The sequence below is a fragment of the Anabrus simplex genome, chromosome 5 (genome assembly GCF_040414725.1).
Source record: "Anabrus simplex isolate iqAnaSimp1 chromosome 5, ASM4041472v1, whole genome shotgun sequence".
Lineage (NCBI taxonomy): Eukaryota > Metazoa > Arthropoda > Insecta > Orthoptera > Tettigoniidae > Anabrus > Anabrus simplex.
Genome location: NC_090269.1, coordinates 316,394,505 through 316,518,757, shown reverse-complemented (window position 1 = coordinate 316,518,757; position 124,253 = coordinate 316,394,505). Strand labels below are relative to the sequence as shown.

At 40.4% G+C, this 124,253-nt stretch overlaps 1 protein-coding gene and 2 non-coding genes across 3 annotated transcripts; all 3 read left to right on the top strand.

The window, feature by feature from the left end:
* Positions 1-20,820: 20,820 nt before the first annotated feature.
* LOC136874869 (dehydrogenase/reductase SDR family member 11) lies at positions 20,821-109,983 on the top strand. The gene is made up of 6 exons (XM_067148560.2): positions 20,821-21,006; positions 58,430-58,598; positions 72,671-72,800; positions 85,909-86,038; positions 90,272-90,418; positions 109,824-109,983. Exons 1-6 carry the CDS (start codon positions 20,875-20,877, stop codon positions 109,863-109,865), a joined length of 750 nt encoding a protein of 249 aa, XP_067004661.1. The 5' UTR covers positions 20,821-20,874; the 3' UTR covers positions 109,866-109,983.
* Positions 109,984-111,144: 1,161 nt separating this feature from the next.
* Positions 111,145-111,217, top strand: TRNAA-AGC (transfer RNA alanine (anticodon AGC)). The gene has a single exon. It is a non-coding gene; the product is annotated as a tRNA-Ala (tRNA).
* Positions 111,218-112,886: 1,669 nt separating this feature from the next.
* On the top strand, positions 112,887-112,958 carry TRNAD-GUC (transfer RNA aspartic acid (anticodon GUC)). Its single transcript has one exon. It is a non-coding gene; the product is annotated as a tRNA-Asp (tRNA).
* The last annotated feature ends 11,295 nt before the right edge of the window (positions 112,959-124,253 follow it).

Here is a 124,253-nt window from a genome sequence, read left to right as displayed (position 1 = left end):
GTCGTTAAACATTTCAAGAGGAAGTGTCGAAACTGTGCTGAGGAAAGGTATTCCGTAGTGTCAAAGTAAGTATATTTCACGGCATTCTTGCGTTTCAAATTTTTAAAATAACATTCTCAACGGTGCCAGAACCCGATAGGTGACTAGCAGCTGGTCGGAATCTATGTCTATTCTTAGGTTCGTAGTCTTCCTTATCTTACTTTCGTGGTTTCATTCCAGGTTTAAGTCATGGGCATTAACTGCGATGTTTTAACCCTGTGTATAAATTCTATCTGATAATCTGGAGTGCATGTACTAATTTGTAAATGTTTGAGTAACTGATGTAAAAAATGATATACGATCTGTTGTTATCTTCAGAAACGTATTATTACAATACTTTCTACGAATATAAACAGGGAACAAGTGAATATCATTCTATAGATAGTTGGTAGTAAGATGTGAACCCATCAGCTGTCTCCTGAGATCTTGTGTACATTGCACACTGACTTTAATGAGCTGTGTTACACAACAGTCATCATCCCCAATGGACTCCAATAGAACACAGAATAGACAAAAGGCTTTGTTTGTCCACGCCCCATGGAACATCCCACCAGCAGCTTCACATGAACTTTCGACTGGCTGTGCCTGTTCCCTGTAGCTGACACGAACGATTGTCGGTTCTGGTGCGGGGACAAAATATGCATAGCGGCGCAGCCAAGCGCGTAAGGTCAGTCAAGAACGAGGTCCTGCAATTTATTCAACTGGAAAATAAGTCGCATTCAAAGTGCCATTCGGAAATCTCCACTGCATTCAGTTAATTAAGTCAATGCTAAATTGAACTGGATTTGCACTATCCCTCTCTCTACAGCCCCTCATTCAAACCAGCTCGAAGTAACTCGTGTGAAAAATACAGCACCCAGGATAGATTGTTCTCCGAGACTCGTAAACAAAGCGAAGGTCCTATTACAAAGTACTGTTCCTGTTGTTGCTGATGATTTTAATTTTATGGAAATTTAAATTACTGGGCTAAGCGTTCAGAGAGTAGAGCACTGGCTTTCTGAGCTGAAAGTTGTGAGTTTGATCCCGGCTCAGTCCAGGGGTACTTGAAGATGCACAAGTACTTCAGCGTCATGTCGGTATATACACTGGCACGTAAAGGACCTTGTAATATTATGTAAATAATAATAATAACCATTGAAATCTGATTAAAATAATCAAATATGAATGAAATAAAAAAATCGCCTCACTCATTGGCGTGAATTGTAATCTAAATCAAAATATATGAATAAATAACTGAATAAATTACTAACATAATTCAAATAACATAAATTAATAAAAATAATTAATCGAAATGTCCGTAGTACGGGCGCCAGAGTTCACCAGAATGGATCCCTCTAATTTTGACAGAGCATGATAATTGTTTCTCTCCCAGGGCGTGTACATAAATCTGCGTACTGATTCATCTGCTTCAGGCCTTACCTAACCATCTGAAAACAACTAAATAGGTAGAAACTGCACCTAGGTTCATCAATAACTCCACTGATCCTAAATAACAAAATATATTCTGAATAAAATCCGTGCATGAGCAACTCATCAACACACCAAAATATACATAACATACACTCACAAAATACAGCTGGAGAACTTCATATTTACAACGACAACAACAACAACAACAAAACAGTGGGAAACCAAAACCCTTTGCAGTTCGTCCGTTGAAAGTTCATTAAAAAGCATATATATGTGGATGAATACCCTTCACTGTCTCTGTGTATCAACACAACTTGCATATTCTCATAATTGGCACTTATTATATCACACAGATACTGTACCTTTGTAATACTGCGTTCACTGACTCTAACACTTGGTTTAAAGATACATTCACTTCAGCAACACACGTTTGTCGTTCAAAAATATAAATTCTGGAAAGTATAAGATACAATACCCCGTAGCTTTCACAAACATAGAATACCAAGCCGCCACAAGTGATACTGCACCAAGTGCCTTAAGCACTCCACAGTTGTAGGTTATTACCATACTTCACAAACATAATAAGACAAAATCCCACAAAAGTTACATCTCTTCTCCTCCGCTGTTTGAATTCAAGTCCAGTATCCTTTTCGCCGTTTGATCACATACCTATATAGACCTCAGCTTCCCCCTTCTCTCACATGATATATCCAGATTGATCCTGGCCATACAATCACGAATTGAATTTCATGGTCGTATCAAGACCACGCCCTGAAGTCCTTCCGGATCTCATGACAACAACATCAAAAAGGTCACCAGTCATTTTTGTAAATATACTGGAACAGAATAAGAATATTCATGAAATACAGTCGTCGCACTGTGTTGTCTCACTTTCCTGATTATTTACACATACAATTGTTGTTGGTGGAAGCTACAAATAAATGTAACAGTAATAGAATGAGAATCTTGAATACCCTTACTTTGACAGCATAACATATAGGTTCCGTGCGCTGCTGGGAAAAATGCACCGCTGCGCTGCGCGTGGCGAATTGTAAGTTAACCCGCCATCGGTATCGTTGATAGGTAGCCCCTAACAAAAACATTCCTTATTAAGAAAAGTTTTTTGGTTTAAGACTCAAACTTTTTCAAACTCCAGGTATTCTCAAATGAGTTTATGAGTCACATGTTTTCCTTCGTTACGCGATGATTCAAACCAAAAAAATTTTCTTAATAAGGAATGTTTTTGTTAGGGGCTACCTAACAACGATACCGATGGCGGGTTAATGGGATCACCGCGCACACATCTCTGTCGTTTCACAGCGTGTTGCTATGGCCGACTAAATAATAACAGTGGGATTTCAGAGTGTTTTATGCAACAACAATCGGCCAAATTATTCCAAACTTCAAGAAAGTGGTCATGTATTAAATTTACAAGAAAAACTGTTCGCAGGAAATAGCAACAGAGCGAATAACTGCAAATATGTTAAGAGAAAAACGTTGGTTCACTAGAGAGACTACCATTTCACGATAGAGGCAACACAATAATTTATGTATTATTTGTGGTGATAACGAGATTAATTTTCATGTACACATTCAACAATGCTGTCTTCAGAAAAATATATTTGGCCTATCTCTAATACGATATCATGTTAGCGTAGGTTAATGTTGCGAGGGAGGCCTTGGTAAAATAATAAAAATATTTCCATGAAATGTAAGCATATTTCTGTTGTTAGTTATACAGTTTACTCAGAACATGTCACCTCGTGTACCGATCAACCCTGTGAATTGTCTGGACCTCTCATCTAAAAAGCGCGGAAAGAGAAATACAACAAGAAGAAGAGCTTACAGAGGAACTTTTTCCGATAAAAAGGCACAGGTTTGATGTTGGACCAGTTGAAAATATCAGAATATCTTAACGTTGCCAATAAATTATTGTGTCTGTATTTATATTATGATCGCGACCACCTCTATAATATAACGGTTAGCAGTACTAGTTTCCTTCGTCGGGGGCCCAGGCTTGATTCCCGATACAGACAGAAATTTAAGATTGACATGAGGGTGCATGTAGCTCATGTTCATTAGGGGTTGCTTGATTGCTTGAAAAGAGTTGCACCACCTGGCGAGAACAGAACTTTACGTATGTAAAATGCGGCATTTCTGTGAGCTATTGATATTGTGTAATGGGGGCCAATTTCTATAATTACAGTATATTTGTCCACTGCCTTTTTAAATCCATGTCGTGAGGTTGTAACAGAATACTCTAAAATTTCATATTGTGGTCTCTAGTACGGTATGCTATTATTGTTATTATTATTATTATTATTATTATTATTATTATTATTATTATTATTATTATTATTATTATTATGCACCCTTTCGTGGTAATGATATTCAAGCAATTGTACAGATTTTAGGAAATCAAAGCAGAATAAACCTTAATGTAAACTACAGTTTTACGTAGAATTTGAACCCATACATTTCCATACAATTCCAGTCGTGGCAATGACCACCGTCTTCTGCATGGTCTTGTAGATGTTGGTGTTGTCATCCAACTTCTTCAATAATTTGTTTGTAATTGTTAACCTTTGCATTATGTTAAGAGTAACTGTGTATTAAATACTGTATTGTATATGTACAAATCCGGAATCACTTCCTGCGATTTACTGCTAAGATCCACTGTCTTTTCAAATCCATTTCGTGAGGTCGTGAATGACAGCTCCGTACTACAGTATCAGCCAAGAACAAGCGCATCATTCTGTCGGAACGTTGTGACATTAAAAAATTATCATCTGAAGACAGCACTGTAAAATAATTGAATAAATGCATGTAAACGTCACACACATTCCAGCTTCTTATGGCGAGCTGTTGATGAAGATGACTCTAAGTAGTTCTCGTAGTATCCACCCGCAGCAGCACAGTGCTATACGCACGGAGCCTATAGGTTCTGGGAAAATGATATTGATGTTGTTTTTTTTCAACTAAAATTTGAGGTTACCTGTTCTATCATGAAATAAAGCAATGAACTGTGCTTGACACTAAACAAAATGTTCGTTAAATTTTGAATTGGAATGTGAGAATTGCTGCAATAAATAAGTTACAATATAAAACTCTGAAATTGAAACGGAATGAAGCTCTAGACATTACATTTAAAATCCTCTGTCCCTCACTGGTTCAAGTTTGCAGTACCTTGGACACTTTGAGTGTTTTTTTGGCGTATTCGTTGCACTTGGTATCAGCTGTAGGTACCTCAAACCTAATTTGTTGACGTATCCTTTTACTTTCACAAACGATAGATAGCATGGCTTGAAAATGTAACCACACTGCACAATCAATTTTACACGTAATCCACCGAACTGCTAATCTGCATTATGAAGACTCAATCTTCGGCTGTCTCCGAACCGACACAAAAACTCTACAGAACGCATACACGAAAACACACTTCGAACATCTAATCCATCTGTTCACTGAAGACTTCTCGATCTAACTGAATGACCGACTGAGGCCTAACAATCCATATGACTCCTCACTGCTATCTGAGTACGACTCTCCATGCCAAGGCTCTGCTATAGGACACAAGCTCCTTTTATAGATACCAACTGTCACGTGGCTTACGCCCACGCTATGGGTAAAACAGACCATGACATCACTCAAACCAAGCTTCAAAGTATTACACATAGTGTTGCAATCGCCTCGGGCAGGCTCCTGTTTCACAATGAAAGCAATGACTCACGGGGTGTTTAGCATGATTCGACAGTAAATGTAACAGTATTGCGCCACCTACTGCAACTTCTTAAACGTTGGTTCACAATATAAATAAATGCCTTATATAAAGCAGCAAATCTCGAAATATATATTATCTTCATACTAACACACATATACATATCGATGGCTTTCTTTAAAAACCTCGTAAGTCCGAATACTCTTCCTAACCATTATATTCCTTAAGACTGGTCCTGCCTCCCAGTCTCATATTTATATGCAGTCCAAAAGAATAATTTTCCTTATGGTCATTTTCCTCTGCCAATTTGTAAAGTAAAATGAACCTTAAACACATTATACTGTAGGAGTGTGTAAATTTGCCATGCAATCAACATCTCTACAATACGGTATGCTAAGGTCCATTTTCCTTTAGACATTAGCAAAGGAAAATGAACACAGCGAAAATTATTCTGATGGATTGCATACAAATATATGACCGCAGGCGTGACCACTCTTAAGGAATACAATGGGTAGGAAGAACATTTGGACATACGAGGTTTTAAAAGAAAGCCATCGATATGATACATAGGCCTAATAAATGAAATGAAATCAAGCATGCGATAATTAATTAATGCATAGCGAAATCAGATTATAGAATGGAATAAAAACATAATAATAGTTAAAATAATGACAATAAATAAATATTAAACATTTCATGTGGCTATTTCTAGCCTGGTGCAGCCCTTGTAAGGCAGACCCTCCGATGAGTGTGAGCGGCATCTGCCATTTGTAGGTAACTGCGTGTTATTGTGGTGAAGGATAGTGTTATGTGCGGTGTGTGAGTTTAGGGATGTTGGGGACGGCACAAACCCCCAGCCCCCGAGCCACTGGAATTAACCAGTGAAGGTTAAAATCCCCGCCCGCCCGGGATTCGAACCCGGGACCCTCTGAACCGAAGGCCAGTACACTGACCATTCAGCCAACGAGGCGGGCAATAATAACAATTATAATAATACAAATAATGATACAGATAATAATAATAATAATAATAATAATAATAATAATAATAATAATAATAATAATAATAAATGCAGAGGAATGTTTGTAACGGAATGTGAACACACCTCATCGGACTCTGGGATGTTCGCAAGACCCATACGAACTTTCCGACTTGGAAATAGCACTGCTTTCCCCTTCCGTTTGTACAAAACAAATTACTCATATCACATATGGAGACCTTCCAGCTAAAGATGTAAGGAACAAATATACAACTGAATTAATAATAATAATACGAATAATAACAATAATATCTCTTACTTCCGAATACAGTGCGAGGGTGTGATATGTGTACTATCACATAACGCCCCCTTGGTGAATCGATTATGAATCACCACAAAACAGAACTTTATAAATAATCCTAGAACGTCATAACTGAACACATAAATTACTGTGATAAAGATAAGTTATATATACATTGCCTCTATTTCATCGTGTTCGCACACGTGAAATGCAATTTGTCCAAACAATAATAATATGTCTGTATGCAAACAACTCTGAATGTATCGTACATCCTCGAACATAATCCCCTCTTACTACTGAACACTAGCTCAAAATTTACATCCAAGGTACATATCCTATCTCTTATATCTGCGAAGACTATAGATGTTATATGTCCCAGTGACCTTGTCGTCAGAAGTTAGAAACCGATAAGCACACTTGCCTATTCTACTGTCCACAGTATAGGGACCCTGATATAAATAAAAAAAATACTATATATGAACTTAATATCAGCATCGAAAGACGAGGAACACATACCGTAATAAAATCTGAATACATCGCGAATCAAATCTATCTCACACACGACCATTCATCCCATCCAGTTACCCAAGAATCATACAAGCTTTCATTCGGAACGTTCGTAGGGGGATGTTTTCATTCCCCTTCCCGAAGGGAACGGGCGGTTCACCTAGAATGTAACGCCTTCTCTCTGGCCAGGAGATTTGGTGGGGTTTGGAGGTTTGCTGTATATGAACATTCGTAACAAAGTTCTCATTCAAAGAGTCTCTATTTCTGAAATGCGCAGGAATCTCACTACTTTCTTTTCCAAAACCCATAACTAATGAAGGCAAACAGATCACATTCCATTTCTCATATCTCACATTGATGTCATTCAACACGTCGTTCAAATCATTCACACACTGTCAGCATTAAGTAGAACGTTATACATTCGAGTGAATAGACTTTCTTTCATCTCACGCACATTTCCATGCTCACTTTCCTCAAACATTCCCAACACACCCACATAATCGCTGACACAACAATATCTCAAAAAAATCTTCAAATCCTGAATCACTATACTATTTACCATTCTTCCGATGAATCCCCTTAAGCTTCAAGCAACCCTTCACGAATATCGATCATAGTTATCTCGCACTTATCAAACGTACCTACTTCAATTACCTCAAGCTCATTCACACCATACTTAGCACACGTTCCCTCACTCACGCTTACACTATTACTGAAATCATTACCATAATTCATTTCGAAATCGCCATCATTACTACTTAACGTCCCAACAATTAATCCATCTTCACCACCTTCCACATCGACTTCTACTCGCACCACTTTCATGCCAACAACACTGCCACTCTGGACTCTTTTTACCAGAAGTTTTATTAATCTCAAAGTCACCATTTTCACACATCCTAATATTAATCTTCTCACGTACGCTTAAATAAGCAAAAACATCCTCATTCTGATGTATACTCCGTAAAACATCTTCACTCACTAAACAACCTTCATCACCTTCACGAAAAACTTCACTTTCAATTTCAGAAACCTCCGTAAGAAAAACAATCGTAATAATGCTATCACCCAGGGGGTCTCTTCCCGCATCGCGCTCACTTGTTTCACTCCTGGCCGCCTTCTGCGTGACGTCATGTGATATGATACAGCGCTGGCCAGTCCTGCTGACACGTATTACCACTACAGTCTAAAATGGTCATAACTTCTGAACCATTCATGCAAATGATGTCCTGACAAGGTTATTGTAATCCTTATAAAATACTGGAGGAGGTCAAACAATTTATTTTGATGAGGAACTCGAGGATAATATCGAAATATTTATTTAATTTTAAGGAGTTATATTTTTTTACCGCGGACTGTAACATAAAAGCGTTTCTAGAGGGCAGCCGGTTGGAAATAGGTATGTGCCATCCCGGATTTTTTTGTAGAGGATTCTATGCTCTACATTTCGTACGCTTACACTTGGGGTCTATCGTTGATGGTTCACGCAGCGTAAGCCAAGAAAGCAAGTGACCGACCGACCGACATTTTTGTCTCTTTCTACATATTTACTGTATATCGGATCACGGATACATAATAATTTTATAGTGGTTCACTACGTGAACAGTGTTCGTGTTGTCAGTATCTGAAGTAGAACCACTGTACTGATTAAAATGCAGTCAACATATTATGGAAACGTGTGTGGCGCTATAAATTGTCGGCACGTAAAAGAACTCCCGTGGGACAAAATTACGGCACCTCGAGTCTCAGAAAACCGTAAATGTTGTTAGTGAGACGTAACACAAATCACATTATTATTTTTTTGCATATTATAAAGACAATAACGACAACAACCATCATAGCCAGTTAGTTTGCTACTGTGATGGTATAACAATACTTCCTCGTCAGCAATGCTTGGTTATTGAAACACTTTGTAATAAACTCTTGAATATCTCCATTATTACAGCTCGTGCGGTAAAAAGGTGTCAGATATAAATGACTGAATGAAAATCATATTTTCTATAATTATTGTTATGTGCCAATAGCCGGGCTGAGTAGCAACTCAAATGGTAGATCGCTGGCCTTCTTAGCCCAACTTGGCAGGTTCGATCCTGTCTCAGTTCGGTGGTGAAGGTGCTCAAATACATAGTTAGTGGGACGTAAAATCCAATAACATTAACATTATTATGTGCTAATAACTTATATTTCTGAATATATTTCGAAGCTCGTGAAATAATACAGTATCCGTGATCCGATATACAGTAAATACGAAGAAAGAGACAAAAATGTCGTGCGAGAAGAGACCTGTTACTGGATCTCGGTTATTTCAAAAGGGGGCCTCACACATCCCAGTCATGAGTGGTTATAAAATATAGCCAAGTTCAAAATTTCATTTGGTGTGTTTCACGGTAAGACTGTATCCAGATGCAAAAACGTGAAAACTCTTACAGTATTTCTATTATTAAGTCAAAATTTCCAGTATTCCATGACAAAATAATTTGTCTCTACGTAAGGACCAGGACATTTATTAGGATATACTATGGCATTTTAATGCAAAGAGTAAGGAGCTAGCACTGAGAAAATATGCCAATAAGAAGGCTATGCTTTGGGCTGCTTCATCAAGTAATTAAGTCTCCTGACACGTACGTTTTAATAATTTAATATAATTCCATAAAGATGTCGATATGATGCATATTTCCTATGCCATTTGATCCAAATATTTACTTCATCAGGAAATAAATTAATTATTTTGAGTTGCATGGCAATATTTGTTTTCTTATCGTATTACCGGTATATGCCATGTATTTGATAGTTGATGTTCTACCTGCTCAGCATGTGACGAAATTTAAAGCATTTTCACGTTTTTAAATCTATTGGAAGTGCCGTTACTTATCGAATCGGACTAAACCAGACTATTATTTGATGAAAGATTGAGATGTTTCACAGGCACGAGAACTCACAGGCTTGCTGTACTGCGACTGTGTACCTTACTCGCTATCGTTCATACCGCATGACGTCAGAGCGCTCCAGCCAATGGAAGCTTCAACCGCCGGAGTAGCCTACCTTATATTCTAGTTACCTTGGCTATTACCATCACCACTAGCACAGAGTAAGGGGGCTGTCACACAGGCTCGATCGAACGACTGCCATCAACCGACTAAGAAAACAAACCTACAGAGGGCAGTGGCACCAGTCACACAGCATCGATCGTCAGCGATCAACTACGAGTGATGAAGATCGACTGGTTTGTAAAAACAAACGTGTCCGTTTTTCAGTCGCAGTCGTTCGATAATGGCGGACGCAACATAGTCATCTGTTGATGAAATCGAAACATTAATTTGCTTAGTGTATGAAAACAAAGTGGTGTATAATCCTAGACTCCCTGGATATAGTAATAGGGAGACCGTGAATTTTGTATGGCATTCTATAGCGTGGAGAATTGGCACAAAAACTGGTAAGTAATTATTAGATTTATTACGATTATCGTATGAATAGTGTTATCTTCGATTATTTATTGATAAAATATATTATACGGAATAGATTGGTAAAAAGAGTTACACTAGGAGAAGTAGTAATTATCATTCTTGTAACTTAATTGAAGAAATGTTTGGAAAACATAATCAGTACTTTCCTAACCTCCATCTCGTACCTAATGAAATGAATAGGCCTACCATTGTTTGCTTTAATGACAAATAAGTGTAGGCCTATGCCATAAGTAGGCCTACTACATGTATATTTTCTTTGTCACAATATTCTGATTCATTGTTTCAGGAAAAAGTTGTGCCAAAACATGGCAAATTGTGAGGGCTGGATATCGAACTTGGAGAGATAACATCCTCCCTCTCCTCCCAGGTTCTGCTGTACAGAAAACATAAAATGGGTCTACTTCAATGCCCTCAACTTTCTGGAACTCTTCATTGCTGGAAGAAGGTACAATTCTGTAATATTTATTTTTAAAAGTAGGCCTACACTACAGACCAGTGTTCTAGTTGTGAAAGAGTGAGGGGAAGATTCAGTCTGTAGGCCATAAGTTCCACCCATCTGTTCATTAATTTATCAGATATAACTGAAAGTAATATATATAATCTAACCTAACAATCATCTTATTAAAATAATTATTGAAAGTAACAATTTCTTAAACAGAAGGCTTGTGTCCAGACTAAAATGTAGCTCCAATTTAGAAGAATTGCATTAATATGTTGTTCATTTTTTCAGTTCTATAACAAACACATCTATGGATGTGGCACCTGGTGTATGAGAGCCTTTTCACCAAGCTGAAATAGAGGAGGAGGAAGCAGAAACAATTTGTGTTGGAGGGGTCTAACTCCTACAGTTCAGAAATTACTGAAGGGACTTCAACTTCCAGTCCAGTGGCTTCTGCTTCTACAAACAGCTCTGCCAGCAGTTAAAAATAAAAGAAACAGAAATGTGAAAGTGACAGTGATGTGTTAAGTGAATATTTAGAAAAGATACTGAAAACTGAAAAGAAAATGTAATCAATGTTATTTTTAGTGTCTTCATGATGACATGGAAAGAATGAGTGTACTAGGTCGAAGGGTTTTCAAAGTTAAAATTCAGGAACTGTTGTATACAGTGTTAGACCAAGAAAGAATCTAATAAAATTTATGTTCTTGAGAAATGTTCTACTTTTTAAATTAAATAATTTTTTGTTATACTTATCTATCAATATTTATTGGAATCCTCAGTGAGTTATGTGTATTAGCACCTGATGGGAAAGAACCCTAACTCCAATTTTTATTAATTATTAGCATTATTACAACATCTTAGTTTGTATATTTTATGTGGTAGAACATGTATGGTTTACAAGGAAAGGAGTATTTTGAAATACATGTAGTAGGTCCTTTCTGTGTGTATATAGTAAGCAGTTGTACAGCACAGGTGGTCTGAAACCAGACCAGCATATTGATAGTTCTGTCCAAGAGCTGACTTCCTTCTTACGGTATACTGTTGATCGCAACTGCAAACTCATTGCACTAGGTTTGTACAACACAGGTGGTCTGAAACCAGACCAGTGTAAAGACATGAGTAGTTTTGTCCAGGAGCTGACTGCCTTCTTATGGTATACTGTTGATCACAACTGCAAGCTCATTGCATTGGGTTTACTGCATCTATATTCAATGTTGCTTACTATACTGCCATCCTGGGAGAATACACATCCTAAATACCTATTTAAAATTAATTATCTACCTGTTCCAGTTTTGTATTCTCAACCTGACATTCAGTTCTATTTTAGGTGTGTCTTCCCTACTGCCATCACTTTAGTCTTGAAACGACTAATTTTCATGTCATATTCATTGCATCCTTTTTGAAGATGCAAGATATTAGATTGCACAGTTTCAATAGACCAAGTTGTTTGCATAGGACAAAATTCTTACTAGAGTTATACCTGACAGCTTCCCTCCCTGCCACCTTATACCTTTGTAACTTAGGTAACCTTTATCTCCTGATTCCAAGTACTGTCATATGAATATATTTTTTATAAATACCTGTCTGCACCAGCAATCACTACTTTCATGTCTGTTACCGTACTTATAATTTATTAATAACATATAGGCCTACAGAGGGCATCAAGGTAGACTGATTATTTTATTTCTTGTGCTGTAGATCCATATAAACAATGAAAAACAAAGATGAAAAATTCATTTGTAACTATTTTGACAGGTGTTTCTACCAAAGTTTTGTAGATTTTAATCTACAACATAAAAAACTGTATTTTGTGTGATGTGATATTAAGAGGATATGATGGCAGAACATGTACATTATTTATAAAAAATATATTCATATGACAGTTACATGCTTGTAATAAAAGGTTGAGTAGATTAATTACCCTGTAAGTCAATCCAAGATCTTACAAGATCCATACACCCTACTCTGTCAAACATTAATTTATATAATCGGTATTTACAAACAGTTTTAATAATAATAATGATGCTATTTGCTTTACGTCCCACTAACTACTCTTTTACGGTTTTCGGAGACGCCGAGGTGCCGGAATTTAGTCCCGCGGGAGTTCTTTTACGTGCCAGTAAATCTACCGACACGAGCCTGACGTATTTGAGCACCTTCAAATACCACCGGACTGAGCCAGGATCGAACCTGCCAAGTTGGAGTCAGAGGGCCAGCGCCTCAACCGTCTGAGCTACTCAGCCCGGCCCACAAACAGTTTTGACAGGCAATGTAAGATATAGCAAAATTAAATCATTTACCACCTGAGCAACAGGCCTAAATAACATTTTACTGTAGATGGCAATAGTATTTAGTTGTTAGAAAGGCATACTCTTCACTTCTAAAAATAGAAGGCAAGGTGCTTGTTATCAGCACCTATTATTGTTTGCAGTGTTTGGTTCTCATTTTTTGTGAAATTGAAGGCAAAGTTTTCATTTTCCTTAAACTGATTCATAAGGAAAGTACTGTATTTCAGGATGGATAGACAGGCTTGGTCGTGTTCATATCAGTAAAGAAGTTACATATGAACAATACACAGAAAGGCAAAATCAACATTGAGGTAAGAAAGAGAGTCCTACCAGACCTTTGCAGAAAAAGTTGTTACTCTGTACCAAGGAGTTTACCAGTAACTTGGATGGAAGTGCAGGATTTATATTAATTGGTTTATTATTGCCAAGTGAGCAATTAGATCAGCTTGCCAGTGCAAAGTTTGGGGAGACAGTACTTTATGCTTAGTGATGAGGGTAATAAACAAGACCTTGTGTGTAATTTACATGTAGTTGTGACAAGTATCAGTCTATTACACTGCCAATGTACTTATTAGAACAATATTCCAGAAACTTTTCCTATAGTTATTAAGCTAGTGGACAGAGCACTAGCCTCACCTGAACTCCTCAAGAAATGTACACATATGTGAATACACAGAACCCTAAAGAGACAACCTTTCTTCACAGCCATTTGGTAAAATTAGCTGCTTTTGAAGCTGCTGTAGTCTTCAATGATATAAATTAGGACAGGATTGTCATTCTTGCAAAGTTTGGATATGGACCCTGGATTCTTTGCACAAAACACAGTAGGCCTACAGAAATTCAGCAACATGCTTGTCATGAAAACAATATGATACTATTCTGAACATGGCACAATAACAAAGAAGAGGAGAGGCGACAAGAGAGTTGCAGAGGATCATGAGGGAGAGAAACAGTGTAAGGAACTCCATTGCTTTTATCATTTTCACAATATTCAGAGCATATGTGCATTTTTCTTTCTTTCAAAATTATTTACAGGATTGTAATGAAACTTGACACACTATTTCTACATTAGGTAATGTAAATTTTGACTGGAAGCATTTCTTGATATGTCTATTATTTTGGTAGGTGGGATCTCACCAAGTGGTATGAAAAAAAAATGCTGTTAACCTCCATCTAATAAACACCTCAAAATATCATTTGAAAAGACAGTAATTATGCCCCAAGATCCAGCATCATTAAAACAAATAAGCATAAATGGTATTAGTCTTATATTTGAAGTACAATGAGCCACTGTTGTGAGGCTTTTGTTGGAATTTTCACCCTGTCAAGAATTCTGGCTGTAGTGTTCTATGAATGGCATCACATATAATAGGAACAAATCCACTGATGTATTGTGAGCAATCCTAAATCTGTATGAGTCACCAATGTCCAGAAACCTATAGGCCTAAATAAATATATTCCCACTGTTGATTGTAGCACCTTCAAATTATGAATTCAAATTGATGTACATAACAGTTTTCAGTCCTTTTTATCAATACTTTATTAGAATCCTGTAGAATGCAAAGAAATGTACCTGCCACTAATCTTTTATTTGATATATTTTGCCACGGACATAGGGCCTACAGTAGTTGTTTCGGAGGTGAACATCACTTCTAACTTTAAACCTAAAAAAATAGTTGTGAATATTGAATTTAACGATAGTGTCAGCCTTTCCTCAGAACCTATACTCTTCCTGTAATTTGTTTGCATGATGTTTATTATTGACTTCATTTTTTCCTCTAATTCCTTATACCGTAATTATTGATGGGCATTCGGTACTAGTTCCTGCATTTTTCTTCGTCATTCCACAACGAAGGCACACTTTGGTGGAATCTCCATGGCTCTTTACCTTGTCCACTGCGATCGTCTGGTTCTTTCCTTTCTCCTGATATATTCATAGGTTAGAATCATATTTCCACCCGAATTATCGCTTTCATAACACATTCTTTTTCTCTCGTGAATATGAATACATCTGTAGCCTGTACGGTACTGGGCGGGAGTATCAGCTGTTTCCGTGCAGTCGATCCCTCTCGATCGATGAGCAGTGTGACAAGGTAAATAAATTTAGTCGTTAGTACTCGATGTCAGTTGGTCGCTCTTGATCGTTCGATGCCCTGTGTGACAGCGGGCTAAGTCACCCGACACATCTTCCTTACTTTCATTCCGCATTTCTTTGAGCCGTTGTGCTGTCTCTCTCTTCTATCAGTGACCTCCAAGCTATCGAGCTCCCGTGTAAAATTAGCTGATAGTCATCAAGCTCCCACCCTGAGTCTTCTCCGTAATAGTAGGCCTAATGAGCCTTGGGATTTGTTGTTGTTGCTGGAGCCTTCTACTCCCTTACTATTACTGTGTTGTTTTGTATCCCGTGGTGAAATGAAAGAAAATTCAATATTGTCAAATTTTAGCAGATTTTCTTGAACTCCAATTTGTGCTTGTCCAGCTCTTCACCCTTCACGCTTCTTATCGCTTTGCGGTCCACAAAAATATAACCATCATCAGATCAAACTGTATTAACCTGTTATTTTCTTAAGCAAATTATAACTGTGATTTGTGAAACAAGCACCGAAATGTGTGTTTTACACACTTTCGGAAGCATTATATAAAATATTTTTTTTAAATAACCGAAACGTAGTACAGTAGTTATTTTGGTAAAGATAAATAACCGTCACTTTCTGTTCAGGAGGTGGTGATTATTGTTGTATGAGGAAGTACAACCGGGAAACCATCTCCCCATGGTGGCGTGCCAGATGCGACCGTGCCGCATGCGACCGTGCCACTAGCGACCGCATAATCTGTAACCGTGCCGGATGCGACCGGCGTTGACAAGCAAATTGTCATTTGATAAGTTGTGTCATCACCCAAGATAAGGTAAGCTAAACGAAGTGCAATGCCATTTCAATAAGTCGTACAAGCAGCTACTGCCCCTACTTTACGTAACACTTCCGGGGGAAACTCGTTTTACAACACGAAACATGGTGATGCGTTTACGTCTTTTCCACCGAGCGAGTTGGCCATGCCGTTAGAGGCGCGTGGTCCTGAGCTTGCATCCGGGAGATAGTGGGTTCGAATCCCACTGTCGGGAGCCCTGAAGATGGTTTTCCGTGGTTTCCCATTTTCACACCAGGCAAATGCTGGGGCTGTACTTTAATTTAGACCAGGGCCGCTTCTTTCACATTCCTAGCCCTTTCCTATCCCATCGTCGCCTTAAGACCTGTCTGTGTCGGTGCGACGTAATGCCACTAGCAATAAAAAAGATCCTAATTCTTTGAAATTATTTACGACTTAGGCCTACTTGCTTATCGTGTCCTATTAGTACCAGGAGTGTCCGAGGACGTGTTCAGCTTGCCTGGTGCAGGTCTTTCTATCTGACACCCCTGGGCGCCCTGCGCGTCTGGATGTGGGATTATGATAATGATGTAGGGAGAGATGGAACCCGGTTTCGGCACGTAGCCTACTTCTCTCGAATAATACCAAGGGGTCTGCTCAATGCTTTACGTCGCCATCCGACGGCCGAATCACCATCAACAGCATCATATCCCCTCACTCCATTTGAACACTGCGAAAAGGTTTGGATTTGAATCCAGGCTTTTGGCATGCAATCTAGTGATTAGAAACTGTCTATCAACCAACTTTCCTACATTGCCGGCCAACATTCTGATGGTGATTTTTTTTTATCATCAAGGCTAAGTGGCTCAGACGGCTCAGACGGTTGAGATGCTAGTCTTCCGACTCCAACTTGGCAGGTTCGATCCTGGCTCAGTCCGGTGGTATTTGAACGTGCTCAGATACGTCAGCTTTGTGTCGGTGGATTTACTGGCACGTAAAATAAGCCCTGCGGGACCAAATTCCTGCACCTCGGCGTCTCCTTAAACCATAAAAGTAGTTACTTGGACGTAAAGCCAGCAACATTATTATATTTTTCTTTCGACCAACGGTACTCGAACCTGCTAACCACGGTGTCAGACCTTTATTTTAGAAAAGACCATGTTAGCTACTGATAAGCAATTTGCCACTTGGTGACAGCCCTTAATCTAGATCAATTATTGTAAGTGATTGATGGATCGCATGCGGCACGATGCTTATCCGCTCGGTCGCTATTGGCACGATAATGGCCGGGTCGCATCCGGCACGGTCGCATCTGGCACGTAACCCTTCCCATAACAGTAATCAGAAGGAAAAGTGAACAGAATTCCAACCCCACGAAGAATGAAGGATTGGCAAAAGAAAGTTACTCCCATCGCCTCGTAAACCAAACACCGTCGGGATTGGACGAAAATAAGACCAAGGGAGGCTGGATAGTAAAGATGAAAGGGGGAAGCAATGGCATGGTCAGTTAAGGACTGTGTGGTTGCCACCCTTTGAAGACAAGTCCGTTGAAACAAAAATACTATCATCAACCTGTTATCTTCCATAAGCAAATGATAAAAGCGATTTATGTAACAAGCAACGGAATGTGTTTTACACACTTTTACACCCTGCAGGTTCGGCTTTTAGTCGCCTCTTGCGACAGGCAGGGAATACCGTGGATGTATTCTACCACCCCCTCCCACAGAGGTACATTTTACCCAGAATTTATTACAACAGCGGCCTTTCTAATGAAAACTGTTTTTAAGTACTTGTTTTGAGTATATTGTTGTGTTGAATGCCATTGCACAATAATTAATCTTATTAGTTTTACATCCCACTAACTATATTTTATGATTGTCGGAGACACTGAGATACCGGAATTTTGTCCCGGAGGAATTCTTTTGCGTGCCAGTAATCTACCAACACGAGGCTGATGTATTTGAACACCTTAATATACCACAGTATGGGGCCAGGATCAAACCTGCCATGTTTGCTCAGAAGGCCTGTACTTTACCGCCTGAGATACTCAGCCTATTTCCGCTCCACAACTGCCACCCTCTCTAATCCGAGATCGATTCCCGGTACTGCCAGCGATTTAGGAATTGCAGGAGTTATTTGCAGCTCATCTGTGATGGTTGAGGGGTGTGCCCGAAATGAGCTGTACCACTTCCGAGGAGGACGCGAATTTACTTACTATTAACCACATTATTCAAACTTGAACCTTCAGTAAGATAACAGTACCAAGGTTCTGCTCAATGATGAGGTTGGCGTTCGATATTGCAAATATGATTCAAGGGAAGAAAGAAAATGCAGCTAAGAAATTGAAACCGTCTACAAGCGTCTGTACAGTTAAAGAATTGTCTTCAAGTGCAGCTGATGTTCAAGTCCATCAAGAGTAAGATAGATGGTATGCTACATCCCCCAAATGTTCTGCTTTAAACCTTGATTAAATGGCTAGAGGGAGCAGCAAAATACATCCGTTTTATTCCTTGCCTGAGGTAGAAGGCTACTTGAAGGTGGTACAGGAGCTCTCAATTTGTGGTACACGATTTCCCTAGCTGAGTCTGGTGTAGCATCCACTTGCTTGTGTTTGGCTCCATACTTTCATTCATCTGTCCGACCTCCCTTGGTCAACTCTTGTTCTCCTCCAATACCGACGATACTTTCATACTTCGAAGTGTCGGACCTCTTCCATTTTAATAAGGAGAAGATGGTTGCCCAGTTGTACATTCTCCTTCCAAAAACAATGTCAATCAAGCAAATGGCTCCGCGGTTTGAATCATGTAGCTATCAGCTTATATTCTGGAGATAGTGGGCTCCAACCCCACGGTCGGCAGCCCTGAAGATGGCATTCCATGGTTTCCTATTTTAACACCATGATGGGGCTTCACTGCGATTGAAATCCGTTGGTAGTGAAAGAGCAAGGGAGATTTAACTCGACCCTGGGAGGAAGAACTGGGCGAGATATAACATGGCATTTCCTTGTTTGCTAATTGCTTCTGAGCTAAATACATCTACTGGAGTGACATCCTATTGAAAGGCGGAAACACACTATCGTAATGTTCCGTGACCTCACGCGTACAGTGTCGCAATCTAACTTGTCCAGAAAGATGTGTTAAAAGACGTCCGCAGAGGAGCACCTTCTTGGAATCAAGTCTTCTAAACCTGCTACCTGCCTGTTCCGGGAAAAGAAAGAAAAATATATCTACTACAGTATTCGGAAATCCTGTGTTTGAAACTCGACGTAGATAACACGTACCTTGTTAACGACGCTTCAATTTAAACAAAAATGCTGAAATTATAACCAAACATGACATTAAATCACTAAAGTGAGCAAAATAGGACCAATACAATAAAAATGGCTGAAATGTGCATTTATAGGCAACATCAAATTGCTTTAAACGTGGTCAGGGACCCGTCATTCAAACTTATTTTTCAGATTTCGGGTAAAATGAACTCAGGAAAAAAATATTTTTCCTTTAACATCCGAATAATGGAGTTAGCGAATGTACTGAAAATCTATTTCCTAGAAAAATGTGTCTAATTTCTCTTCGTGATTCTAACAATATTACAGAAAAATATGTTGTTCTGTGTTTTACCATCACACTATCTCCTAAACGGGCCATGTAGTGAAAGACAATTTCAAGCAAGCCAGAGGAAAATTTAGGCTATGCTGGGGATCTTTAAAAATTAATAAGCTGCCTGAACGGTTAGTCCTGTTTTAAACGCTGGAGTAAAGAAGGTGTACTAAAATTCGATTTACCAGAAATATAGTTTATATGAATTTTCCCCATAACTCTAATAAAAATTATCTATCTATCTATCTATCTATCTATCTATACTCATATATCTGCACTACCAATAATATAAAGGGAGAGACTGTGAGTTTTTTAAATATAACGTGTAATCTCAGAAACTACCGGGCCGGTTTTTAAATTTCTTTCACCATTTGAAAGATAATATCATTCCGGGTATCATCTCGGAATATCAAAATTTTCCTAGGAGAACCATGATTAAAGGAAAAATGGCAATAATACTAAATCTCAAAATTTATATGTTTACCAGTCTGTGTCTTTTCACATAAAAATTACTTGACTGAGGAAGCTCAAATTTGACAAACTGATAGCTGACACCTGTGATTAACACACAGGATACGTACTATCACGCTATCTTGTAAGTGGGCTGCTGTATGTGGCGTGAGGTTTCTTTTATTCTTTTACAAGTAGCAACGACACAGATAGGTCTCATGGCGACGATGGGAGAGAAAAGGCCTAGGAGAGAAAAGGAAGCCCGCATGGCCTTAATTAAGGTATATCCCCAGCATTTGCCCGGTGAGAAAATGGGAAACCACGGGAAACCATCTTCAGGGCTGCAGACAGTGGTAAAACAAATTGTAAAATAGTAATAATAATAATAATAATAATAATAATAATAATAAGACTGTACGGACGTGACGCCCTAACAATCATGGTCACCAGGTGGGTTGTAACAACAACAACAATAATAACAATTCCTGTCACCTATCTCCGAGTTAGCTGCGACGTAAGAAATTCAAGGACATCAATAATGGCTGGTGAGAGGAAATCAATAGGCTTCCGTGTCTCTGCGGCTGAAGGAACGTTAATTCTTGGCTTTGCTCTACTTACCATTACATAAACAAGAAGTCACTCCGCCCAATGCTAAGTTCCCTTCTACCTGCTATAGAGAATGTGGGAACACCTCCCACTTCTCTGCTCGCTCCTCCAGTCGGCGCTTTCTCTGTTACGTAGATCAATGTTACATACCACGGCCTTGATTAACCTCTAAACTGACTTCACTCATCAGAACTTATCTACACGTCATGGAGCGCTGGTCAGGCCGAGTGGCTTTGGTAACTGGTGCAAGTGCTGGGATAGGAGCGGCGATCGCCAAGGAGCTTGTTAACCATGGCATGCAGGTCGTCGGGCTGGCCAGACGGGATGACAAAGTGAAGGTAAGTAACGAATTCGTTAGGCATAGTTGTTCGTCGTCGGACTTATCCAGGTTATATCACAGGAGTTGTTTTCCTCTGTTAAAACTGTCCAACGGATCATCAAGAAGGCCTGTTAACACTCTCACTACCAGACCATATTTATATATAAGTCCCTGGAAACAAGGCATTTTCTGCGATATTTAAATTTATTTTGTATTGTAGTTATGCTACAAGCTATAATGAAACTTATATCATTTTGAAGGTCTATCCTTCTGCAGGAACACATAAATAAAGAAACACAATTATTTGCAACATATTTCAAATTTTACTGGGGGCGTGGGTGTGTGTGTGCGTGTGTGTGTGGGAATTTCATCCATGTAACTGTAACACACAAAACTCCAACAAACGATCACTGTTTACAAAATTGTATCATCTCACTTATCACCAAACCCATGGTGCAACAGCCCTGAAGGGCCATGGCCTACCAAGCGGCCACTGCTTAACCCAAAGGCCTGCGCGAGGTGTCGTGTGGTCAGCATGAGAATCCTCTCCCTTTCACACCAGGAAAATGCTGGGGCTGTACCTTAATTAAGGCCACGGCCGGTTCCTTCCCACTCCTAGCCCTTTCCTGTCCCATCGTCGCCGTAAGACCTATCTGTGTCGGTGCGACGTAAAGCAACTAGAAAAAAAAAATCCTTTCCGCCGTTATTCTAGACCGGGGCCGCCATGTTACCGTCGGATGGCTCATCAATTGTAATCACATAGACTGAGTGGACCTCGAACCAGCCCTCAGAACCAGGTAAAAATCCATGTCCTGTCCGGCAATCGAACCCAGGTCCTCTGGATAAGGGATAGGTGCGGTACCCCCATCCCGCGGAGCCGGGACCCTTATTAACACTATGGACTAAATTTATAGCATGTTCTACGCCATTATTATTAGTCCTATGTATAATACTACACGGAATTATATTGTTTCTTCGTGTGACACATTTTGAAGCATGGCACACCACCGCACAGCTCACGCTGGTAGTGTGTCTCCTTACGGGAAGCTTTCCTGCTTGATTTCTTACTTCTCGCGCTGCAAACGTGGCATATCCTAGAAGCATACTTGTTGTTTGTAGATGAAAGTACTCAAACCATTAACTATGTATAAGGCTGGAGTTGATTTGAATGATCAGCGTATTCAGTATAACCCTCTTGGAAACTGTGAAATGGTGGAGGAAATTGTACTGTTTTGTTAACGCTCATTATTTTGTTATACCATGCCTGTTGTTTAGTATTTTTCAAGTACATACCTTATAACATACCAGCATCTAATTCCTAATATTCCACATCATCCACATCGTCATCTATATCAGCGAAACCATCCTCAATATCATGCCGCAATAAACCTTGGCGAGCTTCCATTTCCACTCGCGCGCGCGGAGAAGTGGCGCGATAACACTGGCGATAACTCTTGCTCAATATCGTTACTAACAGTATGAGGTGAAATCCCCCGATTTCCATACCCGTAGAAACACTGCTTAGTAAAATAACATCCATTTAAATGAGCGACCACATAGGCTTGGCGATTTTCGAGAGAAAGGCGGACCGTAAATTCTACGGGCTTGGTAGCGAGAGTGTTAATAGTCGACTTCACGGGTTGATCAAACTTAATCGAGATTTACATCAGTTCTGTAGTTGAGAAAGGATCATCAACAAGATCGTCAGGTATTTATCTTCAGAATCACTGGATAAACTATTTTGTTCTTCCCCAGAGATCCACACTTTGCTGTTTCTTGAGGGATGTAGTATTTTTTGCATATATTCCTTGACCCATGCCAAAGCAAAATGTAGCTTCCACTGAGGTTTCAGTCTCATTTATGGTTGCGACAGTGTGGATGTTGCTCAGGGATGAGTGTTGCCGAGTAATGGCATTGAGAAGACGGCCGGTGCGCATGGGTGTTATGATAGGTAGGCCATATTAAAATATCGGTATCATTCGACATCGATAAACAATGAAGGTATCGATACCCAGACATTACCAAATCAAAATATTGATATTGTTGGATATCAAATTATTTTTTTCAAAATACAAGGATTTGAAATTCTATTGAATTACGGTACGTTACATTTGGGATCACGGTAATTCCAAGAAAAGCTAAATAATTAAGAGACTCAAAATTAATATAACGATCAAAGTTTGTTGTATTTGCAGTGACTCTGACATGTTTAGAACATTACTGTGACATTTCACTGTCTATTTTTGTCTAATACTAGTCGGTGGAGCTATTTCTGCAATTGCAAGTAACCCACATGAGAAACCACCTACACATAAACGATGAACAATTTAGATTTATCCGTAAAGTATAAATGCCTACAACATGCAACAGGCGAAAATCAACTGCGTAAGAACATAGAAAATTGAATGGACAGCCACCAACAATATCGGAGCAAATGTTCTTGTCATCGGCCATGCCTTTTCTATATTAAAATACTTTGTGTTCTTCTTTCAGTGGTATTAGACTATTTATGAAGTTTATTCTTCATTATAATTTCGTACCCATTGTTCTATTAATACCACTATTCCTTGACAATGACCGTTACCTACGAGATATTAAAGGCCGGGAAATACAACGCTCTAAACTCGGCCTCGGGATATTCCGACAACCGCTACTAGAGTTCACTTTACTGAGCTGTCTCGCCCGCTCATTGCAACACGTCCGAGTACGAAGAACTATAAAAATTCATTACATACATACATTATTATTATTATAGACTGTTATGCCTTTCATCGTTCAGTCTGCAAGCCTCTGTGAATTTACTAAACGTCGCCACAATCCTCGATTTGCAACTAGTGTTGTGGCCTCATCTAAAACTAGTAATTTCAGACGACGCTAAACAGATATGAGATAAAAAAATAGACCAAGAGCAGTTTTATGACTTACTTTCCACTTCTTACACTTTGCTTACACGAAATTCACGAAAGAAGCAGAGAAGTGTATTAGCGAGTTTGTCACTTCTCCCCGTTTCCTCAATAAATAAATAAATAAATAAATAAATAAATAAATAAATAAATAAATAAATAAATAAATAAATAAATAAATAAATAAATAAATAAATAAATACTGATCTGCATTTAGAGCAGTCACCCAGGTAGCAGATTCCCTACCTGTTGTTTTCCTAGCCTTTTCTTCTAACTCTGCCTCAGAGTATCCGATAAACCGATTGAGATTACGGTCATAAATAATCTTGGGTTTAGTTGAAATGTTACCTTTTCCTTTGCGTAAATGATGTTGCGACATGCGTATTGAAGCTACTCTTTGGTGAGCGATGTTATATCCGTTTCGCCATTAGAAAATCCTATGTAAATTTTCAGCGGTTTCTAATGCGCTACAGTTAGGCAGTGCAAGGATCTGAAATCTATAGCCGGTAGGTGCTTTCCTATGCCAGAGGACGCAACATTTTAGCGTCGTTTCTTCGCATTTCACATTTCCCTCATGTAAGATTCAATTTGTTTTATCAGGAATAAAGCTCCTAAATGACCATTTCTACCATTATTTTCAATTTGGTTTACTTTTGGTCAAGTTCAGTTAACTTAAAACATTTTTCTGATTTCATTACCGTATCCTACTTCTCAATATAAAGACTGTTTTCCGTAAACTGGTATTTGAATTCTCATCAATATGTATTTAGATTTAACAGAGGTACTCGTAGGCTTTTCTTGACATAAAAACAAGACATAGGTTATTCCTTTTTTCATTTGTGGCTGACCTAGAACAGTTATTTGCTGAAGATACGTTCATCGTTGTCTGAATCAGAAATTTTACTAAATTTTGATGGCAGCACGTCATTTCTGGGAGCTGAACAGCGTCTGACACTTTTCTGTTTGTGAACAGGATATACACTAAAAACAGAAAGAACTTCGTTGGGAAGAATTCGTTTGATTGATATGCTTACACTGAAACATGATGTATTAAAATGCAAGATACATACTCGTGCCTCGAAATAGCTTGCCTGCATTTCTCCTTTAAACCGCACTCCGAAGGGAAACTATGGAACGTCACATTTTTTAACTTTATAGCGCTCTCCGAAGTACATAGACGTACACAACAGTGCACCATGCTTTTAAACCTCACAAACACTCACCGACAGAAACAATAGAATTAAATTAATAAAATTAGCACATCACAATTAGTCCGTACATCACAATGTTAAATTCCGCCAAGTACAGAACAGAAACCTGACATCTAGCGGCCAAACCGTGAACAGGGTCGGGCTGTCTTTTCAGCGGCAAATTAGTAGCTATGTTCCGGCCTTCTATATCTCGTAGGCAACGCATTGATTAACGATTTTTTCGATATGGATAACATCGTAACTTACTGTCGATACCACAAAAGTATCCATAATAGAATAGGCTATCAGTACAAAAGTATCGACATTTACTCCTATCAATAACATCGTATCATCCCTACTCATACAGAGAGTAGTGCTGCAATAGCACTTTATGGACCAGTGAGGAAAGCAATGGAAAACAACCTCATACTTTTCATGCCTTGTGACCTTATTATGGTTCCGTCATCGGACTTCGCAGTTGCCCCATAACAGGAAAAGCTTTGGTGATGCTACTTGAGGATCCAACCAGCTTCCAGGTAGAAGACAGAAACCCAGAGAACCTACTCTCCATAAACTTATCTCTGGGAAACGAGTTCGTCGCGCGGTATGGGTCGTGTAGCTGTAAACTTACATTCGCGAGATGTTGGTTTCGACTACCACAGTCGGCAGAATATAGTTTACCGTTGTTTCCCATGTTCTATGAATCGATAGTTTACGAAATGGCATACGTCAAGTTTTGATGAAAATGAGTTTATGGTGGTAAATGATTCTTATCGTGTAGACGCGTGTTTTAGTCGTGAAAAGATGTACGTCTGACCGTTAGAAGTATATGAACTATCCCGATTTTAAAAAAATATAATGACTTAAGTCAGTACACTTGTGGTCTTTCATAAATCAACACGTTATTGTGGTAAATTGTCGGAAAGATTAGCTTTGCATTCTGAAGCTGTTATTTTTTCTGTTTCGCTGTTGGAGGTACTGATAGACATTGTTAACTCACTGTGCAACAGTATGGATTCTAATGGTGCTAATAATGAGGTTTATTTATGAAAAGGCAAAAGTCGTCTTTAAAAAAGGTTTATATATTTTTGTTATTAAACAGCACTTTTTTAGGTGGAAAACTCATTTGCAAAAACCTCTGGCAGAAAATGTCATGAACAATATTTTCATAAATGATGTTACGAATATTAAATATTTTCTTTCCCATTTCCCCGCAGTTTACAATTTTTTTTACTCGTGTCCTTTCGTAAATAACGGATTCAAATGTTACCGCTTTATATGTTATCACAAATTTAAACAAGTACAAAAAGTGAGTCGTTCAACAAATACATGCTAGGCGGAACAAGTTGAGTATTTTAGCCCATGCAATTCGTACGTAGAACATTAATAATTCGTTTGTCAAAGAAGTGAAATACAGCTTCTTCTTCAACGTAGACATGATATTGATATGTCATGTGGAACTAGATGAACTGCTGGATAATTGAGAGCTCGTAAAACCTTGTTCTGTTTTCTCACGAGTAACTAGTAGTATAATTGGATGGTTCGGCCGCCTCCTCCCGCGGGAAATTTGAATTCTGGCGGGAAATTTGAATTTTGGCGGGAAATTTGAATTTTGGCGGGAGATTTGAATTTGTAAACTAAGCCACGTGCTTTTTGACAGCTGTCATCGACAACAACGCATCGCTAACCTCACTGCTGCCATCTTGACGGGCCTAAACCTCAGCAGTGCCAACTTAAACTAACTAGCGTGAGGTAAACAAAGCCACGTGTTTTTTTTGACAGCCACGTGCTTTTTGACAGACAACAACGCATCGCTAACCTCAGTACTGCCATCTTGACGGGCCTAAACCTCAGTAGTGCCAACTTAACCTCACTAGTGCGAGGTAAACAAAGCCACGTGTTTTTTTGAAGCCACGCGCTTTTTGACAGACAACAACGCATCGATAACCTCAGTACTGCCATCTTGACGGGCCTAAACCTCAGTAGTACCAACGTAACCTAACTAGCGCGTGGTAAACAAAGCCACGTGCTTTTTGACAACCACGTGCTTTTTTTGACAGCTGTCATCCGCCATCTTTAAACTACAGAGCACTGTGCTGCCCTCTTTATCGTAGTAGATGTAAAATTCGTCACCTGTCATCGGCAGTGCTGCCATCTTGGCGGGCCTAAACCTTAGTGCTACCAATTGAACCTCACTAGCGTGAGATAAACAAAGCCACGTGCAGCTGACATCCGCCATCTTTAATCCAGAGAGCACAGTGCTGCCCTCTTTAGCTACTTACCTTTGAAATGTGGTACGTCACAGCTGTCATCCGCAATCTTGCATCCGAAACCTCAGTGCTGCACTCTTTAGCTGAAATGTAGTGGCGGTAAATTCTTTATGCTCTTGTTTGGAAACAAAGCCACGTGCAGCTGTCATCCGCCATCTTTAATCTAGAGAGCACAGTGCTGCCCTCTTTTGCTACTTACCTTTGAAATGTGGTACGTCACAGCTGTCATCCGCCATCTTGCATCGCAAACCTCAGTGCTGCACTCTTTAGCTAGATACCTTTGAAAAGTAGTGGCGGCAATTTGAAAAATTATTTATGCTCATGTTTGGAAACAAACCTATGCGCTTTTTTTTTGTCAGCTATCATCCGCCATCTTTAATCCAGAGAGCGCCGTGCTGCCCTCTATGTGGTGGTGGTAAATTCTACACGCTTTACAAACCCATGTGCTTTTCTGACAGCTGTCAACCGCCAGAGAGCACCGTGCTGCCCTCTTTGTGCCGGTGACAAATTCCACGTGCTTTTTGACAGCTGTCATCCGCCATCTTGCATCACAAACCTCAGTGCTGTACTCTTTTGCTAGATACCTTTGAAATGTGGTGGCGGTAAATTCCACGTGCTCTTGTTTAGTAAACAAAGCCACGTGCTTTTTTGACAGCTGTCTTCCGCCATCTTTAATCAATAGAGCACTGTGCTGTGGGTAATTTCGTCAGCTGTCATCCGCCATCTTTAATCCACAGAGCACCGTGCTGCTCTCTGTAGTAGCTGTAGTTCTGTTAGCTGTCATCCGCCATATTTAATCAAGAGAGCACCGTGCTGCCATTTTTAGTTGAACTGTGGTGGTGGCAAATTCCACGTGCTCTTGTTTAGTAAACAAACTCACGCGCTTTTTGTCAGCTGTCATCCGCCATCTTACATCGCAAACCTCAGTGCTACACTCTTTAGTTGAAAAATGGTGGCGGATAATTTAAAAAGAAAAATTCTACAGCAGCCATCTCTCGACGCTAATTGCACAAGATGGTGGCTATACATGACTCCTTAAAGGTGCTTATGCGAGATGATCGCTATACATAGTTTCTTATGAGACGCCCTTGGGATGCTTGCACAAGATGGCGGTTATACAAGGCTCCTTATGAGACACCCTAGGGATGCTTGCGCAAGATGGTGGTTGCTCTTATGAGGCGGCTTAAGGATCCTTGCACAAGATGGCTAGAGATGCCCTAAGGATGCTTGCGCAAGATGGCGGACGCAAGATGGCGGCTATACATAACTCCTTATGAGACAGCCAGTACTCGATACAACATGTGATCAGAACATTGATTGATGTGTTCAGAACACAAAATAAGTGATCAAGACTAGAATCGAACACTGTACTCGATGTCGTTAACTTCAACATGTGATTAAAACATTGTTTGGTGTGTTCAGAACACTACATAAGTAGAATCGAACGCTGTACAACATGTTAGGGGATACCTTTGTTCTAAGAAGATCAGATTGAAACATAACAAGACTAGAATCGAACACTGCACTCGATGTCGTTAACCTTTACATGTGAACAGAACATTGATTGATGCGTTCAGATCACTAAACAAGTAGAACCGAACACTGTACAACATGTTAGGGGATACCTTTGTTCTAAGAAAATTAGATTGAAACATAACAAGACTAGAATCGAACACTGCACTCGATGTCGTTAACCTTAACATGTGATCAGAACATTGATTGATGTGTTCAGATCACTAAACAAGTAGAACCGAACACTGTACAACATGTTAGGGGATACCTTTGTTCTAAGAAGATCAGATTGAAACATAACAAGACTAGAATCGAACACAGCACTCGATGTCGTTAACCTTAACATGTGATCAGAACATTGATTGATGTGTTCAGATCACTAAACAAGTAGAACCGAACACTGTACAACATGTTAGGGGATACCTTTGTTCTAAGAAGATCAGATTGAAACATAACAAGACTAGAATTGAACACTGCACTCGATACAACATGTGATCAGAACATTGATTGATGTGTTCAGATCACTGAACAGGTAGAACCGAACACTGTACAACATGTTAGGGGATACCTTTGTTCTAAGAAAATTAGATTGAAACATAACAAGACTAGAATCGAACACTGCACTCGATGTCGTTAACCTTAACATGTGATCCGATACAACATGTTAGGGGATACCTTTGTTCCAAGAAAATTAGATTGAAGCATAGCAAGACTATAATCGAACACTGTAAGAACATTGTTTGATGTGTTCAGAGCAAAAGTACAACTTCAATGATTTACCTAGTGTAAAACACACACTGTGCACATATCGCATAGCTATCTCGCCTATCACTTGCCTAGTATGAAAATCAAAAACACACTGTGCACATATCGCATAGCTAACTCCGCAACACTTCAAATGATTTGCTTAGTAGGAAAATAAATAAAAAATTTATACCGCGTAGCTAACTATTTCATCGCACTGCTAAGACGCTTAGTAATTGCAAATACACTGATATATGTCATACGAAAATCAAGAAAGCACACTGCGTAGCCAACTCGCTCGGGTCACTCGCTTAGTAATTACAACACGACTAGAACACTGATACACACACGGATAAGAATGTTGCGAGATACTACATACTTACATGTTTTTTTTTAAATATTGGGGGTGAAAGATCATAAATTATATGTACACATGTTGTCTCCTCCAAGTTGTAAGACGAAATAGACGCAGTACTGCGAGTTTCCGCTCTAGCTGGCGAACGGAAGTAGCATGATATCTCAGCAAAAAAAAATAAGCGTGAGCTTGCATACACGCAAGTCAGACACAATGATGGATACCGCGATTCAAATCCTGGCAACTTATGCCGTCAGGAAAGGCATCCGGCGAGCATCTAGCTGTAAATCCCCGACTCTCATGTTAGAAAGGGCAACTTGTTGTAAAACATTCTTAATCCCAGTTCTTTGACGTGAGGAATGGCAACCGGTCGAAAACAATAGTGTATGATGTAAGAGGCTAGATACTGCCAATTTTGCGTCAGGAACTGCAACTAGTCTTTAAACAAATTCTTGCGATTTAAAATCTTAGTTTTGCGTCAGGAAGGGCATCCGGCTGTAAAACAATACTTCGTGATACAGCGATTTAAAATCTAAGAAGAGCATCTAGCTGTAAATCCCCGATTCTCGTGTTAGAAGTTGTAAAACAGATTCTCAATCCGAGTTCTTTGACGTCAGGAAGGGAAACCGGTCGAAAACAATACTGTATGATGTAAGAGGCTAGATACTGCTAGTTTTGCGTCAGGAAGGGCAACTAGTCTTAAAACAAATTCTTGCGATTTAAAATCTTAGTTTTGCGTCAGGAACCGCATCCGGCTGTAAAACAATAGCTTATGATACAGCGATTTAAAATCTAAGAAGAGCATCTAGCTGTAAATCCCCGATTCTCGTGTTAGAAGTTGTAAAACAGATTCTCAATCCGAGTTCTTTGACGTCAGGAAGGGCAACCGGTCGAAAACAATAGTGTATGATGTAAGAGGCTAGATACTGCCAGTTTTGCGTTAGGAAGGGCAACTAGTCTTAAAACAAATTCTTGCGATTTAAAATCTTAGTTTTGCGTTGGAAGGGCATCCGGCTGTAAAATAGTTCGTGATACAGCGATTTAAAATCTAAGAAGAGCATCTAGCTGTAAATCCCCGATTCTCGTGTTTGAAGTTATAAAACAGATTCTTAATCCGAGTTATTTGATGTCAGGAAGGGCAACCGGTCGAAAACAATAGTGTATGATGTAAGAGGCTAGATACTGCCAGTTTTGCGTCAGGAAGGGTAACTAGTCTTAAAACAAATTCTTGCGATTTAAAATCTTAGTTTTGCGTCAGGAAGGGCATCCGGCTGTAAAACAATAGTTCGTGATACAGCGATTTAAAATCTAAGAAGAGCATCTAGCTGTAAATCCCCGATTCTCGTGTTAGAAGTTGTAAAACAGATTCTTAATCCTAGATCTTTGACGTCAGGAAGGGCAACCGGTCGAAAACAATAGTGTATGATGTAAGAGGCTAGATACTGCCAGTTTTGCGTTAGGAAGGGCAACTAGTCTTAAAACAAATTCTTGCGATTTAAAATCTTAGTTTTGCGTTGGAAGGGCATCCGGCTGTAAAACAATAGTTTGTGATACAGCGATTTAAAATCTAAGAAGAGCATCTAGCTGTAAATCCCCGATTCTCGTGTTAGAAGTTGTAAAACAGATTCTTAATCCTAGTTCTTTGACGTCAGGAAGGGCAACCGGTCGAAAACAATAGTATATGATGCAAGAGGCTAGATACTGCTAGTTTTGTATCAGGAAGGGCAACTAGTCTTAAAACAAATTCTTGCGATTTAAAATCTAAGTTTTGCGTCAGCAAGGTCATCCGGCTGTAAAACAATAGTTCGTGATACAGCGATTTAAAATCTAAGAAGAGCGCCTAGCTATAAATCCCCGATTCTCGTGTTAGAAGTTGTAAAACAGTTTCTCAATCCGAGTTCTTTGACGTCAGGAAGGGCAACCGGTCGAAAACAATAGTGTATGATGTAAGAGGCTAGATACTGCTAGTTTTGCGTCAGGAAGGGCAACTAGTCTTAAAACAAATTCTTGCGATTTAAAATCTTAGTTTTGCGTCAGGAAGGGCAACCGGGCGAAAACAATTGTGTATGATGTAAGAGGCTAGATACTGCCAGTATTGCGTCAGGAAGGGTAACTAGTCTTAAAACAAATTCTTGCGATTTAAAATCTTAGTTTTGCGTCAGGAAGGGCATCCGGCTGTAAAAAATAGTTCGTGATACAGCGATTTAAAATCTAAGAAGAGCATCTAGCTGTAAATCCCCGATTCTCGTGTTAGAAGTTGTAAAACAGCTTCTTAATCGTAGTTCTTTGACGTCAGGAAGGGCAACCGGTCAAAAACAATAGTATATGATGTAAGAGGCTAGATACTGCTAGTTTTGTGTCAGGAAGGGCAACTAGTCTTAAAACAAATTCTTGCGATTTAAAATCCTAGTTTTGCGTCAGGAAGGGCATCCGGCTGTAAAACAATAGTTCGTGATACAGTGATTTAAAATCTAAGAAGAGCATCTAGCTGTAAATCCCCGATTCTCGTGTTAGAAGTTGTAAAACAGATTCTTAATCCGAGTTCTTTGACGTCGGGAAGGGCAACCGTTCGAAAACAATAGTGTATGATGTAAGAGGCTAGATACTGCTGGTTTTACGTCAGGAAGGGCAACTAGTCTTAAAACAAATTCTTGCGATTTAAAATCTTAGTTTCGCGTCAGGAAGGGCATCCGGCTGTAAAACAATAGTTCGTTATACAGCGATTTAAAATCTAAGAAGAACATCTAGCTGTAAATCTCCGATTCTCGTGTTAGAAGTTGTAAAACAGTTTCTTAATCCGAGTTCTTTGACGTCAGGAAGTTCAACCTGTCGAAAACAATAGTGTATGATGTAAGAGGCTAGATACTGCCAGTTTTGCGTCAGGAAGGGCAACTAGTCTTAAAACAAATTCTTGCGATTTAAAATCCTAGTTTTGCGCCAGGAAGGGCATCCGGCTGTAAAACAATAGTTCGTGATACAGCGATTTAAAATCTAAGAAGAGCATCTAGCTGTAAATCCCCGATTCTCGTGTTAGAAGTTGTAAAACAGATTCTTAATCCGAGTTCTTTGTCGTCAGGAAGGGCAACCGGTCGAAAACAATAGTGTATGATGTATGAGGCTTGATACTGCCAGTTTTGTGTCAGGAAGGGCAACTAGTCTTAAAACAAATTCTTGCGATTTAAAATCTTAGTTTTGCGTCAGGAAGGGCATCCGGCTGTAAAACAATAGTTCATGATACAGCGATTTAAAATCTAAGAAGAGCATCTAGCTGCAAATCCCCGATTCTCGTGTTAGAAGTTGTAAAACAGATTCTTAATCCGAATTCTTTGACGTCAGGAAGGGCAACCGGTCGAAAACAATAGTGTATGATGTAAGAGGCTAGATACTGCCAGTTTTGCGTCAGGAAGGGCAACTAGTCTTCAAACAATTTCTTGCGATTTAAAATCTTAGTTTCGCGTCAGGAAGGGCATCCGGCTGTAAAACAATAGTTCGTGATACAGCGATTTAAAATCTAAGAAGAGCATCTAGCTGTAAATCTCCGATTCTCGTGTTAGAAGTTGTAAAACAGTTTCTTAATCCGAGTTCTTTGACGTCAGGAAGGGCAACCGGTCGAAAACAATAGTGTATGATGTAAGAGGCTAGATACTGCCAGTTTGCGTCAGGAAGGGCAACTAGTCTTAAAACTAATTCTTGCGATTTAAAATCTGTAAAACATATTTTTAATCCCAAGAGAATCGAACCCGAGTCTACCAGGTGAGAGGCATGCACACTAAACCAAACTGTAGGCTATAGGTTACATTTTTTTTGTTTCACAGTCTTTGAAGTTGTATCGGCACAGTCATTCAGAGCGATGTGCGCAATGCATGTGTTGGCTGAAATTGTACACGTATCTTCCGGCTGTAGAAACCTTGAACGAAGACACTGCGTGGTGATAAGCTACTTGTAACTCACCGTGTAAGCTCCTAACATAAAATATGATTGTACGGAGAGGTTAAAACACAGTGCCAGCATATAGCCCACTCCTATCGAAAGAGCCTGCACGGCACCGGCATGTAGGCTACTCCTGTTGAAGGAGCCTGTACAAGGTTTAACACCCCTCCATCAACAGCCCTTACTTAATGCTGGCTTTTTTGCACGCTCTCGAAACTACTTAAGAATGTAATATACTACCCTACGGAGAGGGTAAAACCCGGTGCCGGCATATAGCCTACTCCTACCGAAGAAGCCTGCACACAGCTTAACGCCTCCATCCGACAAATGAATCACCCTCAACACTCTTGTACTCACAATCATTTTCGAAGGAGTCTGCATAAGGTTTAACGTCCTCATCAACAGCCCCTACTTAATGCTAGCTTTTTTGCACACCCCGCCTCTTAGATCATACACCATAGTTCTACGACTGGTTACCCTTCCTGACTAGGATTTTAAATCGCAGTATACGCGATAAATTTGTTATAGCGGGTTTTATACCTAGATATCCCGGTACCGGCACATAGCCTACTCCTACCGAAGAAGCCTGCACAAGGCTTATTCCCTCCATCCGACAGATTATCACCATCAACGTCTTGTACTCAAAATCATTTTCGAAGGAGTCTGCACAAGGTTTAACGCCCCCTATCAACAGCCCTTACTTAATACTGGCTTTTTTGCACACCCCGCCTCTTAGATCATACACCATAGTTTTACGACCGGCTACACTTCCTGACTAGGATTTTAAATCGCAGTATACGCGATAAATTTGTTATAGCGGGTTTTATAACTAGATGTCCCAGTGCCGGCACATAGCCTACCTCTACCGAAGAAGCCTGCACACAGCTTAACGCCTCCATCCGACAAATGAATCACCCTCAACACTCTTCAATCATTCCCGCTACTTCGGGAGATAGCAGGTTAGAACTCCTACTGTCGGAAGCCGTAAAAAAATAGCAAATGCTAGGCGAGAGGCCTGCGCGATCGTCATAACATGATCTAGCCGGATGCCCTTCCTGACGGCATAAGTTGCCAGGATTTGAATCGCGGTATCCATCATTGTGTCTGACTTGCGTGTATGCAAGCTCGCGCATATTTTTTTTCTGAGATATCATGCTACTTCCGTTCGCCAGCTAGAGCGGAAACTCGCAGTACTGCGTCTATTTCGTCTTACAACTTGGAGAAGACAACATGTGTACATATAATTTATGATCTTTCACCCCCAATATTTAAAAAAAAACATGTAAGTATGTAGTATCTCGCAACATTCTTATCCGTGTGTGTATCAGTGTTCTAGTCGTGTTGTAATTACTAAGCGAGTGACCCGAGCGAGTTGGCTACGCAGTGTGCTTTCTTGATTTTCGTATGACATATATCAGTGTATTTGCAATTACTAAGCGTCTTAGCAGTGCGATGAAATAGTTAGCCACGCGGTATAAATTTTTTTTATTTTCGTACTAAGCAAATCATTTGAAGTGTTGCGGAGTTAGCTATGCGATATGTGCACAGTGTGTTTTTGATTTTCATACTAGGCAAGTGATAGGCGAGATAGCTATGCGATATGTGCACAGTGTGTGTTTTACACTAGGTAAATCATTGAAGTTGTACTTTTGCTCTGAACACATCAAACAATGTTCTTACAGTGTTCGATTATAGTCTTGCTATGCTTCAATCTAATTTTCTTAGAACAAAGGTATCCCCTAACATGTTGTATCTGATCACATGTTAAGGTTAACGACATCGAGTGCAGTGTTCGATTCTAGTCTTGTTATGTTTCAATCTAATTTTCTTAGAACAAAGGTATCCCCTAACATGTTGTAAAGTGTTCGGTTCTACTTGTTTAGTGATCTGAACACATCAATCAATGTTCTGATCACATGTTGTATCGAGTGCAGTGTTCAATTCTAGTCTTGTTATGTTTCAATCTGATCTTCTTAGAACAAAGGTATCCCCTAACATGTTGTACAGTGTTCGGTTCTACTTGTTTAGTGATCTGAACACATCAATCAATGTTCTGATCACATGTTAAGGTTAACGACATCGAGTGCTGTGTTCAATTCTAGTCTTGTTATGTTTCAATCTGATCTTCTTAGAACAAAGGTATCCCCTAACATGTTGTACAGTGTTCGGTTCTACTTGTTTAGTGATCTGATCACATGTTAAGGTTAACGACATCGAGTGCAGTGTTCGATTCTAGTCTTGTTATATTTCAATCTAATTTTCTTAGAACAAAGGTATCCCCTAACATGTTGTACAGTGTTCGGTTCTACTTGTTTAGTGATCTGAACGCATCAATCAATGTTCTGATCACATGTTAAGGTTAACGACATCGAGTGCAGTGTTCGATTCTAGTCTTGTTATGTTTCAATCTGATCTTCTTAGAACAAAGGTATCCCCTAACATGTTGTACAGCGTTCGATTCTACTTATGTAGTGTTCTGAACACACCAAACAATGTTTTAATCACATGTTGAAGTTAACGACATCGAGTACAGTGTTCGATTCTAGTCTTGATCACTTATTTTGTGTTCTGAACACATCAATCAATGTTCTGATCACATGTTGTATCGAGTACTGGCTGTCTCATAAGGAGCTATGTATAGCCGCCATCTTGCGTCCGCCATCTTGCGCAAGCATCCTTAGGGCGTCTCTAGCCATCTTGTGCAAGGATCCTTAAGCCACCTCATAAGAGCAACCACCATCTTGCGCAAGCATCCATAGGGTGTCTCATAAGGAGCCTTGTATAACCGCCATCTTGCGCAAGCATCCCAAGGGCGTCTCATAAGGAACTATGTATAGCGATCATCTCGCATAAGCACCTTTAAGGAGTCATGTATAGCCACCATCTTGTGCAATTAGCGTCGAGAGATGGCTGCTGTAGAATTTTTCTTTTTAAATTATCCGCCACCATTTTTCAACTAAAGAGTGTAGCACTGAGGTTTGCGATGTAAGATGGCGGATGACAGCTGACAAAAAGCGCGTGAGTTTGTTTACTAAACAAGAGCACGTGGAATTTGCCACCACCACAGTTCAACTAAAATGGCAGCACGGTGCTCTCTTGATTAAAGATGGCGGATGACTGCTAACAGAACTACAGCTACTACAGAGAGCAGCACGGTGCTCTGTGGATTAAAGATGGCGGATGACAGCTGACGAAATTACCCGCAGCACAGTGCTCTATTGATTAAAGATGGCGGACGACAGCTGTCAAAAAAAGCACGTGGCTTTGTTTACTAAACAAGAGCACGTGGAATTTACCGCCACCACATTTCAAAGGTATCTAGCAAAAGAGTACAGCACTGAGGTTTGTGATGCAAGATGGCGGATGACAGCTGTCAAAAAGCACGTGGAATTTGTCACCGGCACAAAGAGGGCAGCACGGTGGTCTCTGGCGGTTGACAGCTGTCAGAAAAGCACATGGGTTTGTAAAGCGTGTAGAATTTACCACCACCACATAGAGGGCAGCACGGCGCTCTCTGGATTAAAGATGGCGGATGATAGCTGACAAAAAAAAGCGCATAGGTTTGTTTCCAAACATGAGCATAAATAATTTTTCAAATTGCCGCCACTACATTTCAAAGGTATCTAGCTAAAGTGTGCAGCACTGAGGTTTGCGATGCAAGATGCCGGATGACAGCTGTAACGTACCACATTTCAAAGGTAAGTAGCTAAAGAGGGCAGCACGGTGCTCTCTGGATTAAAGATGGCGGATGACAGCTGCACGTGGCTTTGTTTCCAAACAAGAGCACGTGGAATTTGCCGCCACCACATTTCAAACTAAAGAGTGCAGCACTGAGGTTTGCGATGCAAGATGGCGGATGACAGCTGTGACGTACCACATTTCAAAGGTAAGTAGCTAAAGAGGGCAGCACTGTGCTCTCTAGATTAATGATGGCGGATGACAGCTGCACGTGGCTTTGTTTCCAAACAAGAGCATAAAGAATTTACCGCCACTACATGTCAGCTAAAGAGTGCAGCACTGAGGTTTCGGATGCAAGATGGCGGATGACAGCTGTGACGTACCACATTTCAAAGGTAAGTAGCTAAAGAGGGCAGCACTGTGCTCTCTGGATTAAAGATGGCGGATGTCAGCTGCACGTGGCTTTGTTTATCTCACGCTAGTGAGGTTAAGTTGGTAGCACTAAGGTTTAGGCCCGCCAAGATGGCAGCACTGCTGATGACAGGTGACGAATTTTACATCTACTACGATAAAGAGGGCAGCACAGTGCTCTGTAGTTTAAAGATGGCGGATGACAGCTGTCAAAAAAAGCACGTGGTTGTCAAAAAGCACGTGGCTTTGTTTACCACGCGCTGGTTAGGTTAAATTGGTACTACTGAGGTTTAGGCCCGTCAAGATGGCAGTACTGAGGTTATCGATGCGTTGTTGTCTGTCAAAAAGCACGTGGCTGTCAAAAAAACACGTGGCTTTGTTTACCTCGCACTAGTGAGGTTAAGTTGGCACTACTGAGGTTTAGGCCCGTCAAGATGGCAGTACTGAGGTTAGCGATGCGTTGTTGTCTGTCAAAAAGCACGTGGCTGTCATAAAAACACGTGGCTTTGTTTACCTCACGCTAGTTAGGTTATGTTGGCACTACTGAGGTTTAGGCCCGTCAAGATGGCAGCAGTGAGGTTAGGGATGCGTTGTTGTCGATGACAGCTGTCAAAAAGCACGTGGCTTTGTTTACAAATTCAAATCTCCCGCCAAAATTCAAATTTCCCGCCGAAATTCAAATTTCCCGCCAGAATTCAAATTTCCCGCGGGAGGAGGCGGCCGAACCATCCAATTATACTACTGTAACTGAATATCTTTCTAGTCAAAGATAATAATAATAATAATAATAATAATAATAATATATTATTTCACAAAAACATTTTAAATTTAGAACGTATTCCCAAAACAATATTTCTTTTTCTTTTCTTTCTATTTTCAACGGAACGACGACAACATTTATAATTAGCCTAATAAGTTATTACAAAGGTAGATTTTAATAGTTTACAGGGGAGAAGGAGCTCCCATTCTACAAGACTTGTCTGTCTTAGATACGTCTTAGGTAGATCATCTTTAGTATACAAATAACAGACTAGCTATTCTTTGACATAAGTTAGGTAGAGAGAATCTTTGATGCAGATAAACCTACCCTTTTAAGAATGCAAGTAGAAATAGAACTCCTAAATTTTATTAAAAATGGGCGGACGGGTCATCATTTCACATTCATATAAAGTTCACTCTGAAGGGAACACTCAAATTATTTAGCATGACTCACGTGACAACAGTTAAAAACAACCAATAGAACAACGGCGGCGTAGTTTTAAATGCATCTAATATTCGCAGTACTACGACAGAATAGTACCTGCAACGACTGCTATGTAGACGCAGTAGGCTCTTAAGATTCACTACTTCCTGTTTAGAAATACAATAAAAATTAACCCCTACATATTTCAATAATACTGTACTGAATGTAAAATACGCTTTTAAATAACTATTTGCAGAAACGCCCAGGTAAATGCTTAACAGGAACTAGAAATGTTAACAATAAAGGAAACTATAAGAAAAATAAACACGTAAGAATTACGTACTTAAATAACTGTTTACAAAAAGGCAAGGCAACTTTCATACCTTGAGATGTGGGACGTATATTGTGCAATAACAAGTTCTGCTGGATTTTGTTAAAATTGTGCCAGAATGGGAAGATATTGAAGTGTGCATTCCCGTGGTTGAAATATTTTGTAAAGAAGCCAATAAACTCGGGAGTTCCTTTTGATGAATTCTCTATTGTAAAGGAAACTGTAGAAGATCTTGAGAAAAGGATGGAAAGAGGAAATGAGAACAGTAAAATGGAATGTTGTACTAAAATCATGTCGATAAGTTGTGGCTGGAAAGAGTTCCCCTTGTTTGCTGAATTCTTATTTTCATCAGGGTCTACTGTTTATATTAACGGGCTATTTTCAAACGTAACTCACCGAGCTCGATAGCTGCAGTCCCTTAAGTGCGGCCAGTATCTAGTATTCGGGAGATAGTAGGTTCGAGCCCTGGAAATGGTTTTCTGTGGTTTCCCATTTTCACACCAGGCAAATGCTGGGGCTGTACCTTAATTAAGGCCAAGGCCGCTTCCTTTCCAATCCTAGCCTTTTCCCGTCCCATCGTCGCCATCAAAGACTTTAATATTACTTATCTAGACTCACAGAGCGCGCTGATGCTATGCGGAATATTGAACACTTTCGCGCATCGCCATGTTGCGGGCGCTTCAGCTTCGAATGCATGGCTAGCACAGCGTGGTAATGTTTACAGACCCTTGCATGTTTTCGATTTGAATCATGCCGGTTAGTGAATCTGTTTTAGTATTATATGAGATGGAGTGATAATATATTGTCAAATATTTTCAAGGAATGTGTGATCTGATATATTACAGTAGTTTCGACAATATTAGGCCTAAAGTTAGGCCTTACCTGTGGAATGGAAAGATATTCACGAGGGTGAATTCGTGTTCAGCCTTCATTTCTACAGGTTGCTATCGGAAGGGATCTGCTATTTCTTTTCACATGTGAGTAGAAATTGAACTGTTATAAAATAACTTTAATTTACCATAGGGTCTAATCGAGAACCAAACAGGCTATAGGGTGGTTGATTCAGAGAACGCATGGACATGAAGTTTAGAATATTTAGGCTTCTTCTTTTTGCCTTTATTTTCAATTAATCGGAGATAGTTGTTTAGAACTAAACAGCTGTTCTGAAAAAGGCTACATATTTTTCACACAAACCGTGTTGCGGTATTACAAATTTGATAAACCTGTGCCTAGAATCCGTAAGATATGATTGATACAACTTGATGAAACCTTTTAATATTAGGGTAAGGTATTGTTTCAAATTATCAATTATCTGAAAAATGATTTAATAGTATCGTATGTCTTCATTTTTTCTAATTTTTCTCATTTGCTTTATAATAAAAGAATACAATTGTTAATACGCTATTCCAACAAATCTGGCAATATAAAGTGTAAATAAAGCTCATTACAACCCTGTCAATCCTAGTCTGCAGTAGAAAACGCTAATCAAAATAACTGTTCACTATGATATTGATCTTTTTGTTTGCAAGTGCTTTATTTTCAGTTTCATCTATTTTCTTTCTGGTGTAAATCATGGTGTTCATATCAGAGAAAAATTAGAACGCACTTTCAATTTTTATATGCTCAGATAATGTTAATTCAGAATGAGTTTGTAAAAGCAGTTATATTTAAGAAGATAATATTATAAGGAGGGTTTTACATCTTAAATGATACCATTCTTACTTAAGCCTAACCGGGCGAGTTGGCTGTGCGGTTACGACCGCCCAGCTGTGAGCTTGCATCCGGGATATAGTGGGTTAGAACCCCACTGTCGGCATCCCTGAAGATGGTTTTCCATGGTTTCCCATTTTCACACCAGGCTGACCTTAATTAAGGCCACGGGCTCTTCCTTCTCATTCCTAGGCCTTTCCTATCCCATCGTCGCGATAAGACCTGTCTGTGTCGGTGCGACGTAAAACAAATTAGTAAAATAACTTAAGCCTAAACCACGCAGAGGAACTCAAACTAACCCTAGACATTCACTTCATTTTAAGAAATACACAATAGAAGACTAGCACTTGGGTAACAAATGTCAGGCAGCGTTTACCTAAATCCAAACCACACAATTATGATAACTTCTGCTCATCCAGTTACGTTATTTCATATCCAAACCAAACCCCATGGCACAATAGGCCCGAAAGGCCAGGCCTACCAAGGGACCGCTGCTCAGCCTGTAGGTCTGGAGATTACGAGGTGTCATGTGGTCAGCACGGCGAATCCTCTCGGCCGTTATTTCACCGTCAGATAGCTCCGCAATTGTAATCACGTAGGCTGAGCGGACCTCGAACCAGCACTCAGATCCAGGTACAAATCTCTGACCTGGCCGAGGATTGAACCCGGGGTATCCGGGTAAGAAGTAGACACGCTACCCCTACACCGCAGAGCCGGCATTTCATATTCAGAAAATGATAAAACATGTATCTGATTGTTTTAGAAAGATTTCTGCAGTCATGTACTTTTTAAACAATGTGTTCAGAGAATTGAGTAAAATTTGCTGTAGGCCTAATGACTTATCAGAAAGGAATCATAAGCTATGTACCTTTCACTGAAAGAATTTATTTCACAGGTTTCCTTTTTTTGTTGATATTGAAGCTTATTGTTATCGGTTTGTAAATATTTGTGTGTTCTGCAGTCTGCTGAGAGACAGGCAATTTTTATCTCACGATATGAAATCATACTTAAGTTGTAGACTGCTTTTTAACATGTCTTCTTATTTTCAATAAAGCTAAATTGTAGAGTCTAGGTTTTTCAAGAGACAGATTGTCACGTGATCCTCGTCCTTCGAGTCTGGCATTCTTGCCATACGTACAATGTTCGAACACATCTGTTACAAACATGACCCTTATATTAAAGTGAGCGACATGATAATTTTCGAAGTACCGCTAGTGTATTTTTGTAGTAGTGTATTTTTCAGTCTTCTTATTCAGTCTACTAAAGTTTCTTTTTAGGTGCGACGCCTATGGGCTATCCAAAGGATTTGTGTAGATTATTGTTTTTATACAGAAATATAGGCCTATTTGAATATACCACAGTCTTCATATTATGTATATTAATTGCGTGTGTACACGGTAGTCGGTGTAGGCTGTCATTAATTTTGTAGGGCGGATATTTTCATGTGTGCAAAATTTAAATTAAAGCACGAATTCCATACGATCTTCGCGTCAAGCTGAGGAGCGCCCGCAACATGGCGGTACGCGCATGGACATGTCTTCCCCAGTCACACGCTTCTGCGCAGCCAGCGGTGTGGGGCCTTGGTCGCCATAAGACCTATCCGTGTCGGTGCGACGTAAAGCAACTAGCAAAAAAAAGTGACTCATTATTGGTCTTCACAGTAGCTGTGTCAACTGTTGCTAGTGCAGTGAGTGTCAAGTTCAATGTGAATTATTTCCGCACGAAAAATAATGATCAATACCTTCAAAGCAAGCAGTTGCTGACAGAAATCTGTATAACTGAAAAATATTTCTCGAAGACTGCATGCTGTTGTAATATAACACAGTATTGATTATTGAAGTAAGTAGTACGTGAAATTTATCCGAAAATTATTAGATTATGGGATAATAACATTAAAAATGCATTTAATTCACAGATATTTAATTCCTTGTTTGTACTGCATGTGAAAGACATTTCATATTCTATGCTCATGTGATTTATTATATAGTTTTTTAACCTGTTAAACAGCGATGACAGGTTTTATATTCCTAAATGAAGTATACTTTGTCCTAGTGGTAACCCTACAATTAAAACTATACACTATGGTGCAACAGCCCCGAAGCGCCATGGCCTACCAAGCAACCGCTGTTCAGCTCGAAGGCCTCCAGATTATGAGGTGTCGTGTGATCAGCATGACGAATCCCCTCGGCCGTTATTCTTGGCTTTCTAGAACGGGGCCGCCAGCTTACCGTCAGATAGCGTCTCAATTGTAATCACGTAGGCTGAGTGGACCTCGAACCAAACCTCAGATGCAGGCAAAAATGCCTGACCTAGCCGGGAATCGAAACCGGGGCCTCCGGATAAGAGGCAGGCATGCTACCCTACACCGCGGGCGGGCTAACCCTATAATTGGGGAAGTTATAAAATAAAAATAATGGCTATACGAGTTTAGTTGCACACCACATGACATTGCGCGAGACGTCCAGGTTTCAACTTGAGAAATACGGTAAGCTTACCTGTAATGTCAAAAATACTGTGATAATAATAATGTCGTATGGACTCCGGAGAGGCCTGGTGCGGATTTTTTCTCGTAGACGGCCTATTAGGTGACCTGCATGTCTGGATGAGGGCCCTACCTAGGATGATTTCTAATGTTGAATACGCCACATACATCCAGCCCCCTAGCCATTGGAATTAACCAATTAAGGTTAAAATCCGCGACCCGGCCGGGAATCGAACCCGGGAGCCTCTGAACCGAAGGCCAGTACATTGACCATTCAGCCAACGAGTCGGACAAAAAATACTGTACACGTTAACGACTGAACATTGGTTAGTAAAATGCTGGATACTGAGTCGGTTACTGGTACCGAGTAGCAAGTTCGGCCATTCGTTACTCTCGGTAGGCGAGTTCAAATTTAGATGAGTATTGCCGAGCCACTGTTATTTCAGTGACTGGATATCCCTCGTAATAGTTACATGTTATAACCGTTACAAGCATGTACCGGTTAAAATACTTATTACGTTACTAGCAAATGTACCAGTGCTTCGCTTCGGTATTCTACATCGTTTACGGATATCGAAGTAAATACCGTACGTGCAGTAAATAAGATTATTTTAAAATTGTATGTTCCTTTTTTTTTTTTGCTATTGGCTTTATGTCTCACAGACACAGATAGGTCTTGCGGCGACGATGGGACAGGAAAGAGCTAGGACTGGGAAGGAAGCGGCCGTGGAATTAATTAAGGTACAGCCCCAGCATTTGCCTGGTGTGAAAATGGGAAAGCACGGAAAACCATCTTCAGGGCTGCCGACAGTGGGGTTCGAACCCACTATCTCCCGAATACTGGATACTGACCGCACTTAAGCGACTGTAGCTATAGAGCTCGGTAAATTGTATGTTTCGTAGCCTTATCCGAGAAATAGCATGGGGAGGCCCCATATGTTGTTTCCAATGTAAAGTGTAGGTTGCGGAGTTGTGATGATAACGGTAGGCTCACTTGCCTACAGCCATTCACAATCGAGTCGGGAAGTTTACATTATGATAGCAGGCCCCATTGCCTACTGCGCGGTCACAATCGATTTGGAGAGTTTTTGTTACAATAGCAGGCCCCTTTCCTACTTCCAGACTGATTACAGTTGTGCAGTTATCATTATAATGACAGGCCATTTTTCCTTCTGCCAGCCAGCTTAGTGCCAGTCACAGAGAGTTGGTGAGTTTCCATTAAAATGACAGACCACTATGCCTAATGCTAGTCACATTTTAGATGGATACATTTGTTTATAATGGAGGGCACCCTGGCCTACAGCCAAACACAATCAGGTAGGGGAGTTTTGAACAAAATTGCATGCTCCCCTTCCTTCTGCAAGTCAAATCGAGAGGTGAATTATTCATTACAATGGTAGGCCGTCCTTACTAATGCCAGTCACACAGGAGTTGGAGAGGGACCCCTTCCTACCGCCAGTCAAAGTCGGTGTGGGGAGTACTGATTACAATAGCAGACACACCCTTTCTCGATCGCTAAAAATCGACATCAATGAATATATCTAGATAGACATACGAAAGTATATGCATGTTTAAAATATTGCAGACCTTCATTTACAGATTAATTGCTGCTAAGCGGTACGTCATATCAACAAAGGATTGTACCATTTAGCGGCCTAAATGGCTGGCCCTATGATATTTTCTCGCATCTCATCTATTCATGGGTCAGATTGAGTCAGAAACGTTGAATAGGGTGAAATTTGTGTAAGATTATCTTACATTGCATTACTTTTCGGATAATTATGTGACATAGAATTTGGCTCACATATGTGTAATGGATGGGCCAATGTTCGTGTAGAGTTTGAAGATTCTATATTTCTTGTAAGTGATTGAAAGTATGAATTATGCATGTTAAAAGTAGAGATATACTTAAAATCGGGAAATAGAGACGAATCCAACGTACAAGGAACACAGATACGAAAAACAGTCATAAGACCAAGGTTGAAGATCACACCAAATTGAAAGGAGATTGTGCCATCCGTTATGTGATAGGACTTCCCGTTTATCCCACGAAATACCTCAACACGAAGGTCTGCACCATCATTAAAATTCCCCCCATATTTCGATATTGTTCGGGGATAATGTGAAGAATTTAAAGATCTTGGAAATTTTCCTTTCGTTACAGGCTAAAACGTATACTTTTCCCAAATTTCAGTTTTCCTGCTCGTCTGGCAGATTATGCCTCAATCTGGAGTTTGGGTGAGGGGGGTAAAAATTAGGACTTTCAATAAACTACACCAAAAATATGCATATGGTCATTATTACCCGTCAAACGGCTAGCTGTACGAAAATTTCACCAAATAGTCAATGTACAGGCACACACAGTCGTTACGATTGTATTTATATTGAACCCTTGGGCCACTATGAAGGATATCTACCTTCCTTACCTATCAGCAATTTTCATGAGATCTGTCTCATGGGTCGTTTCGGGTTCTTCGTCACTTGCTGAGGAAAAAGGTAGGGTTCAGTAATCCTAATCTATCTACTTAAATGAAAGATATATTCAAAAAAATCTGTATTTCATTTTGGAAATTACGGAAGAAAATATTAAATCAATATATTTTGGATTCAAACTTGTCCACTTGACACCACAATAATTTAACACAGAGGAGCGGAATACTGGTTTGAGCCTTTGACTTAACTGCCTGATGGGCATCTTTACTAGAAACCATTGTCTCAATGATTAAATAAAGAAAAGAAAGTCTGGAGATCCTTAAATTCGGCTTCCATGTGAGACTGCATGTACCATCATAATGATTCTTGATGGGCCAGCCCTAGTAACACGAACTCTGGACTCTGGGTATAATTAAGGCAGTCCAATCGATGTGTGCCACACAGTGGTTGTACGGCATGGACCTTTAATTGAATCGATGTGACCTGCGACTATGTCATGGACCGACATCTAAACTTCTAAGTTACTTTAGAGTCACTGTGGATGATGACCGCAAGGAGAATGATGCTACAGTGGCATATGGCCCTAATCTAAATCACTGAGGTTGATGACCCCATGACCATCCAAGTTTCTAAGCTGAAGGCTAAACACAATGAAGTTATATCGGTTGATGACCAAAGTTTTCACTTTACTAACCCCAGCACATTTAATGCTCAATCAATCACAGTCAAATAACACAACAACAACAACGCTCACAATACTTTGTGGCAGTAAAATCCATTACCTCCGGATATGTCCCCTTAAGCGTTACGTTCATAAATGAATATTCCCAGAAAAATAAGCTAAGATTTCCACATTGCATCTTATTGCAAGTTATTCACTTGGTTTAAAGTTATTTCACAAATACCGTTTCCACTTAATTTAATAATTTAATAACTTTAAATGATTTAATGAATCTTAATGAACAACAAATTCTATCTCCGCGGACGAATGGTTTCTTGTGAAGTCCCTACTCAAATTCTAACGTAATTTACTTCAATTCATGTTTACCGTTTGTTATCGTGCAGCTGGAAGAAAATTTACATCATTTATATCCGGTATTATATCTTGTTTCATGACAACATACTTTAAATCTAATCCAATACTAGACGTTATTAATACTTGGATAACAATAATAATTAAGTACAAAACCATAAGTAACTCGCCGTACAATGTAAGCCGATTACGATGTCCTATCACATCATAACATTTCCATAAACCTTCGTGCATCCCTCAAAAATAAATCAGTCATCACTACCATCACTCTATATTGTGGACAACCCTGAAATTGGCTAACCTCGCTCATTATACTCTAACTTTGTGGTTTCAAATATACATTACGATCTCAATTAAACAAATTCACAGTATCTAATAACCTGCACGTTATTCCCGGATGAAATTTCAACTAGTTCGCGTACATTAATGATCTCCGTTGCCAAGAAATGCAATCTCATTTTTCCACACGTAACCTGCTACACAAATACCGTTATTCGAACTGCCCCTTCTCGATCAGCTGGCGGCATTAGAGAACACACGACCCTCCTTGCCGTCAGCTTTGATATGAAACACATGTTCAGGTCATGCTTGACTGGCCTCTAAGAATGAAATCTTCGACTTCGCAAATATAATTAAAATACGATATTCCTAACTAAACAGATATGCACATAGATTTTTACTTTTAAATATTCTTCAGTAATTGTACACGTCGCAAATTAATACCTGCGTGGATTCTCTCGCACTTTTCCATCCCAAACATTATACAAAATCTTCCTCGGGCTCACATAAAATCCCGGCATCATCTACAGGCTTCCAATCACCTTATTCACAAATCCTACCTCAATTCGTACGACAAATCTAACCTCTTGTCTCAAACTCGACGACTCTCACTGACAAAAGAAATGAATAAAATTCCCCGAATCCACGACGCATAATTATGCACCAGTACTTTTAATAATGAATAACTTCGCATAAAACGATCTCGTATTTTAAAACTAGGATTTTCACAAAAATGACTGACAAACTTTACTGTTATTTATTGTCAGTTAGACACAATTTAAACGGACATAATTCACAAATCTACATTACGCAACACTACAGCGTGCTTCCACCGGATTAAAACTGGGTAACCACGGATTTCTTGCACAAATTCCATCAAAATTCAAACAGAAAATGTTTACGTCAAATAAAACATCTTAATTTGACATCACAAAATATAGGCAAGAAATTTACGGAAATGACAATCTACTTTGGACGTGATATTATCACAACCCTCACTAGTAACATTTACAACATGTTACACGGCGCTCATAATAATTTAAAAATTTATCCAAGCAGAAAGTATAACAAATGACCTTTCGTCATATTTCTGACATTCCCAAAAACATATGGGTGACCAACTGCGTCATAAGTACCCATTACAAATACATATAAGTTTGACATCATAAAACAAGATATAGTAGGCGGTAAGATGGTATTTCACCTACCTTAATTGTACGTCAGCTTTCACTTTTGGGCTCACCACTAACCCTTCTATATTTATTTATTCATTGTTACACTTCTGGTTTCAAATTTTGTTTTAGTCATATTTCCTGAAAAATAAAGCATAAAAAAGAAATGCCCTGCACTTGGTGTTGCATTGATCGAACTCGACTGATTGTATTTGTTGCCCGCACACGAATTACTTCTCTTTACAATACAATTTTCAAATACTACTTCGGTATCTTGACCGTCTTTTATCAGATTACTTCTGCTATGAACAACTATCCCCACATGGAGTCAAGACCCCGCCACATCGGCAAAATCTAGGTTTGTAGTACTTAATCTACTTTATGACGATTGATTTACCGAACAGTTCAAACCTCTCTCTCACGCTTCAATGATACAAATGCAGGGGATTTCAATATGGCGTCCCTTCTTATTTTATAGGAGCTATCCCCTCTCTCCAGGCATTTCTCCCTTGTCGCCAAGAAATTTGCATACTTTTTCCGACTTAGTGGAACCGTATTTAAAAGAGTTTATGCTGTAACCACGTACTTGCTAACTTGCTAGCAGCAGTGTTCATGACCATTTAAAAATTATTCTTACCGAATTAACTGGTAAAATGACCTCATTTGGTAGGCGCTATTTTCTGTCCACTTAGCGTGGGTAAAACAGACCCGCGCGTCTTTCCTGGGAAATCCACAGAAATGGCTTAGCAGTCTCAAATCTGTCTTACTAAAGACCAATTGTCTTATAGATAAATACAGGACCCTCATTATACTGCGTTCACTACTAATTCTTTCATTTAAATATACTTATTCGGCCTAAACTTTCTTCTGTATCCATCCACTTTCGACACGTGTGTATGACGTCACATATCATAGCGTGGGAAGGAAGGTAGCCAGCCCCTTGCCACGTGTCGCCTCTGAGATATATACAAATTCGAGCTTCTTATTACAATTGACATGGGGCCTCCTGTAATAACTTTAATACTTAGAATTATTATGGCACAAAGGTCATGGGTTCAGTATAGATAGATAAGGAATCTGCTCCACGTACAACACCTTTTGGTCTATGTCCGCTGGACTTAACCTGCAAAACCGACCGTTCATAATATCTCACTTATTAATCCTCCTGTCGAAAAATTCACATGAGAAAAAGTTTTAGAAATGGATTTCCATTAAGGATTGTAGATTTCGATTAATTTCTGATGTGCATATTTTCAGGGAGTGCAAAATCATACTTTCGGTTTCGGATAAACCCCCAGTAAATTTTGGAATTTAGAAATAATATTGGCCCTAAAACCTATTCAAGGACAGGTGGATTCTAAATATCCAGTTTGGTAGAAATATATTCGGTAGTTTTCAAGTTATAACTCATACAATCAAACAGACAGACACCAAAGCGAAGAAATATTTAGATGGTAATTATTACACCTGAAACGGATAATTGTACGGAAATTCCGCCAAAATAGTCAATGTACAAACACACAGTCGTTACGATTATATTTATATAGGTGACAGATAAGCATGGGCACGTTTGTAAGTGAAAACCTTCATTTCAAAATTTACTGCTCGTAACGGTAGATCATTGCAACAAACGGTTTGCACCCTCAGACGTCACTTTTATCGCTCTACTTTATATTGTGGAGGTGGACTTCCAGCATGTTAAATGCTTCTGCTGGGTAAAAATCGAACACTTTGGGTCTGGTCAGACGGTGCACGTTTACTAAGGGTGTTACATACTGTAAATAAAATGGCTGAACGTGTGATGTGTTCTCAGGACTGTTAACGATGACGGTTATGTTACGCTTGTGTATTCAAGTAGAGGTATTAAAGAAGTAATTTAATGGACTTCAAAGCAATCTTAGTACTGATCAGTTCAATGGTAACATAAGACGTTCGATTCCTCTTGGATAGAAGATTGCTATTGGAACCATTCCAGAACACATATAAATATATTCTTCCCAGCTAAATATATAAACGTCATTGAGAATCAGTTGTATGAATACGTAAAAAGGCAAGGGGGAACATTTACGACTGTACGTCGGATTATCAAGTGTGTTGCGAACGACGAGACAACATATCGGCCGCACATAACAAAGTTCAGTTCCATAGGCGCACAAATACAATTTTGAAACAAATCAAATGGAGGACCAGACTGCCCCAAACGAGCAGACACAAACACATCACTCACAAGGTGATTCAAACATTTATTACAGATGAATAAAACACTGCATATTTACACATTATGTACAACAAATTCGGAGGTACACCAAAACACGTGTACTGCTGCCGGCCGCCATGTTCAGTGTCTGTGTATAAACAAAAACGCAGCAGCACATTGTCAACTGTTACAAAATGAAATGCGGCAGACGAGTACCAACACAAAAGCCGCAACATACTCCCCCCTTTGAGGGATCTCAACACTCAAAATCAAGGTCAAGTGTTCATGTTCATCACAGACAAATTAATAAAAAAGTAAACTCAGATACAACATATACAAATATACAACTATACAACATCCTTGGGCAATGGACACAATTTCACTATGGCACGGCGCAAAAGACCAGTTTTAGTCTTTACACTGACCACACGAGTAATATTGTCACAACCAGGATGGAGCTCCTGGACTATACCAGTTTTCCAAACCAGAGGAGGAAGGTTATCCTCCCTTAGAAGCACTAAATCTCCCACAGTTGGAGTCCACTTTCCTACAGAAGACCATTTACGTCTTTGTTGAAGTGATTGTATGTATTCTTTTGACCACCTCTGCCAAAAATCGTGATACAGCTGTTGCACCAAATTCCATTTAGTTAGACAGGAGCGGGAGCTGTTGGATATGTCTGGAGAGGGGATAGAGGTCAATCGTCTCCCTACTAGAAAATGTCCAGGTGTCAAATAGCATTGATCATTGGGGTCGTCAGTCATTGAACAGAGAGGTCTCGAGTTCAACACAGACTCAATTTGATACAAAAGAGTACTCAGCTCTTCAAAATTAAGAATGCATTTTCGTAGGGTCCGTTTTAAAAGTGATTTTGTGGACTTTATTCCAGCTTCCCAAAGCCCACCGAAATGAGGACTGGAGGGTGGAATAAACTTCCAATTCACATTCAAATTAGATGAATATTCCTTTATTTCAGTAGAGCTATCCTTAATAAATCTTAATAACTCATTGTTGGCTCCAGCAAAATTTGTGCCATTATCACTCAAGATGAGATTTGGAAATCCTCTACGCGCCGTGAATCTTCTAAATGCGGCGAGGAAGTCCTGAGTCGTTAGACTCTTCACAGTTTCAAGATGTATTGCTTTAGTGACAAGACAAACAAAGAGAGCAATGTACGCTTTAAACTTTATCTTACTCCTCGGGTTATCACCTTTAATGATGATTGGGCCACCATAATCAAGACCAACCTTAACAAAGGGTAATGATGGCTCAACTCTATACGAGGGTAACTGACCCATTATGTGAGTGGTGAGTGGAGGTTTGCTCTTGAAGCACTTGTAGCATGAATGGATCACACCACGAACAACTGTCCTCCCACGTGGAATCCAAAATCTGTTACGCAAGGAAAACAATACAGCCTGAGGGCCGGAATGCAATAGCATCTCATGTTCATGTTTAACAATCAGTTTAGTAACAAAGTGTTTCGGAGGCAGAATGATGGGGTGTTTTTCATTGTATTCCAACTGAGAATTCATGAGTCGACCACCGACTCTCAACAACCCGTAATCGTCGAGGAATGGATTCAAAGTTTTCAATGAGCTCGAAGGGGCAACTACATGATTAGACCTCAAGTCATGAAGTTCCTTACCATACTCAATAGCTTGCATCAGACTTATTATTTTCATTTCACTAATCATCAGTTCTTCAGGGGTGAGTGGCCCAATGACACGAGCATCCTTAGTGGAGCGAACATTGGTAATAAATCTCAGAACATAGCTATAAACTCGCTTAAGTTTGAGAAAGGACGAAAACTTCTCTAACTCAGGTGGGTGCATATTAACTAGCAAGACTCTCAAAGAGGGTTTCGATTCTGCATTCACAGCAGATGGTGTATTACTGGCAACAAAATCAGGGTACACCGGGAATAATTCGCGCAACCAGGATGGACCATGCCACCATACATCAAGAGAAAACATTTGTGAGGGTAAAACACCTCGAGACAAGTGGTCAGCTGGATTGCTGTGGGTCGGTACGTGTCTCCAGTCTGAGACTGAAGTGAGGGATTGAATTTCAGCAACTCTATTAGCGACAAAGGTTTTCCAACAATTGGCGGGTTTCTGCAACCAACACAGAACTATCGTGCTGTCAGTCCAGCAGTATGTTGAGAAAGGAATGTGCAATTTCAGCGATTCAGTTACCTTACTCATTAGGCGAGAAAGCAATAGAGCAGCACAAAGCTCTAAACGGGCAATAGATTGCTGTTTTAATGGAGCAACTCTCGATTTAGAAGTCAACAGGATCACTGATACCTCATCATTATCAGATACTGTCCTAATATACACACAAGCACCATAGGCAGCTTCTGAAGCGTCAGAAAAGCCATGGATTTCAATAACCTTATTCTTAGCAAAGGGCATTACATTTCTTTGCACTCTGAGGTCATTAAGCAAGGGGAGCTCACTGTAGATAGCATTCCAGATTTCAATAATTTCAGATGAAGGTTCTAACACAAAATCCCAATCAATTTTCAACTGCCAAAGAGACTGCAGGATAAGTTTACACTTAACTACGGCACATCCTAACAATCCAAGGGGATCAAATATGGAAGCAATGATAGTGAGAATGCTTCTCTTAGTGACTTCCTTAGGTGCTTTCTTCAAGTTTATTTGAAACTGAAACTCATCACATTTAGGATGCCACACGATACCTAATGTTTTAATAGCTTCATCCTTAGTGAGGTTACAAGGTGACAACATTTCTCTATCCTCTACAGGGACATTGGCAAGAGCTTCTGGACAATTTGACGTCCATTTTCTAAGATGAAAATGTGCACTATCGAGCACAGAAGAGATTTCTGATTGAAGCTCCTTAGCTTCTTCAACTGAACTAGTACCTGTCAGCAGGTCGTCAACATAAAAACAAGAGCGAATGATCTCAGATGCAGTGGGGTGAGATTCCTTGTGTTCATCAGCAAGTTGAACTAGACATCTCGTAGCAAGAAAAGGGGCGGAACTTGTACCGTATGTGACAGTAGTAAGACGGTAGTCCTTGATTTCTTCATCAGTAGATTCACGCCAGACAATTTTCTGAAGATTTCTGTGGTCAGGATGAATTAGCACACATCTATACATCTTAGCAATGTCAGCCGTAATAGCAACAAAATAGGTTCTGAACCTTAAAACAATGGACAGCAAGTCAGGCTGAATAGTAGGACCAACCATTAACATAGAATTCAATGCTATCCCATTTGATGATTCACAACTTCCATCAAAAACAACTCTCAACTTGGTTGTAGTGCTAGAATCCTTGAGCACACAATGATGGGGCAAGTAAAAGCTTACAGAGTTAGAGGTCTCTGGAGGAGCAATTTCCATGTGACCCATTTCACTGTATTCACGCATGAAATCTACATACTTCCTTTTCAAGTCTGGAAGCTTAGCAAATTTATTTTCCATCTGTTTGAGCCTTCTAACAGCATTATGCTTAGACTCAGCTACAGGTGGCACTTCAGCACGAATAGGAAGTTTGACAACAAACCTACCAGAATCATCTCTTTGAACACTATTCACAAAGTGTTCTTCACAAGCCCTTTCTTCAGGAGTAAGAACTGGTTGATGAAGTTCTTCAAGCTCCCAAAACCTTTGGAGTTTAGTGTCAATAGAATCAAGTTTTACAAGATTAGCACGACGAGCCTTGGCATTATTCTTAATGCACGACTCAGGGAAAGTGCCTGACAGCACCCAACCAAATTCGGTATCTAATAAGGCGGGATAACCCTTCTTATGCAAAATATTAGAAGACACAATTTCATAGCAGACATCAGCACCTAGCAAAATATCAATAGTAGAGGGCTGATTAAATGTCCTATCACTCAAAATAATATCATCAGGAATAACCCAATTGGAACAATCAATTTCCTGCGCAGGGAGTGGACTTGTGATTGTGTTCACGACTGCACAGTTCAACTTCAATGTATAATCTGATACATTTGAGAACAAAACAAGGTTACATGTGGAACTTACAGGAGACACATTCGAATTGCCTATACCAACAATAGGTAGACGACAAGACCTAGTACGAATACCAAGCTTCTTGACAAGATCAGAAGTCACAAAGGATAATTGACTCGCAGAGTCTAACAAAGCTTTAACTAGTATAATCTCTCCTGAGCTATTTTTTATTCCTACACACGCTGTGCTCAGCAAAATATTAGAACATAGTCCTGAAACAACCTTCATGGCAGTGGGTGAAACAATTGCAGAACTTGTAGTATTCATATTATTATTGTTATTATTGGGACTTGTTTGTTCCTTGTGAACCAATAAGTTGTGGGGCCCATTACACTGGGAGCATTTGTTTTGCTTACAATGTTTAGAAACATGAGAAGCGGAAAAACAAAGATAACAAAGTTTATTTTCCCTCACAAACTTGCGACGGTGATCGATGTTTGCTTGTTTGAACTTTCTACAATCAGAAATGCTGTGATTATCAAGTTTGCAAAACCTACAATTCAAGGAAGTGCTATTGTTAGCAATGTGAAGGGCTTTTAGGTTGGATTTTAAGTCTCGTTTTTGCTCAATAACAGGTTTCTTGCATTCTGTTAGCTCTAATGTTTGACATTTTCTTTCCAAGAAATCAATCAAATTATTTAGTGTGGGAATATCAGTGGAGGCAAATTTGTTTTCCCATTCACTCCTATGGTTGGACTTGATCTTACTTAGAATCAATTCCTGTAGCAAAATTTCATGTAGTGGAACCTGACCCTCTAAATTGTCAACAGCACTAAGATTAGATTTTACTTGGTTTATCAATTTGCGATATTCAGCGGAAGATCCACTAGTACAATTATGGAGATTGAGCAAATGTTTTACGTGCTGTGAAACAATCAAGCGTTTGTTATTGTACCTTTCATCAATTAAGTTCCAAGCAACAGTGAAATTATCAGCACATATGGATAGGTTATCTAACAAATCCCTAGGTTCGCCTTGAAGAGACGACAATAGGTAGTGTAGTCTTTGTACATTGTCAATGCGGGTATTGTTAATAACCAAGCTTTGAAAGGTGTTCCTGAAACTCAAATATTTTGTCAAATCTCCTTTAAAAACAGGCAATTCAATGGGAGGGAGCTTCAAGCTACAGCTAGATCGAGTAGAGTTATCAGAGACAATGGATGTGTTACTAGGACTCCTGGGTCTTTCAAATGAACAAAGCAATTCTTGAATCCTACCAACTATTGCATGATATCTGTTTTCAAATTCATCATGCTCTCCAAAGTGAGTTTCGCTAGATTTTGAGTCTAATTCACATTCTAGATACTCCCTAACAATGCTGAATTCCTTCCAAATTTCTGGCAGCCTATTTTGCCTAGAAATTAGTTCGTGATGGTTGATGTTATCTTGCTTTAAGTAATTTTCAAGGTGAGTTAATGACCTTTTAAGTAGACCACGTTTTTGAACAGCCTTTGCTTCGGATTCAAACACCATGATGAATACCGGTAGTTCAGGTAATCAATTATTGACAAGATAATAATAGAAATCAATCCTACAACTATGGTGACTATACAAACAATAAGCCCTATAATCAGTGCACTGCATTCATTTGCATTGTTAGAATGAGTGACAGTCTTTGAATGGAACCAACAATGTAGGTAGATGCACAAAAGCATGAAATAACGTATAATAAACCACGTACGTTCTAAAATATACAAAATACACAAAGCGGCCCAACAAATTATTAGCACGAAATCGTATAATGCCCATGAGAAGTCAAGACAAATCTGTTATTCTATACACGGAAAGTGCTAGCAGTAGGGTTAGGATATCAGGCAGGATGTCTACCCTAGTCAAGATAGGAACAATAAAGACAAATGGAACAGACTTACAGTACATGGCGGTGCTGTATCATCAATCATCACTACCACTGGAAACACTCCTTGGCTGGAATCACATGCCCAAAGTGACTGGAAAGTCCAAAGGATGACGTCTGCGATGTAATGTTCACTGGAGTCCAAATTCCAAGTAGCATTTAACATCTCGAACATCAGGGTATCAGATAAAGGCTGGCGTAAACAGCTCACAAGAACAAATGCAATAACACGTGGTAACTTCCACAGATTGTTAACGTGCGATATCAAAGCAGTTCCAAAACAATGTAGACTTCGTTGAAATCTCAATATGACGAATTCAAACATTCGTGGTAATTAGCCTTAAGCACGACATCCTGGTGATTTTATACAATAACTGTTCACGATGCTTTTCGCGCCAAGCTCGTTGCTATGTTCAAACGGTGATTGCAGGCAGCAATTCATGACGATAACAATTTTTAGGTGACTAGCACAATGTTCAAAGTTCACAAAGATTCTCATCCGGCCCGGAGGACCAAAATTTTATGTTGCGAACGACGAGACAACATATCGGCCGCACATAACAAAGTTCAGTTCCATAGGCGCACAAATACAATTTTGAAACAAATCAAATGGAGGACCAGACTGCCCCAAACGAGCAGACACAAACACATCACTCACAAGGTGATTCAAACATTTATTACAGATGAATAAAACACTGCATATTTACACATTATGTACAACAAATTCGGAGGTACACCAAAACACGTGTACTGCTGCCGGCCGCCATGTTCAGTGTCTGTGTATAAACAAAAACGCAGCAGCACATTGCCAACTGTTACAAAATGAAATGCGGCAGACGAGTACCAACACAAAAGCCGCAACAAAGTGTTTTTCCACATTTCTTGTTGATTGTCGTAGTGTAGGGGTCATGTGTCCTCCTAGGGGAATGACTCTTGCGATAAATAACCCAACCCTGTAGAGAATTATGGATGACTTTAGAATTTCTTCATTTCAGGAGACAGCGATCATGGTAGTGCCGAAGGGAAGAAACTCGCGATTAATTTACGTCTGTTTGGGTGACTGTACCATTAAACTGGTGGTGGTTAGTATTGTTTTAAGAAGAAGTACAAATGGACAACCACTCTCACTGATTGCGATACTGTGCATGTTTTTAGCGAACCAATTTCATCACAAGCAGGAGCAATATTGTCAAAGTAATGTAAGTCACAATGTACAAAAGCGTTATGCGCGTGTTGTTAGTCAGTTAGGGTAGCAGTCAAGTCATTGTACACGACTTCACTACACTTGAAATGAAACATCACCATTGTGCAAATGAGAAGATCGTTTAATATTCGAGAAAATATGTTCCGATACCTACAAGATTAGTTAAGCTAATGTGCTGATCCCAGTAACGACTTCGTTTACGATAACACCAAGTTCACAGAAATCAATTGGTGAATTTGTTAAACAGAGGTTTGGTAAATTAAAGATGTTTATTGTAAAAATGGTTAGAATTCTTCCTCATTCTGATAAGATGAGTGTTAATGTGAGAATGATACAATGTTGTTTTATATCCTTAATGCAATATTTACGTAGCACATGACTAACACACTAGAGTTTTTAACTCCATATAAGTTTTGTGTTTGATATTCCGTAATTAATGACTTTATAATATACGTAGTCGTTCATTTTATTTGAATATCTATATAATAGTGTTGTAGTTATAAGCTTATATATAATACCATAAATTCCCTGAAGGTTGAACGCTTCTCCGGCTGTTTCAGGAGTTGGCTGCGCAGTGCGAAAATGCCCCTGGTAAGCTTTATGCATTTCAAGGTGACATCAGCAAGAAAGAAGATGTCATTGCTGCATTCAACTGGATAAAGGATAATCTAGGAGGTGTGGATGTCCTGGTCAACAACGCGGGGATGATGCACGAGTCCAATCTGCATGGTAGGTACAAAATGACCAGAGCTCTGTTCTGATACGGGTCTGTCAAGGACGAAAGGAATATTTCTATAATATTTTCAGTCCAAATTTGCTTTGTCGTCTATTGTTCGTAAGCATTATCTTAGGGGATATATTCTCTTTAACTGGTCATATATACGGCGAATTAGCTGAAAATGTGACTACAGATACGATCACACTCAATTCTTGGATGCTCTGTAAAACGGTACATATAGACCTAGTTCCCGCTATTTGTTTTACATCGCACCGACACAGAGATGTCTTATGGCGACGATGGGAGTGGAAAGACCTAGGAATGGGAAGGAAGCGTCCGTGGCCTTAGTGAAGGTACAGCGCCAGCATTTGCGTGGTGTGAAAATGGGAAACCACGGAAAACCATATTCAGGGCTACCGACACTGGGGTTCGAACCCACTATCTCCCGAATACTGGATACTGGCCGCACTTAAGCGACTGCAGCTATCGAGCTCGGTATAGACCTAGTTAGTGGGACGTACAATGAATAACATTTCTAATTCCTGAATACTGAATTTGTATTTGAAAAGTAAGGATTGATCTACTATGAATCGTTCGACGTTACGACGCTCCATTAGCCAGACCCTGACAAAAGTTTTAAAATAAAAATGACACTAAATATTAGATGGATGATGCTTCTTCTTTCGCCATGGGACCCATATCCTCGAATCAATTTTCATGAGGATACTTATATCTCAAAAACTGAAGATGTTACAGACATGAAAATTTGCATTTGGAATTTCCTTTCAAAGTAAAGACACACGTATTCTTCTGTCTTTGGAAAATCTACTTAAAGGGGGCGAGTGAATTGAAAAATTAGTTGAATTCTTTGTATGAGGATACTTATATCACAAGAACTAAATATATTAAAGACGTTAAATTTGGTATTTGAAATATCCTTTAAACTAAAGAAACACGCATTTGTTTGTTTTCGGAAAATCGAGTTAAGGGGTGTGAGTTGAAAACAAGTAAATAAGTAGTTGAATTATCTTTATGAGGATACTTATATTTTAAAAACTCAAGTTGTTACAGACGTAAAAGTTAGTATTTTGAATTTCCTTTCAAAATAAAGAAACACGTACGTTTTTTCAAAACATCCACTTAAGGGGCTGAAAAGAATTGGAAAAACGGGTGATTTTTTAAAATGTGTACCGGTATACCTACATTAAATGTCAAAAACTTAACATGTTAGAGACAAGAAACTTGGTGTTTGGAAAGTCCTTTAAAATACAGGAACATGTACCTTTTTGTGTTCGGAGAAGTCACTTAACGGGGATGAAAAGAAGTGAAAATGTGGAATTATTTTTTATGAGGATACTTCTTAACCCTCGGACACTCGCGCCAGGAATAAACACAGCGTTACTCGCGCGGGCTACATATGTAGCCCAAAGTGAATTTCAATCTGAATAACTCGTACGGGCTATTTTTTTTCTTCGTAATAATATCGTAAATAGTAGTATATATTAATATTATAAGCCATTTTGAAGACCATATGTAGGTTTTTGTTTTGTTGAGAAGAGGAAATACAAACCCTTGAAGAAAAATTTGATTACATCTCACACTAAGGGAAGTCTACCATGGCAGCAAAAATAATAAAAAATTACAGCTTTGAAATTTATTTATATACATACCCAAACACTTATATTAGAACATATTTGCATTGTAAATAAATAAAAACAACATCGGGTAAACAAAATGTTTGAGTTTCCACGAGCATTTTTAGGAATTTTAGAACTCTATCAAAGCGCGTATTTCTGTAGTATCGGTAAATTTTGCATCACTATCACGTTCAAATTTGTCTCCTAATTAACCTATATATATATTATTGTTACTGAGGTTATCATATGCATTATATTGCTATCTATAAAAAATTCTAAGCATTCAAGTTCAGTTTTCACTGTACAAGCAATTCCTTTATTGCCAAGAAAATGCACGGTAATATTATGAGCTCTTGTACGCAAATTAGTACATGGATGATCCCTTAGCAACTTGAAATTGTGCCTTGCCAGTGAACCATCCGGAATTATTGCTGCCGGTACCTGCATCGTCATTTGTCGCTAGACACTCGTGTGGGGTATCTTCCTCACTGCTTGTACCTTCTTCAGATTCAGTTTGTTGTATTTCGTGTGTAAGTATATCCTGTTCACTATCGTCACTATCACTGCTAACAATACTATAATACTTTCGTCGAACCACTGACTGATTTGAAAGTCATCTACTTGGCCGCCTGCGGAACGACGTTTCCTTTGCTCGGTCAGTGTCAGCACTGAAACATCGATGCTCGCGCGGGCTACTATTGTAGCCCAGACCACTTCTAATCCGTCTGGTGCCTAAATGGCGCGCCTAGTCAAGCCGGAAACACACTCGCTAAGTAATTGCAACTTTGGCAGGCAGCTATAGAGAGTATCAACATTCCTATCAACGAATATACTCTGTACTACAACAAAATATGACTGGGCTACACCTGCAGCCCGCGCGAGTATCCGAGGGTTAAAAACCTCAAGATATTACAGACGTGAAAATCGGTATTTGGAATCTCCTTTAAAAATATAGAAACATGCACTTTTGTTTTAGGAAAATACACTTAGATTGAGGTGGGGTGGGAGTGGGAGAAGGACTGTTCACCGAGATCGATAGCTGTAGTCGCTTAAGTGCGGCCAGTATCCAGTAATCGGGAGATAGTGGGTTCGAGCCCCACTGTCGGCAGCCCTGAAGATGGTTTTCCGTGGTTTCCCAATTTCACGCCAGGCAAATGCCGGGGCTGTACCTTAATCAAGGCCACGGCAGCCTCCTTCCACTTCCTAGGCCTTTCCCATCCCACCGTCACCATAAGACATATCTGTGTCGGTGCGACGTAAAGCAAAAATAAAAAGGACTGTTCAAGTAGTTCAATTCTTTTTATGGGGATACTTACGTATATATCAAAAACTGAAGATGTTACAGATGTGGATATAGGTATTTGGAATTTCCTTTAAAAATAAAGAGACGTGTATTTATTTATTCATTTATTTATTTATTTATTTATTTATTTATTTTTCGACTTGACAGAAGACGGTTTCTCACATGTGCAGATCTACGTCGCATGGTCGTCTTAGCCCCAAAAGGTAATACCACAAACGTGGTTTACAAATACTTTCTTGGGTTAATGGAACTTAACTTTTCGGTGAGTTTTCATACTTTAGGAATTTTCAGATAATGTCTTAGTACAATGCCAAGGAACAATTACTTTGATCAAATTACGAAATCCACGTGAGCGAAGTCGCGGGTAATTGCTAGTATATATATGCCTACGTACGATTTTAATATTACTTAAAATTTGATCAGTGTATGAGTATTAGACATCTGTTGAGATATCGAGGCAGATATAATGGAAGTTCCGCAGTATATAAATATCTCAGGCAAAACATTGAGTATGAACTCAGATGAGAAAATAATCACTTGCAAATGGCACAAACGTCCTCGCAAAGTGAAAACAGTTCAAATTTATGGGCAAATTCTTGAGAGCAACTCTTCGATAAACATCAGTACGTACAGCAGATTCTGAATGAATTTTTGAAAACAATCGTTATGCAGTGAGAGTGGTACCTGGAAGGAGATGACACAAAACATTATGCCAAAAAGACGTTGTAAGAAACTAGAAACACAAGGAAATAAGTAAATGTGTTAGAGGAAAGTAAGTGACAAATTTCCGTCATCACAGATTGCGATCGTCGATTGTCATAGCATTAAGAGACTTACAGTAGGAAGGTGCACGAGCGTATCCGACGGCGTTAACCATCATAGATGTGATAAGAGTTTGCGTTAGTAGGAAAGGGGACAGTGGGCCTATCCTTGACCTATCTTATGACTGGAGCAATACATTTGAATCAAGAGATAGATACTATTTATTTATCACGTATACCTCATATAACCTTTCTACAAATACAGTAAGAGCAAAAGGTCTTCTCGTCAGCGATCGGGGAGCAGCTTGTGGGAAGGAACTCGGCATCCCAAATGTAAAACGGAAGAAATCTGACGTAATGAGCTGAAACGCTGTATTAAATCTGTAGCCGTTTATGACGCAGGTTTTGAAACAATCTTATTTGAACGAATTTCTTTATTTCTGTGGACACCTAATATGCCGGACGGATGCTCGTACGAAAGTATATTCTCAACAGTTCACACACGAATTCGTTTTGCTGTCAAGCAGAGAGAGATAAATCAGTTTGAAAAATTTGAAGCCGAGCTAATATTAGTTCATTAACAGAACACGCGCGATTTTCACTTAAGTAGTTTGTGTCTATTTTCTATACCTATCGTCATCAATTTCACGCAACTGAATGCAGTGTATTCCACTCTCCCCTGCTGATGTAGCAAGCTGAATTAAACAGTAGTTTATGCAGGTGAATACGTTATGTGACGAAATTAGCAGAATCACTGACGTTCAATATTTGAGCGCTTCCAGTGGGCATCATTTAAAGTTGTAAAAGGACAGGTACATTGAACTAATTAACCATAGCTAAATCGTTTTAGGAATTTGATGGTGCAATAGCACAATAAAGTGCAGGATAGGTTGCCAAGTGGAAGTTATGGGAGGGGAAATCCCCAAGAGACAGTTGGCCTAGAATAAGCTTAGAACTTGATTTATTTCAACTAGAAGATGTTGGGCCTAAGATACATTATTTTTGTTCCATTGTTTTTTTTTTTGGTGTTATGTACTGTGTCACAGATTTTGTAGCTTTATATTAAATATATATATATATATTATTCGCAAAATTAATATGTTTCTTTCCACGAGGTATTTTTTGGTCTTATCCCGTATAATTAATTATAAAAACACACTCAACGCGTTTCGAAAGGAACCTTGCCTTTCTTCATCAGGAGACACAGAGAAAATGAAACGACGCATAACAGGTTACTAGGAGAAAGCAACAAGGAACTTGAAATGGTGCCCTAAGATGTAAACGGGACCCCATTTAAGCCCCAGATAGAGACAACGAATGGCAACAGTAAAGCATTACTCTCTAATGGTTCTGATAATAGGTAGCCATGATTCAGTGAGGTTGTAGCCTGTATCGCGGTTGAAATTATCTGGGTGTTTACGTATTTCAACCGCCTCCCCGATAATTCTTGGGCGATATTACTTTATACGTGCAAGAACATCCACTTCTTGGAACAAAACATCATGACCAGGTGTTAAGGCATGATCAGCAACAGCTGATTTATCAGGTTGGTTGAGTCTGATAGATCTGGTATGTTCTTTGATGCGAGTACATACCGTTCTTGAAGTTTGCCCAATATAAACCTTGCCACAAGTACAGGAAACTTTGTAGATACCAGGTTGTTGCAATTTAGGCAAACTATCCTTAGTTGGTCGCAGGAGTTGTCTAATCTTAATTGATGTTCCAAAAACAGTTCGTACATGGTACCTACGTAAGATTTTAACAATACGATCCGTCGTGTTATGTATGTAAGGTAGGTAAGCAGTTCCTTTTACATCTTTTTTTTTAACAGACGTCCGATTATGTGTCGATTTAAAAGCCGTTGAGATCAAAGATCTGCTGTAACCGTTGCTCTCAAAGATGGTTCTCAAGGTGTTAATTTCCTCTTGTAGAGCTGACACTTCACAAATCCTCCTGGCCCTGGTAGTCAGAGTTTTAAGGATACCATGTTTCTTGGCAGGGTGATGGTGAGAATCTGCTTGGAGATATCTATTGGTGTGTGTAGGCTTACGATAAACGCTGTGTCCTAAAGATCCATCCTCTTTCTTGGTGACGAGAACATCTAAAAATGGTATTTTGCCGTCAGATTCCATTTCAATAGTAAAACAAATGGAAAGGTGCTGGCGATTAAGGTGATCCAGAAAGTGACTAAGATTGTCTTCACCTTCCGTCCATACGACGAACGTATCATCCACATAACGCCACCAGATCTTCGGTTTGCAAGGTGCCGACGACAAAGCTTTCTCTTCGAAGTTTTCCATGAAGAAATTAGCCACAACAGGTGAGAGAGGACTTCCCATGGCCACGCCATCTGTCTCTTCATAATATTTCCCATTCCATAGAAAGTAGGAGGAGGTCATGCAGTGGTAGAAAAGCCTTGCGATCTCTTCAGTGAATATATCATTAAGGAGAGACATAACACCATCAACAAGTACTTTCGTAAACACAGACACCACGTCGAGACTCACCAAGATATCGCCTGGCTAAAATGGCGTCCCGTTTACATCTTAGGGCACCATTTCAAGTTCCTTGTTGCTTTCTCCTAGCAACCTGTTATGCGTCGTTTCATTTTCTCTGTATCTCCTGATGAAGAAAGGCAAGGTTCCTTTCGAAACGCGTTGAGTGTGTTTTTATAATTAATTACACTGCATAAGCCCAAAAATATACCTCATGAATAGTTACACGGGCCGTGAAAGCCTAAATGATAATATGTTTCTTCTTGATGTTTAAAATGATTGTCACTGATTAAAGTTCATAATTTAAATAATCTTGAAAAGCACACTTATATTTCTACATATTACATACGGATTACATTTTCAAAATTGGTGTCCTCTTATTGTGTAAAACTATTGTCACGCATACGTTCTTAAGTTCATAATTTAAATGAATTTGAAGAGCACACTGTCCTTTCTTGCAATTTGCTCTACGTCGCACCAACACAGATAGGTCTTATGGCGACGATGGGATAGGAAATGCCTTGGAGTGGGAAGGAAGCGGCCGTGTCCTTAATTAAGGTACAGCTCCAGTATTTGCCTGGTGTGAAAATAGAAAACCACGGAAAACCATCTTCAGGGCTGCCGACAGTGGAGATCGAACCCACTATCTCCCGGATGCAAACTCACAGCTACGCGCCCCTAACCGCACGGCCAACTCGCCCGGTTGTTATTTCTTACCAGTTAGGATAAACATATTTACAAGGTACTTAATAACTGGTGGTACCTTATTTCTCGTCGAAAACAAATAATAATACAATTTTTAGTTCTTGTACTAACATAACGTTCGCCTCTGTGATGTAGTGGCTAGTGTGATTAGCTGCCACCCCCGGAGGCCCGGGTTCGATTCCCAGCTCTGCCACGAAATTTGAAGTAGTACGAGGGCTGAAACGGGGTCAACTCAGCCTCGGGGAGTCAACTGAGTAGTGTTAGGTTCGATTGTCACTTCAGCCTTTCTGGAAGTGGTTTCCCGTTGTTCCCCACTTCTGCAGGCAAATGCCGGGATGGTACCTAACTTAAGGCCACGGTCGCTTCCTTCCCTATTTGTTGTCTATCCATTCCAATCTTCCCATCCCGCGCAAGGTCCCTGTTCAGCATAGCAGGTGAGGTCGCCTGGGCGAGGTACTAGTCTTCCTCCCCAGTTGTATCCCCCAACCCAGTGTCTGAAGCTCCAGGACACTGCCCTTGAGGCGGTAGAGATGGGATCCCTCGCTGAGTCCGAGGGAAAAACCGACCCTGGGGGGTAAGCAGATAAAGAAGAAGAATAAGAAGAATAAGAAGAAGAAGAAGAACTAATAAAACATATATATATATATATGCTTCCTTTAAAAAACGAAGCATTCGTTCCTTACGTGGAAGGGGTACGGTGGTCTCCTGTTGTGTAGTGCCTTCTCTCAGGACAAGGAGATTTGTAGAAGTGATTTGAGGTGTGGAGAAGGTGAGGGGTTAGCGGCCATTGCTTGTAAAACCATCTCTCCCGGCCTTCGCCTTAGCGCAGGAAAATGGAAAACCACGGAGGAACATTCTCAGAACGTTAGATGGTCGCTCTGCCTCCCGAGTGGAGAGCTGAAAGGCTAGCCACTGTTAAGCCTACCCTGCTTGGTCTTGCTAAATTCTACTACACAAGTTTTCGTTCCGTCCCTCATGGGGACGGCGGGCTTTCTGGGAGGCAACGCCGTCACTCAGGACAGGAAACTTTGTTTCGGATGTGTGACTTGCGAAGTTAAGGTGGATGCGGCCGTGTCTTACATTTTTTTTTTTTTTTTTTTGCTAGCACTTTAACGACGCTCTAGCACATCGAAGGCTTTCGGTGGCGCAAGGATGGAAAAGGGCTAGGACTGGTAACGTAGCGCCGTCGTCTCGCGTGAAAATGGGAAACCACGGAAAACTATCTTCAGGGTTTCCCACTATCTCCCGAATGCAAGCTCACAGCTACGCGATACTTACCGCGAAGTTCCTCATCATGCATGTTGATAAAAGGTTTCGAGAAATTAATTTGCACAGTTTGAATAAGATTTCTTAGATTGATTTGAGAGATACGTTTACATTGATTGATGATGATTTCGTTAACATTTTCCATATCGTGTCCATAAACATTGCCAGCTCGTCATACTTCTTGCGGGTTGTTGATATACCTCACAGTTTACAATTTGAACGCTAGATGGCGGTGATATCGCCTTAGGTTATATCAACGCGTACAGCCACCAAGCGATGGTGAGGTTGGAAACTTGTCCAAGGCATGTGCCATCTGCACTCGTGCATCTTACTGAATATAAATAGTAATAGGTAATCGTGGGCAGAGAGTGGTGTTGAGAAGAGGTGCTTGGTGGTGGAGTTAGCCGATCGTGAAGGATAGTGTGGGCGAGCCGGGATATGCTGGTTGCTTCCAATGATTGTGGAAGGTTACAGGAAATACAGTACATCTTTCTAGTAATGAAGGTTAGAGAGGAGACGGGAAAGGAAAGTTGGGAAAGTGTGCAGGTCATTTATTATCTCTATTCGCGTTTCTGGTCTGAGTCTGTTGGCAAGTCGAATAAGATGTCTAGGTAGATTGGATATAAAGGCATAGGTTATTACAGGTCAGACAAAGGCTTTATATATACTGGCAATAATTTGCGGTTCTTTTAGACTCCGGGTTAATCTACCAACCAACGGAGGAGGTGAAACCTGCGGAATGTTTCTAATAAATGTTGTCCATCTTAGGTTACTCTGAAACTTAAATAAATAAAAATGAATACTGGATTAGAGCCACTATATTTATTTAATGAAGCCGAGTTTTCAGCCAAATTGCATTGGCCTTCATCAGGGCATGTTAAGTTCTGCTTCCGACAGTGAGCAAAGAAATTCAAAGAAACGTGGAAGTCATGACCGTACTATCCACGGCCTACCCCACTAATTGGACTCAATGATCGTCGTGCTGTGATTCACCGCCCTCTGTTGATGGTTTCGTGAGCGCGCCCCGCTGTCCCATGGTGGTGTTATGCATGTATTTCTGCAGTACAGGTCTCCATGTCTTTGAAAACTTGAAGCCGTCTTCCCTATTGATGTTATTTGGGCGGAGCTCTACCTCTATGGCTTCCCTTACCAGTCGAGGATAGAAGTCTTTTACGGGCAAGATGACCTACAGGAATCCTCTTTGACCAGGCGAAGGTCATCGCGCACGACAGCACGACGATCCTTGAGTCCAGTTAGTGGGGTAGGCCGTGGATAGTACGGTCATGACTTCCACGTTTCTTTGAATTTCTTTGCTCACTGTCGGAAGCAGAACTTAACATGCCGCGATGAAGGCCAATGCAATTTGGCTGAAAGCTCGGCTTCATTAAATAGTGGCTTTAATCCAGTATTCATTTATTCATTTACGTTAACACAACGAGCCACTTAGAACCTACGTTCATTACTCTTAAACTTTTTACCACGGTCGGTGAAGGTAGAAGTTTTTGGTGAGAGATTGATTGTTTAGTGTGAGGTGAATTTGGTTAGTACAACGGTATCTACGCTTTTTGTTTCTGAAAATAGTAAATATTGTTTTATTCACATTAATTTTGATTTGCCAGAGAATTAGCCTTTGTTGGAGCTCGATTAGATAGGATTAAAGACAGGACTGTCGGAATCGGTTGTTAGTTCCGAGGACGAGTGTTGCATCATCGTCAGCAAATTGATGTAGTCAAAGGGAAAATGAAGGTTGAAGGACATCGATACAATAAACTACATAGAGAACTGGTTGTACTGGACTAGAATATTGTGGCCAGAAACCTGCTTGGGACTGAGGGATGAGCAGGAGGGAATTTAAATGGACATGAACACCGCGTGAAGGATAGTTCCGAGTGTTTTCTTTTGGACTGAGAGGAGGCCAATAAGGCGTTACACGAATAACTGTGTGATAGAATTTTTGAGGTTTTAGGAATAGAAATGTTATTGCATGTCTCCAATGGGGAGGAAAAGAGCAGATTCTGATTATCGTTGTATAACTCTACTTTATAATAAATTAAAGGAAGGTGTAGACCAAGAACTAAGTTATTTTTAATTTAACGTAAACCATTTTAAATATCTCGGACTGCGATGGGATTGTTTAGAGGATGTTATGAGGCTAAGGCAGGACGAGGTTGGAAGGAAGGGCATAGGGGGTGTTGTGTATTATTAGAGTATACAGTTTCGATTTCATCGTTTTAGAAATTAGGATCTGTGAACGGGATGAAAATGTCCTAAAGGGGTGTGTAAATAGCTCTTCTTTTTGGTTTTAGGGCCTGCTGGTGAGTTATAGGGTAAGGAGGATGAGACATTTTAGTTGTTTCAGTTTACTCCATTAGTTACGAGAGTCTATCGTGTTAGAAAATTCTGTACATGTAGTATTCCAGGCTTTTTATTTAATTGCCTTAATGAAAAACGGGCGTGTCGGAGGGTTGTGGGCTGGTGCGACATTATAATACGATCTGCAAAACTGCAGAACCACCAGAATGAAAGATATAATGTACAGCGATTAGCGATTCCATCCTTCATATTGAGTGTTGTTATTGAGCCAAAAATCGATATCCATTCAGATACTGGTGATCTGGCAACCTTATTGAGATATGTGAACGACAGAACATTAGGAGAACACACTTAACTATAGCTTTTTTTTCCGACAGGTGGCCAAGAATCGCCCATGAGGTTCTCTATGCAGCACGGCTGGCCTATTCGCGTGTGTTGGAGGAGCAGTGTTGCTGAAACCATAAAGTTAGTAAATTTCCTTTCCTACACTTTGATCTTAGCCAAGAGGCCGACCTAGTACACTAGAAGTAGCACCGGCGCCACCGCCTGCGAGAGAATCACTGGAGCAAGCAGAGCTAGTTGAAATCTCAGCTGTTTGGCAAAACGCTCCCTCCGCTATACTCATCAGTGCAAATAGAGAACTTTTAAAAGTCTGTGGATATTGGTAATATGGTTTAAAATTCATACATTCTCAGATAGTACAGAATAGCTGTGATGCTTCTGTTCAGTAGAAATAAAGCCCAAATAGCTTAAGTACGAGAAAAATACGTGATAAAAGAGGACGTGGGAGTACGTATATTTCTCTATCTTTTGTGCAAGTGGCCAGGACTTAGGCATAATTATATCCGACGACCGAAAACACTCTCGTACGAAGCGAATCATGGAGGTCTAAGGCCTACAAGTAATCATGAATATGTTTCTCCTTAATGGAAGTGAATTCTTCCGATAGTCATGAAAATGGAAACATCAGATCATGTTCCAACTCCGTTAAGAAGTCCGACTACCAAAGAGTTATGCAGGTCTCGGAAACTCTTTAAATGAGTGTATCGATACTAGATCAACATTTTTACGATAAGCGGAAGAAAAACTTTTTTAAAGCTTCTTAACTGTTGCTTTTGTACAAGTCAGTTATTTATATCGTCGATGTCCCTCGAAATTGGTGTCTTACAAATTTAGATGTATGTTTACCTGTATTTTTTTTCTGTACATTTTTGGGAACTTAAAACTGACAGATCAGTTTCTGCAGGGTTGGAGGATGGATGCACACGAGCTCAGCTGGCACTTCCCGTATGGAATACGAATTAAGATTTGTCTATTGCGCTTACTACAAAGGACTGGGCGTCGTAGAGCAGAAATACAAATGTAATTTAGCACGAGCCGCCACTGGCTGTGGGGTGTTCTCGAAAGGTGTTGGGGTCGTTTGTACGGATATATGTTTTATATAGGCCATGGGAATAATGTAATATGTTGGAGGGATTTAGCTGGGAGGGGTTGTTTCGAGAGTAGGGAGGAGTGGAGAAGTATATGCTGTTGTTGTGCAATGGTGATAGCTAATTCTAGTAGTTTAATTGAGGTTCGTACTTCATTTCGTGTCGTAGGTGGACCAGTATTTCATAATGAACTAGTTATAGTCTGTATGTATGCTACCCAGTTTGTTCGGTTAAATTGTCTAATTAGTGGGGGGTGTTGGTTATATCGTTGCAGGTTTGCTAGCACTGTATGTGATCATTCCAATACATGGGACCATAGCGATGTTACTATTGTCCTCTAGGGTAGGATTGGTAAAAAAATGTCCCATTTTTTATTCTTTCATAATTAAGATTTGTATATTTAAAAATATGATTCCTTTTTCCGGTAAATAGGTATTCCAGTGGTGAAAGAAAAGTAATATAAACTAGAGGACCCGTACTGCTCCGGAGCATTCGTTATAAATAGGTCGGATAACTCGTCTTGATATGCCTGTCACAATCATATTGTTTTGCCTGCCTTTTTCAATGGTTTTATGAACATTTAATAAGAAGCGCGTTATGGCACGACGCAGTTTGTAGACAGAATTAATCCATTCTGACGTCATCATGACATCTCCTTGGTAACATTCAATTCATATATTCGCTTCTTTATCCTGCAGTTCTTGCCGTAAAGCTTAGTATTTTGCCGTACAATGATATTTTTAATAGCAGTTCTCCTATATAGAACGATAGTCTAGTCAGCTCACAGGTTAGTCTCCTACATAGAACGATAGTCTAGTCAGCTCACAGGTTAGTCTCCTATATAGAACGATAGTCTAGTCAGCTCACAGGTTAGTCTCCTATATAGAACGATAGTCTAGTCAGCTCACAGGTTAGTCTCCTATATAGAACGATAGTCTAGTCAGCTCACAGGTTAGTCTCCTATATAGAACGATAGTCTAGTCAGCTCACAGGTTAGTCTCCTATATAGAACGATAGTCTAGTCAGCTCACAGGTTAGTCTCGAAAGAGCGTTTATTGTCAAGCAGAGTACTGTTTTAACATACATGGCCTTCATTTTTTGTAATGTAGCTATGTTATCCTTCGATAGTTTTTCCGAGATAATGTCTAAGGCGTATGTCATGATGTACGTAGACCTCTTTGCAGCATGTAAGTTATTAAGAATGCTCTGAAGAAGAAGACCAAGACTAATACACCATGCCACTGAAAAAGGCTCAAACTAACGAACCTTCAGAACGAAAAATCTTGGCCTACTAAGAGACAGCTGCTCAGAGGGAAGGCCTGCAGATTATGAGTGATGCGTGGTCAGCGCCACGAATCCTCTCAGTTGTTAATTTTGGTTTTATACAGTAGAGTCGTTATTCTTCCATCAAATGGATACATAATTGTTATCACGTAAGTTGTGTGGACCTCGAACCATCCCTCAGATCCACGTAAATATCCTTGAACTGGCCGGGAATCGAACCTGGGGCCTCCGAGTAACAGGGAGACTCCTTACCGTTGATCGCGGGGCCGGCTTCAGTGATATACTTCTTTAGTAGGTAAGATACCATTGGTTCTATACAAGGAATATTCAGTTTCAGTGGGTGAGAATCTTGGTGTCCGCCTCTGTGGTGTAGTGGTTAGTGTGATTAGCTGCCACCCCCGGGGGCCCGAGTTCGATTCCAGACTCTGCCATGAAATTTAAAAAGTGGTACGAGGGCTGGAACGGGGTCCACTCAGCCTCGGGAGGTCAACTGAGTGGACATGGATTCGATTCCCACCTCAGCCATCCTAGAAGTGGATTTCCGTGGTTTCCCACTTATTCCTCAAGGCAAATACTGGGATGGTATCTAACTTAAGGCCACGGCCGCTTCCTTCCCTCTGTCTTGTCTATCCCTTCCAATCTTCCCATCCTCACCAAGGACCCTGTTCAGCATAGCAGGTGAGGCCACCTGGGCGAGGTACTGGTCATCCTCCTCAGTTGTATCTCCCAACCCAATGTCTCACGCTCCAGGACACTGCCCTTGAGTCGATAGAGGTGGGATCCCTCGAGTCCGAGGGAAAACCCAACCCTGGAGGATAAGCAGGTTAAGAAAGAAAGAATCATGCTTTGAATTAAATTTCTTATTAGATTATGCTTGGTTCATTTTCAGATGGTGAAGTGGAGGAATGGCGACAAATTCTAGAAGTGAACGTGTTGGGTCTCAGTCTTTGCACCAGAGAGGCGGTGCAGAGCATGCGGGAACGTGGAGTTGACGATGGATATATCGTCAATATTAGCAGGTAGGGTACATGAATATTTATGATGGTTAAAACATATTGACCTGTCCTCACAACTATTCCTACTACATTGATCATCATGATAAGACTCAGGAGACAAATTTAGTCGATCCAGGACCACTTCATTGTTCTGAGGCAAGTTTTTGTGATGATCCCACCGATGTTCTATACTCACATTGGTCAAGTATCTCTTATTTTTTTAAATTCACAATACATCTCACGGACTATGCATCGTAGTAGATTCTAACGATTATAGTAACACGAATAATAATAGCATACATCTATTATCATTATAGACCGTTTTGCCTTTCAGCGTTCAGTCTGCAAGCTTCTGTAAATTTACTAAACGCCCCACAATCCTCTATTTGCAACTAGTGCTGTGGCCTCATTTAGTTCTAAACCTCTTCTCTTTAAATAGTTAGAAACTGAGCCTAACCATCGTCGTCTTGGTCTCCCTCTACTTCTCTTACCCTCCATAACTGAGTCCATTATTCTCCTAGGTAACCTATCCTCCTTCATTCACCTCACATGACCCTACCACCGAAGCCGGTTTATGCGTACAGCTTCATCCGTCGAGTTCATTCCTTACTTTGCCTTTGTCTCCTCATTCCGAGTGTCCTCCTGCCATTGCTCCCACCTCCTGTTTGTACCAGCAATCATTCTCGCTTCTTTCATGTCTGTTACATCTGACTTACGAATAAGATATCTTGAGTCCACCCAGCTTTCACTCCCGTAAAGCAAAGTTGGTCTGAAAACAGACCGATATAAAGATAGTCTCCTCCGGGAGGTGATTTCCTTCTTGCAGAATAGTGTTAACCGCAACTGCGAACTCACTGCATTAGCTTTATTACACCTTGATGCAATCTCACTTTCTATTTTAGCATCCTGGGAATAATAATAATAAAACCAGGCTGAGTGGCTCAGACGGTTGAGGTGTGCCTTCTGACCCCAACTTGGCAGGTTCGATTTTGGCTCAGACCGGTGGTATTTCAAGATGCTCAAATTCGTCAGCGTCGTGTCGGTGGATTTACTGGCAGGTAAAAGAACTCCTGCAGGACTAAATTCCGACACATTGGCGTCTCCGAAAACCGAAAACCGACACAGATATGTAGATCTTATGGTGACGATGGGATGGGAAAGGCCTAGAAGTGAGAAGGAAGCGTCCGTGGCCTTATTTAAGGTACAAATTCTGGTGTGAAAATAGGAAACCACTGAAAACCATCTTCAGGGCTGCCGACAGTGGGGCTCAAACCCATAAACGCACTGTCTCCCGGATGCAAGCTCACAGCTGCGCGCCCCTAACTGCACGGCCAACTCACCCGGTAAAACAAATAACAACAATAATAATAATAGAGTGAGTTAAGGTCGCATGACTATGAGCTTCCATCTGGGATGTACTGTAGTGGACTTTAATCCCACCGTCGACACCCTCTAAATGTGGTTTTCCATGTTTTCCCATTTTCACACCGGGCAAAAGCTGTCGCTGAACATAAACAGATGGCATGGCCGCTACCATCCCAATCCTTGCGTCAGCGGAATCCTTCGATGTGTTAGTGCGACGTTTAACTCCCAGCAACAGTTATTGTTATTATTAGTTTTATAATAACAGGTTACGCAGCAGGATTCCCATGCATAGTGAATGCTAAGACCAGAATCTATACCTCTAGAGCCTGAAAGAAACAGAATAGCTTATCTCAGCCACTATCAGTTCATTGCTGGATTAAGATCTCGATCATTATACGTCATGATCATCATCAAACCGTACCCAGATTCTCCCCGCAATTGTTCTGTTCTCATGGTTCATGTCGTCTGAGGTCTTTCTCGAGGTCCTTTATTCCAGAAAGGCATACGGTACATGTCTATCTTTCAGTGTAGCTTGTCCGTCTCCGTTCCTTCTATACACTTAAGAAACTGGTATTTTATTTATTACTTCTTTATGAAGTATTCATCTGAACCAACATAATAAATATATTTTCGCACACTGTTTTATCGATAGCATTGGCGAACATGTCGACACCACTCCTATTCTATAACAGACAAGAATATCTTCTCATTCCATTGTTTACTGCCCATAGGGATCGAACAGTAGTATCCAACCCTACCCGTGGAATACTTATTCAATACGTTCACATGTTTGTCACTGTCACTATAGCAAGGTCCCGTTGCACTAATCACTATTTTTCATACATTATAGAGAGTAGAACTCGCACGAACAAATACCAATGATGTATACGTATTTCTAAAATAGGGACGTCCGACCGCGCTTTCGGATGGTCACATGAAAATAAAGGAAATTAAAACTGAGAGATGAACCATAATAATACAAATGTGTGGATAAAATGGGCAAAGAATTCTTCAGAACCATAAGTAATAGATGTTGTAGACCATAGAGAGTAAATCCCAGCTTCTTGAGGAAGGGGCCTGTGGTCTTAATTGAGCTTCCTCTGGCTCCAAAGAGAAGACCTTTCACTTCCTATGTGTACCGAATTGTGTTGTAGTTCTCACTTAAGCCAGGAATACATGGGTAGTAAACAGCTTTCTTCTCCCCGTCCACTAGTGACGCCTGCTGTGTGTTCTCAAAGCGTACTGTGGGATCCAACAGAAGACATTTCATCTTACGTTAGGGATGGCAACAATATCCGCATGCTTATCTCAACCATCATCCGCGATATAGTGAACTGCTGCTTACTACTTCTTGTGTATGGCCAATGGATTGGGTCATGGCACATAATAATATTAATAAAGAAGTCAACAAGATCCATAGCAAATCAAGATGCAATATCATCTCTGTACAGGCCATGAAGACCCTTGGTGGAGTAGAAAGTGAAAACTTCCACCATCCGTAACCCCGACACTGAGTGGGTAGAATCGTTAGCCATAAGCCTTCAGGAATTAACCTGGTACTCGTTTTTTATGTAGGACGAGTAAACCTCAGAGCCACATACCACACCTGAAGTGGAAATATTTGTTTTCTTCTTTCTGGCTTCTTGATTGAGAATCGAACCACCCCATTCCGGGTGAACCGAGCTTGCCTTTACTGTCCCGGACAGCGTTCTTCAAATGCAAGTTCCAGAATGCATTCAGTAGTATATGCACATACATTATTTATTTCCTGAGTCAATACACGCGCTTTATTCCTAAGCATATGATTTTAATGCAGGATGTGATAGAATGGATATCACAACTCCAAGATATGTAACATTAGACCGACAAACTTGCAGAGGTTGTATAGGACACGTAAACAGACATATTTTTCTAATGCCATTTTGCCCTGCGATACTAGTCTATTGAGGATCAGGGTAGGTAACAGCTTTACTATTATATATTTAATTATCTTTCGAAGTATACCAATGTGTGGATTAAATTGACTTGTGGTCGAAGGGTAGGAGCGGGTCAATTAGAAGTTATCGCCTTCTCTCTGGCCAGAAGATTCGGCATGTTTGGAGATTTGAAGGAGTCAGGAGATGGGATGGGAGATTTGAATCGGTGAAGGAGCTGAGTGAGGGTTTCGGCTCCTTGGCTAAGTGCTTTATTGATGTTTTTCTAAATGTACAATTTGATATTACATGGTTTACAGTTTTGATTCATATTATAATTTTCTTGGTTGCATTTTTCAGTTTACGATTTGTTTTACAATATGGTTACAATTTTGGTTTTACAATTTTACTATGTACGATTACATTTTTCCAATTTAGCATTTACATTGTTCCATAGGTGTTAAAACATAAGGCAATTTACTCTGTTTTCTTTGTTAGGATTTGATGTGGGTTGCAGGATTTTTAAAAGAAAAGCTGTAAAAAGAAGTTATAATGGTGTTTTAGAGATGACGTGGAATTTTTACACTATTTACAATATTTGCGATGTTTTACAGATAAATATTCACAGTATTTACAAGGTATATACAGTATCCGTAGATATTCACAATGTGTTAATTACAAAAATGTGTTCTTTTTATTTACGCACAGTTGATAGCAGGTTGGTATATTTATAGGTTGGTTACATTGTATACCTTGAGCTGGTGAATGTTGACTACCTGAAACAGAGTAAACTGCTTTAATTAACTTGTTCTTAGTATAACCATTGGTTTGATGGGAGGGGAGGGAGAAGGTCCACGAGGGCTAACTTGGTTTTTATGTTTTTTAATCGGTTGCCTTGCTGTGTATGGGGTGGGGATTGGGGGCTATCAGGTAATTATGGAAGTTGGTAAATATCTCCATTGAACTGCATACAAAGCTAACATCGCCGAATCATGGACTGTCGAACACGAAATAAGGTATCAAGATTTTCCTAAATTCCCCCACTTTCCTGGAACCAGAGTCTCTTCAGTATCAACAGGAGTCTCATCCACAAGAGCTCGCATCCGATCCTAAAGAAAAATGTTCCAAGTGGACAAATCTGATGATCGGGGATGCAATGGCCTCCTCTCCCAGTCCATCGCTCCATCGCCATTTCTTTCCGGGAACTTAATTTTCAAATTGTTTTATTCATTTATTGATTTATATTTTAATTTTTAATGTTTTTGGCAATTTTCGAAATTGTATTGGACAAAGGTCAATGATATGTGAAGTAAGAGATGTATGGTTTACAATATCATTTCTAATGTTTTTTGTTTTACGTCCCACTAACAACATTTTCATGCTTTCGGAGACGCCGAAGTGCCGGAATTCTGTCCCGCACGTTCCTTTACGTGCCAGTAAATCTACCGATACGAGGCTGACATACCTGAGTACCTTCAAATATCACCGGACTAAGCCGGGATCGAAGCTGCCCATCTGGGCTCAGAAGGCCAGCATTCTACCGTCTGAGCTACTCAGCTAGGTTTGCACAATGTACTGTAGTTTGATTTGTCGTTTATTTTCACGAGTGGCCAGCGCTACATGACGCTGCCGTAGTCATCTCATTCGTTCTGCAAGTGTACTTTTGGTCTTATTCAATCCCTTGTTGACTCTGGTTTTCTCTCACGTACTGTACGTCTTCTTATATACTTTCACCTACTTACTGTGGTATGTAAAAATTCGTCAATTTTCATTCACAAAACCTTCAATATTATTTTCATTAACGGTCTAAATTTTATTTTTGTGGTATTTATTGATGCATACCTCAAAACAAAAACAAAACTACAAGTGCTCATGAGCATTAGATCAGTTACAGTAGTCGCGTCTTGATCATTCACCTCGACCGCCTCAAGGGCAGTGTTCAGGAGCGCGAGATTTTTGGTCGGGGATACATCTGGGATGGATGACCAGTATCTCGCCCAGGTGACCTCACCTGCTACGATAAACAAGAGCCTTATGGGGGATGAGAAGATTGGAAGGCATAGGCAAGGAAGAGGGAACGAAGCGGCCTTACTCTTAAGTTATGTACAATCCCGGCGGCATTTGCCGGGAGATGAAGTGGTAAACCACGGAAAACCACTTCGAGGATGGCAGAGGTGCGAATCGAACCCCCTTTACTCAATTGACCTCCAGAGGCTGTGTGGACCCCGTTCCAGTCCTCGTACCATTTTTCAAATATCGGGGCAGAGCCGGGAATCGAACGCGGGCTTCCGAGGGCGGCTGGTAATCGCACTAACCACTACACCACAGAGGTGAACGTTCACCCTTATACTTTAAAATAATATATAGGTAAACTATTCCCGTATACTAAATTCATCTTGGTGTTAATTATGTATTTTTTTAATTTATTTATTTTTTTATTTATTTATTTTCAATTTATCCAACTGGAGATTGCCTCCGAGGATAAAATATACCGTAAAAGCAAGAGAGAATTTAAAAGTAATTGCGGGGAATTTAACATAAAAATGCTATTTAAAGTAACTTTTTGTTCATCAATTTCCATCAATGTTTTCCTGGAGACTCCCGATTGCTTTTTCAAAGACTTTTAACGTTGAAGGAATTGCCTTTTACCTGTTCTTCTGGTTATAATCGTAGAGATATACAGGCTGGCTGACTGTGGCCCCAAACACACACTTGGCACACCGGAAAAGAAATGGGTCCATTTCCTCATTAGATAGTTGAGAAATGTTGAAATGAGGCCACGTCTTCTGGATATAAACATGCTCTTTGTGTTCGAGTTGTTCGTCCATTGATGTAGCCATGAAGGTGAGTACGACTTTCATCTGAAAACCATATGTTGCAGAATTCTGTATCTTTGAATATTATGGACAACACTCGACTGTAATACTGTAATTGGATTCGCTAACCCCTTTCTGTTCGAAGCCAAGCAACTTGAATACGGTACGCAAATTCACCCTGCTCTTTTAGCATCCGCCAAACAGACCTATCTGACAAGGCGAGTATCAGCGATGTTGATCGTACACTACGCTCTGGGTACTGTAACAACTTTTGGAGAAGTCGTACATGATTCTCGTTCTGTGATGACGGTTCTTGTGTTCCCTCTTGTTCCCTTTCGTTGACATAAGATGATGCCGTATGACTGAACTTGTCAATGACAGCTAACATTGTCCTTTTATTTGGTGCCTTCTTATTAAATCGCTCCTCGTACTGGTCTTTGAAGTGAAGCTAACTCGGACCATTCTAACATCCCACTCCGTAGACCAAAAATCCCCCCCCCCCCACATGGCACTACAGCCCTTGAAGGGCCTTGGCCTACCAAGCGACCACTGCTCAGCCCGAATGCCTGCAGATTACGAGGTGTCGTGTGGTCAGCATGACGAATCCTCTCGGCCGTCATTCTTGGCTTTCTAGACCGGGGCCGCTATCTCACCGTAAGATAGCTCTTCAATTCTAATCACGTAGGCTGAGTAGACCTCGAACCATTCCTCAGGTCCAGGTAAAAAGCCCTGACCTGGCCGGGAATCGAACCCGGGGCCTCCTTGTGAGAGGCAGGCACGCTACCCCTACACCACGAGGCCGGCTTTGACCGAAAATAATGTTCCAAGATACACACCTCCTCTCCTGTAAGACGCATCCTCCTTGATTCTAAGGTCTATAAATTATGTCCATGAAGTGTGGCATGGCAAGAGTTTTGGACATGAGGTATCATAAACGATGCAGATGCCGCTACTTAACCTCAAGAGTTTGTTAGGACATGGAGCAACAGTAGGTGGCAGCACCCAACGGAATATTGGCGCCAACCTTCGAGCATTAATACTATAGAGTGCGCTTAGCGCCACCTCGTCCATGTTGCGGCTTGAAGCCAACATCTCGATCAGCTGACTGGGGGGTAGTTCGAAGCAGAGTCCGAGAGGATATAAGGAAATTGTCAAACAGTGACATTCGAAAAGGCGGCGAAATCGGAATATGAGATGTACCCTGCTTAGCTGATGTGGTTAAGCGTGATTTACAATAAAAACCGTGGTCATAAATGCGTAATTACGACGAAAATGTTTAAAACCAAAAGAGACCTATGATATGATACACCCTCATTATGATCGTATTTTTTGCAAGTATTACATCTCCTTGAGTAACACTAATTGTTTAATGTTAATTATTTATTATAATGTAAGAGACAAGTATTTTTTCCAATTACCGCATCATATTGGGATTAATAGCTGAAAGGTAACCTCTGAAAGTTGTCCGTAAGGAATTGTAGCCTAATTTTAAATATTAATGCGACTGACATCTACAATAAACAGATTTACTGGCACGTAAAAGAACTCCTGCGGGACTAAATTCCGGCACCTCGGCGTCTCCGAAGACCTTAAAAAGTAGTTAATGGGACGTAAAACAAATAACATTATTATTACTACAATAAACACTTCATAACTTCCACAAACAACTTTAAAATACTGTATTTACCGTGCTTGGCGTACTTTTGACTCAAATAGGCCTACTTCAAACCAATGCCCAACAACACAAGATGCAAAGAGTGACACATAGCCTACAGGACCATTATGGAAAGAAAAGAACACAAGTATCATACTTCAGTGAACCATACACCACCAACAGATGACAACAAAAATGAACTCTCCAGGGTAAAGGATAAACAGGCACCATGACAAGAAATATTCTCTTATCATAAGTTATAAAAATTCACAATACAGTAGTGTCAACTGCATATCAATTGGCACTGGTTGTAGTACCTATTTATGCCCATGAAGCAGGGATCTGTTATAGTATGCTGCTTCAACACAATAATAATAATAATAATAATAATAATAATAATAATAATAATAATAATAATAATAATAATAAAGGGATACATAAAATGCTACACAGGTAAAATTTCACTCCACTGCCACCTACTAAATTAAGCTTAGTTTAAAGCCCAACATAAACTAATGTACATGCCACATTTGAAGTCCTAGGCCTAAAAATAGAGGTCACATCTGAAGAAAAGAAAACATCCTGCAGCATTCAGTAATGTTGTTCCCAAAGTACAGAAACAAGACATGCCAATAAAAAAGTAATTTAAACATGAATTTCTATAAAAATCAACCTGACTCATAGACAGAATGATTAGAGGGAATATGCCTAAAAGTAGAACACTAATATAAATCAGTGAAACTAGCATACCACACCAGCATCCTCTTACATAAGCAACTTGAGTCTATATAAATATTCCAGTCACAGGAAGCATAGAAATCCTCATATAGGCCTACACACTCTAACACGTTTATGTAGCAAATGCAATAATTATATTATAAAGCCCTCATACTGTGGATATTCTCTGCTTTCAATGGTTACTGCCATCCCTTTGAACAAAGATTACGGCTGTTCAAGATATCAAATATGTTGCTCATGAGCCTAACAAATTTTACAGTCCTCTCACACCCTTGAAACTGAGGAAGATTTAAGTCTTTTTCACAATATGTAATTGCACTTGCAACACTTTCACTGAATGTTTGTGTGGCGAGCTTTACTTTTCATGGGTTCCTTCTCCCAGTGAATGTGCCTCTTGGTGAGTTTTGTTCCTAGATGAAGGCCCTCGATACTCTGAAGTTTCTCTAACTCTTCTATGTACCTCCAATCTATGACATTATTACTCCTGGCAAAAGTTCTCTTAGCTCCTGAAGTATTCCTCACTAATTTCATAGCATGGCAAGCATCTAGAAGAATAAACACTTTAGAATCAATGTCAAAAAATGCTTTCACAGCCGCAGATCTTAAAATCACAGCAATAGAACCCGCTTTTGGGTGGTTAGGCCGTGTGCATTATGCAGAGTTTCGTCCAGACGTGCCATTTGGACTCATCAGCTGGAATGGCACGCCCCTCCAGGACTCTAACGGAGAAATGATTTCTCCTTTAGCAGGTTAGCAAACTTGATTTGCTAACACAGCGAGGCCACGCAGTTTGGTCTGCTACTGCTAAGCAGAGTCCTGGAGGGGCGTGCCATTCCAGCTGATGAGTCCAAATGGCACGTCTGGACGAAACTCTGCATAATGCACACGGCCTAACCACCCAAAAGCGGGTTCTATTGCTGTGACTTTAGAATCATTTGAGGGATTTTCAAAGCAGTTCACCATATTATTTTCATCAAAAGAAGCTCCCAGACAACGGGCCATGGATAAATTAGAAGCAGCGCCATCAAAAGTAAGTGACACTACAATTACATTTAGGTCATTTAAAAATTTAAGGCACTCAGTCACTAGGTTTGCTCTCTCCGAGCCACATAAACCGTTAATCAAAAAATAACCCACTGGAATTTTCCAGTGTCCATTTAGTGAGACCACCATAAACACTAAAGCCTTCTGGTAAATCCTGATCCTCGATTTCAGTACCACAATTCATATAAACAAGAAATTGTTTTCCATCAAATTCAATGTGCTTCCGGATGCACATTTCATCCATCATCAGTGCACACACTAGGGGCTTTCCATTGATAGCCATCTCCTTCCCTTTCGAAATGAGAGCAGTTGTGGCCTCTGAACTGAATCCTGGCTTACCATCCACCAACTGATACCACCTCCGCAGTGTACTTGGATGGGGCAAACCTTAAGGAAATACATCCCTCAAGTAGCTGTATGCACGACTTGAATAGAAATTCAATGTAAGTGCAAAGCAGCGTAGTTCAGGATACTCTGCTCTTGTATCACCATCCTTTGTTACATCAGAAGTTGGGCAGCAGCAGGAGAAAGACATTTCTGGAACAATGGAAGTTGAAAGGTGCATTATGCTTTTTCACAAGTTAATTTATGGTATTACATTATTTTTGAAATATTTGTTTAACAGAGATTGTGATACAATAAAAACAAATTACAGACTTCTAAAGGCTCCAAATTTTATGTATGTATGTATGTATGTATGTATGTATGTATGTATGTATGTATGTATGTATGTATGTATGTATGTATGTATGTATGTATGTATGTATGTATGTATGTTAGGTCATCAACCCAGAGACTGGTTGGATCCTCAAATAGCACCACCAAAGGCTAGCAGATATAGGGAAACCGAAAAAAATTACTTAAGCTGTTGTTTTCTTACCTCAAGCATGCAAGCGGCATCTTCAGTTATCATCATTTTCTCCTTCGGATGGTTTACTAAGGCTTTCCCATTCTGCAACTGATTAATAGCTCGCCGATACTTCTGCCTTTCCAATTTTAGCTTCTTATGGGATTTATGAATAACTTCCCTGGCAACCTGCTTGAAGGTCTGTGCTTTCTTTGGTGACTTTACCATTTCCTCAGTGTAATCACCAACATAAGATTTTCTGAACACCTTTGTTTTGGGAAGAGACTCATTCTCCTCTTCCTGAGGAACACTGAAAAAATATGAAAATTATAAGGGTCAACAACAAAAATGTCTTACCTATGTGTAATATAGTAATCTAATATGCTAATAGATGTTGCAGTTGAACAGTATGTTAAATGTCTTAAACACAAATATTTCACATAAGGATGACAGGACACATTCCTGCATAAAACTATGGAAAATCATTTTTAAAAATAAGAAAATCTGCTCACACACAACTTGTTGATGCAACAGGATCCACTTGAAGTTTCCTCTTCACAGGAGGTTTTCTCCTCTTCTCAGCTGGTAAAAGGTGGGGTGGAAAATTAAAAATTGTTGGTACTGCATTTGGCTTCAGTTTGACTCCTACACCAAATGCTTCATTATCAAAACCTTCCGGTGAAAAATGTTTAGAGCATAATCTTGAATGCTTCTCAGGCAAGAAATTCTCTTTTCTTAATGCAACTACCCATTTGATTTTTTCTTGTCTCATCAGCAGGAAAACTGAAATCAATAAAAGCACAGTATTCAAAATTGCTGTAATCGGGAAACTGGAACTGTAACCAATAAAATAAATTACATGTAATTGTACGTATTCTACAGACACCTGACAACAACTGTATGAAACTCCTTACATCATCATCATATTTACGTAAATATTTACCTACCCGTGAAAGGAAATGCCAGATCCTTTTTTGAAGGTCTCCTTGCATCCATACGCTACGCAATAGTGCACCATCGCTTCATTAACAGTAGCTAAAAGTCACTTTTAAGTACGCTGATCACTATTCTCGCCTATAACACAATGTTCTAAACTCTCGCACTACCCACCAGTCAGCTGATTGAGATCCTTGCTTCAAGAATGTGACGTCATCAGCCATCTATTGGATATATGATCGAAGGCGCCAACAACATTCACGACATGTCTGCAAGGATTTCAGGTAATGATTTGGCCCTTTTGTGTATTGTGGTTTCATCACTTATAATGAGTTCTGTAAATGTATGACAAAATCACTCTGAAAAGAAATGAAGTGATGTAGTTGCTAGTGATGAATACTCCTGGGCATTATACGTGATACCTTCGGTCTGTACCGAGCCATTCTTACCGTATTGTAAGAATGATTGTAAGTTTGATTGTTTTGTTTCTTTCAGCCCTTCAGATGATGCAATTGTAGAGCTTATAAATACAATAGATAATAATAATGTAATGTTATTTGTTTTACGTCCCACTAACTACTCTTTTACGGTTTTCGGAGACGCCGAGGTGCCGGAATTTTGTCCCACAGGAGTTCTTTTGCGTGCCAGTAAATCTACCGACACGAGGCTGACGTATTTGAGCACCTTCAAATACCACCGGACTGAGCCAGGATCGAACCTGCCAAGTTGGGGTCAGAAGGCCAGCGCCTCAACCGTCTGAGCCACTCAGCCCGGCTAAATAAATACAATAGACCCAAATGTATCTGACACAGAACTTGATGAGAATAATGACCACGATGACGAAGTCCACCTACCTGAAGACGGCAGCACTGACAGTTCTGATTCCGAAAAATGATTCTGTGCCGCTTGCTGAGATACAGCGGAGGAGTGTGTTCAGGCGACACAAAAATGAGTATGTAATAGCCATCAGTTAGTCAGAATTCAAGTTTTATATTATCCCAAGCTTATTTTTTACTTGGTAGAGGAAACTCCAAATACTGGAGAAGAAGGCACCCATGAAGATGAACCTGCCAAGAAAAAGCTAAGAGTTCCTACAGCAATATCACCTGCACGTGCAAGAAGAGAGCATGGTATCCATTTGCCTCAAATGATGAAGATCATTAAAAAAAAAAAACAGGTCCAGTGTTGATTTCAGGGACGCAAAGGCCTAACAATCGTTCAGTGCGAGACGTGCAAAGTAGTTCTATGTTTTACTTCAGAGAGAAACTGCTTAATTTCCTTACATAAAGCAAGAAAATGAAACTGAAAAAATGAAATGGCGTATGGCTTTTAGTGCCAGGAGTGTCCGAGGATATGTTCGACTCGCCAAGTGCGGGTCTTTGGATTTGACTCCCATAGGCGACCTGCGCGTCGTGAAGACGGTGAAATGATGATGAAGACAACAAATACACCCAGTCCCCGTGTAAGCGAAATTAACCAATGATGGTTAAAATTCCCGACCCTGCCGGGAATTGAACCCGAGACACCTGTGACCAAAGACCAGTATGCTAACCATTTAGCCATGGAGCCGGATAGTGAAGCTGAAACATGTTCATGAAGAAACGCTATTTGTTTGTGATTGTAAATACTGATTTCAACACCAAAAATTAATTTGTAAACCGGGGAAGTGCAAATAAAATTGTTACTTCTTACACAGGCCTGCCCTTTTCAATACTTTTCATTTAGATGTTTCATTCTTTCACTCATTCCTGTACTTCACTTGTCATTTTGAATTAAAATTATGGAAAAGCTCTGTTTATCAATATTCCTTTCCTTTTAGTGTTCTAGGCCACATCATCAGTGGACGAGACGGTATCGGAATGTACAACGCCTCTAAGCACGCAGTGAGGGTGCTTTCAGAAAGTATACGAAGAGAGTTGGTCAGCATGGGTTCTCGGATTAGAATTTCTGTAAGTGTTTCCCTAAGCAATTGTCATTTCTGAAGAGTTACCATGAGTTACAAATACGGTAATAATATATAGCCTTGTTCTGTATGTGAAGTATCCTATCATTTGAATTTAAGAATACATTACGTGAGAGATCAACACAATAACTATACCGACAATGAAGACAGTTTTACAAAATGACTAGAAAACCCGTGCTGATCCACAGCATTAGTTATAATTAGGTCAAATAACTCGTCTTGATATACCTGTCGTAGCCATATTGTTTTGCCTACCCTTTCCAGTATTTTCATGAACATTTAATACCGGTAAATAATAATTGATTCATTCCTAATGTAGTTTATAACACTTCTGTCCATACGGTATTTACTGTGCTTCGACCATTCGGGAGTATCTGGATCCTATCAATTTCAAACGATCTTGCCCGAGATAGTGCAACATACAATTGGCGGTCTCTGAATACTGGTTCGGGTAAGTAGACACCCACTTTTTCATGTGTTAGTTCCTGCGCTTTATTAATGGTCATACAGAAGGCTGGTCGACTTGATGCCTTCCCATCTAAGCGAACGTCGACAGTTACCTGTTAGCAGCATGTACGTTATTAGGAACGTTCTGCCATCCATTGAGTATGTTTAGAAGCTGCAAAACGTCAGAAAATCAAAGAGTATCTAGCAGAAAATAGTATTCTTCCATGAGCGGAAGAAGTGTATACTCTCTGGCTTGACAGGCAGTAATCAAACATGGCTGCATGCAATCACATTATTAAGGATGAAAAGTGTTGATCGCTTAGCAACCCGCTTAGTACAGAATGTATTGCGGGCTAAGCTAAGCCTTCGCCTGCAAATTATTGGAGTGATCTTTTAGTGATTTGATTTTAGAATTACTCAAGTTGACGAAACTTAGAGACCTATCAATGTCTGATGATTCATCGGCAGGTAATTCTGGAGAAAGAAAAAAAATCAAGCAAATCGGTCCAGTAGAACGGACGGACGGACAGACTGGGCAAAGCTGATTTTAGTTAACATTTTTTAATGTACTGTATAGATCAGGGCCTCTCAAGCCCCCAAATCTCACGCATGCAAATCGAGGCGCAAGAGCTCCGTGCACTGTGCATCGGTTCCACTCGGCTCGGCTCGGACGAACGCTTCGTCTCTGGGCTACTCGGCTCGGATTTGGAGCGCTACGGAGCAAGTGAGAAAGAGGGAGACAGGGGGAGCTAGCGGGACAAGCGTGGGGAAAGACAGAGACAGCGCTATTGCTCCAAATCGAGGAGTGGGGGTCTGCACTCTGGGCAACCAAGCGAAGTCGTCTTTTGCACCGTGCACAGTGCACGCAGCAGGCGCATGCACCCTGAGAGCCCCTGGTATAGATTGTTACGAAATTCTACACTTGATGGGTACAGGAACCCGAAAACATACACTTTATATCTTTCTTTGAAAAAAATCGGGCGAAGGCTTGGCACCTCTACTGGGAAATCAACGGAGTATCACCCAGCACAGGCTGACAAAAACAATATGTTTTGTTATTTTAATAGTGCTTTAGCGTCGCACTGAGACGTGCAAGGTTTTCGGCGATGCAGGATGGGAAAGGGCTGCGATAGGGTAGATAGCCTCCGTAGCCTCAACGAAAGTACAATCCCAACATCTGGCTGGTGTGAAAACGGAAAACCACAGAAAACTATCTTCAGAACTGCTGAGAGTAGTTTCGAACCCACTATATTTTGAATGCAAGCTTACAACTACAAGGCTAAACCGCGCAGCCAACTCGCGTGGTCACTAGCAATTTAACACCACACTACCAATGGTGGGTTCAAACCCAGATTCCAAACGCAATCTTTATTGTTACAACCTATACCACGTAGCCAATATGCTCCGTGCCTTTGTTGGCGATCAGATTGCTAACATTAGTAACACTGCATTCCCACGCGTTGAATGTGTCGAGCTGTTTACTTGTCACAATTTACGTAGGCTTGTTTCGCTAGTATGCCTATTCAGTGATGCCTTGGCCATCTATGACAACATGGTGGAAATTTTGAGGATCCAGCCAGCCTTCAGGCTGAGTACTTGAACATACACACTGTCCTATACAGTATTAGTTAAGCTTCATAATTTATTACTTTCACTCTTTGTTGGAGTAGGCTATTCAATATTCTCTTCTTTATTATTAGTGTTGGATTATTATTTGATTTCCGATAGCTGTTTTGGTTAATGTGCAAGTATTCGTCATCCTTTATGCTACTGCATTCCGATTAAAACACTTCACCATGGGTCGTTCTTTTCTAGTAATTTCAAACTGACCACACACAAACACAATTTACAACCTTCCAATGTTATATTGGAATTTTTTAGAATATTCACGATCGGGTGAGTTGGTCGTGCGGTTAGGGGCGCACAGCTGTGAGCTGGCATCCGGGGACATGTTTCTAAGGTCCGCTATGTGAATTAATTTGGTAGATGGAGATCCAATGGTCGTACAGCATACCTTGAGACCTTAGCTACTCAGGGTATGTCTAATCGCAGTTATACTCCATCTGTAGGCCTTGCCATGCAATAAACTCTCAGGTGACCCCTCAAAAAAAAAAAAAAAAGTGAATAGCGGGGCGTCCGTGTGTCGTTGTGAGGTACACAGACTACTGCGGTCATTTGAGCACATTTTAAGTAAACCAGAAAATCCCATGAGACATCTTAACGAGGTTCAAGTCGCAAGGGCCGTCACTTTGATCCAGGAAGGATGGACTTTTCGTCGTGTTGCTGTGGATCTCAATGTCTCTCCGTCAATAATTCAACGCTTGTGGAATCGCTACAATGAGACGGGCCAGTTCACAAAGAGGGTTGGACAAGATCGTGGACGCATGACCGATATCTGTCTATCTTTGCGTTGCGGCGTCGTTCAGCAACTGACAAATAACTGCAACAAGACATCAGCAGGGTCACTGAAGTCATGGTGTCTGACCAGACAGTAAGGAACAGGTAAAGAGAAGTGTCCTTACGACCCAGACGTCCTGTTGGAGTGCCCCGTTTAACGCAGCAACATCGCGCAGCTCGCCTTCTGTTTGCCAGTACCCGCGTCACCTGGCAACTTTGCCAATGGAGACCTGTATCACAGACGAGTCCAGATTTCCCCCTGACACAGCGTGATGGACGTCAACGTGTATGGAGACGCCGTGGTGACCAGTACAAGCCAAATGTTGTACAAGAAGGCGACCGATTCGGACAAAGTTCTGTGATGATGTGGGGTGGCATCAGTATTGATGGCCGTATGGATCGTGTCGTCGTCCGTGATAATCTAACCGCTGCGGGGTACATCGAGCAGATACTGCTACAGCATGTGTTGGTTGCTGCATATGGTGTTGGCCCTGAATTCGTACTCATGCACGACAATGCCAGGGCTCATGTAGGGGGCATCACCAGAGCTGTCTTGCGAGAACTGGACATTCAAATGATGGAATGGCCAGCAGTGAGTCCCGACCTTAATCCCATCCAGCATGTGTGGCTTGACAGAAGTATTCGTAGGCGTCCTGTTCCACCACAGACTCTTCAAGACATCGAACAGGCTCTCATTGAAGAATGGGACCTGATATCGCAACGTGATCTCCGTCGATTTATACGGAGCATGCTACATAGGTGCCAAGCTGTGATAAATGCTCGTGGAGGACATACACCATACTGAAGCTCTCCAGCTGTGATAAAAACCCACCCTGGAGGACTGTTATCACCTTTTTTTCTCCTCTATTTGGATATTTTCGTTTGTTTTCTGAAAATGAACGCGAATCCATCGATATTCTTCTGTATACTTTAACGGTAAAGAATAAAGGTTTAGTTGGTAATATACCTGGGTGTGAGGTATTGTTTTGTGGAGTATGGCATACGTTCAAAAACATATTCCCCCAATTATTTTGAACTGTGTAACTCTCAATGGAGCCATATTCAGGGTACGGAATAACTAATTTTGAATTTATTTAATGCACACCAGAATGATTTTGTAGCCATGTCAGGAAATTGACTACGTTTAATTTACAAATGACTCTTCACGAAAATGCTGAAAATGTAACCATAAATAGGACGTACACGGACCAGCCGACCATAACTATCAAGTCTCGTACATTACATGAAATAATAACAGCGAATAGATTCAAATAATTCAAATCTATTTAGTGTGTACAGTAACATAACATATTGTCATTTCAGTTTATGTAAATGCAACTGTTGAACCTACTAACGAAGTAATCTCTGATTTCAGAGCATTAGTCCAGGAGTGGTGAAGACTAGCTTTTTTGACAGAAATGCTACCTTGACACCAGACAAGCTCTTCCAGGAAGCACATGTGCTACCCGAGGATGTGGTTGACGCCGTAATCTACGTCTTAAGCAGGCCAGATCGCGTGCAGGTAAGTTGATTGGGTGAAAACGTCAGGCAAATCAAAAGTTAATAAGACATAAACGTAGAGTCAAGGTTATTTCCATAAGATGTCATTGACGGACCCTAAATTTGACAACGCGTCATAAATATCACAGAACTATTTCAATAGCCAAAGATTCAATTAATACGTCTGAGCCTTCCCTGCTACACAGAGTTCAAGTCTTCAACCTGGAGAGAGGTCGGATACTAAACTGTAACTGTGGAAGTCTATGAGGTTAGACGTATATGAAAATTCTCAATCCCCTGATAAACAATTAATAAGGCTTACCATGAGTAAGGTCGTATGTCACAGTGCTATAGCAACTCCTCTGACACAGGTACCTTTCATAGCTTCCGCCAACAATGACTAAATTCAACAACTAGACATAATAATCGAATCGGCTGGAGCCGGAAACATTGCCACTTTTCACTACTTTTCAGGAGAGAGAGAAAAAAAAAGTGGTTTTATCCGAACAGGACATAACAAAAAAACACTATATTAAAGTTTTATATTGAGGAGCAGCTACTCAGATATATTTTTGCTGGTGGAAGGCCATTTTTAATTAATTAAACAATTTCCAGAAAACAGCTTTTAAAAGTGGCTCAATGCCTTTCAGTTCCGGGGTCAGTTTAATATAACTGCCCGGCTTCATGGCTAAATAGTTAGCGTGCTGGCCTTTGGTCACAGGGGCCCCGGGTTCGATTCCCGGAAGGGTCGGGGATTTTAACCTTAATTGGATAATGTCAATGGCACAGGGGTTGGGTGTATGTGTCGTCTTCATCATCATTTCATCCTCATCATGACGCGCAGGTCGCCTACGGGAGTCAAGTCAAAAGACCTGCATCTGGCGAGCCGAACTTGTCCTCGGACACTCCCGGCATTAAAAGGCATACGCCATTTCATTTCAATATGACTTAAAGCCATCCGTAATGAATATTTCACATTATATTTTGTCTAGTCTGCCTCTGTGGTGTAGTGGCTAGTGTGAATAGCTGCCACCCGCGGAGGCCCGAGTTCGATTCCCGGCTCTGCCACGAAATTTGAAAAGTGGAACGAGGGCTGGAACGGAGTCCACTCAGCCACGATAGGTCAACTGACTGTGAGTAGAGGGGGATTCGATTCCCCCTTCAGCCATTCTCGAAGTGGTTTTCCGTGGTTTCCCACTTCTTCTCCGGGATGGTGCCTAACTTAAGGCCACGGCCGCCTACTTTCCTCTTCCTTATATATATCCTTCAAATCTTCCCATCCCCAAACACCGCTCCTGTTCAGCATAGCCGCTAAGGCCACCTGGTGGTGGTGGTGGTGATTATTGTTTTTAGAGGAAGTACAACTGGGCAACCATCCTCTATATAACACTAATCAGAGAGAAAAAATGGAAGGGGTCCGACACTTCGAAAAATGAAGGTATCGGCCAAAGGAAGACAAGGGCCACGAAGGGCGTGAAAATGAAAGACTCCCTAGGCCTCCAAACGTAATACCGTCGGGGTCTGAAAAGAGCAAGAGTTGACCAAGGGAGGTCGAATAGGATAGATTAAAGTGAGGAGCTAAGGCCACCTGGGCGAGGTACTGGTATTCCTGCCCAGTTGTATCACCCGAACCCAAAGTCTTACGCTCCAGTACACTGCCCTTGAGGTGGTAGAGGTGGGATCCCTTGCTGAGTCCGAGGGAAGAACTAATCTGGAGGGTAAAAGAATTAAGAAAGAATAAAAGAAAGAAATATATTTTGTCTAAAACTGCATTTTTTACCTAAAAGCTCATAAATCCTTTACAAATATAATTTATAACACCACTCATGACATGGAACTTTACAAGGACTCCTTTTCATTTGCCATATAGGGACTCTTATAATCGGTTAGACTCTCTTGACTAACCTGCAAGTGGTGGTGGTGATTATTGTTTAAAGAGGAAGTACAATTAGGCAACCATCCTCTATATAACACTAATCAGAGGGAAAAGAATGTAAGGAAGCCGACACTTCGACAAATGAAGATATCCGCCAAAGGAAGACAAGGGCCACGAAGGGCGTGAAAATGAAAGACTCCCTAGCCCTCGCAAACCTAATAGCGTCGGGTTCGGAAAAGAACACGAGTTGACCAAGAGAGGTCGGATGGGATAGTTGAAAGTGAGGAGCCTGGCACAAGTAAGAACTAACCTGCAATCTTCGCTTGTTTTCTTCTCATTGATGTTTTTCTCATCGCAGTTTATGTTTGTCTTTTATTTTTCTTGTGGAGCTTGTATTGTGTTTTTCTTTTGGGACACATAATACCAAGTAACACACGCATCCTATAATCAGGTTTTCTAAGGGCCGGCCTCGTGGAAGCCCCGGCTTCAATTCCCGGTCAGGTTAGGGCTTTTTACCTGGATCTGAGGGCTGGTTTGAGGACCACTCAGCCTACGTGTTTACAACTGATGAGCTATCTGACGGTGAGATGGCGGTCCCGGTCTAGAAAGCCAAGAACAACGGCCGAAAGGATTCGTCGTGCTGACCACACGTCACCTTGTAATCTTCAGACCATCGGGCTGAGCAGAAGTCGTTTGGTGCTTTACTCCTCCAATCGCGCTACACGTAGCAATGGTTGTTAGTATAAAGAGAGGGCTGACATTCATTCTTTCTTATGCCGTCGAAGGCCCTTGCTTCAGTAATTCAGAATGCTGAATGTGCAATTTTGACTTAATGCTATCCAGCTCCGGCGGATTCAATTCGTATCACTACAGTTTCTACAATGTCAGAAGATATCATTCCTTAAAACCTATACGTACACTTCTGTCTTTATGGACCAGTGGTTCTCAACATTTTGAACACAGAATACGACTGCAGTTTCGGAATCGTTCTCAGGTCGGTGAGTGTTGCAAAAACATCAACGTGCGATAACAGTGTGCAGTATCTCATACACATACCGAATTCGATAGCTGCAGTCGCTTAAGTGCGGCCAGTATCCAGTATTCGGGAATAGTGGGTTGGAACACCACTGTCGGCAGCCCTGAAGAAGGTTTTCCGTGGTTTCCCATTTTAACGCCAAGCAAATGTTGGTAAAACTACTTATAAAAAGAATGTATCTCATATAAGCAGAAGGACCGATGTATCTAGCAGCAGGAGTCCGACAAAGCTGAAATTTCACTCAATGGTTGCCTCTTTACAAGCTAGATGTCAAATCAGACAAGTTTAGAAAAACTTTCAGCCTTAAGGGTAAAGTGGGCGTTAATACCCGAAAACAGAAATATTCATTTCTCTGAAACCTTTTGACATAAGAGGTTGATATTTAAATTATGGTAGCTCTTGTACGGAATAGACTTTAAATAAGAAGTAGTCCTAAAACAATTAATCCCTCAAGGATTTGACCATCTCCAGGGCTGCCGACGGCGGGATTCGAAACCACCATCTCCCGAATACAAGTTTACAGCTACGCAAAGTTAACCGCACGGTCAACTCACTCGATTTTTCTGATAATCTGACGTTCTTACCTTCTTATATAAATACAGTATATGCATTTATATTCTTTTAAGTATTGAATATAACCGAGCTCGATAGCTGCAGTCGCTTAAGTGCGGCCAGTATCCAGTATTCGGGAGATAGTAGGTTCGAACCCCACTGCCGGCAGCCCTGAAAATTGTTTTCAGTGGTTTCCCATTTTCACACCAGGCAAATGCTGGGACTGTACCTTAATTAAGGCCACGGCTTCTTCATTCCCACTCCTAGCCCTTTCCTGTCCCATCGTCGCCGTAAGACCTATCTGTGTCGGTGCCACGTAAAACAACTAGCAAAAAAAAAAAAAAAATGGAATATGGCGTGTGGATTTTAGTGCCGGGAGTGTCCGAGGACATGTTCTGCTCACCAGGTGCAGGTCTTTTGATTTGACTCCCGTAGGCAACCTGCGCGTCGTGAGGAGGTTGAAATGAAGATGACACATACACCCAGTCCCCGTGCCAGCGAAATTAACCAATGATGTTAACATTCCTGACCATGCCGGGAATCGATCCCGGGACTCCTGTGACCAAAGGCCAGCAGGCTAACCAATTAGCCATGCAGCCGGACAGTATTGAATGATGGAAAATATATATAATATTCCATTCAAAGGAATAATTCGAAGTCAATACAGACCAAGATGGTATTCATCAATACAGTACAGCGCATCCTTAATTACATGCTAGTGAACCGTAGCTCTAATATAAGTCAAGATTTAAAATAGAAAGTGCGACGGAGAGAACTGTTTATGTGACAGGCTATTTCTAGCGCGCATCGCAGTGGCGACACTTGCACTCTCAAAGTCACACTACCTTCGCTCCAATGTCTCGTCACTAAGCTAAGAATCTTAAACGCTGATTAGGGTTAAACAAGGTTCGTGCACTAGGCCATTAGACATTAAAAATCCTGTATCTGTATCCGTAAATATACACTTTACAGTATACATATTTTTCTTTTGCTAGTGGTTTTACGTTGCACTAACACATCGAAGGTTTTCGGTCAGGCAACGAAGGAAAACGTCTAGAATTCGGAAGGTAGTGGCCGTGGACTTAATAAAAGTACAGCCCCAACATTTGCCTGGTGTGAACATGGGAAATAACGGAAAATCATCTCCAGAGCTGGAATTCAAACCCACCATCTCCCGAATGCAAGTTCACAGCTACGCAAAGCGCACGCCACGGCCTACTCTCTCGGTTTTTCTGTTAATCTGAGCATACCACAGCCTCATATTAGTTCGGGTTTTTCTGTAATCTCGCTTTATACCCTAAATGAAATTCCGTCTGTTTGTCTAATTTCCAAAGCTGAGCGAAATTTGATGACATTTTGTACAAACTTTCTCAGAGGGATCTGTCACCTCATTTTTATGTTTTATTTCAAAATATAGACCTGAAAATATTGCTCACTGTTAAAATGTCGGCCTTTTCGACTGACAAACTGAGTATCATACCTGTCATCCCGAAAACAACCTTGAAATTCCATTGGCAGAAGCTATGTACCACAAGAAGCCCATATTCTGAAAAATACCTGCTTCTTTAAACTGCATGGTCCCGAAATCCAGCGACAAGCCGCCCATTTAAAGCACAGGTTCACCTCCGCCTCCGTAGCGTACCGGTTAGTGTTATTAGCTGTTGTCCTCGGGGGCCCGGGTTCGATTCCCGGTATTGCCAGAAATTTAAGAATGGCAAGAGGGCTGGTATGTGGTTGAAATTGTACATGCAGCTCACCTCCAATGGTGGTGTGCCTGAACAGAGCTGCACCACCTCGGGATGAGGACACGAGTTTACTTTTTACCTTTCTGACCAGAATGGACGCCCCTGAATGCTTAGCTGAAAGTCTCGCGCGGTTGGAGAGAGAGGAGCGTAGAGAACGGCCATGTCATTTCGGGAAGAAGGACGTGAGCAAGTTGTGTCGACAAAAATAGCTGTTTATTGATATTTGATTTACTGTTAACAAAATAATTATAAAACAGTTTGTGAGGATAGTTCAGTATTAGAAGAACAGTCGGAATGTGGTCCACTGATTGTGAGCGAGAGATTCTTTCTTCCTTTCTTAGGCCCATATTCACAAACGTCAGTTACTTTTGCTGTTATCTTAGGTTTCAAAAACTCGGATAATGTTATTATCTCGGATAACGCTCATCTCCGTATACACCTCAGAACTTATTACGTCGGTTTACCAAAACTAAGTTTTCATTTCAATCTGAGTTTAAACCGCAAATTTTTCATACGGACGCACGGGAAACAAATGACTACGTGCAGCCGCCACTATGGAAATGTAAATAAGTTTCTGATTCCATTCAGAGTTTGCAAATAATTTGTCGTAAATTATGTCGCTATTGGAGAGAAACGAATAAAGAAGCCTAATATGGCATTCCACGAGAGCGAATGGTTATTGAATTTGATGGCAGAAAGCATTAACAACATAGAGAATAAGAAAACAAATTATAGCCTACACATTGTATATGCAGTATTCCTTAATTCTTCATTAAAACATCACCCAGTCGTGTACCGTACAAGACATAAGCTATAATCGAGACTTCATCTTAGGCCTACCAATCTGTTGGGAATTTAAGGTTATGTTCGGTCATGGGTAACACTGAGTGTCGAAGCTTTAGATAACTTAAATGTGTCTCAAAATTAGTGTCCTCGTAGTCCTCGAAATATATCGCACGTTCTTTTATCCACCTAGGACATTTATTAATTGCATGGTCTTGAGCATTACTCGCCGCTGTGATTTTATCTTTCAATTAGATATTCCAGTCGTCTACAAGTTGCCATCTTGGAAAGCTATTATCTGGATTTCCGATTTTACTTGCCAACCAATCTCCGGTAAAATTTTCGAACCGAGATAATACCCGTTTTGGTCGGCCCTGGCCCTTCGGAGCTGTTGTGCCATGGGGTTCGGTTTTTGATAATACCCGTTATCCGAGATAATGCTGTTGGTGAATGCAAACTGTTATCTCGGTTTACGTAGCTTTAAACTAAAATAAAAGCTTTTACTCGCGTTGGGGAATACGGGCCTTAGGGATGAATTCGCAGTCAGCACTTATACATAAGTGAACCCTTAAGTAATAAGGGATCACTTATATGAGCCTACATTTTTTAGACAGCACTTAAAAAGTACACTCATTGATACAGTAAGTATTCACTGGGGATGTTATGCCCATGTTTCCTGGATCGTGCAGTTCTGGCTACCGAATAGTGGGATGATCTATTGTGTTTTGTTTATCGAAGGATAGCGCGCGACGGCGCGCGACATTTTTGTGGTTAAAAGATCGTCTATATTCTATATTGTATTTGGTTATTAGAATATATAACTTACCAAAGGAGATGTTCAATAAATTTCCGATTCCTTTGCGATCATTTAAGAAAAGGCTAGGAAAACAACAGATATGTAATCTGCCACCTGGGCGACTGCTCTAAATGTAGACCAGTATTGATTGATTGATTGATTGATTGATTGATTGATTGATTGATTGATTGAACAGCAAGCTGAGACGGCACTTCCAAGAACTTGTGTCGAAGTACGCGTACATGCACATAATATAGAACAAGCACACCGACGCAGTTTCTCATCAGAATATGAATGACGTGGGAAAAACTTGTGGACAATGAAAACTACAAAAATGCGCGGAGTCTAATTTTCTTCTTATAATTTGTTTATAGTTATCCAGGTACTCAAACCTATACAAATATTCATCCAAATGTAGAATATCGTATCTAGCCTTACAACGCTTTTAAAGATTAGACAAATATATCCGTAGCAGTTACATTGTAATAGGCCTAATTACTTCCCCAATAAAATGTAAATAGTATGTTTTGATGTGCGCTGCCATAATTTCAGAAACTTTTGATATAATCCGGCAAACGATTGGTTGACTAACCTGATAAAATTAGCACAAATCAACCTTTAAAAAATGGTGGTAGTGCAACACATTCATTTTTCTTATAACTCAGTATAGTTCTTTACTATTCCATAGGCCTACAGTCTTTCTTTTTTTGCTAGTTGTTTTACGTCGCACCGACACAGATAGGTCTTATGGCGACGATGGGATAGGAAAGGCCTAGGAGTTGGAAAGAAGTGGCCGTGGCCTTAATTAAGGTACAGCCCCAGCATTTGCCTGGTGTAAAAATGGGAAACCACGGAAAACCATCTTCAGGGCTGGCGACAGTGGGATTCGAACCCACTATCTCCCTGATGAAAGCTCACAGCCGCGCGCCTCACCCTACAGTCTTGATAACTTATCAAGTTGTAACACCTTTCCAATTAATTAAGGGAAATACCGGTAATGATAATGGTGATGATAATAATAACAATAACCTGAAATTAAGAGGTGGCATAAAATCTCAATACAATATCTTCCTTAACGGCGAGGTAGTGAATCCTCTAGAGGTTATGTTCACTCTCTCAATCAAAGGAACAAGAATACTCCTAACTCTCACTTTACTAAAACGAAACCTTCTTTAAGTTGTTGGTCACATTACATTTCGACAGGATTTTCTATCTCTACTGTGTGCACGGAAAGCATTCTGTGAATGAAATGCAACATATTCAGCAAAATCATTATCCTCCATCTTGCTGCAACATAAGTGAGTCACTTAAGTGTGTGTGGGAGGTCCACTTATAGCAATAAGTGGGACACTTAAGTACGTAATACGAAATGAAACCTGGCTTATAAGGGGCACTTATGTATGAATTCGGCCCTTAGTCCGGTTACCGTCCAGGGAAGGTTTTTCTCTCGGACTCACCTCTACCGCCTCAAGGGCAGTGTCCTAGAGCAGTGTCCTGGCGCGTGAAACATTTGAGGAGGACCAGAACATCGCTCAGGTGTCTTGTGGGAATGGGAAGATTGGAAGGGATAGGCAAGGAGAAGAAGTGGAAAACCACGGAAAACTATTTATAGGATGGCTGAGGTGAGAATCGAACCCCGATACTCAGCTGACCTCCCGTGGTTGAGTGGACCCCTTTCCAGCCCTCATACCACTTTTCAAATTTCATGGCAGAGCCGGGAATCGAACCCGGACTTCCGGGGTGGCAGCTAACCTCACTAACCACTACACCGCAGAAGCTGTCTGTGGGAGATTCTAACTCCTGGTAATATCACTAAGTTCTTGTTGAGTTATGTCCGCGAACAAGATTTCACCGTAAAAATAAACATGACATACAGGGAAATGTGCCAGTGTTTGGTAGGAGTGATCAAAAGTAATCATACAGGTGTTGACCGAATTAAGGAGACAGTTCTCGAGATACACAAAAGATGAAGAAAATGAGTCCATTGATACCGACCACGAAGACAATTCTGCTTCCGTAGGTAATGTTGCGAGTTCTAATGCGAGTTCCGGATACCGGGATAAAAGCCAGTCACCCAGTAAATTATGTCCTTTATGTTGCAAGTGCTGTAAAACATATTGATGTGAACACCAATAATGGATTCAAGAGGAAATCTTTCTATATCTGACTGATATTAGGCCTAAGGTGGTAAAAAGCGACGCGCACGTTTTTACTTCACTTATTTCATTCACAATAGAACGACGGTTTGACGTCAACTAATGTGCTTTCCATCCATTGATTTTGCTTTCCCTTCACGAAGTAGGGCAACTTGCAAGTTTTATTGCATTTACATCCAATTTATCGATCTACTTCACTCATGTAATACACTTATTCAAAATCAGAGACTTCTGACGAGACTTGCTTTCTTTGAGGAGTGTTACGAACTTGTTTCAAAGTTGTCTGAACGATGAATGACATGTAAGGAAGTGAAATATAAACTTTAACTAGTCCAGTAAGATAGGTCACGCAATATTTGAGAAGTGTTCTTACAGAGAAATAGTGAAGATCTGGTGAGTAAATTGGATTATAGGTAAACCGAATATGAAAGGGGTTGGTGAGAGTAAACCAATCGGTAAAAGTATTGGCGAATAGAAGGGACAAGCACAGAGGGCACATTTTTGAGATATTCGAATATTCTACTTTATCTGTTTACCCTCCAGGGTCGGTTTTTCCCTCGGACTCAGCGAGGAATCCCACCTCTACCGCCTCATGCGGTGCCCTGGAGCTTCAGACTCTGGGTCGGGGATACAACTGGGGAAGATGACCAGTGCCTCGCCCAGGCGGCCTCACCTGCTATGCTGAACAGGGGCCTTGCGGGGGGATGGGAAGATTGGGAGAGATAGACAAGGAAGAGGGAAGGAAGCGGCCATGGCCTTAAGTTAGGTACCATTCAGGCATTTCCCTGGAGAAGAAGTGGGAAACCACGGAAAACCACTTCCAGGATGGCTGAGGTGGGAATCGAACCCACCTTTACTCTGTTGTCCTCTCGAGGTTGAGTGGACCCCGTTCCAGCCCTCGTACCACTTTTCAAATTTCGTAGCAGAGCTGGCAATCGAACCCGAGCCTCCGGGGGTGGCAGCTAATCATACTAACCACTACACCACAGAGACGGCCGTATTCGAATATTCTCCGCCATGTTTTAGAGGAGCCTGTAGGTAGTCAGTCGTTTACAGTAGATGGACATCTCAACACATTTACCCATTTACAAGGTATAACGGTATTTAATTTTGAATAAAATGAATCAGTACACAAACGTAAACATATAGACAATTTTGTAGAGTAATGTAATGGAGATCAGAACTGTCCTCAGAAAGTTAAAAATAACTTTAAGAGGAGTAAAAGGCTTTTTCCTTAAATTAGTATATTGTGTGTTTGGGCGATACACAAATTGCCCAAATGCACAAGCAGCTTCATTTCGATAATAACTCCTCTCTCCTTGTATCAATTTCTGTGGAAAAAGGAATGTTTTTAGACATTATTATTCCCTGTTAGAGAGCACAAATTATTTTGTCTATGAAACTATTTAAAGTAGATGATGGGAATATGGCCTTGCTAAGCTTTGTGGAATTTCTGTGGCACCATTTTGAAGAATTTTCATAAAAGCTTTGTGGGACAATATACCTTGGTTTCTTTCTAATACGGAGAAAAGTAATCAAGCACTTCATTAAAATAGATTCACAGGAAACAGTCTCATTATCAAATGTCTCACTTTGTGCTATATTAATTTAATTTAATTCTTTAACTTTCAATCATTGTGAAATATAAATTTACTGTATCAAGTGGAAATTATTATTTTTATTTATTAATAAACCTCTACATAACTCATTTTTAAAAGAATTACTTGATTAAATTTTTAGGAATCAATTTGAAAATATAGAAATGTCTTAAGATGTAGATTCCTTTCGGTTAACATCAGTTTAAGTACTTTGGACAGATAAAAAAAAGTCTTTGTCTTCCTGAGTGAGTCCAACACACAATTCATGAACATTATTTCCACATACAGAACAGTCTCATATCTTGGAATTCATCTTCACAGCATACAGCACAGTGCCAGCTGTCAGTCCGTTTTGAGGAAGTTTCCTTGGGGATAGCATTCCCTTTAACTTGCGTTCAGTCTTGGTGTTTCATGATGGTAGCTAGTTTATCGTTCTTCTCGGTCTCTTTCTTAGCTTCAAATAAATTTTTCCACACTTCTTCAATCACTGCATTTACGGCAGTTGCCCAGGTAGCAGATTCCCTATCTGTTGTTTTCCCAGCCTTTTCTTAAATGATTGCAAAGAAATTGGAAATTTATTGAACATCTCCCTTGGTAAGTTATTCCAGTCCCTAACTCCCCTTCCTATAAACGAATATCTGCCATAATTTATCCTCTTGAATTCCAACTTTATCTTTTCTACTTTTAAAGACACCACTCAAACTTATTCCTCTACTGATGTCATTCCACGCCATCTCTCCACTGACAGCTCGGAACATACAACTTAGTCGAGCAGCTCGTCTTCCTTATCCCAACTGTTCCCAGCCCAAACTTTGCAACATTTCTGTAACGCTACTCTTTTGTCGGAAATCACCCAGAACAAATCGAGCTGCTTCTCTGTGGACTTTTTTCAGTTCTTGAATCAAGTAATCCTGGTGAGGGTCCCATACACTGGAACCATACTTTAGCTGGGGTCTTACCAGAGACTTATATGCCCTCTCCTTTACATCCTTACTACAACCCCTAAACACCCTCATAACCATATGCAGAGATTTGTACCCTTTATTTACAATCATATTTATATGATTACCCCAATGAAGATCTTTCCTTATATTATGAAATAGTTACTTACAATGATCCCCAAAATGAATCTTCACCCCCATCAACGCAGTAATAAAAACTGAGAGGACTTTTCCTATTTGTGACACTCACAACCTGACTTTTAACCCAGTTTGTCATCATACCTTTGCCTACTGTCCATCTCACAATATTGTCGAGGTCATTCCGCAGTTGCTAACAATCTTGTAACTTATTCATTACATTGTAGAGAATAACATCATCTGCGAAAAGCCGTATCTGATTCCATTTATTTACACATATCATTGATATATATATATATATATATATATATATATATATATATATATATATATATATATAAGAAAACATAAATGTCCAAAAATACTGCCTTGAGGAATTCCCCTCTTATTTATTACAGGGACAATAAAGCCTCACCTACTCTAATTCTCTAACAACTACTGTATTTTCTACAAACAGAGCCACCCATTCAGTCACCCTTTTGTCAAGTCCAATTGCACTCATTTTTGTCAGTAGTCTCCCATGATCTACCCTATCGAATGCCTTAGATAGGTCAATCACGATACAGTCCAACTGACCTCCTGAATCCAAGATATCTGCTATATCATGCTGGAATTCTTCAATACCACAACACGACTGTTGATGACAGCTTTCATAACCCGGGTAGTCCTCCATTTCTTTATTAGGGTCGGGAGCATTTCTTCAAAAGAACGGTGATGGGACGATTTTTCAACTGCTTTTGAAGTATTCAACTCATCAGATTCACATAGGTCAGAGTTATCTGAAGCAGATGATAGCTTGTGCAAGTCTTCAGAGGTATCTGAACTGGATGAAGAACAGCTGCGTCGTCTACGATGCTGTCGGCGGGCATCCCTCTGAATACCGGACGGACCTCCTACTGGATGAAGATGGTTGTCATCACATTGTTCAGGTGAAGTGGTGCCTGATGCACCATTATCAATTGTGCCTGGTTGTGGCTCCTCAGTAGCTGTACTTGGTGCAAAAGCCTCTTCGGGGATTACTAGGGGATTGAAGGGAAATATACCTGTGGCCTTGAACCCATTTTTCATGTTAACGTGCGTCATAGACTTTTCCGAAGTGTTGGATTAAAAACATCAGCGAAGTTTAGTCGTGAAGTATGTTGTTCCTCCTTATGTGTGTCAAAATACATGAGTGCATGTTGACTCCAAAAAATCTCAAAACGTCGGAAACAACATTTATTCTAAAGGCTGTAACTTATGCGTTGTGTTTGATGGCAGACAATACAGCACAATGTCATTCTCTTCAGCAACCTCACAAATCTTGTAATCTAAGTGGAACTTTGCCCCATCAAAAATAATAAGACACTTTCCGTTTGGCTTGTATCTCGAGAAATTCAACTAATTTTTCCATGGTCATGCAACCTTTTGGTGTCATTTTTGTAATGGAACCTGTAGGCAATCTTATTTCCCAAGCTGGATTTTTTCTTACTCCAGAGAACAGGATCACAGGGGGCATGACGGATCCTATAGCATTTCCACAGACTACAACTGTAACACTCTCGCCGTGTTCCTTCGCGATAATATGGACGGGCTTGGATCGCTTTTTAGCGAACACCTGTGGATCCTTGTGCAGTTTTAACTTACAGCCTTTCTCATTCATGTTGAAGATCTTTTCAGGAAAAGTTAGTAAATTATTTTCCGTTATAATTTTTAATTTTTGAAAATAGTCCCCAACAATAAATTTGTTAAGTTTTTGAGTTTGGGCAGGGTTTAATCTTTGAGGTTTTCGTTTTAATACTTCCATTTTCCTTGCCATAAAACCTTTGAAGCAATAACGCCCAGCAGCTCCTCCAGAGAACCGGTTAGGAATTCCATTTTCATGACAATATATAAAATCTTTCAACTTGAGCATTTTCGATGTTAGTGGATATCCAATTTATGACAAACGAAATATTCTACTGCACAGTTCCCTCACTTATTTAGTAGTAACAATTTAGATTTTACAACCTTGTTATTTGCAAGATAACGACGAAGAGTTCGCCGGGGTACGGCATACCGTTTACTCGCAGCGTTGACCGACAACCTCCCCTCTTTAGTATCACCTACTGCCTTGGTGAGTGCATACTGTGTCCATGTACCACGACTCTTCTTTTAAGGATCAAAGGGATTCATTTCTGATAAGCAGAAACAATACACATATATTTTAGAATGTTTGCCCAATGACGCAGCTAATATGGCCAAGACTATGGCCAAGACTGGCCATATTAACAACAAGGTTGATTTTTAAAACAGTCCTAAATATTTAACGACCGGTTAAAGAAAATTTTCGATAACTGTCCGTGAATTAGCGTAGAAAACTGTACAGCAGTCAAACAGGCTGTGAGAACAAGTGTGTACTTTCTTTCTTTCTTAATCTGCTTACCCTTCAGGGTTGGATTTTCCCTCGGACTCAGCGAGGGATCCCACATCTACTGCCTCAAGGGCAGTGTCCTGGAGCGTGAGACATTGGGTCGGGGGATACAACTGGGGAGGATGACCAGTCACTCGCCCAGGCGGCCTCACCTGCTATGATGAACAGGGGCCTTGGTGGGGGATGGGATGATTGGAAGGGACAGACAGGGAAGAGGGAAGGAAGCGTCGGCCGTGGCCTTAAGGTAGGTACCATCCCGGCATTTGCCGGGAGGAGAAGTGGGAAAGCACGGAAAACCACTTCCAGGATGGCTGAGGTGGGAATCGAACCCACCTCTACTCAGTTGACCTTCCGAAGCTGAGTAGACCCCGTTCCAGCCCTCTTACCACTTTTCAAATTTCGTGGCAGAGCCGGGAATCGAACCCGGACCTCTCGGGGTGGCTGCTAATCACACTAACCACTACACCACAGAGGCGGAGTGAAATAAGAAGTGCGTTCTCCATACGGCATCCACTACAGAAAATGGCAGCTTCACCCTACTCCGTGCGTTCTCCACCACCAGCGATTACCCAGAACCCTTAAGAGACACGTCTGGGAGACCATGCTAGTGCCATCTTTCCTTTACCTTACCAACTACGCCCTATGCTACCTGTTGGCCTTATAACAAACCGTGGCTATATTCCCATAAACCATAAATTGAAGAATCAAAATGGGGAGTATACCGCACCTACTTGCAATTAATTGTAATATGAACTAATAATACCACTGAAGTCCGCTCTGCCACGAAATTTGAAAAGTGGAACGAGGCCCGCTCAGCCTCGGGAGGTCAAATGATTAGAGGTGGTTCGATTCTCACCCCAGCCATCTTTGAAATGTTTTCCCGTGGTTTCCCAATTATTCTCCAGGCACATGCCGGAATGGTACCTAACTTAAGGCAATGGCGGCTTCCTTCCGTTTTCCTTACCTACGCCTTCAAATTTTCCCATCCCCCACAATGCCCATGTTCAGCATAGCAGGGGCCTATTCCACAAAAGTATGGTCTTGTACATTACAAATTACTAGTGTGGGTTCTTGTAATGTATGGAGTTGTACATTTCTGTTCCACAAAAGATTGAAAGTCTCTTGTATATTACCAGCGAATTGTTACAAGTGACGACATATCAATGAACATACTACGTCATAACATGAATCAGGTGTTTATCTTCGTATTCCGTTCTTTGAATTAGGTTATGTTTGTCTCATTTATCGTAATATCGTATTTTAAAGTAAGTTATGCGGCAAACATTCAAAGAACTCTAATATTTCGGTGAATTTCGTAATGCTACAATGTTATTTTGCAGTTTATTTCTTTGATGATAGGAAATTACTCCGTTATTATCACCCACTCTGTTCTTCCGCGATTCTCGCATGCTCGCATATGTTCCGCGATAGTCTGTCATATTAGGCAGCAGATGCCGCCAGTAACGATATGCGGCGCCAAACTTAATTGTTACGAAATTGCAAACTCTGCAGGAATTGTGAAAATGGTGTCAAGAGAAACGAGTTATTCCTTTTGAGGGAAATAGAAAGAAGAAAAGATATTCTTTTTGGCGCATTCAGCGAGAGTCTGAAAAAACAAGACAAAGTAAATGGCTGGATGGAAATATTTGACTTGGGAAAAGCTCATGGAGCTTTTGAGGGGAAAAGTTGGATGTACGTAAGAGATATATTCTGGCCTAATTTCAAGAAGGTGACACTAGTAAGTACGTTTTTATTTAAATTCTTCAATTAGGTTTATTTTAATTTAGTTTAATCATAATTTTAATTAGGGTAATTAGGTATATTAACATATACTAGGCTACATAACAGTTTTTTTGTAGGCAAAGATTGATAATCAAAGGCAGACTGGCAAGGGTGGTAGAAAACATGCCAAATTGACTGATATTGACAATAAAGTTTTGGACATTCTTGGAAAAAATTCACCGTCCGTTGACAGCCTCAGTGTCCCAGAATCTTATGATGAATCACCCTCAACAGCTGTTGTAGATATCTCCACCCCAACATTTTCCTGCAGTGAACAGAGGCAACCAAGGAAAACAGTTAGTAAGAGTCATGAAGAAAGCATGGCAGAAAAGAAAAGGAGGAAGATTGATTTGCTAATAGATTTCTTCACCCTAAAAAACAGAAAATTAGCCCTTGAAGTACTAGCAATGCAAAAGCAATTTTGCGTTCAGCCATTTGACACTGTGAAAGAATATTATCACGAATTATCTGTGGACAGTGTTGTAGTTTAAGAAGAAGGTTGTGAAGTAGTGATTCATTAAAATAGCAATACTAAGTGTGTATGTTGGGTATTCAGCCCGAAGGCTGGTTTGATCCTCTGCAGCTCCGCCAACAGCTGTCATAAATAGCCTAGGCGTCACTGAAGAGGCGTACTAGGGAAATGAGGAGTGAGGTAGTTTCCCGTTGCTTTCCTCACCGAGCCAGCCGTTGCTATTACATATCAGTCTGTCAAGCTCACTGAAATGCATGCACCAACCGACCCTATGAGCGATATTTTCACACCATTCATAACAGGGACTGGCTGCATAAGGAATGGTATTACTAGCATCACTCATACCTCAGTCACTTTCATATTGTCAAAGCCAAGGATGAGACTGAGACAGGTCAATGAAAGTAACAAATTTGATATAGCCCATACCAGAAGACATAGTGCACTGTAAACACTACATCTCGCCAGCAAAGGCATCAATACTAAATAATAGGTTAAAAGTTAGGTCGTACTTAGATTAGTTTTTGCATTTCTTTAACAATATCGTAATATAACTTGAAGTGTATTGTTTCAATATAATATTTAATAGTTTTTAATAAATTGGATATACAGATGAATTATCACTCACTTTCACTGAAAAGTGTTAATTAGCTGATCTCTTCTGTACGCTACAGCCGGTTCGGCAAGTTCTTCACCTTCATCTTCTGGCTTAGGTAAGTCATCCACAATGTTGTTTTCCTGCAGGTCTATTGCATTGATTTGTAACTCTCCATGAGAAATGTTACATAATGTTACGCAGCATTTGAAAATGTTAGCTGCAAAAACGGGATGTACTCGTAAATGGTTAAGACAGGGAAATTTCTCTTTGAGAATACCAACAGCATTTTCAATTAATCTTCTTGTACTCTTATGAGCCCTGTTAAACCTCTGCACTCTGAGTTCATCTAAATCGACCAGTTTAGGTGTAATAAGCCAATCCTTCAAAGGATATGCAGCATCGCTAAGCAATACTGACTGCGGAAAGGGTCGCCAAACTTGCTCCATCATTCAAAAGATATTGCTGTTTCGAAGGACACGAGCATCATCGATGCTACCTGGCCAATTTGCGCTGGCATAATAGAACTTCATATCTGGCCCACATACAAGCATACAGTTAATAGAATGCTTTCCATACCGATCACCATACTGTTCTTCATGAACATGGGGTGCATCAATGTTCACCAAAGTTCCATCTACACAGCCCACAACTTGAGGCATTTGGTCTTGCACTATTTGCTCAGTATTTTCAGGCCAACGAACAATTTGAGGAAATTTTATATCATTTATTGCTGCTACCACAGAATGTATTGATCTACAGACTGAAGATTTTTGCCACCCCATGCATATCTGCAATACCATGGTACTGACCACCATTTCCTAGCCAATGTAGTGTTGTTAGTAACTGTTGTTTAGCAGAGAGAGATTTATTTCTGTTTGTACGATGTTCTAACCTATGCCCAAAATCCATCAAACGTTCTTCCGCTTGTATTGTGCTTAACCTAAAACGCTCATTGTATTAAAATACAGTCTTAAACTGGAAATTTATTCTTTCTCTATACAGACGGCAGTTTTCATTTTCATCACCATCACTATCACTACTGCTAGACCACATATTTATCAAATTGTATCTGAAATAAGTATATTTAAATAGCACTAGTAGGTTTATATATTATTGTCCTTTCACTGGTAGAGAATACTTCCCAATTCACTAGTAAGTCACAAGTACTAGTACTTTTATGGAACACACCTATAAAAATTCACTGGTAATTTGTAAGTATGGAGTAGTAAAATACAACTGTAGAAAATTCTTTTGTGGAACAGAGACTCTGGTATTTGTACAAGTTACTAGATAATTTACTTGTAATGTACAAGACCATACTTTTGTGGAATAGGCCCCAGGTGAGGATGCCTGGGCGAGGTACTGGTCCTCTCCCCAGTTGTATCCTCTACCAAAGGACACTACCCTTGAGGCGTATAGGTGGGCCCCCTCGCTGAGTCTGAGGGAAAGACCAACTCTGGACGTTAAACGGATTAAGAAAAATAAAATAAATAAAGAACGTTTTGAAATACTAGTTTCGTTGGCCTGGTATAGATAACCCCCACTACTTTGCGTTTTAATTGGTTAACTTACTTATATGGCAACAATAAAATATGATTGGACTAGTATTTGGAAGCAAGCGACCTTGGCCTGTGTGGCCGTGTGTGAAGATGGGAAACCGCAGAAAACTATTCTCAGTGCCGCCGGCAGTGGCGTTCGAACCTACCCTCTCCTGAATGCAAAGTTATAAAGTTCCGTGACCCAAACGGCGCAGCTAACTAACTCGGTGTCTTTAAGGTCCATGTCCAGACAGCAATTTACGTACATATAACAATGTAAGCAGCCTCCTTGCACGCAGCTTAGATCACCCCGAGGTGACATAACTGCATCAGTACAGCATAGACTGGTATATATATATATATATATAATGTTATCATACCAATCTACAGTCCGCCTCCGTAGCGTAACGGTAAGTGTTATTAGCTGCCGTCCTCGGGGGCCCGGGTTCGATTCCCGGTACTGCCAGAAATTTAAGAATGGCAGGCGGGCTGGTGTGTGGTTGAAATGGTACATGCAGCTCACCTCCAATGGGGGTGTGCCTGAAAAGAGCTGCACCACCTCGGGATGAGGACACGAGTTTACTTTATACCAATCTACAGACTAGCGGCCCCACAGTCTAGCGGTATGTAGCTTGTCTCTAACCCTGAGGCCCCACGTTCGATTTCCGGCCAGGTCAGGGACTTTTACCTGGATTTGAGGGCTCCTCTGACACCCACTCAGCCTACATGAAAACAACTAAGGAGCTGTGTAATGGTGAAATGGTGGCCCCGATCTAGAAAACCGAGAATAATGGCCGTGAGAATTTGTCGCGATAACCAACTTAAACCTCGTCATCTGCAGGCCTCCGGACTGAGCAGTGGTCACGTGATAAGCAAAGGTACACCAGGGCTGTAATGCCAAGATGGTTGGAATCTGTAGATTACAAGTCGATGGAACAATTAAACAGTGTTTACAATAGCTATTACGATATATTTTCAAAAAATGATAAAAAAAGGTGAAGTCACCTGATCCTCTGACCGCTTGTTTCAGATTCAAGATATGATCATCCGGGCTACAGGAACCACCTACTAATAACGTCGTACGAGGCACCAGATTCTATCAGGTTCTCTCTCACGGATGTCTGAGTGAAAACAAGGTTGGAGATACATGTAGAGAAATTTAACTGTAAATAGAATAAAATAAAAATGAAATAAAATACTGATTTTTATTTACCCCCACCAAATAAGAGTTTCTGAGAAAACATTTCCAATTTCGAAAATTCATAAAATTATAATTTCAAAATTAGAAATTTAGAAATTGGTTTAGATTAGAGATATCTCTGACAATGAAAATTACACTGTGTTATTTTCATTCTGGATTGTAGTATTTGCTTTTTAAATTAACGGTACTTGGGTGTTTATAAGGTAGTCAATAATATTGGAAGATCGATATAATTCAGTTCGGTTCCTTGGCTGAATGGTCAGCGTAGTAGCCTTCGGGAGGTAGGATCCCGGTTTCGATTCCCGGCAAAGCAGGTTTATTTTTAGCCACGTTTGGTTAATTCCTCTAGCTTGGGAGCTGGGTGTTTGTGGTAGTGTTCAATTACATACCTAACAAATAACTCTGCCAATTTCCACAGAAACGAGCAGAAGTGAATACATCCCTCTACATAGATTTGGCCGTAAAACTTGGCTTCATTCAAATTAGTGCTGACCACGAATAATTAGGGAGAAGGCCAAGAAAGAAGAAGAGGAAGAAGAAATTGATAAACTTTAGAATATTGAAGGCAATCATTACTTCCGGTACATTGGTACCAAAAATAATATTACCGGTAATGGTGTGACGGTAGCATTTTGGACGTCTGCTGTTTGGATGCTTTTAAGAAATTACTAGAAATTTGTATCATTTAATGTTGCATGTTTTCATTTAAAATGTTTAGAACATCAGCCTGCTAGTACATTAACAAGCACCTGGCTGGACGAGCCGATACAGCGCTCCTGACTGAGGTAAGTTGCAACTCTTCCGCCATGTTTTCTAAGACGTGCTCTTTAGCTGTTACCAAGGTCCTACAGCTAGACTGACCTTGGTTGTTAGCTGTTATCAACAAGTAATCCGGCTGCTTGATTAAACGTTCCACTGTTTTAAGTATAGCAAATAACATAAAGCATATAGATAGTGTATGTTACTATAGCCTCTACTGTTCTACGCGGTTCAGCTAATCTGAAAACAATTCATTGGGAAACCTGTGTCAACGCTATCTAGCCGCTAACTCTTGAAATGGGAGATTATTTTTAGCATTCACGCTGAGTCACGGACGACTCTGCACATTCTTTGTTTCATAAGCTTCTGTCTACAGGCAAAGCAATGTTGTGGGGGCGTAGCTCAGATGGTAGAGCGCTCGCTTAGCATGCGAGAGGTACCGGGATCGATACCCGGCGCCTCCATATTTTTTGAACACATAGTTTGTAACATCACGGTGTGTTTGAATCCCACTGATGTTCAGATTCTACGCGGAAATGCAGTTCTCACCGATTATTTCCGAATGTCCGACTTGTTGGCTGAATGGTCAGTGTACTGGCCTTCGGTTCGGGGGCTGGGTGTTTTGTGTTGTCCCCAACATCCCTGGACTCACACACCACACATAACACTATCCTCCACCACAATAACACGCAGTTCCCTACTCATGGCAGATGCCACCCACCCTAATCGGAGGGTCTGCCTTACAAGGGCTGCACTCGGCTAGAAATAGTCACACGAAAAAACCCTTCATACTTTAATAAAAAACCCGAATGAATACCGAGGTCGTCCGCCTCCGTGGTGTAGTGGTTAGTGTGATTAGCAGCCACCCCCGGAGGCCCGGGTTCGAATACCGGCTCTGCCACGAAATTTGAAAAGTGGTACGATGGCTGGAACGGGGTCCACTCAGCCTCAGGAGGTCAACTAAATAGAGGTGGGTTCGATTCCCACCTCAGCCATCCTGGAAGTGGTTTTCCGTGGTTTCTTATTTCTCCTCCAGGCGCCGTGGGGCTTCCTTCCTTCTTCCTTGTCTGTCCCTTCCAAACTTCCCATCCCCCCGTAAGGCCCCCTATTCAGTATAGCAGATGAGGCCACCTGAGCGAAGTACTGGTCATCCTCCCCAGTTGTATCCCCCGACTCAGAGTCTGAGGCTCCAGGACACTGCCCTTGAGACGGTAGAGTTGGGATCCTTTGCTGAGTCCGAGGTCTGTACTTCATAACGAAGACAACTGGGAAACAAGTGCACTCGTCTACATGCCATTGGAGCTTTCAAAAACGGTCGTAAAAGGGTCGGATCATTCTAGAACTGGTACAAATATATTTCGGTGTGTGTTATCGTACAGGTTGTCTGGAGCGTGAGACAACTGGGGAGAATGACCAGTACCTCGCCCAGACGGCCTCAGCTGGCTTTGCCGAACAGGGGCCTTATGAGGAGATGGGAAGGTTGGAAGGTTTGCTAGTTGCTTTACGTCGCACCGACACAGATAGGTCTTATGGCAACGATGGGAAAGGGAAGGGCTAGGAGTGGGAAGGAAGTGGCCGTGGCCTTAATTAAGGTACAGCCCGTCATTTGCCTGGTGTGAAAATGGGAAACCACGGAAAACCATTTTCAGGGCTGCCGACAGTGGGGTTCGATCCTACTATCTCCCGAATACTGGATACTGGCCGCACTTAAGTGACTGCAGCTATCGAGCTCGGTAGGTTGGAAGGGATAGACAAGAAGGAGGGAAGGAAGCGGCCGTGGCCTTGAGTTAGGAGAAGTGGGAAACTACGGAAAACCACTTCCGGGATGGCTGAGGTGGGAATCGAACCCACCTCTACTCATTTGACCTCCCGATGTTGTGTAGACCCCGTACCACTTCTAAAATTTCATGACAGAGCCGGGAATCAAACCCGGGCCTCCGGGGGTGGCAGCTAATCACACTAACACACTACACCACAGAGGCGGACGGTTTTCAAATCTCCTGTATTTATTGATCCATTTAGTTCTGCTCTCGTCTGTACCAGTCCCTCAACACATACCTCACGAGCCAGCACTGAAACTGCTCACGTTGATATAGTATTTATATCATATACGACTAGATCACGTTGCGCAGGTCCTCGGTAGTATAGTGGTTAGTATCCCCGCCTGTCACGCGGGAGACCAGGGTTCGATTCCCCGCCGGGGAGGACTTTTTTATTTCCTAAAACCGGTTTTGGTAACCCACATTGTTTTAATACTTTCGTATATTAACCCAAGTCATCGGCTATAACTGGAATCATAAAATAGTTCCATGATTTAGGCCTAGAGGTATTCACTTCCTTCCCATTGTTGGTGTTGGCTCAGCATTTTCCGAATATTCTCTGACCGAACTAACATGTGTTATCTGTACTACCCAAAATTAGTGGCTAAGGGGCTCCATGTTCGATTCCAATCCGGGTCGGGGATTTTAACATTAATGGGTTAATTTCGATGGGTCGGGGTTTGGGGGTGGGGCTGGGTGTATGTGCCGTATTCAGCACTAAAATGTATCACAGTTAGGGCCCCATGCTACCACACGCGCAAGTCTCTACGGAAGGCACATGCCATCAACAAGCTAATATGCCAACCTCGTTCGCCTCTGTGGTGTAGTGGTTAGTGATTAGCTGCCATCCCCAAAGGCCCGGATTCGATTCCTGGCTCTGCCATGAAATTTGAAAAGTAGAGATGGATTCGATTCACACCTCAGCCAGCCTGGAAGTGGTTTTCCATGGTTTCCCAATTCTCCTCCAGTCAAATGCCGGGATGCTACCTAACGGAATGACACGGTCGCTTCCTTCCCATCCTTGTCTAACCCTTCCAATCTTCCCACCCCCCGCAAAGGCCCTGTTCAGCATAGCTGGTGAGACCGCCTGGGCGACGTACTAGTCATCCTCCCTAGTTGTATCGACGACTCAGAGTCTGAAGCTTCAGGACACTGCCCTTGAGACTGCCCTTGCTGAGTCCGAGGGAAAAACCGACCCTGGAGGGTAAACAGATAAAGGAGGAGAAGAATAATATGCCAACCTCGCTTTCTGCGTAAAATTGAAAGATAGAGCAGATCGAACCCACTACTTGAACTCAGAAATAATCGGCAAGAACATTATTAGATATTTATTATGAACCATTCTGTACATTACTTAATTTGTGATATTTAACGCAATGGAAATATTGTGCAATAGGACGCCAGGTATAAGGGCGCGAAGCAGTATAGAACGCGGGAACTTGGAGGTGGTTCCCTAGGAAGGGTGTGACCATGTATGAGTGGAACAGAAGATGTGTTGGAGAAGGAAATAGAGATTAAAAATTTGTTCTGGGAAGCACCATGCCACCTTAACAGCATTTAATGCGGGAAGGAACAGGTTCACCACGTCACGGGAATCGAGTGATATCTCCCCTATTTGAGGGTTTTTCAGGATAATAAAATGAAAATTATCCCCACAATTTTAAAAACATAATGGTATGTCTAACGCCATTAATACGTGACAAAACCGATAACTCTGCATTAATACAGCCACCTTGGGAAACAGTCCAGAGGCTGCATACCAATCTCAAGTATGTTTGCCGGGAGTTCACCCGGCGTGGCTTCGCTTTTTGCTCCCTATAAGAGATGAGAGATTTGGAGGGAGGCATCGCATTCGACTGTAAGATTGCTGCCAGTGCGCGTCGAGCGTCTGTCTTTGTGATTTTTTTTTTGCTAGTTGCTTTACGTCGCACCGACACAGATAGGTCTTATGGCGACGATGGGACAGGGAAGGGCTAGGAGTGGGAAGGAAGCGGCCGTGGCCTTAATTAAGGTACAGCCCCAGCATTTGCCTAGTGTGAAAATGGGAAACCACGGAAAACCATTTTCAGGGCTGCCGACAGTGGGGTTCGAACCTACTACCTCCCGAATACTGGATACTGGCCGCATTTAAGCGACTGCAGCTATCGAGCTCGGTCTTTGTGATTGTGAAATACCCCCTAACAATGATGATGAATGACGTTCGTAAGAGAACGTCATAGGGAAGTGTTCACACAAGACAAATATTAAAAAGGAGCAAATGAAAGAAAAGAGAAAATGACACATCAACTATACAAGGAAGCAAGCAAGAGGGCTGGAACATACGCTTTAAAAAGGAGAGGAGGGGATCCAAGGAACTACGAAGCAGTTCACCTCAAAACGACACCGAGATTTTCAAAGAATTAAAATAAAAATATATTTAATAAATAATCTTTCCATTACAAATTTAATTTGAAATTAATAAAATTCTGAGAAATAATAATATTAAGTCACTTGCAAAAAATAGTAAGGAATACAATAGGTATACATTAAATAAATAGTTTAGATGCATGTAAGGATTGTTCGGAAGTCAATAAATACATTCTATTCCCCTACAAATATACTGATGCATCAGCGTACCTCAATAATTACCCTTGATAAACACATATTTGAAATATATTAATATTAAATTGAATTTAAGATTTAACACAGAAAAAATGGGTTGGATGGCAAATTGTGGGCTTTTAACAGCACCCAGTGGAAGCAATGTTCCCACAAAACCCACATAAATGACGGTCACCCGACATATCACCATTAACTCAGAACACAACAAATACCGACCATAATGTCACCACAGCAGGCTCGCCCAGAATAAGAAATACAGCTCAAATTAAAAAATAATTTAAAATCGCAAAAGCCAAGTTAAACAAAGGCAAAAAATTAAACACAGGAACAGAATTAAAAGGAACCAGCCAGGTCACATAACATCACCAAGACCGAAAAATGAACACACAGTTTCAGAAGAAAACAATTCACAGTAGTATTCACGGATCAATTCAAAAGATGCTACTATAGCGCCAGAGACAATTTACAATAATAATCCGCAATAATAAATTACGTAACTGCCAAGCACAAAAGATAAGCAACAATAAGCAGAATAGGTAAGATAAGAACCAGGCTCCATAACTTTCGCACTAGGGTTGTCCAAACCCTCGATTAAATGAACAACGTTACAATGGCATTGTTGAAAGGTTAAGATAACATTAATGCGGGATTACACTAATAATAGAGTAAAATTATATTAAACGCTCGCAATACGAATGAAAATATACTAACCAAACCGAAATAAATTATTCTCTAAGAGATAAATCAATTTACAATTTTACGAAAATAATAATAATTTAATTAAAAAATTAGAGACAAGTGTAAGCGTAGTGTTAGGTCAATTACGGGCACACGAAAGCCAAAACACACGACAAGAAGCACGAATAGCACACAAGGGAGTAACTACAAAAATGAACATGAATATGTGCCCACAACATATCAACGATAGAGGAGATATATAATATAATATATTTCAAAGGATAACGGCACACGCATAAAAACAGCACAAAAAATCACCTGCAAATACGCAGAAAAATAAAGCCAGACGAAAAGAACGACAAATTTAAAAACAAGGCAACGGGGAATTTCAAAGATTATCTAAGCACAATAATGGCCATCCGTTACATACGACACACACACACACATTCGAAGCCAGAACTCCGCATCACCAAACTGAGATATCCATCACATCCATATAAAACACCAAATAGAATACAAATCATACACCAGTAAAATAATTTTAACATAAATATTTCATTAAACGTATTTACAAGGAAGCCATATGCCTAGATAACTTACCTCATATTTGACCCAACACTACCACTTCACAAGTACAAAAATAAAACCAAACTACATATTGTGCCATTTCACTGTTATAAGAAGTTCCGTTCGTAAGAAGGGCAAAGATGGAGTACAGGTCTTCGAGAATAATTAACGTCAAAATGTCTGACGATACCGCGAGTGAAAGCAACAGTATTTACCTTAGGCGCTAGAGAAAAGAATTTAGATCCAGAAGGCAGTGAAAAAGAACGAATGTGAAGATTGTTACTAACAATTATTGAAAAAAATTAGAAAACGAGATTGAATTGCCTTCTTCTAAATCAGAGTCAAAGACGGAAAGCAACTACGTCAAAATTAAAGAAGGTATCGACAAGAGATCATTTCAGCAGAAACAAGGAGCAGATTTATGGGAAGCTGTGTCGCAGATCAAGCAGAAGATTATTAATTTCGTTCCGCGAATTTTAAGATACGTGGAAAATCAAGCATAAACTACGGCAAGCTTACGTCACGGCAATCTCTGCTGACGTATTACCCGATATCACCCAAGTTAAAGAACTACAGAAGTGGGAATCCTATAATAACTCCTGGAAAGATAAAGGAGAAAAAAAATCTGTTCATTTCAAGTCATAGAATTATACTACCCCAAGATTATTATTTGTCAAGTAGATCAACTCTTTCAAAGGAAGCAATATTTCGCGTTAAGCAGATTATCACAGCTGTTCATGATGGCAATGCTAATTGATTCTGTTTATTATTCTATTCCAACTAGTCCAGAGATGAGCAAGATGTTCTAAGAAGATGATAGGCCAGACTGCCCAAATGGGTGCCGTCGGATGACGTTGCCTGCCGAGAGATGACTAAGCCCAGAGGAGAATTATGCCAGTATTTCCCATTCACCTAGGGAAGTAAAAGGAGGCGTGTCCCTATGTCCTGTCAGCTGGACATATGCCGACGACTGGAGTGGCTGAATTCAGATAAGTCTTGCTTTTAAATTAGTGTAGTAATGTTTTATATTCATATGTAAGTGTAATATGATTTGTTAAGTTATTCCGTGCGAAATAATGAAGCGACGAAAATGGTTATTGAGTTAGATCAAAGGTGGTTAGGTAATCTTCGTATATGAATGACAAATCCGTAGATAGGTAGTCAATCAGTGATGAAAGCCTACGTTCGAGATGTGATCCATGTAGTGTGAAATGCTGAGTTCGTTAAGGTGACAGGGAATTGTATACTGTGTCAAAGAGAGATTTAGGTACGCGTGTACGTTGATTATGACCAGAAATGTCAAGTTAGGAACCAGCAGTAGGATATGCTTGCCAAATAGATAGATGTGTTTACAATAATTTAAGGTTATGACGGAATTAAGGTCATAATGTCGCGAAATATGTCCATGAACGGTGATTAAAATAATAAATGCCACGATTAAATGGAGTGTATACGTATTTAGTAAAGGAGACGGGATATATGTCTGGAAGTATAATATGGATTATTTTAAGAGAAGTTGATATGAGCTTGATAATTTAGAATGGTGGTAGTTATTGATTCTTCGCGAATATGAGCACGGTGATGTAGTAGTGGACTTAATGGTTTCAAGTTGAATTTGTACTAAGTGGAAATGAATATGTAGCATTTATATGTACTATTTTTATTACGAGCAAGCACGAGAAGGTTCAAGTATGATCGAGGTTACACCTATTGGTTAGCGTGCGTACTTGGCAGTACCAATGAAGTCTCAGTTAGGAGGATGAACCAAACACATGCACTATGTCACAGATGTTTTCTAATTATAATCCATTTTCAAGCGAAAGGACGTGTAGTAAAATCTTAGGCAACACCCTATCACTGATGACTGACTGTAGGTGTATACATTGTATCTTATGGTCGAGTCTTCGCACAATGCAGACCACATTAGCTAGTATACTTCAGATGAAACTAGCAGAGTAGTCGTTAGAATATATAAAGTCGCACGTATGTTCAATTAAGATGACGAGAAGACTCAGATTTTAGAATAGTATATGGAACTTACTGGTACTTGTTGAACCATTTATTAAAATTACATTAATTTAAAAGAAGACTTATCAATATCGGCGCATAAGAGAAATAAGAAGCATGAATATTCAGAATTGTAAATCAGTTGTTTGTAGAAATATTAGGGAACTATCCTCCCAAGTTGACATTTATAGGTATCTATGGATATGTTGTGTGAAAGATAGGAATAATTATATGTTAGCAGATTAATATGAGCTCCGAGTGAGAGCCAGCAATTAACTCAAAGACTTCATAGGCAACAGAGGAGAATTCCAATTCATGAGATATGGTTTTAGGCCTGAAATGCGTCCTGAATATCTTGAAACCGCCCTCAATCTACATTTTAGCTTGTAAGGTATCATATTGTAAATATTTTTCTTTGCTAGGGTGCACCCACAAAGTTTAATTATCCACACGTTGTAATTACCCAAACATGTTTTGATAAGTTGTTTCAGTCTATTAATTTTTAACTTTATTACAATTTAATCATTTCTTTTAAAACCTAAGATGGTGAGTTCGACATCTTTGGACTTATAATTTTTAATTTGTTAATTACGAGCTGAATTATAGTAATGTTCAGTTAAATAATTGGTTATACGGACTTCAGTAATTTGCCGTATATTACATTCTGTCCTTGATTTTTGGGTCAGTCAAGATTTAAGCACTTAGTGCAATAGATTTCATAGATTCATTTTTAAAATGACTAACTCAAATAGCATTTCTTATATAATGCATAGTGGGTGCCGGACGTGTCAATTACCGGCAGATTCAAGATGAACGTCGCTTGCATGTATTTTTACCCGATACTGACATTTCTTCGATTTCTCCTTACGCCAGAAATGTGGATGCGTTAACTGGAATATTGGTATGGAGAGAGGCTAAGAGAGGAAGTAAAATGATTGATTATGCATTCGGGTAGAAGAAGTAGACAGACTTAACAAATTAAGACCATGCTCGCCAGAGATGGATGGTATAGTCAGATGATCATGCAGTTTCCACTATTAGAAATTCTTTAGGGTGGATAGCATAATGTTCGACCTTTGGATTGAAGCAAGTATGTAATAAATAAGACTTGTAAAACTTAAACCATTCTTTCAATGTGTATCGTAGCGTAGAGACTTAGATTTAAGTGGATGAATGCTGCAACATCTTGGTAGCGTAAGAAATTCAATAAGTGACGTATGAGAGTTGTTTCTATGTGTAATTTAAGATTTCTTTGCCCCGTATGGCATGTATTTCTCATATTCGGAACTCATAGCCCAAATGATAGATTATGTTAGTCAAAAGGATCGTAATTAAGCTAGCCTGGATCTTATGCGTCCTCTCAGGGAGCCGGGAACGGCGCAATATCTACATATTTATACTAAAAGAACAACTCGTATTATACAAAAGTAAAAGGATAACGATACCCCATTTCCCAGGTGGGGTTGTTTTTAGGGCATCGCCCTATACAAGACTGCGGACGCGTAGTATTATGCGCGGTAACACACGCCATCGCTCCAAGTCAACGTCTGCTTTCAAACATTTTCAAGCGTAGACAGGCGCACTTCCAAGTTCGCCGCTAAGAGCGACACAGTCTAGTCCCGATACGCGCCCTGGTTGACGCTGTCTAAACACACACTGCAGTAGCTATGTACTCATAGATGGCGTGGAAGTCCGAGTAACCGTTCACAATGCGATTATACCATTAGAGGTAATAACATACAGAATAACTATGTGACGAAAGGTCACATTCGCCACATATAGACAGAGTAGATGACCAGTAGGCTAATTGTTCAGAGCGCTCCTGCACTGAATTATCAGAGTCCACCAGATACAAAGTTTAGTCATCCAATACTTCAAATAGTGTTGAATTCCAGTCTCAGCTCAGTATACAAGCACTAGGCCGCAAATACAAGGTTCAATAGCAGAATGCAATAATTCACCAAAGATTAGTAGTGCCGAAAAGAGACAAACTTTAAACATATCTTGCGTAGACAGTTGGTTGTCTAAATTATATCACATAACTAGCGTATTTTGCCAAATAACGCTTCAGACACCCCGGCCTGAAGGAGGAACACAGGGGGCCGAGATGAGGCAGGTAGCATACAGTCATATGCACTTGAAAAAGTTCCACTCAATCACAGAGTACAACAGCGTCCGAAGAGTTTGGCATAAGTCCACATGTTAATTCCATTAATAATTTAGACGTCACAAGTTCAGTATCAGAGTTTCTCGACTTCGAGTATGTTTCCATTCATGCATAAAGAATAACTTTTGGAACAGTCTTACCTGGAATTAGATGACATCGAAGAATTAACACAGGGCATAGCACGGACTGTTCAGTGTGCAGGTTGACGGTGTTCAAATGGCCAGTAAGGACAGCGTACAAAGCACCAGGTGGAAAACAGACACATGACTTGCAAACAGCAGCACCAAATGTTGAGCTCCAATGACATCCTACGATGTACCAGTCCTCAGGTGCTTCAGAGAACAGCAGCTTCAGGATGGAAAACGCGCGCGCTCGCTGCAACATGAACGGGAAATAGGGAATTCGATCCCGGCCCTTATTTCTAATCCAGGGATTTCGGGATTACACTTGGTCAGTCCCGGGATCCAGGGATTATCCCGGGATTGAAAGTTACAAATAAAAAACAAGATATTCACACATAAATCAGCTGTTTAATCAGAAAATCGAAATTTAGACAAAATAAACATATTTTACGGTATACACCTAGCTAATCTAATCACTCTAACTAATCAGACTTAGAGTCAGACTAACCAGATTTAAAATCACTCAGTCTCTATGTTAAAATTATTATTTTCCAAGAATCAGTGAGATCTCTTTAAACTTGCATAAAGTTAAAAAGCCCTTATGTAAGAAACTATGCAAATAAACTTCAGACATTAACAATAATCTCTCTGAACATAGACTTAATAGACGACTTTCATGTAACAACATGATAAGTAGGTAGACAGTTTCTTAGCAAAAAGTATTCAAAAATAACATTAACCAGTCACATTTCACATTTCTCGTAAATATAAAGAAAACTAATTGAATAGCAACATTCTAGTTTGAATGGCAAAAAATGATCTGAGAATAACAACGCGTCCAGTGTCTCATCACCAAACCTGCTTCTCAATTTGTTGCACATATATGCGACTGCTGAGAAAGCGCGTTCAGGTTCGATGGAAGTTGGAGGAATCGTCTGTAAATACTTATAAGCCTGCTCTAGGTTATAGCTCCGAGTAGAATTTGAAGACTCGTATAGTTTCATTTCTTTCTTAACAGTTCTGAAAAATTCATTTTCATTTAATGCTTCAGGGGACATAATTTTCATGCTGTTTTCTATTTCCAGCTGAAGTTTTTCTTTGAGCGTCAAATCACTTTTTTCTGTATTTGTAGGCTCGACTTGCATATTTTGTTCTTCCTCTTCGCCTTTTTTATCATTTAATCTCTCAATTAAAGAAACAATGTGTTTTTATCAGGACTTTGCTCAGACTTGAAAATGTACGCTTTATTTCATCATCGAACGCCAACGCCACATTGTCACTATGAGGATTTTAGAGGTAGCATAATACGCCACTCAACTAATTTCTTCGGCGATCTTTCATGCGCTTTTGTAAATGTATCTTGAATTTAGAAGCCAACTCGAAGCTATTGTCATTTAACTGCTTAAAAAGAAACTTTAGGGCAGCACCAGTTGTGAATAAATACGCATCAATGCGAAAGAGTGCTTCTACAGTTAATTTCACTGGAGCCAAGGCTTTAATGATTTCATCGATGAGCTCGAAATCGGACTCTTCCAACTGCGCTGGATTATTCAAAGCTATAAGCGCCTCTTTGACGCTAAATTTCAAGAAGGCACTCACTCACACGGGAGAGGTAATGTACCAATGCACGCAATTGTGGTCAGACTTTCACGAACATAGGGGATGAACTCATGCGCTAAACGAGAACAGGCATTTACACACCGAAAAGACGCATAAATAACGCACTGAGAGTTTCGCTTCACGCAGTCTATTTTGCAAAATTTTAAAAATGATGTCAATCCCGAAATTCCAGGGATCCCGAAAACGTAATCCCGAAATCTACGGGATTGAAAAGCGGTCGGGATCCCGGGATCCCTGTCTTCGGGATACCGGGTTCGAATCCTCTAACGGGGAAGCAGATAACGAGGGAACAAGCACACCACACATATATTAAGGGATTCAAAATGGCCCAGTCACATATATTAGGGAGTTCATTTTATACAAACTGGGTTCTCACGACCCGAAGTAACATTAAGGTTTTAGAAAAATCACGGGGCAATAGCAAGTACCAACACTTACAGTGACATGAGATTTCGTCTCAGAATTTTCCATGAGAAAATACGTGCACACAGCACGGAATACAGTTTTACAATTCGCCAAGATACCATAACAGGTACCAACCCACAAAATTATTACAAGGCGTGATAAGAAGCACCTAACCATCACTTAGTTACATAAGGTTATTCAAGCTATCAAGGCCATACACATGCAATGTACATATGTACATATTAGATCATACAACTAGGGCATAAATTATACATCTGACATAAATTAACAGTTTAGGCGAGTTTTCCTTGGCTAAGATGTACACGGCGGATTCTTTTAGCCTGGGGGTCATTTACTAACACAGAAACAGGGTTCAAAAACTCAAGAATAGTACAAGGACCATGAAAACGGGGAGCAAGCTTACGAGTGAATTTATCAACTGCCTTACTTTGGTAATGAGTCTTGATAAAATCTTCGTTACCAACAGCCAGGTCAGTAGGTGGACGGTCCTTGTTACATTGTTTCTCCACTTTAGCATATGAAACCTTTAATCTATCTTTGGCTTTCTTCCACACTCTTTTAATCTCCTCAGGAGCTTTTTTCTCAGGAAGCAACTCATCAATCCTCAGCAAATTGAAAATAGGGGAAAATGGAGTGAAAGTGAACATAAGTGAGATAGGGACTTGTATAGGAGACTCATGAACCGGGGAATTTAATGCATATGTTAACCAGTGTAGAGAGGAATCCCAATTATGATGATCCTTATGATGAAATGCAATCAATGCCGACTTCAGATTCCGATTCACTCTCTCAGCATATGATGGGGCATGATGATAGGGAGATGTAGTGACATGTGAAATAGACAGTTCGAAAGAGAATTTCTTAAACAAATTGCATGAGAAGTACTTAGCATTATCCGTATCCAAAAATTTAGGTGGGCCAAAGGAACCAAAGATGGAGTTCAAACATTTAATAACCGTAGGAGCGTTAGCTGGACGAGTCGAGAAGTTCCAAGAAAAACGAGAATATCCGTCTACACACACAAATATGAATCTGGAGCCTCGCCTCGAACGGGGTAAGGGAGTCACGAAGTCCACAAATAGCCTTTCCATGGGGGAGGATGCTTAGAACGATGCTAACATACCAATTTTAGTGTTCAACGTCGGTTTATTGATCGCACACACATGACAAGATTTTACCATCTCAGCAATTTGAAAATCCATGCCCTTCCAAATGAAGAAATGTCTGTTCTTTTGACGAGTTTTCTAGATACCAAGATGTCCGCCGATAGCAGAATTATTATAGTGCTGAAAAAAAACAGGGATCAAAAGTTGAGGACATACAATTTTCCATTTCTTGTCATTACGTGCCTTACAACACAAAAAACCATTGCGCTTACTATAGGGATTTACAATTATACCAGCTTTGATATCATTGATGATCAATTTCAATTCACAGTCTTCCTTCTGATGCTTACTAATGTATTGATATAAAAATGGGCAGTAAGATAATA

Coding starts and splice junctions, on each gene's coding strand:
- LOC136874869 (XM_067148560.2), top strand. CDS start 20,875: ATGGAGCGCTGGTCAGGCCGAGTGGCTTTGGTAACTGGTGCAAGTGCT. Junction 21,007..58,429: donor GACGGGATGACAAAGTGAAG/GTAAGTAACGAA, acceptor CGGCTGTTTCAG/GAGTTGGCTGCGCAGTGCGA. Junction 58,599..72,670: donor GCACGAGTCCAATCTGCATG/GTAGGTACAAAA, acceptor GTTCATTTTCAG/ATGGTGAAGTGGAGGAATGG.